Below are 121,896 nucleotides of genomic sequence, written 5' to 3' on the forward strand. Positions count from 1 at the left end.
GTGCTTCAGTTGTGGCTCCTGGGTTTCCTCCTTTCCAAAAGAAGCAATCCGTGCTAGCATTGTGCTTGGCTCCGACTGCGTTCCCCTCCTTGCCGCCTGGCTGCCTCGGTGTGCGAGGGGTGCCAAACCAAAATTCCTCTGCTCCCCTTCCCAGCCCACCCGTTCCCCACCCGTCTGTGGGGGAATGGGGAGGGCCACTGCTGGGACCTGCCACACCAGCAGCCAAGGTAAGAGAAAAAAGGGAAAACTCCCTCTCCGAAACTCTACCACAAGAGAAAAATTCTCATACCCACTACTCAGACCAGGCAGGTTCAAACCCATGGCAATAATAACTTTTGTAGCATCTGTGATTTTTCTTTAATGTGATGTAAAAAGCCCTTGTGTGTGGCACGTTTGCACAAGGCTTGAGACAAAGGGAAGCATCAAACCCAGTAGCAGAATAAGAAAAAATGCAGGCTCTTCCTGGAAAGACACAGATCTCCCAGGTCAATGTTCTGCATTTGTTCATCCTTGTTTCAGTTTTATCACAGAGCTGGTGCCGATCGCTGCTGGTTAGATGCACCGTCCAAATCCAGTTGTCTGGTGCAAAACAGCTTAACAAACTCCACAGATTTCAGCCTTCTCTGTGCCATGAATTCCAAGAAATCTAAAATCTTGTTAGTCAAAAGCAGTCTTTTGGAGCAAACAAGGTATCCATGAGCTAGAATTCGGGACTGGGGATATTACACTATCTCAAGGTGTAGCATCTCTTTTAATGCCTGCAGTTGTGAGTTAGCTCTGATTGACTGTTTCTAGGACAGTCTTACATGCCTGCTTTCAGATGCCATCAGCTTCCGCTGCCTGAAATAAAATAAATTTCTCAAAACAACACAGAATAAAGAGTGGCCAGTGTCAGGTCCGTCTACCACTGTTTTGATCGTAACGGGCAAGAGTCTGCGACACTTGCTAGCAGTTAATATCGCTGTATTCCACAAACCAGCCCATTCAGTATGGGTAGCAGAATTTGGGTGTAAACTGTTACACAGATTTGTTGTATTTTTCCCCTGACACAGTGGAGGCCAATATGCATTGATATCCATGAAGTCAGTGATCTGTCCAGGTTTCTAACAAATGAGGGTTTGGCCTTTCAACTTAAAATCCCTTGTTAGAGGAAAAAAAATTATCCTGAAGTGAGGTTTTCTTTTCAGATGGAACCTCCAAAATCAGCTTGTCAGGACTTGCCATGGGGAGTACTATGATTCCACTAAAATCTGGTCCGATGGGAAATACTTGCACTATTAGGATAAAACTTAAGGTGACAGTAAGGCTTACAGCTTTACTGTAACTATGCTCTGAGATAAATCATACACATAAGTTAACAAAAGATTCTGTGAAACAAACTGGAGGTTCCTGCAGAGAATTATGTTCACGGTTTTAAACAAAACACGGGGCAAAGACACTTCTCTATTTTACAAAATTTTGGAAAAAATGTCCTCTTTCTTGCTTTTTTTTATTTTTTGGTAGCTTGAAATGATTTCTTATTCTCTGAACGGCTCTGGTCTGTTATATTCCCTCCTTGCTCTTGGAGCTAATTTCTATTTCTTTGTCTCAAAAACTGATTGTATTTGTATGATCTCCAGACAGGTCACAGGAGGTACATTGAGCGCACACTGGATATGTTACACATCTGGTTTATATCCTCGTCCACTGAGCCGCTTCATATCCCAGAATGCAGTATTTCTCTGTTGTTGCCATATATCAAAACACAAAGACGCGCAGACAGTGGAGCTAAGTGGACACAGCTACATGAGACACAATTAAAAATACAATTAATTTAAAATAGCCACTTTTCTTTTAAGCACAGTTCCCGATTCTTGAAGTAGAAGCAATATCAAACTGAAGAACCATGCAACACAATGTAAACTTCACCAGGCGAAAAAGGCCAACAAACTCAGTATTCTGGGTTTTCTTTGCAACGGCCTTTTGGCATTTGTATATAATCCTAAATGACTCATTGTAGGGATGGAAAAAAGAAATTTCTATTTAGACAGAATTTGTGGCAGTCACTCATTTTTCATGATATGACTAAACCAGAGATTGCTATACTAGCTATTTTTGGTAGGTCACTTCTCAGAGGCCCATGGACCGTAGTTCAGGGGCTTAAACAGAGGGGATAATGTATGTCCTGTAGATGACCAAAGGACAAACGCAATGAGAAGGGAGACCCTTGGTGCCTTCAGACTGGCATCCACCACGTCTTCTCTGCCAATTCATCTGATTTCCTCTTACGAGACAGGACAAATCTTTCTCGGTCAGCGCAGGACAATAGCTCTGGACACAATTTGAAAGGACTGTGCCAACAATGACCCCTGAGGCACCACCGCTGTGGGCCAAGAGATCCTCAGAGCACGGGAGAAAGAAGATGAGGGTATGTGCTTCGTGCTGCCTTGGGCTTCTCCGAGTCTGGCACAGTCTCACTGCGAAAGCGTTTTGTCCCATAAGCAGGTTTTGTTTGGCCTGTTATCAGCAACAGAAGCTTTCTTTGGGTTCGTCTGTGAGTTTGAATTAATCTTTACTCAGATCTGTTCGGTGTTTCAGACTAGTGCAGTGACACGAGCCAGGCAGGGTTACAGCCATCACTTGATGTGATGACCTGACACAGTTCTGAGGCCAGCAGGCAAGGCTGGTGGGCTGCCTGCCTGCCTGCCAGGCTGAAAGACTGACGGATGGGCTGCCTGACTGACAGCCAAGCAGACAGTTGTGCTGGGCAGCCCCAAAGCAAGCAGGTTCATGAGCGACTGGAGCGTGCAGCCCTTTGGCACTGCCACCCCCCTGTGAAACTGCAGCATCACGAGGGAACGAGGCATCCCAAAGATGGTATTACAGCTCTCGTAGTTGAAATCTCTGCTTCTGTAAGCACTTGAGTTTGGAGAAAAAAAAAAGGCCCTCTCTGTGTCAGACCTGGGCCCTGAAAGGTGTGACAGCAATGGGAGCTGGCTCAGGCAGCGCAGGGCTGAAACGTGCTGGGAAGAGGGGCCAGACCGATTGCCTATTGTCTCCATCCATCCATCCATCCATCCCCCCAGACGTACGTGCACACCTGCACCTACACACACCCAGTTTCACTCTGATTTGTCCCTGGATTGAATTAAGCTGAAGGATCAAAGAGCAAAGCTGGGACACTGTTTCCACACAGAGCATAGGCAGGGACTCCCTGCTCTCAGAAACCAGCCCAGTGTTTGTCCCTGCTGGCCTCACCTGATTCAATCAAAACACAGCCAAAGGTCTTCTGTTTCCAGCCCTAGCTCCCTCCCATCACATCCCCCTCAGCTTTCTTCCCGCATGGACAGCTTCCAACTTTGCCCCATGTTCTCCAAAATGCCAGAAAGTGTAATTCCTTTTTTTTTCCCCTGGAGTTGGCATTAAAGCTGGAAGCAAAGACATTTCTGTCTGGTCAGAGGGGGGAATAGCTGTTCCAAATGCTTTTGAAATAGGCACATCAAACTTTATGACACTCCCTTTAGAACAGTGGATTCTATTTTCCTTATATAAACTTCGGCGGAGCAATTTTCCATGTCTGCATACATGCAGACTGCCTTATTCCTGGGTTTGGAGAGGCTGAGTCTCCATTAATTGAGCAGTACACACAGTTTCTTAACGTGAGCTTGCATTTTTGGAAGCATTACATCTTCAATTTTAGCTTAAGGTTCTATTGAAAGTGTTGCTCTTAATAAATAATAATATACAGTTATAGAGCTTTTCAGTTAAATGCAAACTCTTAGTGCTAATTTAAGCAGAATTAAGATACTTTATGTACTGGTTTGCTCCGAGCATGCAGTTCATTATTCCACCCTAAAAATTTTAGGACAGTTGCAGTGACGTATTTATAGTCCCTAAGTACCCCAGCCTAATAACAATCAATTTGAGCAATGTCGTGCATTGTTCGTGTGATAGCAAAGGAGATCAGGAGGGGAGGTTTGTAGGTAGTAAAATCTGGTCATGAGGCAAATGAAGTGAACAATGTCTGAATGCTAATGTTATGGTAAATGCTGATCTCCCTGATTTTCAGTAACTACTACAATTGCTTGCAACATCTAATCGAGGCTGTCACCACATGGGTGAACGCAGCCATTGCAGCCCAAAGTTAGTGAGTTTGTCTACATGATATATAGCAACATTATATGGGGAGATGCTCGCCATAATAGGCCTTGAGTTTTAACAGGGAACATTAGGCACTTCTGTAACTGAATTCCGAAAATAAAAGGAAATCACCAAAAAGTGCACAAGCTAATAAATACCTAGCATCTTTTGTAGTCCTTCTTCACCAATAAGTGTGTGTAACCATCTCTTACAGGATAGGGATAGCAGAAGAGCAAAGTTGAAAATAAATGAGATGTGTGGGCTTAAATTGGAGCAACAGTTAAGGAAAAAATGATCTTGCTGTCATGTCGTATATTTTCTTGTCTTGTTTAATTTAAGGAGTCATGTTCTAAAAAAGCACGTTTTGCTATTTCTGTTGTCCCTGTGCTTCTCTCTCTATGCTGGTGATTTACTGTGTGTAGCCCAGAGCTATAATCCATTTCTCCCTCCGCTCAGAGGGAGTCGTTCTGGGCACATGTGTGTCCTGCTGCGGACAGACTGGAGCCACAGGTGCTGTTCACTTCAGACCTGCTCTTGAGAGAGCGTGGTTTCAACAGCAAAGCTGTCGGTGCATACAGAGCAGAATTAAAAGCTTGGGAATAAATGAACTAGGTGGCTTGAACATTTGTCGTGTCTGGTAGATAGGAAATAGATGAGCAGCTGAAATGATGGAAGTAGCCTCCTCCTACCCCTTGGCAGCCATGAATTTCAGACCATGCAGGATGATTCCTTTTCAAAGCAGAACTGAAGATGCGTCAGCAGTCTGAGTGTGTAAATAATGCTGCAGCCCTTAGTAAGCCCAGTCAGTATATCAACTGTGCTAGAACCGTGCCTCCTCAGGATGGGTCCTAGCCAAAGTTAAAGCAATGCCCTCTGTTCGGTGCACTGTTTGAAATCCACTGTCAGACTATTTTGGTTGAGGGAAACCCTTGTTTCTTTCTTGCGTGGGATGAAACACTGCGTACCTCTGGGGTGAGTCACCTCTAGGTGCAGCTGGAACGATCAGTACACAGGATGGAAGGTGGCAGAGCTAAAGGAGACACCCACGGCATACACCCTTAGACACATTAGTAGTATTGGGTAAGAAAGCTGTAACCTCCCTGGGCAGATTAACCCCAGCTGCAGAATTTACCGGGTGGAGGCGGCTGTGCAGCTGATAAAAGCACCCTAACCTGCAAGGAAGATTCCCCAGTTCGCTAAAGCTGGCGTGGAGGAGAGAGAACTGAGATAGTCCAATTCACACTTAAAGCTTGGGGTGAGAAAAGGAAGATGTTTCCGACTCCAGAGGTCATAGCCTCTATGAGCTGTTCTTTACTGAGGTTGGACTGGAAAGCTGTAACTGATACAATCACATGTAATGAGTTCTGTAGGCATGCACCAAAAAAATAAATAAATTGGCTTACTATCAGCTGGAGGGATTTTGGTCTTTGACTCTATTTTTGTGATTGTTCACTTTGCTGAAACTCATTGCACTGAAGTGTCTCTTAAGAAGTGCTTTTAGCCCCAAAGCCATATTAATATTTAAAATGTTTTTCTCCAGCAGCGCAACAGCTGTGCAATGTGAAATAGAAGACATTTTTCTCTCTTTCCCTGGGCAGCTCTAAAGCATCAAATGGTAAACAGAGAAGAAGGAGAAAAAAAAAAAAAAAAAGTAGTTTTGTTTCTGCTATGACTCTTATCTAAAATACCAAATATTAACACCCCACCCCAAACCTCCTCCAGGACTATAGATTTGATGTTAGCAAAACTTCGCGTATCACTGAAATGCCCTCAAATATTGAGGACTTAAATTAATCTGGGCAAGAAATGGTCTTGAAAACCTTAATTTCTGCAGCTGGGATGCTGAAATGCGATTCAGATCCATCCGCTTTTGAAACATAAGCTTAATTTCTATAATTTAGTGTATATTAAAATATCTGTAAATATATGCATATATAAAAATAAACATAAATAGGCACACATCTACTACATTTATTTATTTTGCCTTTGCTTTGAAATGAAATTTGTTGCCTGTGAACCTAAAATTGTGGTTTTCACAATTGGAAAATCAATAAATGTATGTGGATGGTTGGCAGGGCGGAATGAGAGCAAGCCATGGCCTCCCATGGTGTCTCACGCTGCCTCTTGCCCTCAGACTTTGTCCTGGCCCTGTTTAGAATTGCCAATAAATGTCAGAATTGGAAAAAGCAAGGTACGTCACGTGTCTTGGAACTGCTCCCTCCCTCAAGACGCAGGCAGAACCTGCTGTACGCAATTCATATTTCAAGCTTTTCTTTGTGTCCATGGGGGCTAGAACCATGTTTTCAAAATGAAAGATGGTTTCTTCGTTGACTCTAGGAGATGACCAGTTCAACCTTGATCCGTCCCAGACAGTATTCTTAATACCAGCCTGTTGGCCCCTTCTGTGTTAGCAAGGAAATGAGTATATTTAGGAGTTACTAAAATCGTATTTGGTAACAACAGAAAAAAACATGTTTGAGTACCATGTACCATAGCGACTTTACTCCTGTGGAAGGTTGGAATTCACTGCACGACTTCCATGGGCAAGATTTACTCATGTTTCACAGAATGAGGTCCTGAATATTTATTTTTTAATTGTTTTTTTAAATTACTTCTTTTTCAGGCTTAAGGGCTCTGGTTGTTATGAATCATGGTATTTGGCTGTTGCTCAGTCTGAGAGTTTCCTCTACGGTGACCTATTTGGAATGTGATTCATACAGTGTAGCTGTAGTGTAAAATAGTAACGGCAGATAATACAGGACAGCACAGTCAGGACAGTGTAGAACAACCTAACATAGTCCAGAAACAAATGAAATCTATAGCTGCACAGTATTGCCGTGAACAATTCCCTATACGTATAGTTGTTGGCCACAGGTCTGGCTGGTGGGTGAGCAAAAGCGTGCGTCTCCGGATGGTCTTTGTTTGCTGTGCAGAAATCTGTCCTTATGTAACCCTAAATACCTGTCAGTTGCTTCCAGGAAGAATTTGCTTTGTGAACATAACATTTCAAAAGATTTTATTTTTTTTTTAAGTCATTGCAGTTTCATTTTTAGGAAGGCGAGGAATCCAACACACCCTACTCTGAGTAGCGTTCTTTGATGGGTTGGGATGCTGCATGAATGATAAATATATCCGCAGACTCAGAGTAAATATTCAATGGCATGTAACTAAGGTATAAAGGAGTAAATTTTATACAAGTTGGCCACAGGCGCTTTGTCATTTCCCAGTAAATTAAAGAGTCTTCCATTGGACCTGTAAATTTATCATACCAGTACCCTTCCATGACTACAGAAACAGCCTGACCCTGTTTTGATGGAGTGATCCGTTCCCCACGGATAACGAGAGTCCAGTGCTGTTCCTGTGTGTGCCCTGGCACCAATAAATTGAGCACAAAACCCTTTTGGCAGCTCTTCCTGTGGCTGCCGCTCTGTGGTAGTCTTTCTTTTTTGCCTTTTTTTTTTTTTTTTCCCAGAACCTTTATCAGAGTCTTTGCCAGAAAAAAAAAAGTGCTCTGCTAATTACTTATAGGCTTATAAGCCGTGTTTTGATAACAGAAGCATAGCAGTAGGATGGAATTCTCCCATTATGAATCACTTGGTAAGTCACCAGTATTGCCCAATGTCCCCAGTTGCTTCCCAGCACAAGTTGATCCAAAGTAATGGAGTTGAAGGCCATACTATTAGCCTGGATTAATTCAGACTCCAGATTTGTGTGTGTGTGTGAGGTAAAACTACTACCTTCTTTGCTTAAAATCGTGTGGTTTTACACACCTTACCCCTCCTCATGACACTGAATGTCAGATCTTGCCCGTGACTGCAAAGGGTCGCCTGGGGGAATGGATTGATGCTGTGCTCTGCAAGGAAGGGAGACTTCTTGCATGGTGCTGCGCTAATGAAGCAACCCTTGAGTGGTGCAAAGAGCAGGCGGGAGCAAGCTGGGGCAAGGAGGGAGAGCTCTGTTCTTGCACCAGACTGGGTGAGGCCAAACCATGTGTTGTGAAGGGTCTGCCACATCCTAGGCAGGCTTCGCTTGTACAGGAAAACGTTGCTATTGCTCTGTGACCGGAGGGTGAAGATTCTCCCTCCCAAATGTTCCCCGGGCACCTGCCTAGCTCTGGTTAGCTATGGGCAAAGATGCTGCCAAGTGAAATTCAGAACTTCATAAGTGCTGGATGCTTTTCCACCTCAGGAGTAAAAGTGTTCAAAGTTTCAAGAACACAGGTATCTCAGCATAAAAACAGCTGTGCCAGTGCTACAGAACTGTTGGTTTTGCATAATTACTGAGGATGAGATTTTGAGAAAGCTCAGTTACAATTTTTATAGACTTTGGGTCCCTCCATAATCAATGAAAAGAAATGGACGCTAGTAGAATGCCTGTTTTAAGAATCTACTTTAAAATTAAAGGAATCATGACCTAGAAGAGCAGATAAATCCCATCTTTGTTCATCATTAATTTAAGAATGCTTTCTTTACATTTGATCCACTCCTGTTACTGCTAAGGCTTGCTTTTATGTTTGGCTTTTTTTTCTATGCAGGTACGCAGCAAACCCCGTTTATTTCAATCACCCATGACTGATCACACCTCGGATCCCTGTGAGGTAGGTGAGCTCTAGTATAGTCATCTTACAGACATTGCTTGGCCCGTTGTCTCCCAACCAGGGAGGGGCGAACCCCTCATTCTGCAGGGCTTAGTTTAAGCTGTGCCTCTAACTGATTGATAGAGGCTGTGACAACACTCAGAGTAGTCGGGCTTTGTCTATTAGGCCTGGTTTTGGCCAAAAGTAAAACTGGCCCATCAAAATGTGAGCAATCTGCTGGTTGAACTGGGTAAATCCATGTACTAGAACTATGTATCTTAAATAACCAGGACAAGCTCTTATTCTGTGAATAATTGTGTGTGTGAATAATTTTTCTCATCTGCTTGAAGTTTATTACCGATGCCTGAACTAATCCTATACAGTGTATGGGAAGTATATGGAAGTACATCCTGATTGCATTAAGTGGAATATCGGGCTCTGTTGGTGTCTGGACAGTAGAAGTGCTGTGGATCTGATCATCCAGGCATTTTGTGGACTGGGTTCTGGTCTCATTTTTACAGGCACTATAGGCACATATTCAGAGTCACACCAGAAGAGTTCAAGAGCAGATCTCTAAGCCAAGTATACTCTGAACATTTGGAGCATTTTGCTGAATTCATTTTTTGAAGCCACTCAATAGTTGCTCTTTATTATGAAAAAACAAAAAATGAAGCAATATTCTGCTCCATTTTTTCTTTGGTCTAAGAGCCCCTATGTTTAAGGTTGGCTCGCTCAGTTGAATAAAGGTATGTGTATGATTTTCATGTTATATACACTGTGGAAAAAAAGAGAGATGCCCAAATGAATCCTTAGATCCAAATCCCACCAAATTTGGAAAAAAATTGTACTTCAACTGATCATCACTCACTGAAATATCCTGAAAAAAAGGCAGGAAGTACCAAGAGGAGCTTGAGATTTGGAATAATACTAGTGCTTCAAACTGCTGGTTTCATGTTGAACCTACACTGGGCTGGATGTGCCTATTTAATAGAATAAGGATAGTTGTACCAGCTCAAAGTTCATTGAACCTCTTCTGCTTTTTACTGGTTTTCGTTTTAGTACAATCTTTACCCCCAGACCTGAAAAAGGATTAAAATGCCAGAAAGGAGACAGATCACTCAGCATTTCTAATCACATACCAGAAATCTCAAGACACACAGTTCTCACAAGATTTCCTACTCTTTGTAGACTATAAAAGGCTCAGATAACCTTCTAAAGTCCACTCTGATCTCTTTAGTCATTAAAAAATTACTTGTTGCTGAGAATCTAAGCTAGATTCCTACTGCGGTGATCACATTCAATCAATCCAGTTTCACTCCACCAGTTCAATATGCATTCATTCATTCGTTAAGACAGAGTAACAGAAGTCTTCATTCAAAACAAGATTCTAACATTCAAAACAAGGCTTTAACTATTGCAAAAAAGCCACAAAGTACTGCAGAGAAACATTTCTGCACATATTATTTAATTTCAGATTGTTATAGGCATTTGCTTTGTCTCTTTCATGGTCCCTTTTCAGAAATACTCCAGAGAAGCAGTGCTGTCGTTGTGAATGGAAGAGTACACTCGCCTGTTGGGCCTCCATGAGAAGCAGGCAAATACTGTATCATCTAAACTACCAACTGGTAAGTTTAATTTTGCATTTTCCATTACCTTCACCACTGTGAAAGCAAATTTCAAATGAAGTAAGTGATTGACTTGTGAAATTTCTGGAAATTCCAGTCTCAGTAAGTAAGTACTTCTAGTGCCTGGTCTCCTGAAAGGTAAGGCAGCCTGGTGGAAGTAGCCAGTTAGTTGAACTGCCAAATTGCCGTTTGTCTGGCTGTGGTAAAATCTTTTAGTCTTGGCCTTGCTGAAGAAGTTGATGCTTTCAAAAATTCCAGCCTTTGTCTCTTTTCCCTGAGTTGTTGTATATTTAAATTGAAGTTGGTATTATTTATCTACTCTTTGTAGAGGGGTCTTACATTTCAGGCTCTGGGCAGTCTGCCTTTTCACTACAGGTTTGTTCAGCACCTAACAGATAGTCCCCCGAGCTGCTAAAGATAACAAATGTAATAAGCTGATGTCATGCCATGAAGAGTGATGCTTTTACCAACTAGTTAGTCTGCAGTTTATAGTTTGGGGATACTGGAGACAGATCAAATGGGACCTACTCTGAGAGGGAAGAGCTTCTGCAAACACACAAAATCCTTTCTTAGGATGTGTTCGAATGGCAGACAGTACAAAGTCGCAAGCCACTACAATGTGCTGTGTAGAACCTTTCAACCATTTCTTTCTATGGCGTAATTAGGCGCACCCGCATAACCAGGCAGACACCACGCTAACATACACATTCACAGCCGTCTTGGATCCAAAGGGGAAAAAAATCAGACATTTGCTAAAGGTCTTCCCCCCCCCCCCCCCGCCCCGGTTTAGAGGTGACTTTTTGTTTCAATCATCTGAGCTAAACGTTTTAAGACAAGGAGTAAAAACACAAGGGGGGAGAAGGAGGGATGCAGCATTTTGAGTCAAACGGCCATTGAGGGCTGTGATGCCGTTTACATGCAGAAACAGTGGCATCTAGCGGGCGGTTTTTCAGATGAGAAAAGATGACGTTAACAGACATTGAATATAAAACAAGTCAGTGATTAAAGCTAATGGTAGGCTTATCTCTTTCATAGATGAAAGATTTTCCCGAGTCTGTTGTAATCCTTTTCTGTAAAAGCATTTGGAAATCAACTGTTTTGCCAATGTTCCCATCTTCAGTATACAAATTTCAGAACATTTGTTCTTCCTATTTTCATTATATTAAGCCCTCTCATGGCTTTCATATGCAAATTCTAATTAATTAATGTCATATAGATTATCATAAATCTTCACCCAGTAGGAAAGCTAATGGTTTGCGTGCATGTATAGAAGTCTAGCGTTTTTCCCCAAGGTTTTAGACATGGGCAAAAATAAACCTCCAACGAGTCCTTGAACACACTTGATCTAGTTCAACTTTACATGATTTCAAGCACAGCATGGCTTTGAAGGAAAGATCTGTGTAAAGGAAGAGAATAAAAACGCAGTAGAGCAGCCACACTGAAGGACTCTGGAAAAAGCTTAATCACATATTTCCTGTAGCTATAAGTACACATAATGTTTATGCAGTGTTAACCTTTTTTGCTAAGTATGTATGAGTTTTTTCACTGCTGAGTCCCAATAAATGCTTGAGTTAGTTAAGCAAGTTTATTGTATAAGTTTATTTATACCTGACCTTAAGATCCTGTTCTTTTATTAGTCCACTGGATTACATGTAAAACACTGTATATATTTTATGGACATACAGAAATGTATAATAAGCAGGATGAGGCGTTGCTACATCCGTGGCAATAGTCTAAAGCAGTCACACTCGTGCCTTCCCTCTCTCTTTAGGCTGCGGGGTTTGCCAGTGCTGAGCAAACTTCTGAAAGTCTGCTGTGCTGTGGTGGCCTCCTCTTCTTTGGCTGTCTCTCGGCTGGGCTGAAGGGTGTTTCTCTGTTTACTGGCAGGGCCCAAATTAATTTGCATGAATGGAGGACTTGGCTTCTTAAGTCTGGCAGAAGAGCTGGATGTCTTAAAAAGAAATATCTTGGCTGTGTTCTTCATGATCACAGGATTACAAAGGCACTGATAGGCTTCAGTCTAGGTTTTTCTTCTTTACCCTCATCATTTTCTGTTCTTTTTCTTTCCACTTTTTTCTCCCTTTATTCTTTATGTTTCAAACTTCCCTGTATGGTGTCTGCTGTTTTTCTTGTCTTGAGGGACCAGGAGGTACTTCAGTGGTCAGTTCTACCACGGAACAGATGTGTAGATACTTTTAAGAGAGAGTTTACTTTTGTGAAGAAGCTTAAATGCTGCAATTCTAGAAACGCTGGTAATGGTTTTGATTTGAACCTGAGTGCGGACATGGGTTTGCTCTTTTGCCAATTGGCTAGATGAATCGGCCTGACACAAATGTGGACTAAAGACTATTAACACTATACCAAATTTTTTTCCCTTATGAAGTGGGAGAGAGCATGGAACAGGCACCTGGAAGTACTTCACCCTTCTATGCTTCTAGTTTTCTCTTTGTACATTAGACATAATAATACTTAACTTTTCTTTGGAGATACCTATGAGATCCTTCAACCCTAATGTGGAAAAGCAAACTTAACAACAATAAACGATCTCTGTTCCACATGCTCGCTTTAGGATTAGCTCAGTGTTACTGAGGTAGACCTAGAAGCTACTGTTTAACCTTACTAGTTGTCTAACTCATGACTGAATATAACTAGATGGGAGTTCTTTTATTTCAGTGAAGTACTTAAATTAACTTTCACTGGGTGAAAGTTGGCGTAATTGGGATCAGCATAAATTTTTCACTGCGCAAGAAAAAACAGAGCCAGGATTTCACCTAATAACTTTCACTTCAACAGAAATACGCAAATTGAGATCTGTGTATTGAGAGTATTATGAATGAAGCACACAAGAGCAGCCTGATTATACTGTTTGACACTCCCAGACTTAATCTATGATTTCATCTTGACAGTAGGGGAAAGCAAGCCTTTGATGCTTTGAGATTCAAATTATTTCCTTGGAATCATCTAGGAGAGCTCTCTTCCTGGAAGGAAAGTATACTAGAAGGACTGTTGATCTGTTTCAGCCTACCAAATGCTCTGTTGCAGCAGTAATTACCTTGTGTACCTTCATAAAATTGTTTTTTATTTTGCTACCAGTCCTCAGGCTCTTAGTGAGACTGAAGTGAGGAACTCTGGAAGTTACTTTTGGTCCATTTATAACTAATTCCATTGCCATTACAGATCCTAACAGTCATGTAAGAGCCATCAAGACATTTTTCATGTCGTTTTGCAGATTATTATATGTTTACCATCTGACTGTACGAGATATTCTATACCAAGGCATAAGTTACAAAGGCACACAGGCAGAAAAGGGATGGCTGGATACATGTGCCGGACCTGGCAGAATTATAAAGGAAAGGGAAAAATTGTGCAGAGAAACTACGAAGTGATTAGACTGCAGCATAGTGCTTCCCAGCTGCTGATCCCAGAAAGTCCTCTGGTGTTTCCTTAGTACTTTGCAATACTGAGCCTCACTTCCAGTGATTTTTGTCAGCATACAGTATGGGAGACTAAGGTAACAAAATAATCTGAAAATGGATTTGAATCAAGCTTTTATTATGAAACAATACATTAAATACTCATCAGGCAATTAAACATAGATTAGCATTGCATAAATGTGTTCATACAATATTGTTATTTAACCTACAAAACTGTGACTAAGGATTCCTCCAAAGTCCAGAAAGCTGCCTTTGGCTTCATGTTTATATTCTCCAATTTTCTGTGGACCCCGTGTGAGGGGGATCTTTGCTTTGCTGTGTTGTGGGATTTTATGCTTTCTGGACTCTCAAATTGCAACAGAATTTGCACTGGAAAGGTGAATGTCAGCAGTTCAGCAGGCATGTAACCATGGCGGGTACGGAGGCAGGAGGCGACCTGAATTCTTTTGCTGGTCACTTGGTGTATCACGATGCCAAAGCAGCATCTGCGTGTTCAGCTCCAGCCCCAGACCTGCTGCCAGCTGCCCCCCACACGCTCCCAGCCCGGCTGTCACTGCCCGCTCGTCCCGAGTGTCTCGGGAGCCCTGAGCGTGATGTCCTGCCCCTTGCCCAGGGCACAGCCCGTCCCTGTCTTTGTTCGGCCTGACCTGGGGCAGCCCCCAGCCCCAGATGGGGGGGAGCCAGGGGAGCTCAGCAGCCTCATGGGTGAGATGCTTTCCCTGGCGGAGCAGCCCCAAGCTCCCCAGACCCGGGTGGGCTCCCCCGACCCCACAGCACCTCCCTCCCCTGCAAGGACAGACGCGATGGACCCAGCCCAAAAATGTTTATCTTAAGTACAGAGCCAGCAGGGCCAGTCCGGGCATCCACCTGCTCCACGGGGTCCGAGGACGCAGTTCTCCCACCTTGCACTGGAGAGGGCTGGGGGCTCCAGGCAGCAGCTCCATGGATCGGGGCCGCATCCGACACACGCAGCACCTGCAGGGGAGACTGTCACCGCCGCGCTGGCTGGTGCTGGGGCAGAGGAGCCGGGGTGCCCCCACCCTGCACCGGCAGGCAGAGGACTCCGCTCCGGCTGCTTGGAGCACCACGAGGGCGCCAGTCCCAGCACAAACCGCGCCCAGAGTCCCGTGGGGAGCAGCCCCAGCGCCCACCGTGCCCCAGGGCGGCCCCGGTACTCACCGCGACGTGGAGCCGTGCGGGCGGAAAGAGCCGGGCAGCAGCGTGCCGGGGCCGGGCTCAGCGATGCCGTCGGCGTGGGGCGAGTGGCGGCGGCCGGAGAGCGGCCTCCAGCCTCTGCCCGCTGAGTAGCGCCAGGGCCCGGCCGCCTGCTTGTACCGGCGATCGCCGGGGCAGGGCAGGGCAGCGGCAGGCAGCACGGATGATGCCGGCGGGACGGCAGCGCGCCGGGGCCGGGACCCTTACAGCCGGGGGGCGGCAGGGGGCCCGCCCCGCCCTCCCGGAGCGGCGGAGCCCGCGGGGAGGGAGCTGCTCGCCGGCGGCCCCCCCGCTCTCCCCCCCCTCCCCCCCGAGCACAGACGGACACCGGACACCGGGGCGGCGAGCGGCGGCCACACGTTTATTGAGGGCGGCGCGGAGCGGGGCCCGCCGGCCGCCGGGCGGGGCGAGGGCGGGGAGCGGCCCTCACTCCTTGAACTTCCACTCCTGGCGGCACATGGGGCAGTGCTGCTGGACCTGCTGCGAGTTCAGCCACTTGAGGATGCAGTGCATGTGGAAGCAGTGCGAGCACTGGCCCCACACCAGCGGGCAGTCGTCCCCGGGCACCTTGCCTGCGGCACGGACAGGCCGTCAGCCCCGCCCCGGCCCCGGCCCGCCCCGCCCCGGCCCCGCCGCACTCACAGTCGGGGCAGCAGCCGTTGAAGGCCATCCGGCAGATCCCGCAGTTCTCGTCGTTGGCCACCCACAGCCAGGAGGCGACCCCGTGCCAGCTCCGCACCCGCACCCGCATCGCCCGCCGCCGCCCCGCCGGAAGTCCCGCCCCGCCCCACAAGGCCCCGCGCGGCAAGGGCGCGCGGCCGCCGCGCCTTTCGCCGCCGGCCCCGCCTTTTCCGCTTCCGGCGTCGGCAGCAGCGCGGCCGGAAGTGCAGGCCCCGGAGCGGAGCCGCCATCATGGCCGACAAGATGGACATGTCCCTGGACGATATCATTAAGCTCAACCGGAGCCAGCGGGGGGCCGGCCGAGGCGGCGGCCGGGGCGGCCGGGGCCGGGGCGGCGCCACCCGCGGGGGCGGGCCCGGCCGGGGCGGCGTGGGAGCCGGGCGAGCGGGAGGCGGCGGCCCCGTGCGGAACAGGCCGGTGATGGCCCGGGGCGGCGGCAGGAACCGGCCCGCGCCCTACAGCCGGGTACGGAGCGCGGCGCCGGCGGCGGCGGGCGGGGAGCGCGGCGGCCCGCGGGGCTCGGCGGCGCCGCGGCGGGGGCCCGGGCCCGGGCCGGGCCTTCGGCAGGGCGGGCGGGCGGGATGGGGCGGCGGGGCCGCGCGGCGGGCGGCGGGCGGCGGGGCGGGCCCGGCGGGCGGCCCTTTGTCCGCTCCCGGCGGGGCGGGCGGCGTGGCCGGCGGTGCCCCGTGGCCCGGGGTGCCCCGGGGCGGTCAGCGAGGTCCCGCTCTCGTTGCAGCCGAAGCAGCTCCCGGAGAAGTGGCAGCACGACCTGTTCGACAGCGGCTTCGGGGCGGGGGCCGGCGTGGAGACCGGCGGGAAGCTGCTCGTCTCGAACCTGGACTTCGGCGTCTCGGATGCGGACATCCAGGTAGGGGGCTCGGGAGCGGCCCCGCCGGCTGCGCGGGGGGCGTTCGCGGGGGGTTTAATTCATCGCGTCGGGGTTGGGTGCGCTGGGAGCCCCGCAGGCCCCGCTCCCCTCCGCGGCCGGGGTGGGGGATGCCCGAGTGAGCGCGCTCGGCGTTGGGGACGGGGTTTGTGCCGCCAGTGCCTGTCCTGCGGCAGGTCTGGGCATCCCGAGGGGGCTGCAGTTGGGAAAAGCTGCCGTGTTCTGCAGAGCGGTAGCTAATCGCGCTGTACGCGACCCTGCTGCAGCGCACGTGTGGGAAAATGCTGCTGTTGGCTTGGTCCGGCTGTGACCGGGGAATTTAGCGTAAGCTGTGTAAACTGTTAAGGTCTGCGTAACAGCAGAAAATCCGTAACCGCGCTGCGCGTACGTCTGCGTGCTCTGTTATTATGGGAGCAGTTTGCGCAGCTTTGTTAAAGTCGCATTCTGTTGAGCGTCGAGGTGTTCCTACAGACGCAGCCACCGGCGTAGCTGGGAAGACTTCCTTGTGAGGGAGAGCACGCTCCCCCGCGCCGCAGCATCTGTGGTACCCGGCGCGTTAAATCTTCTACCCGAGTCACCGGTCGCGGTTGTGTCCCATGTTTCAGCCGTGCCTCGGGCGAGAACCTGACGGATTCTTTCAGTCGGGTGCAGGACGCGATCTGTCTGTGGCTGTGCGGGGCGGGAGGGGTTGAGGCGTGGAGCTCCCACCCGGCTGCGAGGGCACAGTCACGAGTGGGCAGTGACCGGGGCGGAAATAAACATTTGCAAATGCCAGGTGCGTCCCCACCGGGGGCTCTGCTGGCCCCGTCAGGCTGCAAAGCGCTTCGTTATAAATTGGCTTCTGGTCCTCGCGCCCTCACTTCTGTCCTTTCTTCATCTGTTGACTCCTTCCAGTGGCCCCACGCGCTGGTCTGGCTGGGTCTGGGGAATTGGAAGTGAGCTTTTTCAGGTCACCTAGTTACAGGGTAACGCCCTTAAAACCACCTCTTTTCCTCATGTAAGTTCACATTTGGTTTAAATGAGTTTCTTGTTTGTTGCAGTCAGGCCCCAATCTCTAAATTGTGGCTCTGTGAAGTCACCTCAGTTTAACAAGCTCCTGCGCTTTGCGTGGCCATTGAGATTCGCCTTTTCCGCCGCTGGCTTGGGCTGAGGTGTGGACGAACTTCCACCTTGGGGTTATTTAGCAGCAAAGCTGACTTAGTGGCTTTGCACCTATTTGTTACTACCCATCCCATAATGTAGTGCTGCCTCAGATGTGGTGATGGGTTTCTTTGTTTCTATGCTAATCGCATCATAACGTGGTACAGCGCAGCTCGGGCGGTGTATCGGCAGGAACGTGCGGCTGGAAGGAACCTCGAAGGCGCTTTGCTCTCGGAGGAGGTACACAGCATCGCTCCCTGAGCGTTCGCTGCTGCTCGGGAGGAACCCATGTTCTCTGCGGTGCAAAGCGAAGCTGGCTCTGGCAAAGAGGCTGAGCACGGCCTCACCTGCGTTGCACTCTGTTCCAGAAAGCTATCGAGTGCCATGTAACGTTCACCGCTGGTGAATGAGCAGAAGGGAGGCGCTGGCCCGCAGCCCTGCCTGAAGTGCCGCTTGCTTAGGAAGGAGAAGAACACGTCTAGTGCTCCGTCAGGTGCTTGGGCCGTAACTCAGGAGAGCGCTGCGTGGCGGTCAGGCTTGGCAGCAGGTACGGCAGAAGGTGCCCTGTCCCTCTGGGCGCCCGGCAGCTCTGGTGTAGGTGTTGAGCTTTCGGGGCATGGGCTGCAGCTGAAGCTCACGAAGGTGAGGTGTCCTTGTTGCCTTCCTAAATGTAGCACTTCTGAAACAAAACTGGTGGCTCTGTTGCTGCCTCTTCATTTCCATCCTTCGTGACAGCAAATGACAGACTGCAGCAGAGGAATTTCCTAATCTCATTTTTTGGGGTATATTCCTAATGGGCTGTGTTTTTAAATTGCACCCAGTCTAGTACAGATTTAAGGGGCAGAGGAAGTCGAGCACAATGAAACCGCGATCATCTCATGAATCCCTGCGTTCGTACAGATCATTCTTCCTCTATGAAATGGATTAGGGTCTGAATTATTTTTAAAGAGTCACCCCATTGACTCAGCCTCAACAAAAAGACCTGCAGTTTCCCTTGAGTCTGCTTCGCTGGCTGTAAACGTGCACGCTGCAAATAGTGAATATGAAGTCCTGCTTGGTTTTGCCACCTGCGGCAACTTTCTGAAATCCTTCTGACGGGCTCGCGCTCCCCTCTTTCATCGGCGCTTTTTCTGAGTTGTCAATGATGTTTTGAAAAGCGCCTGTGATTGCTGAGAGCGGTTGGGTATGGGGAGCTGCCGGCGCCGTCTCTTGGCTGTGCAGTGTTTGCAGCGCTGATGGGCGTCTGCGCTCTTCTCCTTCTCTTTCTCAGGAACTCTTCGCAGAGTTTGGGACCTTGAAGAAGGCAGCTGTGCACTATGACAGATCTGGCCGCAGTCTAGGGACAGCGGACGTGCATTTCGAAAGGAAGGCAGACGCTCTGAAAGCGATGAAGCAGTACAACGGAGTCCCCTTGGACGGTGAGTCTGCACGGCCTCCTCCATAGTGTGTTTCGCTGGCTGGCCGGAGCAGCCCGCGCGCCCGAGTCCCGCACGCAGGCTCACGGGCTGCTCTTCTTCCAGGACGCCCCATGAACATTCAGCTGGTCACGTCACAGATCGACACACAGAGGAGACCGGCACAGAGGTGAGATGCCGTACGGCCACCGGAGTCGCTGTGCCCGGTCAGTGTGGGGTGGGAACGTGCCTGGCCCCTCTCTGTGTGGGAAGCGTGGATCTGTCTCCCGTTCGGCAAACTTCTGCCTGCCTGTTTGGGTTAACCGGAATGCACTAAAACAGTTGCTTTTTAAAAATCACAGTGTAAACAGAGGTGGCATGACCAGAAACCGTGGTGGTTCAGGATTTGGTGGTGGAGGAGGCAACAGGCGAGGTACTCGTGGCGGGAACAGAGGGAGAGGCAGAGGAGCTGGAAGAACTTCCAAACAGCAGCTCTCCGCAGAAGAACTAGATGCACAGCTGGATGCTTACAATGCCAGGGTAAGTGCTGCTTGGGCGCTGTCCACAGGCTCCCCGCGGCATCTCGGTCTGGGAAACGTGGGCAGCCCGGAGCCGGCAGGAAAGAGACAGCGTTTCCCAGGTCATTGGACTAAAGCGGTCTCCCTCTAAAGCCGAGCAGTGCCTCGGTCCGGTAGTTGGCTTTGCTTCCCAGAACACTTTGTCAGCTGCTGCTGCTGGCCAAGAACCAGCCCCTTTTGCAGCTCCCCAGCTCACTGGGGCCGGCGTAGGGCAGGCTCTTCCGTAGCTGGAACAGCTGTGGTGAACAGGAGCTGCAGAACAAAACCCACAGAGATAAAGGGCTGCAGAAACAGAAAAACAGAAAGAAAAAGTGTGAAATAACTACACGGGATGCTAAGGGAGGAAAGGGCAGTGATGCTGAGGGCGGGTGCGAGCCCTGACGTACGGAGCCACGCGCGTTGTTTGCTGCCGTCAGAACGAGCTCGGACATCTCCGTGCCGCAGCCAGATTAAAATCTCGATAGAGAACCGAGGTCGTGCGTACGCGATGGCAGCAGAGTCAGTGTTGTGGGGGTGGGATAAAATCTGGGCGAGAGCACGGACAGGAAGAAGTGGGATGAGCAGAATTCCAGAAAAAAAACAGCATGGGCAGGGCTGGTGTTTCAGAACAGTCTTTGGGGTCAGGGATGCGTAAATAGCGATATTTTGCAAAGAATATAAAGAATAGAGGCTGGGGCGGGGGGAGCGCAGCGGGGCAGCTCACAGCCGTGCCTGGCTGTGCTGCGGGGGCTCCGCTGTGCCCGGGCTGCCGGGCGCTCCCGGGGCGGCGCTGAATGGGCCGGGGCTCGAACCGGCAGCGCCAGGGAGTTGCTGTGGTGGTTCAGCAGGGCCGGACCGTGCCGGGGGACGCGCCGGGGTGCCCGGGGATGCGCCGGGGTGCCGGGGGACGCGCGGTGACGGCTCCTCTCCTCTCTTCCAGATGGACACCAGCTAAAGCGGCGGGCGGCGGGCACAGGGAAGGACTCCGCTCTCGCTCCACGCTCCCCGGCGGGGGCTGCGGCCGTGGCTACTACTACCGAGGATGGCATTTGTTTTACTTTTATGTTCTGGGATAGGTTTTAAACTCCTGTAAAGGTTTTTTTTAATTCTGAAGCAGAACCTGTTTTGTACCGAGTTATTTTTGGGATAAATTTTACTGGTTGCCTGTTGGGCCGAGGTGGCTTTTTCACCTTTGCCGTAATAAAATAGAACCGTGTCTAGAGCTGTGGCCGCCTGCTCCGCCGCGCCTTCCCGCGCGCCTTCCCGCGCCCCGCCCCGCCCCGCGGCGCTCTACCCCTGCGCCCCAACTCTATCACCCGTCCCGCCATCGCGCGCCTGTCCCCTCGGCCAATCAGCGCGCTGGGCCGCGGCCGGAAGTGAGGCGCGGGCTTCGGCCCCCCCCTCGTATAACGGGAAGTGACGGGCGTGTCCCGGAAGTGCGGGGGTGCGCGGGCGGCTGGGCGGATCCCGGCGGCGTTGTCAGCGCAGCGCGGAGAGCGAGCGGGGCCGGTAGGGCGGGGCCGGGCCGCGGCGGGGCGGGGGAGCGGCGGGGACCGGGCCGCGGCGGCGGGCGGATCCCGGGGAGGGGTGGGGGGGGGGGTTCAGGTGGCGGCGCCGCGCCCCCGCCCCGCTGGGGCCTGGCCGGGCCGGCCGCACCGCGCCCCGCTGGCTCCGGGCCGCGGGAAGGGCCGGGGCGCGGCCGAGGTGCGGGAGCGGGGCCCCCGGCGGCCTTGCGCGACCTTCGGAGGGCCGGGGAAAGCCGCCGCCCCCGGCGGGGGCCGCTGCGGAGCGGAGCGGAGCTCTCGGGGCACGCGGCCCGCCCGTAGGGCGAAACACGGACGGTTCGGGCCCGGTCGTGCTCCCCGGAGGAGCCGCGGCTGCGCCGCGCCCTCCCCTCCGGCCTCTCCCGGTGCCTGGGCTGCGGGGGGCCGTCCGGAGGCCGGGCCCTCTCGGCTTCCCGGGGCGTCGGGAGGTGCGAGCGCTCCCGTCCGTCCCGAGCGGATTTCCCATAAACGTTCCCTGGTTACGGAACGAGGAACTCGGAAGCCGCTTCCTCGGGTCGGTTTCCTTCCGCCTTAGGGCGATTGAAGAGCCCGGTTCGTCCCCCGTAGCGCCGTAGGCAGGGCGCGTCTTAGAGCCGCCGGGGCAGCGTGCGTGAAGACCGCGGCCGGGGTCCCGCAGGAGGGATCGGGTCTCCTCCTTCCCTTACAGCCCTGCCGAAGGACGGCGATGGCTCCCCGGGCTCCGTGGGCTCTTTGCAACAAGTCTGAAAGTCGTAACTTCCTTTTCTTAAGGCGAGAAGAACTCCCGGCCACGCTTAAGCAGCCAAATGTTGCCCCAAGGGTTTCGGGTCTGGTCCAGAGCGCTTTGTTGCTCTGGTTGTCCCAGTGTTCTTCCAGCGCGGGTGCTCTTGTCCCGGAACTGCTGAGCAGAGGCGGTTTCATTGTAGGTTCTGCTACAGGGACGAGTGGCGATTCGTACGGATGGGTCCTGCTGTTGGCGGTGTCTGTGGCTGCAGCGCCGGGGTCACCGCACCGACGGCGGTTGCGGCCAGGCTGGAGCCTGTAACTCATTTGCATCCTGGGTGTAGGACTGCGAGAGTTTTTTAAATTTCTGAAATTGTGAGCGTATGGAACTGTCTGCTCACGCCTTTGGTTTTGCTCTTGACAGTTAACGCCTTGTAGGTGAACGGCAGCCCAGGGTTATGTTACGAGAAAAAAAAGAAACAAAAAAAACCCACAAAAGCCCTACATCTCCAAACGGCCGAGTCCCCGAAAGGCAGCAGGCCGTTTCCAGACTCCTCCATCCCCAGGGCCGTGAGCCAGTGGCAGGGATCAGGCGAGATGAGAGCTCTCTGGGACGCTCTTACAAAGCGACGGGTGCAGCGGCGCTCTCTGGACGTCCCCTTGCCTCCGAGCTCCCGGGCGGTGTCAGAGGGCTGCGCTCGGCCTCGGGAAGCGTCAGGGAGTTACCAGCTCCTCCTTTGCTGCTGATGCGCGCCCCCTCCCCTGCCGCTGCCCCGGGAACCACCCGAGCCCGGTTTATTTCCGATCCGGCCGCCCAAGCTGCCGTTGTACGTGTGGAGCAGCAGCGCAGCTTGAGCCGGTTTAAGCAGTTCTGGCTCCCTGTCCTTACAGCGTAGCAGCGTTTGTAGCTGCATAATGAACCTGATCAGCAAACTGATCTGGCTGGAAAATAGCCCTGCAGAAACGGTTATTAACTGGATCAAATTCCATCCGAGTTTGCTGTGTGGCCGCACAGGCTTTCCTTTGCGCCACGGGGGAAGGAGGAAGGGTGGGGACCTCTCGAATTGGCACTGCTGCCTATCCACGGCTGCGCTGTGGCCTAATGGACATCCGAAGCAAATGAGCTCATCTGAAGAGACTCTGACTAACTCTGGCTTCACTAGTGCCGTGGGATCTTGATCCCGGGGTACGAAGAAGTCGCTGTTTACCGCTGTCTGCCTGAAAACAAACAGGGTTATGTTCCTAGCAGTTTTTCTGTCTGGCAGAAGGTGGGGCTCTTGCATTCACTGCTGCTAGCTCTTCAGCCCTGCGCAAAAAACGCTGAGAGAATTCAGGAGAAACTGATGACTTGAGGAAGCAGTGAAGGCAGCTGAGTGCGAATTCCCAGGAGGGAAGCGATTCAGCCTCCTCCTGCCTTCTGCAGGCTTCTGTGATCTGCAAGGATCTGAGAAGAGCCCAGGGCTGTTTCCTCAGACGTCTCCCCACGGCCGAGGAGCCCACCTCCTGTAATTTGCTTTCAGGCTGAGTGTGGGCTGGTTGTCCCCTTCCCTGCCAGCTGTGGCAGAGTCACAGCGGGTCTGTGCTGTCTCGCAGAGCAGCAGGCTTCCCGGGAGCCGCGGAGGCACCAACTCCAGCGTTCTGCGACTCGGCTGAGCCTCAGGAGCCAGAAAGCCGTCATGCGGAGGTGCTGAGCAGGGCACCCGAGCATCCTGAGTGTCAGAAGGAGCTGAAGAGGAATTTCCTTCCAAACACCTCAGAGCAATGCCTGAGCTTCGAGGTGTTGAGCTCCCGTAAGGCACCCGCACCCGGCTGCCACTCAGCAGCGTAGCGGGACAGCTCTCGTTAAGGAGCTGAGCCCTTTGAAGGACCGCGTTGCGGGTCCCCTTTCCGCTGCGTGTCAGCGCGCACTTGCTGGAGGTCTCGGCACGATGCAGACGGGATACGCGAGTGCAGTTCTCTCCTGGCAGTTCACATGCGATCGAGTCCCTTGGCTTCGCTTTGTCTGGCAGCATGATGGCTGGTCTTCCGCACACCTGGAAAAGCTCTGGTTTACTAATCCTGAGCTGTAATAAATGCTTTGTCTGAGAAGCCTGACGGGCAAGGTTGAGGCCCTCATAAAAGTTTTGATGCGATTAGGAGTCTCCCCTGGCTGCGTATTTGGAGAAGCAGCCGAGTTGCTGTGACCCGTGGTGATGAGATGCAGCGCTCTGTGCGGGAGGGGGCGGCCGGCTGGGTCGCAGGATGCCTCTTGACCCTCGCGTCCAGCCGGGGCGCAGGAGCCCGATCCTCTCGGGAGTGCTGCGGCAGCGGCGTTGGCACAGCCTGGTCAGGGATGTTCTTCTGACCGCTGCTCCTGGGGAAGGCTGTCGGAGGAGGTGAAGAGTCTCCAAGACTTCCTCAGAGAGCTGAACCCTGGCCTGACCTCAGCTGCTGGCTGGAACAGTGCTTTGTGTTGGTCTGAGGAGCCGGTTTCTGTCTCTGGTGGGCTGCCATCGTTTCAGAGATCCTGTGAGGACTGGGGTGGTTCTTGATTAATCCCTGTGGTGGTGTGCATGATTGTTGCTTTAGCTCTGGATCACAGGATTAAGGCTAGCGGCGTAGGAATGCAACTGAAGAGCTGGGGAGTTGGTTTTTTGGTTGTGTTTTGGTTTTTTTTTTCCTGTGCCCCCTACGGCATGGTTGTTGCTAAATACCTGTTTGTGGGAGGGGTTACCCTAACGGGGCTGATGAAGATTGGGTGCTGGTGATGTGTGGGAGAAAACCGTTGCCCCGTCTGTTACATCTGGAGGTTGGTTATCAATGAGTGGTAGCTCTGCACTTGGGTGAGACCAAACTCATGCATTTCTTAACTGATCAGGATAGGATACACGATCCTGGAAATCAGCTGCTATTTCAGCTGATAGAAATTAGGACTGTTTAACGCTAAGGCTGTTCCTGCACGGAGTGCAGCAACCTTCCAGACCTGACCCTGCTGTTGGGAGCTGCGCTGTGGTTGGCGCTGCTCCGTTCACCTTGCAGCGCTGATCCTTTGCTGCGTGCGCAGGCTGGTTTCGGCGAGCTTTGGTTGTTCGAGGAGAGGCTGGCTGACGGCTCCCGTGCCCTGTTGCTTGCAGGTGCTGTTGCAGGTGCTGATCAGGCTGTTTGTTAGAAGTTTTGTCTCTGCTTGGTCTGAAAACTGGGAGGTGGTATACACCTGTGGACACTAATGCCGCAGAACAGGACCCGGCACCGCTGCGGATATGCATGTGGATACTGGTTTATTATATTCATGCTTTCAAAGAGGGCTCAATCGCAGAGAGTTTGGGAGTCAACAGAAGGCAGTGACTTGGGACTTCAGTTCTTTAAAGCTCTCACTAAAAGTCCATCACCTCCATTTCCTGAAAGCTACAGGTGTCTTAGGAGAAAGGTCCAGGAGTTCTTCAGTGTACAGAGAGAGAACGACCTGTAGTGCTTGGGAGGTGAAATCTAGCCTGGAGGCAAGAGGAAGGACTGCGATAAGGGGATCGAGCAGAAGAACCGATGCTTGAGTGAGTGTTTGCTCAACGCTTCTGGGAGCCTTCAAGGCCAGAGGCTTTTTTGGACAGGAGCACAAAGGAAGTGACTGGGTTTGATACAGAGATACCAGGGTGAAATCTAATCAGTTGTTCATGTATGACATGAACACAAATGGCCTTTTGAATACAAATTTCCCTGATATTCAGTGCCAGGATATTGGAGAATGCCATGCAGAAGGGCCAGTCATTTGTTGTAAAGTGTAGGGTCAGTACCGGCGGTTGCTGGGAGTTGTAAGTGCGAAGCTACAATGGGAAACGCTCCCCTACACAGACACACTTGTGCCAAAGCCCGTGTAATAACCCCAAAGCGTCACGTTGTCCCCCCGCCTTTGTCTGGTGAGGAACCTTAGTCAAGCTTTAATACCCAGAAACACCAGTTGCATCCATTGCAAGTATCCTACCCCCAGGATGCCCCGAGAGCCGTGCCAGCCTCTCCGGGCAAGCCCTGCCAGCCCAGGACAAGCCAGCACGTCTGCTCTCAGGCTTGACAGCGGGCAAGGAGCGGGTCCTCACCGGGGGCCTGGCTGCAGCTCCATCCCAGCACCGGCTCCCTGGGAGCTGGGGCCAGCGCCTCACCCGAGAATCCTGGCAGGTGGCTGGTGACCGGTTCTCCCTCCCCCTTTCCTTTTCTCTCTCCTCTGCGGATTTGCCGATAGCTCCTCTGGCGGAGATGTGCAAAATTTCACTTTCTGTGTCTAATCTGTCTCCTTTGCCCTGCTCCCCAACAAAACGTTCATAATATTTATGGCTAAAAATATTAGTGGAGCCGAGGTGGCAGCTCCACTCTTCTGCTGTTACAGCCGTTGCCAGGCTCGAACGGGACGTGGAGTCAGACTGGCTCGGGTATCTGCAGAACTTGTCTTGCGTCACTGTAAAATGTGCTCTGTAAACTGTGGGTGATTCATGGCCGCGCCGAGGTCTGTCTGTCCCCCTCTGGGTGAGACGTTGGGTAGAAACGGAATAATCGAACTGTGTGCTATTATGTCAGTTAGCTCAAAGATGCAAAGAGCGGGTGATGGTTAGCTTATTTAGTGTAACCTGTATGAGAAGCCTTAGGTGCATGTAGATCATAATTAAGCCTGTATTTGAGTACATTGTGTGTGTTTGTTGTGTTTGTAGCAAATGTTGTAGTTCTTGATTTATTTGGAAACGAGATGCCAGAGCAGTGAACACGGTTCTGCAGTCTGTTGCGAGTTGTGTGTGCTAGCGCAGAGCTCCAGGCGGGAATACAGAACAGGATGCAGGAACGCCAGGTAATGGCAGAAACACCTGGGTCCATCAGCAGATCATTTGTGAAAGATTTTGCTTGTACAAAAAGCCTCTCAAAAGCTGACGCTGAAAGCGTTTTTTGAGTCTTTAGAGAGTCCACGTTGTATTTGCTGTAGGATGACCCTTAGGACAGCGTGCCCGGTGGAACATCAGGAATTACTGAGGATGTCATTGGCTTTTACTGAGGTTTTTAACAGGGTGTTGGCATCACCTTTCTCCAGCCCTCGGTGTGCAGCTGGGTGTTTCCTGGTTAGAGTCTCAGCCAGCCAAGCCAAACTCCGCACGTTTTTAATCCGTTATCTGTTTCTCTGGCCGGGTGTGACACAGATCTTTGAAAAGCACCGAGCATGAGATCAGCTGAACCAGGGGTCTCATTCCACTCCTCTGCGGCACCCAGCACCCGGCGCAGAGCAGATTGATCTGATTGAGTTACAAACTGTGAGTTCCAGATTGCAGCAGAGGCTCCTGGCATTGGTGCCAGTGGCGGGGCAGAGGCCTATTCTTAGCCGGAATCGTGTGTTGTGGGGAGCAGAACTGAACTGGGTTTATTCTGGGCTCAGGTTTATTATGAGTGAAAGCCTCACCCGGTTGTTCTTGTGGAGGAGAGCGTTTTCTCTATGGCTTGGGGTATTTACCTGTTCCGGCTCATGAGTAAAGCACTGAGGGTGAATTTTTCCTGCCCTCTGGCAGCGGCTTCCACGGGGTGAATACGAGACCTGGCTTACGGGGGGAGTCGGCAGGGGCTGCGGGTACAGGGCACTTGGCAGGGTTGTGTCCCCTGAAGGCCCCTGGGGACAGCCCGTGAAGGGCCCAGGTGAGAGAGGGAGCCCGCGGAGTCACGGCAGAGCAGTTCTGGGGAAGCCTGGTTGGTGCTGCTGGGGAGGAGCCCGTGCTGGTGGAGTAGGTAGGTGCAGTTACACTTCTCCTCCCTACTTCAGTGTAACTCGCGTGTGTGAGGATGGCAGAGCAGGAGCCGACGGCAGAGCAGCTGGCCCAGATTGCAGCCGAAAATGAGGAGGACGAACACTCCGTCAACTATAAGCCACCTGCCCAGAAGAGCATCCAGGAGATCCAGGAGCTCGACAAGGACGATGAGAGCCTGCGCAAGTACAAGGAGGCACTGCTCGGTGCCGTCACTGTGACTGCAGGTGAGCCCGAGGACGTGGCTGTGCCTCGCTCGAGCCAGAGCTCCATCAGTCACCTCCGGCCTCGTCCCTGCTCCTGTCCAGGAGCTGTTCTCCTCCCAGCTCTTTGTGCTTCAGCGCAGAGCGCAGCCAGGAGCACAAAGGCTGTGTCTGCACTCCCCCGGTGCTGATCTCTGGCCTTGGAACAAGGCAGAGGGGCTGAGGGGCGGCCTTTGGAGGAGGGTGGTTTTGGAGAGACTGTGGGCTGGGCCTAACGCGGCGGGGAGCCCAGACCTTCACCGAGGGGGATGCTGTTCTCACTGGTTTTCTTGCTCTTTCAAGAAGTGCCCTGGAAGGAAAAGGAGCTGTGTTGGTTGGTATTAGGGATGGGTGTTTAACAGCATTTTTGCTTGTCTTTTAGATCCCAATGTTCCAAATGTGGTGGTGACCAAACTGACTTTGGTCTGCACTACTGCTCCTGGCCCTCTGGAGCTGGACCTGACAGGTGAGCTAGGAAAGAATTCCAGCCCTTCTCCCAGGTCAAAGCTGGCTTGGTGTGGAGCCTGGCAGAAGGCCCCGCCGCAGCACTGCTGGCACAGCGGGCAAGCCCTCCGATGTCAGAAATGCCCCTGGGCTGGATGCAGAGTAAGGTGCCCGGGCCACCGGAGGGTTCTGTTCTCTCAGCCTGGCGGCTGTGACCCCGCGGCCGGCCAGCCCTCGCTTTGTAGAGGTGTGAGCTGCCGGGCGGGGGAGCCAGCTGCCCTCAGCCTGCGCGGCCACGCTAATGGCAGCTTTGCGATGGCGACAGCCTCGGAGGAAACCTCTGCAAAGGAACATTTGTGAATTAGCTGCATTGCCATGCTGCAGTGTCCTTTCACAGGGCATCGCTTGCCCGCCTCAGGTAGCATGGGCAGCGTAGCAAGCAGGGTCCTGCCATGCCAAAATGAAAGGATGGACTGCGTGCTGCCCCGGCAGTAAGGGTCGTCCCCTGCTGCTGCAGATACCGGCCTGATCGCTTCTTGCAGTTTAAATTCGCCCCAGAGCACAAAACAAAGGGGCTCTGAGCAACCCTCTCCCTTCTTTGTAGGTGACCTGGAGAGCTACAAGAAGCAAGCGTTTGTGCTGAAGGAGGGTGTGGAATACCGGATAAAAATCTCCTTTAGGGTAAGAATTCAGATCTGAAAACTGAAGAATGAGTGGAACACGGGACTGCTGCAGTCCCAGCGTAGGGAGTGCCCGAGCCCCGAAAAGTGGTGCGATGGAGGAAATTGTCTCCTCCTGGGTGGGGGAGGCAGCGTGCCTAGGAGATGTCTTCTACAGTCCTTGCTTGTCTCTCTGCAGGTTAACAGGGAGATTGTGTCAGGGTTGAAGTATATTCAGCACACGTTCCGGAAAGGTGTGAAAAGTAAGTGCTTCTCTGTGACTCGGGTACTGCTTTGTGCGAGGGCTTTCTGCTCTTTCTGCTGCGGTGATGGGTGCTCGCCCGCCGGTGCCCCAACAGCTCATAATGGGAGGAGACAGCCTTCAGTCATGGCTCTGCCGCTGAGGCCGGGGCGATGCATGGAGGCTTCTGGGTCTGCTGCAGGGGGGCAGCCTGCAGTCCTGGCTGCACCTGCACCTCTGGGCTTGATGCGTAATCCCCGCCGGAGCGCGGCGGTGAACAGACTGCTGCTGACGGTGCTGCTAGCGTGGGGGGATCGCTCCCTGCAGGAGCAGCCGTTCCGGGAGTGAAGGGAGCTGTTAATGTGGGTGACGTTCTCACAGCTCCCCTGTGGATTGTTGTAGCAGTAACAGACCTTTCATTTGCTTTAGCCTTGCCCCAAATGCAGGGGAGGCTCTTAAGCAGCCTCCATACCCCTCTTTTTCTCCTTTTAGTTGACAAGACCGAATACATGGTTGGGAGCTACGGCCCCCGAGCAGAGGAGTACGAGTTTCTGACCCCCATGGAAGAAGCCCCTAAGGGCATGCTGGCCCGGGGCAGCTACAACATCAAATCCAAGTTCACAGATGATGATAAGACTGACCACCTGTCCTGGGAGTGGAACCTGACCATCAAGAAGGATTGGAAGGACTAGCCCTTCCCAAGGCCAAACCCCAGAGAGCGTGAATCAGACAGTGGCTACCGTAGAAATCCCCCCCTGTACCAAAGTGCTGACATTGGAACCCTCTTACCCTTCACCCCTTGTTATAATTTGACCAGAGAGCTCAGTTTTGTAATGCGCCCCCTCCCCAGAGAATCGCTGAGTGCATTGACCAAACCGTGCTGTCTGCATCTGATCTCCAGCTGCCCGTCCCGGGGCTGCGCTGTCCCAGCGCAGAGGTGGAAGCGCTTGCTCCCTCGCCCGGCCCTTTGCTGCTTCTCACCTTCCTTTATTCGGGTAGGTGCTGAAGGGGAGAGACTCCTGTGTAGGATCCTGTGCTTGGCTTTCCTGCGCACAGCTCAGGGTAGCTACTGCCTCCAAGTAGCTGAAGGATTTTGATGCCAGGCAGCTGTTGAATCCGTTTGTTGGCTAAAATCATGTCCGGCCTGCCCCTTCCACCCAGTCAGTGTCCTGGGAACGCTGGCAGCTTCATTTGTGGATGTTCCCTGTAACCATGATGCCTTAATGTGTAACACGTATCCTCTAGGGAGGGGGCCCTGCCCTTGTTACACTTTTTAAATGCCACCCACCCTCCCCCTGTTTGTTGGCATGGCACTCATCTTGGTCACGCCCCTCATGGGTTATTGGGAAAGATTCACAACTTCCCGCTTTGCTGCTGGTCCGTTCTTCACCCAAGACGGGACATCTCCAGAAGGGAGGGTGGTATGACATCCTGGGCGACGCCTGGCCGCCCCTCCTGGTGTCCAGAGAGCTGGCCCGGCTGGACCCCGGCCCTCTTCGCACAGAGCTCCGAACTCTCTGGCAGCCTCAGCGCCTCCGAGGCGTAGAGGGGGTTGCGAGGCAGGTGGGTGCGGGAGTCACCAGTGTTGCCATCACCTCACACTTCTCATTGCAGCCAAGGTAGCTGCAAAGCACTGAAATTCCAGGACAGCACCTGCCCTCCTGGCTGTTTTGGGCTGAGGATGGACTAGTCTGTTTCTGCAGCTGCTCTCCTGAGGCGATCAACAAAGAGCTTGCAATGGACAAGTATTCAGAAGCGGTTAATGCCTTATGTATCTGTTCTGCCTTTAAAATCTGTGCCTGGCCCGTCAGTATTTATTGCCTTGACACTCGACTCCCCCCCCCCGTGCCCGTAGCAGACCCCCGCAGCACGCCAGCCTGCCACCCAAGGCTGCACTGACACGGCGCTCGGGGCGAAGGAGCCCTCGGGGGCCCGTGAACCCCTGAGGGCTGGGCAGGCACGTTCCAGCTCCGCAGCCCTCTTATTTGGATCCTACCACGTTGAGGTCGTATTAGAACTGGGACCAAGTACATGTGGCTTTCTCGTAGCTACGTCTTTGCCTCTAACTCTCCCTTGCCCTGCCCCTAGAAAGATTTTTGTTGATTTGATTTGGTGCATATTGTCTGTAAATCCTAGACCCGGGTTAACAGGTTTGGAATCATCGTCTGCTTCTCCTTTTATGACAGTTAAATAAAATCTTTGAACTGACCGTCTGCTGTCCGTTCTGGTTCTGTTCTGGAACTTTGGCAGGAGATGGCAGAGCTTTGGTCCCACAGGGGATTTCTGCCAACACCTGGGGTGGGAGAAGACCAGGATCCCTGGGCTTGGTGAGCTGTGAAACGGGATCTGGGACAGCCCTTGCCAGAGAGCAGGCAAGAGGCCCCCGGCTGTGGTGGTGGTCTTCAAGATCTGTCCCTTGCTGTTCACTCTGTTCTGCGTGGCCTGCAGCACGAGGGAAGAGGAGGGTGCGGGGAAGTGAAAGCGGCGGGTCTCTGAGGTGGGAAAGTTGGGGGGGGGTCTCCTGCCAGCTGAGGAGCGGGTGGGCTCTGAGCCTTGGCCGCCTGCGGTGTGCCTACTCCAGCTGCAAGCACGAGGTGAAATTCCTGTGGGGTCAGAAGAATGAGGGAGAACAGAATCCAGGAGAGGCGATGTCTGATAAGAGCCTGCAGACGTTTAGAGAGCATGTGGCACGTTTGTGTCAAGGCTAAGAAAAGTGCCACCAGGAAAAGCTCTTTACAGAAGCTACAGCGCTAGAGAAGCAGTAGAGGAGATGGCTTGGCCCTGCTCCTGGTCTAAAAGACTCGCAACGGTAACTGAGAACTCGGGATGCAAGAGGGAACGTGCTGAGCTAACGGCACAGGGCCCCTTTCTTCTTGGAAAGCTGCTGTGGTTCCCAGATGCCGTAACTAAAGGAAATAACGCAATTTGGGAACTGCAAGAAAGTGCAAGGGCTGAACCGAAGCACCCTCAGCCGGGCAGGAGCCACCTGCGTGCTCCGGGGAGGAGCAGGCGCGTGGCCTGCACCCACTCCAGGTGCGCTGCGCTTGGGCTGCTCCCGGCTGCGCGCGGTGCCCCGCCACTCGCGGCCTGGGGACGTGAAAGGCAGCACAAGAGCAGGAGCTCGGAGCAGGCGTCACCCTCGATCGTGTCAGTTAGAGCGAGCCCAGATGTGCTGATAAAGCGAACAAAGGCCCTCCTTGTGCTGGCCCCCAACAGCCGCTCTGTGGGCAGTTAGTGTCGGGGTGAGATCCTGTCTGATGCAATCCCAGCTCTTTGGCAAGTCTTTCCAAACTCTGGACGTTGGGGTTTCTGTTAGAGCGTTCGCGCAACGGTGGGATGCCCGGGGAGGGGGACGCAGGACAGCTGCCACCTGCTGTAACGCCAGGGACTGAGGGGCTACAGTGCCGATTCGCTGCCCGTGTTTTCTCCGGAACGCGGTCCCTGCTGCAGGGTGACAGGCTGGGCTCTCCCACCCGGCAGCTGAGCCCGCGAGTGCACACAGGCAGGAGCAGCCCAAGGGATGCGTGGCTCCGGTCACGGACTGGGCAGGACACGGCGGCTGGGCGGGCCGGGTGATTCTCATTACTTGTGGCTTCCAAGCAAAAGCCTCAGCCCCTTCCGGGAGCCGTCCCTCATAAACCTTGGGTCGGAGCTTGCATAAGAGCGGTCCGGGCTGCTTTTCTCGTCAGGCGGCCGTTTGTGCTGCAGTAGCTCAGTCTGACACAGCAGCTGCCGCGAAGCAGCAGAACTGCAGCTCCGCAGGCACGGCAGCTTGCAGCTGCGCCTGTCAAAAGGCAGCCTGGGAGAACCGAGGCGGAGGGAAAGGGGAGAACTTGTGAATTAATGTCTTACAGCGCGCGAGAGCCCCGGGTGCGGGCCTGGGCCTGCTGTGCCGGCGGCTGGTGGCTATGGCAAAGTGACGCGCTGCCCCAGCCGACAGTCCCAGCAGGGAGCAGGACTCCAGAGGAGATGTGCTGCCACCACAGAGGGCAGGCGGTGCCCCAGCTGCACGGCTTTCCTTTGGTAGACGTTGCAGCGCAGGGATATTTAAAGGGATTTAAAGAAAACAAGAGAACCCTGCTCTCTTTGTGGGGTGCCGGAAGGCAGGCGCAAGGACACTGCGCTCGGCAGTGGCGGGATCCCCGGCCAGCACCAAAAATGAGAACGGGAGAGCTGCAGCACCCGTGTCAGTGAGCGCTGCTGGCTGTGCCAGAGCTGCTGAGCACGGGTACTGGGGGCCCGGCACCGCACCGGGCCCCACTGCCTCCACTGACGTGTGGCGACGTGGTAGGACAGCTCACCGTCGCGAGGCCCAGAAAGCTGCTGGCAGCGGGACGTGCCACTTCCCCTCGGCTGCGGGCTAACCCTGCCTCTGCCTGCGTGCCAGGCAAGGGTTTTCAGGCAGGAACTGCCCTGATGCAGGGTCTGGCCCTTTCAGCAGAGAGTGTCGCTGCAGAGCCCCTCCAACAGGGCAAGAAGCCGCATTAACTCAGGGCAATGGCTCCCACGCGCTCCCTTGCCTGTGGAACCAGACAGGCTTCATGGTGGCCGAGCATTAACGCAGAATCTCATTCTGGCAGCAGCCGATTCCCCACCCTGGCAGCGCGACGCGCCTGTGCCTGCACAGCCCCGAGCAGCAGCAGCCGGGCAGTGGCCGCTGCGCACTCACTGCTTTGCTCAGTGCAGCTTCACTATCCAAAATCTCACTAGAGGCTTTCTGGGCCCAAGGAAGGAATCGGTTCTGCACCCGGCCAAAGCTCCTGAAGGGACAACCGCCCCTCGCAGCACCCACAGAACGACCCAGGGATCTGCAGAGAACTGGCAGGGCACCTTGCTCCGAACGCCGCTGGCCTGGGGCGCCAAGCCCAGACCCTGCGAGGGGAAGCAGGAGGACAGCAAAGAGCAGCAGCTCTGCTCTGCAGGCAGCCACTGAGCTGGCAAATCAGCGGGGTGCGGTCAGGGAGCCTGGACAGAGCCTGTCCCCGCTCCAGCACTTATCAGCCGGGCAGGAGGTGCCCATAGCAACCCCACTGATATCCTGGCGCTGGCAGCGCAAACACCGCAGCCAAAGGCCGGCTACTTTCTGCCCAGGGGCGCGGGGGCTCCCCTTCCCCAGCTGGGCTCTGGGAGCAACTGGGACCTGAGGACCAATCCTTGCGCTGCATCAGGAGATGCCAGAGCGAAGCCAGGAGAGCCGTGCGATGGGAGTTTCCCCTGCCACAGTCAAGACGCTCGTTTCTCGCAGGTCCCTGAGCAGACGCTGCTCTGAACCATGGCCCTCTCCTGAGGGGCTCCCGCTCAGTGCTGGGGGGACGAGGTGCCCCCGCGTGCCACGGCTCGGCCGTCTCCTCCGGAAGGGAACGTGTGTGCCGAGGCCGCGAGCCACCGCAAGGTCCCAGCGGGACCCCAGCGCTGCGCTGCGCTGAGCTCCCCCCGTTCCCCGCGGGCAATCTCCCGACCTCCGGGGCCGGCGAAGCCCCGGCAAAACAAACACGGGGCTTCCCCGGGCCACAGCATCGCCCGACACCTCATGCCAGACACGGGCCTGGGCCTGGGCCTGGGCCTGGGCCTGGGCTTGGGCTTGGGCCTGGGCCCAGTCCGCCCCCCCCGCCCCCGTCGTCGTCGTCATCTTCCCCCTCCCCCGGGCCTCGCCCCGACCTCTGCCCGCCGGCCTCGCGCGCCGTGACGTGTCCCGCCGCGTCACGTGCCCCGCGGACTTTCCCCCCGCCGCCACCGCCGGAAGCGCCCCTTTCCCTTCCGGGCCGGGTCACGGGGAGGCGGCCGCGGCCCAGTCAGAATCCACCACGCGCGCCTGGCCGCGCGCAGGCGCAGTGCCCGTCCGCCGGGGCCGCCCAGTGCCACGTTCGAGGGCAGGCGGCCGCGCGAGGCGGCGGCGCCGACCAATCGCGACCGCCGCAGCAGGGAAAGGGACCAATGGTGGCCGGCGGCAGGGGAGCGACGCCGGCGGCCAACCCGCGGCGGCGAGCGGGGGGCGTGTCCGGCCCGCCGGCGAATCGGAGCCGAGCGGCGGCGCGAGCGGTGGGGCCGAGCCAATGGCGGGCGGCGGCGGTGCAGCGCGGCGCGGCCAATGGGGCGCGGCGGCGGCCGGGGGAGGCGGGTTTATAAGCGGAGGCGGCGCCGCGGTCGCACGCCCGTCCCGGCCCGTCCCGTCCCGCCGCCATCAGCGCCATGGCGGGGCTCCGCGCGATCGTGGCGCTGCTCTGCCTCCTTCTGCCGCCGCCCGCCCGTGTCGGCGGCTCTGCCGCGGCCCCGGAGGAGGAGGAGGACGGCGTCCTGGTGCTGCGGGCCGCTTCCTTCGAGCAGGCGCTGGCGGCGCACCGCTACCTGCTCGTCGAGTTCTGTGAGCGCGGCGGGGCCGGGGCTGGGGCAGGGCCGCGGGAGCGCCGGGGCGGGCGGGCGGCGGTCCTGGGGGCCGGGGTGGGAGGTGCTGAGGAACCGGGCTGCCGGGGCGGGGGCTGCGGCCGTGGGGGGCCGCGGGGCGGGGGGGGGCTGCCCTTGGCCCGGCCCCGTGCCCGCTCACGGGGCTCCCTGAGCCCGGGCGGCTGCGGTGGCGTCGCGGGCCGGGGCCGGGCGGGAGCGGGGGGCTGTGTCCGGCGCTGACGCCCCGTCCCGCAGATGCCCCGTGGTGCGGGCACTGCAAAGCGCTGGCGCCCGAGTACGCCAAGGCAGCGGCAAAGCTGAAGGCGGAGGGCTCAGAGATCCGGCTGGCCAAGGTGGATGCCACGGAGGAGTCGGAGCTGGCGCAGCAGTTCGGTGTGCGCGGCTACCCCACCATCAAGTTCTTCAGGAACGGCGACAAGGCTGCTCCCAAGGAGTACACAGGTGAGCCGGGGCAGCCGGCCCTGCTGCCCGGGTGCGGAGGGCAGCGACGTGGCAGCGGGTCTGCACACCTGGCCCCGCACTCCTGCGGCTGGACAAGGTCCATGGTGACAGCAGCCCAGGGAGCAGTGCTGTGGCAGTCGTGCTCTGGGTGGGCGTTGTGCTTGGGGTGTTGAGGATCAAGTCTGCCTTTAATAGGCTTTCTCACCTAAAGCTGAGAAAATCCCTGATGTGAGCTAAAGCAGATGGAATTGTTTCTGCATAGGAAAGCGAAGAAATCCAAGCTCGATTTGTTGCTTGGCTTGACTTTACTCAAGCATTGTAGTACCTAGAATTGAAAAAATGCTTGGGCGCGTTGGGTAAAGGGGCAAACATGAGATGTAAGACAGAGGTGTAAGGAAGACCAAGACAAGTAGAATTCAGCTAAACTGAGCCACATTGTGCTAGGTGCTGAGGGTAGCATCCAGAATACTGATTTTCAAAAGGAAAAGGTAATATATTTGCATGTAAAATGTTGGCATCTCAGAAGTGCTGTGTGGCTGATCAAAGTTTAAGAGCGTGCTTGGGCTAGAAGCAAGAGAGGAAGGGATTCCTGAGAGCCCCTTGTACCTTGACTTAGCAATTAGGGATTGGCTTAATTACACTAGGAGTGAAAGGAAGAGTTGCGTAAACGATATCTCAATTCTTCTGACCTCTTGGCCAGCTGCTGAACACTCTATCTCAAAGTTTAGGGGTTGTGTGTTCTTAAACTTAATCGGGGGGAAAAAGCAAATCAGTGTTCTTATCTTTCTGTTGTAGCTGGCAGAGAAGCAGATGATATTGTCAGCTGGCTGAAGAAACGCACTGGCCCGGCTGCAACTACCCTGACAGATGCTGCTGCAGCGGAGACGTTAGTGGATTCCAATGAAGTGGTTGTGATTGGTTTCTTTAAGGTAGAGTTTGTGCTTCCCTTTCAGAAGCTCTTGTGTACCTCTAGGGCTTTCCCTGCTTTCTGCCCCATGGGGACCTGACAGCTGGGGAAGGCTCTCCATAAGTTGTGAAACACTTGCTGTCCTGCCTTACTGGATCTTCCAGTTCTCTGGCTGGTAAGCCTTGGGATGTTTATGCTTCAGTTTGATGTGTCCCATGTGAGACACCTTTCTTTATTCTCCAGGATCTGACATCAGAGGCTGCAAAGGAGTTCTTGTTGGCAGCAGAAGCCGTGGATGACATTCCTTTTGGGATTTCCTCCAGTGCTGATGTCTTCACCAAGTACCAGCTTAGCAAGGATGGCGTGGTCCTCTTCAAGAAGGTACTGGTTGGTGCAGAGCGTGAGCACTGCACTTGAGTCTTCTGCCTCTTCTTACCTTTCCTCTAATTGGTCAGATTCAAATGAAGACAGCCCTGGATGAAACAGCAAAAGATCTTGTGCTGTCAGTCTGGCTGTTTCCAAGCCTCAGAGCCTTGGGGGGAAGAACGGAGCCTTCAGCCCCTTTGCGGGGTGGCAGAGCCCCGGGTCCCTTTGCAGGGCACAGCTGGCAGCAGAGGGGCCCGCGGAGGGCAGCCTCGTTGGTCTCCCAGCCTGGTGCTGCCCTCCCAAGGCTGCTGGGCTTTGGGTCTAAGCTGTTGCTTCACTTACTTCCCTTGTTCTCAGATATCTGGCTGCAGTGCAGTAATGGTCAGCATAATCTTTAAAATATTCATGGCTGTAACTAGTGATGTCTCCCGTGCTCCTCCCTGAACTTTGAAGGTCTTAAACAGAATGGTAGCCAAGTTCTCGATGGCCTGCCATGATGCTCTGCTTGATGGTGGCTTAGCAAAGTTGCTTTTGAACATACTCAATATTGACCTCTGCTGCAGTCAGTCAATGGCTGTGTCTAAGAGTTGTTCTGCGGCATAGTGATTCCAGCAAAGTTCCTAAGAGGATTTGCAGTTCCAGCTGACCAGGCCAGGGCAGTTGGATTGTGTGCAGAGGGATGCTGGCCATTTACAGAACCAGAAATAAACTCACTGATGCCTTTTACTGTTAAAATCCAAGTCACTGGGATGAAATTCTAGGTTTGAGAAGACAAGTGAGGTTCCTTAGACTTGGTGGTACTGCACACATGGATGCAGTGAGGCAGGACAAAAAGCTGCTTTGGCTTCAGACTTATTAAATCTGTAATCTAATCAGTCACTGGTCTGACCAATTTGACTTAAGACAGGCTAAAGAGTTGAATGAATTCTTATTTCTTTCTTTGTTCAGCTAAAATAGCATATTTATTCCCCTACACCTCTGAAATTGTAGTTATTTTTATGGTGCTAGAAGCTTGTAGACTTAAATTTGCAGTCAAAGGTCCCTCGGATCAGTATGGCTGAGGGTGCAAGTAAGTTATCTGGCTAAGGAGTTCAAAATGCAAGGGTTTTGCAACTAGAAAAGTTGGGGTGGGTGAAAGGAGTAATATTTTGTTCTTGGCTGACTTGCTACCTGTATCTTGCTGTTCTCACAGGTATAGCTTTCTGTATGTAATTTTTGTGTGTGCTCTATTTATGGCTAATGCTAGGCTGAAATAGCTGCTTGCAGGGGTTTTCTCGACTTTTGTTCGTGTCCTTTGGCAAACACCGAAGTCCAAATAGAAATGCTCCTCTAAAACTGACCATCTTTTTGGGGCTGTGGGGAGTACCAGCATTGGGCTGCAAGCAGGGCAGCAGGAGATAGCTTTGGAGTGGCTAGGTTACAGCTAGGGCTTCCAGCACTGACGAGTTATTACCCTGGGTTTTGTTTAGTTACCTGTACATTTTCTCATGTTTAGCTCTCTGTAGAACGGACTTGCGTTGATTTGATCTGATGTACTATCCTCTAACTGTTAAGTCCTGTGAGCTCTGTTATGGTTTCCTCTGCTTCCGAAGAACTGGGGCAATGGCAGGACCGGTCTGTAACAGTAAAGGAATTTTCAAGCTATTTTTCCATAAGTGTAGTCAACTTGGGTACATCTGGAATGAAAAGCAATTCTGCACCTGGCAGCTTGTCAGGTGTGTTAGGAGTGGGAGGAACCTTGGTCTGAAAGGCTGTTCTTGAGCTGCTGGAGGGCTGGGATGCTGCAGAAGTGCTCTGCTCTACATGGAAGAAAGAAGGTGAGATGCCTTTCAGCCTGTGAACATTGCCTCCTTGTTCCTGTTTTGGTGCGATGTCATGGTAGTGCCACGAGAGCTCTCAAATATGTCTACCTCAAACCGAGGTGAAAATGAGCACCAATGGTAACCAGATAGTGGGGGATAAGAACCAGATGGCTTATTTTACCAACAGTTATGTTTTGGGACTTTGGCTCAGCTTCCTGCAGTTATTTGTGTCTAAACTGAGAGGGTTTGTTGGCTGGTCGTTACCTTATTCTTTGTGTGAGTTGTCCAGACTTGCAAAGACCCTCGAACAACTGTTCTGAAGGCTCTAAGGTGATGTTCAGTACTCTTTAAAGTATTTACAAAGTTAATCTCCAATGTTAAGTGTTTTGCTCAGCTTTTCAGCTGAGACTGGTATGCTTCCTCTAACAGAAGGTTATCTGAGTCCACTCTCGTGCTTCTGCCAGTAACTCCGAGCGTTGCCCTGCCATGGGACTGCTGTGCTATCCTGCACATCCTCTCTTAAAGAGTGATGATCCTCTACAGCTGTTCCCTTTCCAGGCTGCCAGAGAGAGTTCTGAGAATCCTGGTCAGGGGTACAGGTGATGTCCTGATATAAAAAGGGAGCTGGCACCTCTAGTGCAATGTGCGTGTTAAACATGTGCTGTTGTCTCGAACAATAGAGACTGAAACAACCCCCACAGAGCTGAGTAAATTACTATTTACTTGCCTTGCGTAGTGGGCTTTGCTGTCAGACTTCTTTCTCAGTGCTGTCTGGTTAAAATGTGTGTGTCTGCTCTGACATTGCTAATTCCTGCAGAGCAGAAAGCTGCCTGTGCTCTGGTAGCTTCTCACTGGTCTGCCTAATGCCTTCTGCAAAGCTGTAAGGCAGCTGTTAAAAGTCCTTCTTGGTGACCCATTTCACAAATTGTTTCAAGATTGTGCGGAACAATGCCAAGATCGAAGTTGATCGCCTTGTTGCTGCTCACCTTTTGCTACTAGGGGGTGATTTGAGGCTTTGCTTGCCAGGAAGGTGAACACCTTGATCCAGATTTTATGTGAACATGTGGTGACCTTGTTGAGAGATGGAAGTCTGCTCTGAACAAGTGCAGCTGAGATCCACTGGGGGAGTGACTCTGGTGTGAATGCATCTTCTTTCTTGAAAGAGATTTCTATGGGATATGGAAGTGTTCTAATGCAAGAATATCTGGTTTTGCAGTTTGATGAAGGCCGTAACAACTTTGAAGGGGATCTCACAAAAGATAATTTACTGAACTTCATCAAGTCTAATGCATTGCCTCTGGTCATAGAGTTCACTGAACAGGTAGGTCTTTAGATACTTGGTAACGCCTCTTCCTGTAGCTACTGTATGAATATAACAATGCTTAAATTGTAGGTTGTGTGGTCGTGTTTTATCTTGGAGCTGACGTTATTTGGGGTTATGGGAGAAGTGTGAAGAACACAAGGGAAAGGAGGCATAAGCTTGCTGTTCAGAGCAGTCCTGTAGTATTTGAGGCTCCTGTGGTCTAGTCAGAATAGCAGAGCCAAGCTGGTCTTGACACTGATTTACCTCTGTTCCAAAAATAAAGTTTGTTTTCTACTCTTCAGACTGCTCCTAAAATCTTTGGAGGAGAGATCAAGACTCATATTCTGCTGTTCCTACCAAAAAGTGTGTCTGACTATCAAGAGAAACTGGACAACTTCAAGAGTGCAGCTGGACACTTCAAAGGGAAGGTGAGATGGATTTCTTGGATCATTAATTAAGCAACCACCTCCTGCAGAGAAGTGTAGCACTGGGTCTCGATCCACTTAACAGCTGTGGAGGAGGACTTGAAGCTAGCTCTCTCTCTACCTGTGTCTCTTGATAATAGGTGACTGAGTCACTTACTGGCTTGCACAACTGTTGAAGGAATAGCAGTTAACTCCTGACTTTCCTTCTTGCGGATGTAAATCTGACTCTGCCTTAATCAACATCAGTGCCAGGTCTGTGCGCATGCTGCTTGAACTGTTGCGGCTCCAGCATTTGTGCTGTGACAGGGTGCCATCTTAATGGGCTTGGAGAAGGAAGAGGGGCCAGTTCAGCTACTACCCATGCAAGTGTGTGTGCGTCAAGTATCGATAGCCAAGAGGTACTCGTCTCACCATACTGCCTTTGACTTTTTTCTCCAAAGATCCTGTTCATCTTCATAGACAGCGACCACAGTGACAACCAGAGGATTTTGGAGTTTTTTGGCCTAAAGAAAGAAGAATGTCCAGCTGTACGCCTGATCACGCTGGAGGAAGAAATGACCAAATACAAACCCGAATCAGATGACCTCACAGCAGACAAGATCAAAGAGTTCTGTAATAAGTTCCTGGAGGGCAAGATCAAGGTAATGAAGATAAATGCTGCTGGTGGTAAACCTACTGGCTAAGCAAGCATAAAAAAATGCTCCCTGTGAGGAGTTGTGCGAGTCATCTGGAGAAAATCCTTCCAACCAATGTACAGAATATCTAGCGGGCTTTGTGCTGAGAAACGAAAGGCAAAACTGCTGGGGCATGGAGACTGTAGGAAAGCAAGCTCTGTGCTGGCACCTGACTGCGATCAGAGCCTGCTCTTTCGGCTGCTTATGGTAACTGTGCTGTTTATCCAGCTGCTCTTTCTGCCAACAATCTGTGGAAGGTGTGAACTTGTGTGGCACAATTCAAAGAGCTTTCAGCTCTAATCTGCTGGAGGTAGCCATATGCGACTTCAGTAGTGACTGTTTAGCTAAACTCAGTCCTGTGGGAATGACACTGTCAGCAATATTGTTTCCTTCCTGCAGAGCTCAGCTGCAGTTCTCTCTGCACAGGAGCACCTGTTATTCCCACTTATTCAGGGTGGAAAGGAGACTTTCTGTAAGCAGAAGAGGAAGTGACTGACTCATCTGATTGCTCATAGCCTATGATTGAGGCACCGAGGGGGTTGGTTAATCTTGGGTTTTCCAGGGTATGTGATTGCATGTACATTCCAAGCAGCTGTGTAGCAAACCATGTCTCTGAATTTCACTTCTTATTCCAGCCCCACCTGATGAGTCAAGATCTTCCCGAAGACTGGGACAAGCAGCCTGTCAAAGTTCTAGTTGGGAAGAACTTTGAAGAAGTTGCTTTTGATGAGAATAAGAATGTCTTTGTAGAGTTCTGTAAGTACCTTTTAACAGCTGATTCCAAGTAACTGGCATGAAAGGAGTGCCAAAATACTGCATGACCAGGATTAGGGAGAAAGCATCTTGGAGAATCTAAGCCACAAAGGGAGTGCCTCGGTTGAAAAGATGTGTACGAACTCAGTCTGGCATGGGGGCTGAGGGGTGTGGTGGTGGTAACTTGTGGTTGGTGGTGCTAGCTGTGTTTTTCTCATTAACAGATGCCCCCTGGTGTGGTCACTGTAAGCAGCTGGCTCCTATCTGGGACAAGCTGGGAGAGACCTACAGGGACCATGAGAACGTTGTCATTGCCAAGATGGATTCAACAGCCAATGAAGTAGAAGCAGTGAAAATCCACAGCTTCCCCACACTCAAGTTCTTCCCTGCAGGCTCCGGCAGAAATGTAAGAAGGCAGCTGACCTTTATACAGATCGCATAACAAGGGAGCACTAGAAATGCTTAGTTGCCTGCTTGAGTTCTGTTTCGGACAAGGCCTTTGGGAGGGCTCTCCATTCTGTAGGGATGGAACACATCAAGTCTTCAGGACACCTGAGACCCATTGTGGGGAGCTGGGCTGTAGAAAAGAGTTTGGTGGGGGTGGGAAGTGGGAATGGGGAAAAGAGGGAGCATAGCAGAGGACAGTGTGCTCATCTGCAGGCTATTCTTTCCTCGCAGTGATCTCTGAAGTCTAGTGGCTGAGCTGTTTTCCTTCGTCTCATATGGGTGAAGGTGAATTTTTAAATTCCCTTTTGCTTGGCATGTTAACTGTTGCTCAGAAAGAGAATTCTCCTCTCCAGGGGTGTGGTTCTGTAGGTGCCCATAACCATTATTTTCATTTTTTTCCTGCATAGGTAATTGACTATAATGGGGAGAGGACACTAGAAGGCTTCAAAAAATTCTTGGACAGCGGAGGTCAGGATGGGGCAGCAGCTGATGATGTGAGTAATATTAATACAGTACTCTGGGCCTTCAGAATACAGAGCGTGGGTCGGATCTGGTGCTGTGCTTGAATCCTCAGTCCTAAATAAGATCCTGGATTGTTATGTGGCAGTAAAAGATATTGTTGGTGAACAAAAGTGCCCACGTCATAAAATGTGACGTGCTCAGTTGCAGCCTGGCTGGCCATCAGCCTGTAATGGACTCCTTTTATTGAGAACACTTTAGTTGGGTGTGAAATGTTCTTGGGAGGCTTAAACACACAGAGGTATGGAAACTGTTGATATTATAACCTCTAAAATTGCACAAGCTGTCTCTGGTTGTAGTGCAAACTGCTGGAGTACGTGGGGGGGCTTGTTCTTTATTGAGAACCCCTGCTCAGCACCTGGAACTTGAGCAGTATGAAGACTACATATGCAGTATATCTAGTTGGAAGCTCCTTGCCTGCCGGGGTGGAGGGTGTTACAGGTGCAGGTACCAGCTTCCAGGAGTTTCTAATCTTTAATATCCCAAATTCAGAGCTCTTGATAGAAGTCTCAGGATGTTTTGTTAACATGGCAGTAGAGAACGGTGAACAGATTAGAGATGCTGTTCTGTGCTTGCTTTTGGATCTGCCTAATGTGCCAGAAACCAGTAGCTGTCTTTGTCACCTGTACAGGATCTGGAGGACCTGGAGACAGATGAAGAAACAGACCTTGAGGAAGGTGATGAGGATGAGCAGAAAATCCAAAAGGATGAATTGTAAAGAGAAGACTGATCTACATCACCCAAAAAATCAGACACTAAATTGGCTGCTGTTACGCAGCCCAGTGAGTCAGAAACCCATTAAGATTTAAAGCAGAAGGTGAATGACTGGAAATCCAGGATTGGCTTTTAAAGTAACACTTTACCCTCACTTGTCTGTACACTTGACTATTTTTTCTTTTCTTTTTGCTTTTGAGAAGGGATCTGTCACTAGGTAGCCAGCCCAGCCAGCTGGGCTCATTTTTTTTATTGTGATGTACTTTTTTTGTACACAGCTCTTGTTTGAATTATTCTCTTCTTCTGGGTAGAAGCAGGTTGCGAAGTGGTAGCATGAGTTCAATGGTCCAACATTCTGGAGCCTTGCCACTAACATCTTCCAAGAAAGCTTTTTTTCCTTTTTTTCTTTTAAACTAAAGCCTGTGGTTGATTTCTGCACCTGGCAGGGTCCTTAATGGTCTCAGCTGTTCTTCCCTGGAATCAGCTTTCAGTATGTGTAGGGGAAGAGGCAGCAGGCTGATGGTGTCATCCTGGTGTGAAAGGTGTATATGAAGGTGCTTCTCTTCATGCTGGCCAGATGTTTCCTTTCCCCTCTGCTTTAAGACACTTGGAGATGACTATTCCAAACACCTGGAAGGGTGGAATACTGTGTGCACTGGCTGTGGCAGGCTCTGAGGATGGAGGTGATCGCTGGCTCACCAGCTTAGATGAGACCTAGCTGTGTTGCCATTCTTTCGATCAAATGCAAGACTGTTTTGCAATCACTTTCCATGCATTATTTTGAATGGGTTGACCAGGCAGGTGGGTGGTGTGGGAGGGCCTGATAAAGGAGATCAAACAGGACATTTGCAATTATTGGGTTTTGGGGAGGAACTTGAACAGGGGAGTGCCTCAAAGGCCTGAGCTGCATCAGGCTGGTTCTTAGCATTCCACTACAATAACATTGGAACTGAATTTGTTGGCCAAATAAAGTTGAGATTTTAATACTATTATGGCTCTTTGTCTTTATCAGAATATAGAATGAATATATTTGAAACTGACCTGAAAGAGGATCGGAGTTCTAGGGTGACTCTCGAGGGACTCAGCCAAAATGGTGTGTGCTTCTCAGCTTTCTCAAACTTCCACTAAATACCATATTTTGGAGAGAAACTACACTTTCTGAACACTTCGTTTTTCAGGTGGCTTCTGGTACCTTAACCTGGAGAAACTTGTATTGTATAATCTATAGAGGAAAAGAACTTTGAGATGACCATACCATGTCCAGATTAAATCAGCTTGTGCAGGCAGACAACTAACAGCTCTATTAGCAGTGAGTGGACATTGGCTTGGCCTCTGAGAATAAGCAGCTCTGCTTGCCAGCTGGCCTGAGGCGGGAGGGCCACATTGCTCTTGAGCAGTTAACAAGGAATTTGCCTACAGAGAAACCTGGGGCTGCCTGTAGCTCTGCTAGTCAGGCTCACATGATCCAGTGAGCTACATTGCTATTTCCAAACCAGTCGCTTACTGCTGAAAATATTTTTGTAAGAAAATGTGCTATAAATGTCACATGCGAGGGCATGGTGAAGCTAGAGGGCAACTCAGGAGGCTACTGGTGCCAGTGACCGAATGTGGGTGCGCTGGGGTGGTAGAACAGAAGCCTTGTACAACCCTTGTCTGTAGCACCAGCTCCAGCCTCCTGTGGTTCCCCTGAGAACAGAGCCCCTGCCGAGTCCTGGCATGGCGTGCGCAAACCTTGGGCCCAGCAGTACTGGGGCTGAACAGGCAGTCGCTGACTGTAGGATCAGAAAGCAGTGTTTGCTGCTGCCTGTTCTATTAGTAAACAGTTGTGTTGTTTGTGACTGTTACCTGCGGTTACGTGGAGAAGGATCTTTGAAGGTGCCTCCCTCCAGGGCTGTGACCACGAAGGCAGGCAGGGGACTTGTTCTTAGTGTAGCCCAGCTGCTGTTCCGGTAGGCCAGCAGAGCAGGCAGTGCTAGTGGCCGTGTCAGGGCTGGTTAGTGGTAGCTGCTTCTGAGTAAGAAAGCTGCCTTGTGTTTCGGGGTGGGGAGGAAGAGAGCACTGCTCGTAAGAAGTTCCACTGGAAGGTGCTGGCTAGGACTTGGCTCAAAAAGGTCCATTTGCGGAGCCAGTTAAAGTGTAAACAAAGCTGAGCTCTGCAGTGGTTCTCCTGTGTTTATGGTCTGAGACCTGCCTTGTTCAGCTCAGAGGAGGGGGGCTTTTCTCATACACCAAGGCTGCTCTTGGCAAAGCAGGACTCCATCAGTCATCTTGTGTACACAGCTAATTTCTGTTCCAAGAAAGCAGGCTAAAAGCGTTCTGTCTCCACAGCAGATAGCTCAGCCTCCTGTTGCACGGTGTTCTGTCTGATGTACCGCTGAGCAGAGATGCTCAGTAAAAAGATCAATGCGTTTGCTAGAAGATGAACAAGCGCAGCACGCAGTTCTCAGGTGCGTGGCTGATGGAGCTGTCAGCCTCACTGCTGACAGGGGTTTGGGACAAGGGTCTGCTGCAGAAGGGGCAGAATGTGCCTCTGTGACTCCTGATGCAGGACAGGGATTTTTCCTGATGCACCACAAAGGAGTTCATTGTCCTGCCTGGACAATCCCCGTCAGCACAAAACAGAGCACAATATGCTTGTGTATCTGAAAAGACCAAACTTGGATGGAAAAAAGGATGGAGGAGCAGTTGTTGCTTGAACCCTTGGCAGATCTGAAAGATTCCTCTGTGGTAAATGGTCCATTTTGGGTCTTGGACAGCTACAGCTGGAGAGCAACGATGCAGGAATTGTCTGGTGGTGGTGCTGTTCTTCAGCTGTTCTTCTGAGGCTGTTCTGTAGAAGCCTGCCCTTACGTAGCAGCTGGTTCTGAGTTGAAGTAGGACATTGAACACCACAGACTGGCGTTGTAGGCTTCTGGTTCTGCGCCTGCATCAGGAGCACCAGCAGCACTCTGTCCTCGCAAGGGCACTGATACATCCAACAGGCTGGTGGTGTTCTCCATGCTTAGCTGTACGCTGTCTCACAATCATGCTGGGCAGCACAGCTCATTCTGCTCCTTTCAAGTCGTCTGATGCAACTACAGGAGAGTGACTTCGCTCTGAATGTATTTGGCACCATAGCTCTGACACGTCTGCATTGCGCCGGCTGGTTGGTACATGAGCGGCTGGTTCGCCTCGCTTGGTGATCATGCTCGTGTCTTTTCCCTGGCACGTGCGCGTGCGTGTGTGTGAGGACTTGCTGCTGGGAAGTTCTGTTTTCGGGCCCTTGGGCTCCTCCGAAGGGCTATCCGTGCAAAAGCAACAGTAGGTTTGACCCCTTGGATGGGCACATCAACAGGTGGGTGGTAAGATGAGACACCAACTTCTGCCCAAAAGTGGGAGGCTGCGGGCCTGAGCGGCTCGATTACAAAGTATCATGGCAAATAGCATGAGCTGCATGTCCTCAAAATAGCCCACGGGAGCCTATATAACGCGATGCCGCTGGAGAACCATCAGTCCTGGGCCAAGGGCCTGCGGGTGAACTGCGTGAGCCCAGCGCCACCTCCTGCATGTGGCATGGGAGCATAGGGAGAGCCCGGCGGCCGACGCTTCCCTGCCAGCGAGGGGGACTCACACCCACCAGGGACACGGGCACGGAGGGAGCACAGCGGTGCGGGTGCCATCACACCTCCGTAGCGAGGAGGGACGTGACAGGCAAAAGAGGAGAAAGCAGTGGTTCGAGGCCAGCGAGTGGCAGGGCCGAGCACTGAGCAACTCCGGCTGCTCCTGCAGCCCCCCATGCCTCTGCTCCTCCTCTTCCTCTGCAGTGTCTGAAAGCTGCGATCAGCATGAAGGACTATTACCCAGTCTCAATGCCCCGGTACAGTCGGTACGCCCAGAGACTGAGAGCCTCACGCACTGTGCGCTTCCCCAATGACGTCGTCTTTCAGGACCACATCAGGCAGGGGGACCTGGAGCAGGTGGGCAGATTCATACGCGCCAGGAAGGTGACGCTGGACACCATCTACCCTTCTGGTGAGTGCTGCTGGGGTTGGCAGAGCTGGAATCTGCACAGCGGCACGGCTCAGCTGGGCTGCGAGGGAGACGAGAGCGAGCTGTGCGGCCAAAGCTGACGTGGGCCGTCTTCGGCAGGGTGACAGGTTGAAATCGAGTCGTTTTCCTCCCTAGTGAGGAATACCACCCCCAACATTGCCAAGCAGGGCCCAAGAGAGCCCCGCACCAGTGCCCCAGCATCTTCCCTCAACAGTGTGGTCAGCGCAGGCTGCGGGAAGGGGGGAGGCTTAGCCTCTGGGTCCCTTCAAGGCATGGCGGTGCACCTGCAGTGTGGTGGGACCTAGGAAAGGAGCCGTGAACACAGGCTGGTCTGTGCAGCTCTGGATGGGACTGTGGGGCTCCTGCCTTCCGCCCCAGCTTGGGGAAAGAGCGAGGAGAAGCAAGGCTCTGCATTGTGTTCCCAACTCTGTCCCTTTCTCACAAACACTGTTCTTTCTTGCACATGTGGATCTGTGGGCTTGTGGCATTTATGTTTGTGGGGAGGGCATTGTGTTATGTTTGCACCCAACCTCACTAGCAACTGTTTATGGAATGCCTTGATCTCTACTGGCTGGTGCAGAGCCCAGATTTGTCCCTTTCTCGTGCTTGGCTTCAGCTTCTGCTGTCACATGGCCATGGAGACAGGGTCTCAAATGACCCCGGGCTTCCTCCTATCTATACTGATTGCTTCATTACTGGCTCTGTAAGGAGCTTCCGAAACTTGGACAGAGCAGGACCCCGGAGACACTCTTCTCGTGTCCCCATGTGAGTCCTGGCTGGGACTCGGGGCAGGCTGCTGGCCAGGAGCTCTGCAGGAGAGGGCAGCTCCTCCTCCCTCAACCTGTCCTGCCTGGCCCAGTGGGGAGGTTTGTGCTTCGCCATCTTAGAGAGGGTATTTACGCTGTAGAAGGGGAAGAGAAACCTGTGGCAGCTCTTCTTCCTTCCACAGGCTTTGTTTCTTTCCCCACACTCATCTCCCTGATAACAAGGGTTTGCTGGCACCCCTCTTTCCTGGGCTGTGGACAAGTCACACTCGTACGCTCAGCATTTAGAGACTCGTCTGCCAGTTCAGTGCTAACAAATCCTTTCCTTCCAGGCATGGCAGCCCTCCACGAAGCTGTGCTTACTGGAAACCTGGACTGTGTCAAGCTCCTGGTTAAATACGGCGCTGACATCCACCAGAAAGATGAGAATGGGTGGACGCCCTTGCACATGGCCTGCAGCGACGGCTATGCTGACATAGCCAGGTGAGGAGCAGCTCGCCTGGGCTGTGACGGGACACCCTGGCATCGCAGAGCCCAGAGAACCACAGCCGACAGCGATGGGGCTGGACGGGGCTCCGGGCGTTTCCTCCTAGCAGAGTGCTTGGTACATGCGGGACTGCCCAGGCCTTAAAGCTCCCTGCGGCTGTGCCCGGGCATCATGGCAGCGGGGTCTGGGGGAGCCCTGTGAGCCGGGAGGGGTGCCCGGCCAGCCGCGGGCCCTGCCGGCTCAGCTCCGTGTCTCCTGCAGGTACCTCATCTCCCTGGGGGCCAGCCTGGAGGCTACCACCGACGCCGGGGAGAAGCCTTCGGACCTCATCGACCCCGAGTACAAGGACCTGGTGGAGCTCTTCCAAGCCACCACCATGGACTGAGGCGGGGCACGGCGAGGAGCAGGCCTCGAGGGCCTGGAGGGACCGGGGCGGCGGGGCTGCGCCGGGCCCGAGGGCTGGGGCCGGGCCTGGGCTGGGCCTGGGCCGGCGGCCGGGCGGGGACTCGCTCGGTACCGCGTCTCGGGAACCACTTTGTACTTTTCCAATAAAGCATCTGGGACACCAGCGCCGCCGCCGCCGCTCCTTCCGCCGGGCCGGGCCGGGGCCGGGGCTGAGGGCGGCCGGGGGCGGTGCTAGGGGCGGGGCTGAGGGCGGCCGGGGGAGGGAAGGGGCGGGGGCGGGACTGAGGGCGGGCGGGGGAGGGGGCGGGGCCGCGCCTGCGCGTTGCGGCGCTTCCGTCGCGGCCCGAGGGCGAGCGGAGGCGGGAGCCGGGCCCAGGTGAGGGGCGCGCGTTGCCATGGCGACGGGCGAGGGGCGGCCCGCGGCCTAGCCCCGGCCTGGCCGCCCTCTCCTTTCTCCCCGCAGCCGCGCCGAGCCGAGCCGCGCCGAGCCGCCGCCGCACCGACGACGCCATGGCCAGGTGAGCCCCGCCCGGCCCCGGGCCCGGCCCCGGCTCCGGCTCCGGGCCCAGCCGCGGCCGCGGGGCCCGGCTCAGCCCCGCGTTTCGCTTTCAGCTCCCCCGTGTCCCGCGTTGTCTACAACGGCAAGCGGAGCGGCGGCCCGCGTTCCCCCGGCGCCGGCAGCGAGATCTTCACGCCGGCCCACGAAGAGAACGTGCGCTTCATCTATGAGGGTGAGCCGGGGCGGAGGCCGCGGGGCTCGGGGGGGCCCCGGGGCTTGGGGTGGGGGGGCCGGCTGCGGCCGGGCCTGTGCCCAGGCGCCGGCTGAGGGGAGCGGCCCCCTCCGCCGTCTGTCCCCGCAGCCTGGCAGTGCGTGGAGCGTGACCTGCGCAGCCAGATGGGCTCCGAGCGCGGCCTGGTCGAGGAGTACGTGGAGAAGATGCCGAACCCCAGCCTCAAAGGTGAGGAGGGCGGGGCGCACCCTCCCCCGGCTCCTGCCAGAGGGGATGACCAGCCCCAGGGAGCCTGTGCGGGCTGGGAGGGGGCTGCGAGGCGGCTTCTGCCGCCAAAGTCTCTCCTGTCATCCCTGCAGCGTTTAAACCTGTTGACCTGGGCGATCTGAAGAGGAGGAACACACAGGATGCAAAGAAGTCCTAAGGCAGGTCCTCCCTGTGGATCGGCTGGTCTCCTAAGGTCCTCAAGCAGATTTAATTTGAGATTTTGTGTTGATTTCCTCCTCTGGTCTGTACTCCCAAAAGCCCGCGGGAGAGCCAGTCAGCTTTGGGGCTGGCTCTGAAGCTACCTGAAATCAAAGATGCTCAGGGGCTCACTGAGGATGCTCAGAGCCTGTTGCAAAGGATTCCAGCCCCCCACTCATAGCTTTCTCTGGCCTCAGGCTGTCCTTCCCCACTTCATGCTGGGCTCACAGATCTCCCGTTCTCCTTCCATCTCTGCCCCTGGCACATTGCGTACGTGGGCTCCCTGGGCTCTGGTGCGCGGCAGGGCAGAGCAGAGCGGCTGTGTTGTCGGTAGAGGCAGCGCTGGTTCTCCACTCCCTTCTGTGCACCACGGATCCACAGCTGCCGGGGCAGGCCAGGGGGAGAAGGAAGGAGGGTTGGTTCTGTCCTTGTGCCTCAGGACAGAGAGGCAGCCGCAGTTCAACACCCTTCGTGCAGCTGACTGCTGGGCAGGTGACACTGGCTGCTCCTTGCTCCCTTGTGGGAGGGCTTAATTTGTACCTGGGCTGCTAGTGCCTGGGACTCATCAGTGCTGCCAGAGCTCGTGGGTCCGTATCCGAGGCCAGATTTTCCTTGTGCTTAGATTGGGCTGGATCCCTGTGGTGCTGGAGACAGAGCTGCTCCCCTCTCCCTGCAGATGGAGAGAGAGGGGGTGTCAGCGCCGGCCCCAGCCCCAGGTGCCTGCGGGGTGCTCGAGGGGGTGCTGGGCCACGTTCAGCCCCCCCGGCCTGAGTGCTCTGGCAGCTTCACAGGAGGTAGCGGCAGTGGGGGGTGGCTGGTGCTGGCTGTGCGGAAAGAAGCTCGTTGGCACCCTTGCCTGAGCAGCGCTGTGCTGTTCTATGCTAACACCATTTTGAGACGTGCACCCCTAGAAGAGATCTGGCCCCCACAGCTGGCAGAAATGTCACTGGGTGGGGGCTGCCATAGTCGGTATAACTCGCCCCGGGGGGGGGCTTTCTTGGGACCCTCACTCCTGGCGAGGCTCAGGTGGTTTCTGCATCATCGCCTCTGAACGAGGGAGAGCGACTGTGCCATCCTCACCCCTCTGAGCAGAGCAGCCGTGCCAGCCGCGTCTCTGTGCCCCCGGAAGGCCGTGGGGAGCGGTGGGAGCAGCCCCCTGCCCGCCTGTGCTCCGAGCCGGCAGGGAGGGGGCTGTCAGGGGCTCTGCCCAGCGCCAGTGGGCTTCGGGAGGGGTGCGGGGGAAGTTGTGGCTGCCGTTTCCTTTGTTGAGTCGTTGAGCTATACTGTTCCCTTTTTTTTTTCTGTTGTCTGTCACTTGAGGAGTGTTGTAAATAAAAGCTGGTGTCCTTTTGGGTCTGCCTCTGTGTGACGCTGCCTGCCACAGCCCCTGCTCCGCACCTGCCTCAGCCGGGCGCAGGGCCGATCCCTCTGCTGTTCGCCGCAGCGGCTGTGCCTGGCGGTGGAGCAGCGTGTGGGACGGTGCTGGTGTGCCGTGCCCGGTGCGGCCCTGCGAAGGCCCGGGAGAGGGCTGCCTCAGCCGCGGCGGCCCGGCGGGCTGTTCCCTGCCCGATCCCCCCTTGGTTCCTCCGCTGCCTGTGCCCACTGCTCTGTCGGCGCTGGCCCCTGTGTGCCTGCAGCCTTGCTGGGACTGGGCCCTTGTTTTGGAAGTCTAAAAAAGGGAAGAACGTTCCTATTTTGTGGCTGAAGCCTGTGTTTTCCATTTTAGGCTTCAGCGCTGGCAATAAAGGCCAGGGCTTTCCTTGCCTTTTCAGACCTAAGGAGAAGTAACGCAGAGATCAAAAGCCACCTTTTATTTTTATTTATTTTTTTTCCAGAAGGGATCTTGCCCTTGCACTTGCTCTGGGCTCTTAATTTCACCGCGCAAGCATGTGCAGCCTGGCGCTGCATGCTGGTAGCACAATGCCCTTGGGCTCTGGCAGCCCTCCTGCAAGCCAGCATCCTAGGAGCTGTCGCTGGACCAAAGATTTAAATGTTGAGACTATTAATACACTCGTATCTTCTTCCCTCCCTTGCTTTAATGGCATTTAAACTATACTTAGCATTGCTAGAATTTCTCCTCAAGTGCATCTCTTTACACTTAGCCACGACCCTGTTTATCCCCCATCACCAAAACATTCCCGGGACGCTCACGTGGCGGGGCTCGCTGCCCGGTTCTGGCACAGCGGGACGGTGCCTCGGCCCCTGTTGCTGCCGCGGCCGCCCCTGTGCCCACTCCCTCGCCCCAGCGCTGCCTGGCCCCGCTTCACCGCAGCCTGCGGGGAGCGAGTGCCCATGGGGGAGCAGGGGCGAGAGGTGACAGTTATCACTGTCGTGGCCCCTCTCCTTTGACTTTTCCTGTGGGACGGGCCCCGGGGTAGGCTGCTGGCCAGCTGCTGTGGAGCCCAGCACTGTTCCCTGCGGCTGGGCACATGCTGCAAACCTCGTCCTGGGGGCTGCAACAGTGTCCCCGAGCCTGAGGGCACGTACGGGGGTCCTGCAGCTCAACCCCGCCGGCGTCTCCCTTGTTTTTCTCTTGGCTTGGGTGCTGTAAAGCCAGAGGCGAAGCAGTCGCTTGAGCTCTAATGAAACGTCGTACAAAAATCATTCTATAAACAGACGATTTTTATAAAGACTAATAACAAACCACGGGGGTGAGGGCAGTGAGGCAGCGCAGAAGTGTGGAAGTCAGGTGGCGGGGGGAGCGCCCCTGCGAGGGAGCGAGGCCGCAGGCCAGAGAAATCAGGCTGTTTACCTATAAAAATCGAACTCGGCAAGGGTTTATTTTTCCCTGTGACTCGGATACGGTGCTCATCATTAGATTAAAGGGTGGGAGGAAGAGAGGTATGTGTTGTATTATTGAATTAAGCGGTGGGAAGAGGGGACGGCAGCGGGCAGAATCTACTTAGAAGACCAATTTGTGGTGCTCAGTTCCCTTGATAAAGTGGGAGTATTCCTGCGAGGCGCCGTGGCCCCGGGGTGCCTGGCTGCAGCTGCAGGGGTGCCGGTGCCTGGGCAGGCTGGGTCGGGCAGCGAGTGGCGATTTAAGGCTCCAGCCCTGCTCCACGCCCTGGGTTTCACCCCACAGCCAGGGACTCGCGCTGCAGCCGAGTCCAGCCCGTCTGCCTGGGGCGTGCGGGCTGGTGGCAGCGCCTTCATTCTGCCGGTCACTGGGAACAAGCGGCTCCCGCCAGGCAGCCAAGGTGTGCACCCATGTCTGTGAGTGTGTGCGCACACGCGTGTGTGTTGTGCAGGTCGTGCTGCCTGGGACGTACCCCGGGGTGCGGAGCGCAGGCTGTGCTGCACGCAGCCTGGCGCTGGTGCGGTGTGGGGAGCTGCTGGGGTGCGTGCGGGGGGGTGACACTCGCTGTGGGCAGTGCCAGGCCACAGCAGGGAGGAGTCCCCCAGCCCCAGCCTTCGCTGTGGCCCCAGCAGGGTCCCCGGGGCGAGGGGCAGGGGCAGCTTCCTCTAAGCCCCTCGTGTCTTGCCTGCCCAGTGTAGGGTGGGTGCTGTGTCCTGCAGGCACCCACTGTGAGTGGAGGCTCTGCCCTCAGCCCTGAGTGCAGGCAGAGCCCCGGCAGCCGGCGGGCACGGCAGCACAGGAGCAGCGGACTGTCCCCTTCCAGAGACTCTGTGGTGATGGGAAAGGATGCTGATGGCAGTCCTGTGGGAGCTAGCTCCTTGGGCCAGGGCTGGCCCTGCTCCCAGGGGCTGCGGGACGCCCTGCTCCCTTTCCTTGGGGTCCCAGGAGCTGTGGTGCCGCCCAAGGAGGGGCTGTGCCCAGCGGTCCTGGGGGTCCATGTGTGCCGGGGAGCCACTGGCCGCAGGTGGGAGCCACTGGCCGGGGCACATGGCTCTGTGGGAGCTGGGGAATGACCAGGGCACAGGGGCTGCAGGCTCAGCCCTGCGGCACAGGCAGTGCCCCAGCTTTGGGGTGGCAGCCAGGCTGATGGCAGGTGCTATGGGGCTGCGGTGAGCAGCTCCGAGGGAGGGGACGTGCTCCGGTGAGCCCCGGCACGGGCAGACATCAGGCGCTTGCATGAGGCTCCCAGCCACCAGCAGACGCCGTCCCTGCTCGGGGCTGTGCCTGGTGCTGGCAGCTCTGACCCCCAGGACACCCCGTGGGCTGGGGCTGGCTTGGGGTCCCTGTTGCGGTGTGGCAGATGCGGGGCCCTGGCGCTGCACGTCACCCTGCCTGGGCAGGGTCCAGGGGTCCCTGTGCCCTCGGCGCTGTGGGGCCAGCCTGGCCCCGGTGGGGCATCACAGTGCCACTGGGGATGACAGTGGGGTGTTGCCATGGCAACGCTGGAGCAACAGGCGCAGGACCCGGCGCCGCTCAATGACCATATTTACCTTCACAGAAACCGCTTCGTGCTCCAGCAATTTGCCTCAATTAGGCTCGTTACCGCGTCAGGAGGCCGCAGTGACGGCAGCGGCCGTGGGGGCCAGCGGCTCCGCAGGGGCTGTTGTGGCCAGCTCCGGCACCGCGGCTCTGGGCAGGGTCCATCCCTGTCCCCCTCCCCATCCCCTTCCCTGCACCCGGGGGCCCAGGCAGACCTGAACCCCTGCCCTTGCCTGCTCAGCCCCACTCCTCCGTGGGTAACGCATCCCCACAGCACTGCCACGCTGCCCCACAGCGTTTTTGCCATGGGCTCGCAGCCCCCGGCACCACGGCCCAGACGCCTCCGCCCCATGTCCCCGCTGCCTGCGCCGCACCAGCCCCTGGACACCGGGTCCTGCTTGGCCGGGGCAGACAGCAAGTTGTCAAGTAAACAGAGGAAAATTACTGCGTGCTCGGCCCGACGCTGCTGCCGAGAGCCAAGAGCCGCACAGCCCAGGCCAGCTCTGCGGGCATGCCCTCCCCACGCCACGGCTGGCCCCACTGACGCCCGTGCCCTCGCAGCGGTCTGGGACCCCGCCACCCCCCAGGCAGCCGGCGCGGCTCCTGCCGTCCCTCGTGCTGGCTGGCAGGGCCGTGGCCGTGGCGGTGCAGGCGATGCTGGGACAGGGTGGGATTTGGTGAGGGGGGCCGACCACATGCCCAGCACTGCTGTTTACTGCGTGGGGCTGCTGGGGCACAGCTCCAAGCACTTGCTCCGCTTGTCGTGTTCCCTGTGCCGGGCTGCGCATGGAGTCTGGACAGCCGGAGACCGTCATCTGCACAGGGCTGGTGACAGGCAGTGCCCCACACCCAGGGCCCGTGGGGCGGCAGGGGGTTGTGGCAGGACTGGCTGGCTGTCCCGCTGCCACCCGTTGGGCAGGGTGGCCCCCGGCCGGGGAGGTGGGCCTGGCTAATCCCTGCACACCAGGCGATTGTGGTGCCCAAAGCCGTGGCATCCGGGCTTAGCGCTCATGTGCACAGCACAAGCCTCTTAGGGTGCCGGCCCACCACGCTCCCTCCCTGCCACGGACAGCCAGCCCCGGCACAGGGGGACCCACAGCCCTGCACCCCAGGGCGCTGCTCACGGTGCTCGGTGCTGCCGGTGGCTGCTGCCCGGCCCGTGGCCTGGGCCCGCTCCCAGGAGAGAGGGGGTGCTGGCGGGCAGAGCCAAATGATTTAATTAAGGGCTCCTGGCAGTGAGAGGACAGAGCCGATTAGCGGCCAGAGGAGAGCACGTGCTGGTGGGGAGCTGGAGCCCTGTTCGACAGCGCTGCAGTGGCCGCTGCCTCACTCACCTGTGGGCAGACCTGTGGTTCCCACACCCCGGACGCCCGTTACGGACAGAGAGGCTCACACAGAACTGGCCCTGCAGCCCGGCACGGGCCCACACCTATTTACAGTTACGACAGATAAATTACAGCACTGCGCAAAGGGTCTCGAAGGCGCACAAGGGCAGCACCACAGGGTGAACCCCCCCACCCCACCCCACCGACAGATCCCCCCGCCCCACAGATCCCCTCCCAACAGAGGTCCAGGTCCCACTCGCCGTGCCTCACCCGCAGCTGGCCCAGCCGTGTCCATCGTCCTGTGCACGTCCAGCACAGTGCAGCGTCGTCGCTGCAACGGGCAGGGTCCCACACAGCCTGCGCAGAGCCCGCAGGAGGACGGGGCTGGGGAAGGAGGCAGCGGCTGCCCCAGCTGGCTCAGCCTGCGGCAGCGGGGCCAGCACAGCCCCCCAACTCCAGCTGCAGGCTCAGAAGTGGCTCTCAGCCGTGGACTCAGGGAACTCGTAGCAGTGGTGCCGGTCCCCCAGGGCGAGGTGCTCGGCGGTGCTGCGGCCGGTCCTCTCGAGGTAGTGGGTGCCGGGGCGCACGGCGGCCGGGCTGCGCCCCAGCCCATTGGCGCAGCCGCTTACCAGCTGATGCTTCTCACAGGCACTGCCGGCACCGTTGCGGGCACTGGGCGCGTGGCTGTAGGTGTGCTTGTACTCCTCTGCCAGGTCCTTCCCCAGCTTCCAGCGCTGCCACCTCTTCAGTAGCTCTGCCTGCACCTGCAAGCAGCCACCATCAGTGTGGTCCCTGTGCCCGCTGGCTGCCCCAGCTGCCCGCTCCCATGCTGTCCTGCTCACCTCCTTGTTGACGAAGCAGTAGAGAATGGCCACCAGCATCCCCTGGGTGGAGGGAGGAGAGGCATGAGAGGCACGTGGCTGGACCCCGACCCCAACCCTGGTCTGTTCCCTCCTGAGATGAAGGGTTCCTGTGAAGGGCCTGTCCCGTGTGGGGCTGGGCTCACCTGGAAGGAGCTCAGGAAGAGGTCAAAGAAGAGCTTGACGTAGCGCAGGGTACCCTGGGCATGCTCGTCTGTGATGAAGGCGAAGACCACCTCGTGGATGCCCAGCAGTGGGATCAGCGTCAGCGTGGACTTGGCCAGCCTGCGTGGAGAGGGGCCCGTCAGCGCTGGGATCACGATGTGGGCACATACACACGCACCAGCATGTGCACCATGGGTGTGCGGGGCCGGGACTGTCCCCACCACCCACCTGAACTTGTAGTCAGTGTAGCGCATCTGGTGCGCGCGGAGCTTGGAGACGAGGATCTGGATGATGCGGATGAAGATGAAGAAGTTGATCTGCAATGGAGCAGAGTGTGCAATGAGGGGCAGGGCAGGGGCAGGCAGGGTATCTCTGTCCCCTGTCTAGGGCAGCCCCTTTCGCATCAGGCTCGGTGTCCTCGCAGACGCCGAGCGAAGGGCTGCGGTGGGCAGAGCCGCACCCCTGGACTCACCAGGATGGCCAGGAACACGGGGAAGCGAAGGATCCACCAGAAGCCCATGTTGTTGTTCGTGGTCCAGCACCTGGAGAGGCAGGGGATAGGGACTGCCAGGCAGCCCCTCAACCGGGCAGCTGCTAGAGCCCGGCGTGGCGTTGGCAGCCCCAGCCGAGCGAGTGCCACAGCCTGGCACCCTGCTCCTTGCATGGGGCGATGGCGTGGAGCCTCTCCAGGGCTGTCACACCATCCCCACCATCCCTCACCATGTCCCACACGCACCCACCCGTGCCCCGCACGCCCACAGACGCCAAATCGCTGCAGGGACGGGTACTCACTGGATGTTTTCGTAGAGGAACTTCACAACGACCCAGGGGATGAGGAACAGCATGGGCGCCCCTGGAGGGGAGGTGGGCAGGGGGCGGGTGAGGCACAGCGGGGTCAAGGTCGGGGATGGGGAGCCAGCCCACCCGCACTCACCCCAGCCGATGCACAGGTAGAGGGTAAAGTAGCTCCTCTCGGAGAAGACGGCCACCACCAGGAGGTTGTGCAGGTAGATGCCCTCCACCAGCAGCCAGCAGTAGTTGGCCACTATGCCGTACTGCATGAAGACTGTGGCCGCCCGGCAGCCTGCGGCCGCCTGTGGGCAGGGGTCAGGGCTGCTGCGCTGCCCGCGTCCCCGGCCCCACCGGCCCCGTGGCTCACCTCGTCACTCAGCCAGATGTGCACGTTGTAGTCGTCAATCTTGTCGCTGTAGTGGGTCTTGAGCAGGGCGTCGATGACCAGCACGGAGACTCCCTTCAGGATGAAGGAGGCGAAGAGGTTCATGTGGATGTAGTTCCTCATGCAGTGCAGCTTGCTGCAGAGGCGGGGAGCCGCTGTCAGTGCCTGTGCCCAGACCCCCAGCACGGCCCCTGCCTGCCCCCCATCTCCTACCCTACCCTGCCCCCCATCTCCTGCCCGCTGGCACGGCCCCCGTGCCCACGCCCCTACCTGAAGCCCAGCAGCAGGGCCAGGGCGAGGAGCAGCGCACAGAGTGACACTGAGTAGCCCACGGTGTACATCACCTTGAAGCTGCCATAGGTCTTGGCAAATTTTTCCTGGAGAGGGAAGGAGCAAGTGAGGGCAGGGGCAGGCAGGGCAGGGGCAGGCAAGGCAGGGCAGGGCAAGGGCAGGCAGGGCAGGGTAGGGCAGGGCAGGGCAGGGCAGGGGTGGGGCAGGGCAGGGCAAGGGCAGCCAGGGCAGGGGCAGGCAGGGCAGGGCAGGGCAGGGCAGGGGCGGGGCAGGGTAGGGCGGGGCAGGGCAGGGCGGGGCAGGGCGGGGCAGGGGCGGGGCAGGGCAGGGCAGGTAGGGCAAGGGCAGGGGCAGGGCAGGGAGCCCTGCAATGGCCGCCCCCCAGTTCTGCTCACCTGCGCCTCCAGGTCCTCAGTGTCGAGCTCACACTGCGTGGCATCGCGCAGGGACTGTCCCCGGGGGCCCGTGAGCCACTGCCCGTCCGGCCCGCAGGTCTTGAAGACATGTCTGTGCTTCACTGCAAGGGGAGGAGGGCGATGGGGTGTGCTGGGCCCCAGAGCCACCGCTGGCGCTGTGCATCGGCCCCAGGCGTGACTGCCTGGAGCAGCACCTGCACACATACCTGTGCACACGCACACGTGTGCACACACACGCACTCGCCCACCCAGCCGTTACCTTTCTGGTACCAGGGCAGGAACCAGGGGCAGGGGACGCTGGCGGTGCTGTTGGGCGGTGTGTCAGGCCAGCAGGAGAACTTGTCGAAGGTGCGGTTGCAGACCAGCTCTGTGGAGGGACGGGACGTGGCGGTGCCCTCGGCATCACCCATGCAGGGAGCCAGGTGCCAGGCCCCACACCAGCCCCGCTCCCCCTGGTCCCCAGCCTGCTGGGACCCCGCGCCAGCTCTCACCTGTGGGCGCGGGCAGGTGGCTCATGTTGCGGTGGCACTCCTCACTGTACGCCTTCCAGCTCTCGAAGACAAAATCCGTGATCTGGGCGAAGGGGCCCTGGAGGCACCGGGGAGTGTCACCCGCGCCCTGCCCATGGGGGCTGCCATGCCAGGCAGGGCAGCAACCCCGGCTTGGGGATGGCCATGGGTGAGTGTGGGCTAACACACCGTGCAGTGCCATGCTATGCCGTGCCATGCAGTGCCATGCTATGCCGTGCTGTGCCATGCAGGGCAAGCAAGAAAGGGCAGCGGCCGCTGCACAGCATGCCATGGCAAGGGGCTGCCGCGGGCAGGGGCGGATCAGCGGCAGCTCGGGGGCATGCAGCAGGCTGGTTGCGGGGCAGAGCACCATCACGCGGGATGGCCCATACTTACCTGGCAGCAGAGCAGCAGCAGCAGGAGGCTGAGGAGACGCAGCTGGGACATCCCTCCGCCAGGCCGCGAGCCGCATGGGGAGCAGTGTGGGGTGCCTGGCTTCCTACCAGCCCTGGGCAGCTCCTCTGCCCTGGCGGCGAGGGCCCTGGCGTGTGGGTGACCCTGCATGAGACGCCAGGTCACAGGGATGCAGGTGGCAGGACCCGTCCCAGGGCAGAGCCGGGGCTGTGCGGCCAGGCACAGGTGGGTGCAGGAGGGGAGGCCGCCCCGGCACAGAGCCAGCCCCCATCACGGCACCACACTCCTGTCCCCATCCTTGCCTGACCCTGCCTGGCTTTAACATTCAGCTGTTTTTTTGTGCGTTTTCCCGGGAGGCTGCGTACCTGCCATTTCCTCCCCAGGACAGCATCGGAACTGCGGCCATGCCACCCCTCTGCCGGCCAAGCCAAAACCCCCAGCTCCTGCGTGGCTGGAGTGCAACCATGCATGGGACATCACCCCTGCACAGGGCAGACCCTTGCGCCTCCCCAGGGCAACGCTGCCTTCGGAACCCCGCTGCGCACAGACCCGGGCTGGGGCCACCCACACTGGTGCTTGTGCCTGGCACTGTGTCGGTGCTGAGCCCTGAGAGCCCAGGACCCCGGCGGCAGCCAGGACCCCTCCTCATGCCTGAGCATCTTCTCAGGGCAGGGGCTGGCACCCGGGCTGCCTCCCCACTGCCTCCATGCCACTGCTCGTGGCAGATCCACGTCCAGCAGTGGAGGTGGCCAGGCCCCCGGGACGGCCCCGCGGGGTGGCTCTCAGAGCATCCTGGCCCTGTCCCTGGCCCCACAGTCTGCCCAGCCGCAAGCACCCACCTGGGGATGAAGTGGACAGGGAGCTGGCAGGGATGGCTGCCAGCCCCAGGGTGGTTAACCATTAACCTGCAGGGATCCCCGGCTTGCGGGGCTGCCATGGCCCCTGGACTGGCTCAGCCTGGCTGCACTGCCGCAGCTCCATCACCCCCAGCCCAGGCAAGCGACATGGCACCTTGTCTGACACGGCACCCAGGAGCTCCCTGCAAAGCCCGGCTCACGAGGCGCCGTAATTCCCTCCATCCCCCTAAGCCGGTTACAGGGCTCCTGAGCGGGATTTCAGCTCTTCCGACAAGGGCCCATTCTGACGATGGCCCCACGGCACGACGAGGCCGTGTGGGGTGAGGGCAGCTGAGCTGGGGAAGGGATGGGAACAGAACAGACAGCAGTGCCGGTGCCACCACAGGCGCTGCGGCATCACCCCCCCGCCCCGGCCTCCCCCCGGGCACCAGCCGGAGCGCCGCGCTCTCCAACCAGCCACTGCTCCCAGGGCTCACCGCTCTGCCCATGCCTATTTTTATCCCTGGGAAAGTCGTGTTTCCTCCATGCAGACCACTCGCCATGTCGCAAGCGGCTGCCTGAGAAGCTCATTAATCAGTGTGTGGGGCTCCAGATGTGGCTCGGGGAGCTGGACCTGCCGGCACGCGCCTTATTTAGACAGTCCCAGGACAGAAGGAACTGTCTCCTGGGACAGACTGCACTGGGTGGGCTCTGGGAACAGGGACCTTCGGTGGGTGCCTGCCAGCCACCTGCCCACACCAGCATCCCTGTCCTCATCCCCGTCCTCATCCCCCTGCCAGACCCATGCCAACATCCCCTGTCCTTGTGTCCCCAGCAGCCCCATGCCGGCATCCCTGTCCCTGTCCCCCTGCCAGCCCGCTGCCAGCATCCCCACCTGCCCCATCCCGCCGCCCATGGCCCCGGCCCCGTGGGAACCTCCCAGTGCCCGGCCCCTGCCCCGAGCATCCCTGCCCTGGGAGAAAACACTCCTCCCGGGCACTGCGGGTCGGCAGGGAACTCGCTGCCAGCCCCTCTCCGCAGCCTGGGGAGGCAGCTTTGGGGCAGAGGTGTCTCTATTTTTAGTTGCCTGCAATGGGATTTAGCGGCGGGGAGGCCTCTGCCCTAGACTCCCCCCTGGGCTGGCAGCTGCTCCCCCGGCCCCGGGGCCCTGCCGCAGCCAAGCTGGGCAGACTGCACTGGGTGAGGGGTCCTGGCACACAGGGACAGTCACGCTCCTCACCTCCAGCATGGGGCTCCCCGCTTCACAGCGGGGCCCTGCCCAGGCCCTTTGCCCCAGCTGCCCGCGGTGCCGTGCAGCCGCAGTGCCGTGCTGGCCCCCCACTCCCCACGGTGCGAGGGACCCCCGGCAGCTCGGCCATCCCACGGTGCGCTCTCGGAGACACAGGCTATTTCTAGCAGACACGTGGGCGTGCAGGAGTAGCTGTGGACCAGTTGCCTGTGGTTCAGTGCAGACGGGCAGCGGCAGGGAAGGAGCAGTGGCCCTGCGCGGCCGGGATGGCGGGGTCTGGGGGAGCTCGGACCACCGGCAGTGCTGAGCACCTCCCTGGGAGCTGGCACTGCCCAGCGTGAGTGCCTGCAGTGCTCGGAGCAGCGGTCGCTGCTGGCTGGACGTGCCATGGCCACCGGTGCTTGGATCCCCTCTCTGCCGTGTCCACTGCTGCCAGAGGCAGCACCGCAGGAGGGACCCAGCTCCACGTCACCACCTCCCCTCACCCTGACATGCCTGACTGGCTCCCGGTGCCACACTCCCCTGCCCCAGCACCTCACCCCCAGCCGGGGCCAGGCTTTGGGGGATCCTGCACCACGTTGAGCCATGGGCACCGGGCGGAGGGTGCCCCGCATGCAAGCGGGTGCATCTGCTGGGGCTGCGGCACGCCGCAGTGGGCACAGGGGGGACTTTTGACCCAAGCTGGCATTGGGCAACGCGGCATGTTCCTGTGTCATGGCTCTGCGGCTGCTGACCCCTGTGGAGGCCGGGCTACAAACACCCGGTGCTGCTCCGCTAGTGAGGGAGCCCTCGCACCCGCGATGGGAGAGGAGGAAAGAGGAACCAGCCCCGGGACGGCTGTGCCCACATGGGGAAGGGGTCAATGCTGGTGGTCCCGGTGCCGGGGGAGCCAGAGGTGTCAGACCCAAGCACCATCATCTACCCTTGGGGTGGGGGGAGCAGGGCAGTCACTGGCGCCCGCGTTGGTGCGCTGAGCCCTTCCCGAGCCAGCGGTCCCAACCCCTGCAGCGGACCCCTTCTCCCCCCAGACCAGCTTCTCTGCAGCCCCTGGACCTGCGCCCTCCCAGCAGCTCAGGGCCTGGCAGCCACCAGCCCCATGGTTTGCTGGCAGGCGGGGGGCCGGGGGGCGCAGCCGGGGGAGGGGACGGGGCGAGCCAAGTACCAGGGCACGCTGTGCCACCAGGCTGCTGCCACCACTGTGGCATCGCACCAAGCCACAGGGAGTGGATGGGAAAAGGCTTGTGTGGGGATTTTGCCCCCCACTTTTGCCCTGCAGCAGCTCTGGGCCTGCACAGACCCCCACGGCCGGCTGAGCACCCACCCTGCCCCAGGGAGCAATGCTCTCCTCCTCCCACCCAGGTTGGCTTCCCCCGGGGATTTTGCCGCCCTGCCCAGCGCCCGGCTCTGGCTGCCACCACACGTGTGAGGGAACGAGCTCCACATCTGGGATCGCTGCAGCCGATTGCTACATGGATCAGTGGCTCGGTGAAGCCTCCACAGGGACACTCATGGGCATCTGCAACGTGACCCGGGAGCACCCTGGCACAACCACGGCCCCATACAAGCACTGAGAGGCTGGCACAGCCCACCGCAGCCCAGCGCCCAGCACAGCACCACTTGCTCAGGAGGCGGCGGTGGGGGCTGCGGGCCCTCCAGACGCAGGGATTAGCCCCCAGTGCGCTAATGCAGCGCTTTCCACGGCTGGCTTGGCTTTGAGCTCAGAGCTACAAGCCAGCACGGCAGGGGCTTCGGCACTTGGCAGGGGAGGGGACGGTGCAGGGCCAGAGCTGATGCAATGCCAGCGCGAGCCTGGCCCTGCAGACGCTGCTCCACTTTCCACCCAGGCAAGCAGGACAAGCGGTGGGGGGAGATGGCCACGGTGGGGAGGCCCAGGAGGTCTGGCCTGCACCCTGTGCTGTCCCCGCTTGTGTCCCTGCCCCAAGCTCGGGGGTGCCTCCCGCTCCCCACCTGCAACCCACAACTGCTCCAGTCCCCCCCCCCCATGAAGCGAATACAAGGAAGGTGGGCAGCGGAGGAGCAGCTGAACTGCCTGGCGCAGCCCTCGTGCTGCAAGACTGTAGCTCATTTGCACGGAACTACATGATTGTGGAAACACGGAGAGAGCCGACATCACCAGGCACCGACAACGTCAGATTCTGTGTCACTTTGGACAAAGAAAACCTAAACCAACACTGACGGTGTTTTCATCACCAGCAACATAGGATGCAAACAAACGGCACTGGGCCCTGTGCCGTCAGGACGAACACTCTTTGCATCACCTCCACGACTGCCCTGCTACTGAAAGGGATGGTCAAGGGCATCTTCCCCAGCTGCCGAGGACCAGAGAGGGAGCGTGGGCTGCAAGCATGGCCAGGCAGCCAGGCAGTGGTTGAATGCCTGGCAGGCTCTAGTGAGGGGATGCTGAGCCACGCGGCACCTTGGTCCTGGCTCAGGGAATTGGGTTTTTCTTGTTCATCACATTGCATGAAAACCCATGAAATATAGGAGGTCGGCACAAGAGACACGGCATGACACGTGTGGTTACCGTGTCGCAGGGGAAGCACAGGACTGGGAAAAGCCTAGGAAAAGGTCAGTGCAGACAGGCGTGTGTGCACGCGCGCCTGCCCTGGGAGCTCAGCACCCGCCTCCCCAGAGCAGCTCGTGTCACGAATGAATGCTGTGGTCATCCCGGAGCTCCGGACAACCTCCCGGTACCTCACCAAGGAGTGAGCTCAAACCCTGCCCTGCCAAGGTGCAGATGGGCAAGCGACATCATTGCACACAGCAGCCCGTCCTGAAGGGGTCCTGGCAGGGTCCCTCCCTGTCCCGAGGCACCCGCAGCACCCGGGCACGGCCAGCCACCACTGGTGCCCAGCCGTCCACTGGCACCTGCTACTCACAGCCAAGTTCCCCAGACCCCCTGGGCTGGGGCAGACAGACACGGACGGGGACTCTGGCCGTGGGGGACGCAGGACAGGGCAGGATGCAATGGAGGAGCACAGGGGGACGGAGCGGAGCAGCCAGCCCATCTCCCGTGCATCCAGCTTGCCCAGACCCTGCCTTTGCCTCCGCCTGGCACAGCGAGGGGCACGGAGCAGCGCTGCGCTGGGTGGCTGGTCTCAGCCCTGCACTGATCAGGGCTTGCAGTCACATTTTTTTCATTAACTATTTTTAATCCACATTTTGCCTCTTCTCTGTTCAGTCTTTTTTCTTTTCCCCACTCCAGGCAACAGAACACAACAAAATCTGCACTGCTGCGTGCAGAAAGGAGCAGGGATTGGTGGGAAGGACCGGAGCTGGCAGCTGGGGTGGCACTAACATGCCGAGGAGGGGTCCTGCAGGCCCTAAATTTTCCTGCTGATGCACAGATAAAGCCGAGGAAATCACAGGGGCAACCACTGAATTTGGCACGGGTCAGGACACCCACAACATACGCTGCCCAGCGCTGCATGGGGCAAGGCGGCTGCGTTACAGGCTGCGTGACGAGGCGCCGGGCGGACGCACGGGAGATGCCCCGTCCTCCGTCCGTCCTGCCGCCACGGCTTGAGGGGAGCCGGACCAACACCGGCATGCCCTGTTCTCCCTTGCTGCCCCAAGGAAGCTGCCGGGCTGGGAAGCGCAGCGGCAGGCAGAGGTGATCTTGGCAGCTGCTTTGGAGATGCGCTTGCAACGACGAGCGCGGCAAGGTCACATACCCAACATGTCCTGGTTAAACAAAGCCATTTACCAACACTGTGTTGACACAGCAGAGCTCGGGACAGAGTCACAAAGGGCACTCGCAATGGGCCCCTGCAACACCCGCAGAGCTTGGGGACCGCTGGGAAGGGTGGAAAAGTGTCCCCTGCTTGCACCCCTCGGCAAGAAAGCCACAGGCACTGCTGTGCCCATGGCAGGGGGACCCAGCAGGCACCACCCCGGCGAGGGGCTTCTCAGGGGGATGCTCCCAGCGCGTCAGAGCCCAGCTGATAGCACTCGCCCAGGGCTCACAACAGCCACGGCAGCACCCAGGGGTGCTGAGATGCCGAACAGCGGCGCCCCTTCCCAGGGATGCCGGAGGCGGCTCAGGCCGGGAGCGGGCACAGCCCAGCCGGGACCTCCCCAGCCCAGGAAGGCCCTTACCGAGGGGCTCAGCCCCACCGGGGCCAGCGCCCAGCACCGGGACGGCTCTGGGAGCTGCTGCTCCGGACTCCCGGGGCTCAAGCCGCGACCCGAGTCTACATCCACGGGACGGGGCGTGCGGCATCCCGCCGGACGGAGAGCCCCGGGACCGCGGGGACGGGCGCTCCCCTCCCTCCTCCCCGCTCTTCCCCGTACCTGTCGGGGCTGGGCTCTCGGCGGCTCCCGGGCGCATCTCGGTGCTGGCGGGGACCGGGACCGGCGCCGGCGCCCTCGGCCGCTCCGGCGAAAACTTTTGCCGGAGCCGCGGCGACGGCGGCTGTGGCGGCTCGGGGGGAGGGACCGGTGCGGGGGGAGGGACCGCGGGCGAGGAGCCGCGTCCCACCGCCCCGCTCCTCCCGCCGGCACGGGGGGGGCGCAGCCCGGTGCCCCCCGCCCCGCCCCGCCCCGGGTGCTCGGCGCTGCCCGTGCGGCCCCGCATCACCGGCGGCCGCACCCGGGAGCTGCGGGGGCACCGGCGCTTGTCCCCGCCGCCGGCTCCTCCGTCCCGCCCCGCTCCCGAGCACCGGCTCGGCTCACCGGGGGTGCCCGCCGCTCCGGGGGGCCGGTGCACCCCCCACTGGGTGCCGCGGGGTCCCCCGAGGAGGCTCCCCCGGCCCCCAGCGAGGCGGCAGAGCCTCGGGGCTCTCGGTCCCCGGGGATTTCCTGGCACTGTGTCCCCCCCGGCCCGGTCCCGCTCTCCGGTCCTGCCGCGGGAGCCGGGCTCGCCCCCGCGAGGACCCGGACAAACCTCTGCCGTGCAGCCGGCAGCTGTCTCGACCCCCTCGGTCCGGCCGCCGCTGGCGGTGACGGGTCCGTGTTTGCCGCACGCTGTCCTGCTGCAGCACAACCAGGTAAACACATCCCAGCGCAGCAGCAGCAAACGCCCTGGGCACCCCCGTGCCCCGGGTCTGGGGCTGGAGCGTGGCCCGGGCAAATCCCCCCGGCCGCAGGGATGCCAGCAGCCCACCCGCGCCCTGGCCCAGACGTTGGGCACAAACGTGTTTACCTTGGGCCGACAGCCGTGGTGGCCGTGCAGGCTGTGGCAGCTCGGGGACACGGAGCGTCCTCCCACCTGCAGCCCGGCCAGCCCAGCCCCCGGAGCCCCTGGAGCCCCTCAGCCCCCGGAGCCCCCCAGCCCCCGGAGCCCCCCAGCCAGTGCCCCCAACCGGGGTCCTGCACTGCTCAGCGCCCGCTCACTGGAAGCCCCTGCGGGTGCAGACAGAGTGGCCCAGCGGCCTGGGCACAAGCTGGGGCTTGCGGGCATCTCACGGGCACTGGGGGGGTCAGACCCATGGCTGCCCCCCTGGAGACAGCCCTCGCACCCCTCCAGGCCTGGGGAGGACCGGCAGCCCCCAGCCCTGCCCGGTGCGGGCAGAGGGGTGACCTGTGGGAGCCCCTGCGGGCAGCAGGGCCTGGGGCTCGGCACGCTGCCCGGGGGCAGGCGGAGGCCTGGGCAGAGGGCAGGATGAGACCAGGAGGGGACAGTCAGCTACCGGGAACGCAAATGCTGCTGGCAAGGGGCTCTTGGCAGTCCCGAGGCCTCTCGTTTTCTGATGCTCAGAGATAAGAAGCGCTCCCGCTCCCGCACTGTGCAGCTGCCGGATGCTCCGTGCTCCGGGCTGTGTCTGGCACATGCTGTCCTGCCCATGCGGCCGCAGTGCAGCTCAGCTGCCGTAAGGGACGTAGGAAGAGGGTATGCGAGTGCTGGGAGCGCAGGGCTGACGCAGCCGGAGGGACCACGGCCTGGCTGGAACGTCCCTGCCGCCAGCCAGCGCAGGGCTCCGTGCCACCGCAGGGTGATGTCAGGGCCCTGCGTCTCCGTTGCTCTCCGGCCTTCGCGTGGGCACAGAGCAGCACCCGTCAGCCCTGGAAGCGGTGGCAGGGTGGCCGGGGGCACGAGCCACCGCAGCCCAGGCAGGTCCAGGCAGCCCCCAGCCCCTCACGAGGAAAGCGGGCTCAGCTCACCCCACCCTCACCTGCCCACGGCTCTCACACGGGGCCAGGCACAGGAACAAAGCAGCGATGCCAGCCAGCATCATTAGACTTCGTTAAGGTGACGAGCTTTCACTTCTCTGCTGTCCCAGGCTGGCTCTGTTCCGCCTGCCGGAGCCCAATTAGTGTCACAGCCAGGAGGCAGCTCCGGCGCAGAGGCAGAGGTGGGCAGGCGCTCTCGGCACGGCTCAGCTGAGACCGGGCACAGCTCAGAGCAGGGCTGGCCCAGGGGAGCCCGGCCCAGGGCTCCCCACCACCTGGGGCCGGGAGCACCCTCAGGGCTGGGCTGGGGGCACAGGATGGGGTGAAGACCCCCCTGCTTGGCACAGTGCCGGGGGAACGAGCCTCGCTCTCCTCCCTCTGCTCCCGGGGAGCTCAGCTGCAAGCCCGGGCCCTCCCACAGGGCATCCCCCCCACCCCGAGCAGGACACCAAGCCCCGTGCTTGTTCCACTGTTTAATATATAATAAAGTCACAGATATTCCAGTTCTTTGATCCCTCGGGGCCACCACGCACAGGGGCGCACACGGCAGAGGGGCTGGTGCCTGCAGCCCCCGCGCGTGGGGCGGTGCAGGGTGGGGTGGGGGTGCTGTGAGGCAGCTCGGTGCATTCAGGGCTGGGGTCTGCCCTGGCCTCGCTGCGAGGGGCTTGGAGAGGTGGGTGAGGCCATAGAGCGGTGCTGAACGGATGCTCCCACCCGAGGCCAGGTCTGGCAGAGGGTGAGTGCGCTGCAGGCGAGTGAGCGAGCGCCAGGCCCTCCAGCACGCGCTGCCTGGCCCCGGCTGGAGCCGGGGGACAGCGGTGCAGCTGCTGGCCTTGCCGCGGGTGAGGGCAGGCCAGGCAAGAAGGGCTCCAGCCCAGGCCTGGCCAGCAGGGCAGGGCGGCCGAGCGGCTGCCCCTCGCCCACGGGTCCGTTCTCTGTCATCATTGGTATGAGGCACAATCAATCCCTGAAGAGCCCAGCAACCATGGGGTGCTGGTGAGTTTTGGCCAAGCAGAAGCAGGGGGTGTTTGGGGATGCCAGGCTGCCCTGGGGTCAGCGGAGGAGCACGTGGAGCCAGAGGCAGTAAAGGAGGATGGGGCCTTAGTGTGCTAAAGCTGCGTCTCCCCTCGCTGCTTGCAGGAGGGGCTGGGAGCACGCCAGCCCCCCGCCCCGCTGCCCCCAGCACAGGCCCTGCCGCGGTGTGGTCACTGCTCCCACCGGCCCCCAGCCCCGTAGGCTCTGTGACCAGGCCTGGAGCCAGAAGGCCGGATCCCCCATCCTCCCCAGATCAGTGCAGTCCTGCTCCCAGAAACCCGTGGGGACAGGGCTGAGGGAGGTAGGGGCAGAACTCGTGGCCAGTAGGGCAGTGGGAAGACAGCAAAAAAAAAAAAAACAAACCCCAAACCAACAGTGCAGAGAGGACAAGAGGCCCAAGAATCTCCCAGAGGTAATGGAGGTGCTGAGAATGGGGGGAGAAAGGAAAGGGGAGTCTGGGACTGGCTGGCCATAGGTACTGGCAAGGCACAGGAGCGGGGATGAGGGCACGGGGAGTGGCACTGGCCCCAGACAGCAGAGAGGGGTTCTGGGATCTCAGCGGTGACCCGCAGGCTCACCCCCCTGGGGTGAGGCAGGGTCCTGCCCCTCCTACTCAGGTGATCACTTTGATCCCAAAATATTTGCGCAGCTGCTCCAGGAAGACAAAGGTGAGGACAGTGTGAGGAATGAGCCGGATGGCAGCAGGAACGAAGCCCTGGAAGGGGACAGCAAGAACGAGGAGAGTCAGCGTGTGCCCGGCCCTGGGCTTCCCCATCAGGGCCAAGGGTGCCCAGTAGCCCAACCCACGGGGAGCAGCACGAGCTTGCAAGCACAGGGAAGCGGCTGGCTGGGCATGCAGCACGAGCTCCGAGGAGCTGGGGCCGCGGTGGCAGGCAGAGACTGCCACAGCAGTGAGGGAGGCACCGCAGCCATCGCTGTGCACACAGATCTCAGCATCATGCATCAACCCCTCTGCCCCCAAACACATCAGTGCTGGCATCACCACTACGTAGGCAGAATCTCAGTAGAAGCCTGGGCCAGATCCCACAGCCCCCGGTTCAGAAGGGGATTGGACGCTGCCTGGGGAAGATGAGCAGACAGGCCTTAACAGGAAAAATGCCTGACTGGCAGCATCCGGAAGAAACCTCGGGTTTGAAACCCCTTTTCAGGATCCCTACCAGGAGCGAGACTGAACATACGGGTGACTGCACCAAGCCCAGGCACGCAGGGCCACCCAGCGCTGGAGCACCACTGCCCATACCTGCATTCCCGTTTGGGAACCCAACGGGTGCAACAGGGCAGCTGCTGCGGTGCCCAGACCCAGGCTGCAAGCCCAGAAGAGGCCAAGGCTCACAATAGTCCAGGGCCAAGCTGGGGACCAGCAGACGAAGGCCTGACGCAGGAAGCAGTCAGGCTGCAAGCAGCAGAGCCTGAAAGACTCCTGCCCTAGAACTGTTCTGGACCTCTGCTCCCAGTCAGTCTCCCACGCTCCACCCTACCAGCCCGTCCCACGCATCCCCAGCTAGGTACCTTGTAGAAGGCGAGGGGACCGAGCTTGGCAGTTTCCATGGCACAGTGGGCAACACCCTGGGGCGAGAGGGAGAGAGATGAGGAGGCACCGGGAGGCAGAGGCCAGTGCGCAAAGGGGACAGGACCGGCAGCAGCGAGGTGGGCAGGATGGGCTACTCACCCGGTACTCGCCCTGGGAGTTCATGAGGCGGGTCTTGAGCACATCCAGGGGCTGGCACAGGAATGTGGCGCATCCGCCCTGGGGAGAATCAGCAGGGGTCAGCAGCTCCAGTTCACGGAGAAGACCCAGGTGCCAGCGACTGCCATGGTCACTGGAGAGACCCAGAGCCCTGCCTGTGCCCAGTGCTATGCTGGGAGCCCCACAGGAGCCTCTGTGCCTGGCCGCGCTTCATCAGAGTCCTGAGAGGCAGCTCTGGCAGCCCAGCCTCGGGTCCTGAGCCCGGCTGCAGGCAAACTCAGTCCCAGTCCTGCCTCCCCGCACCCAGCCCTGCTCACAGCGATGAAGCTGGCCAGGAAGTGAGTGAAGATGTTGTCTGACAGCAACCCAGTCGCAAGAACCAGCTGCTTGGCCTGGTCATAACAGGAGAGCTGCGGAGACACAGCGTATTAGTGACATGTCCCCCCTCCTCGCCATGCCAGGGCCTACCCCTGTCCCTTCCCCAGGCACCTACTGCCCAGCAGAGCTGTCCTACCTGCCCAACGGTGACTAGGGCCCCTCGGCTGGATGCCATCGTAGCTCCTGAGAAGAGTTTCTTCAAGCCCTCTGTATACAGACAGATGGGGATCAGCACAGTCCTGGGACGTTACTCACACTTTCTTCCCCCCCGGAGCCTCCTTCCCTGCCCGATCTGCATCCCAGACTCCTCATACAACAGTGCTTAAAACACACAACAGCGAATATGCTGCAGGAAAGGAGAATCATTCAGAACAGCCCTACCTCCTCCCCGCTGCCGTTCTTTCCCCTTCCCACCTGCTCCACCCTCTTGCACTTTTTTATAGCGGCTCCCGGCAGGTCTCTCTTTTCCACTGGAGTACAGGCAGGCTGCCAGGCCCTGCCTCCCCAGCCAGATGTTGCAGAGGTGCTGGGTCCTGCCTGACCTTCAGCTCCCCTGGCCCCATCGGCCCCACGGCCACCCTCCGTCCCCTCTCCCTGCCCCGGCTGAGCAAGCACCCGCGGCAGCTCCCGGACGGAGCTCCCTGGGCCACTCCTGCCACAGTTTCCCAGTGTCAGCAAGGACACCCCCAGTAGGCTCACCCTACCCCGGCTGGCACAGCCTCACCTTCCCGGAGGACGCGGTACATGCCGTCCAGGGCATGGGAATAGCTGGAAGGAGCGAGAGGGGACGGTGTCAGGGTCTGAGGCTCCCCAGCACCCCGGCAGCACCACCGCCCCGAGCGGGCAGCTGCAGCTCCGGGGGCCCCGGCCCCGGCCCCGCCGCCCTCGGGCACGGGATCGCGCCGCCGGTGCGGTGCTGCCCCCCCGCGGCCACACGGACCCCGGCCCCGGGAGCCCCGGCCCCCCCCGACCCCCGCCCTGGTGCCCCGGCCCCCCACTCACTTGCGCCGCAGGGAGGGCGGCTGCTTCACGTCGTTCTGCATCCTGCAAGGCAGAGCACCACGGGGTGAGGGGGGCCAGTGCTCCGCTGTCCATCCGTCCCCAGCACCAGGGGCCCGGGGCAAGCCTGCCCCTGCTCAGGGCAGCGGGCAGAGGCCCAGCAGATGGACTGCGTCGCCCGTTCGCAACGGGACAAGAAAGCTGCCTCCAGCCCCCCATCCCCCCGGAGGGCCGCGCAGGGGGCTGGGGCTGTCACGCTGAATGGCAGAAGAACTCTGGGCCTCCCAGATGCAGAGCTCCTCGCCAGGGTACAGGGCTCCCTGCCGGGACTGGGCACTAACCACGGGGCAGCCTGGTCAGGAGAGAAGTCAGGAACGCAGGGAGCGCCCCACCATCCCAACGGCTGCCGCACACCAGCCACAAGCCTCCCTCACCAGCAGCACCGGGACGCGGGCAGAACTGACCTGACGTTCACCATGTCTGCCGGGGTCCCCACGAACCCGCCGGTGAAACCTGCGGCCAAAGAAGAGCTGGAGTCAGGGGCCAACTCCAGCCTGAGGGAGCCCAGGGCCGAGGGAACCCTCTCCCTCGCTCACCTCCCACTGCACCCAGCAGCACTTTCTGGTAGAAGGGGGGAGGCCCCTGGCTGCCCTGGCCCAAGCGGTCCCTCGCAGTCTCGTAGATGGCAAAGCGAGTCAAGGAATACGTCATCTGGAGGAGAGGGACAATGAGCCGCTGTGCCCCGCTGGACACCTGCCTCCTCAGCCCCCGCGGCTCAGGGCAGCCTGTCAGCTCCAGCCCAGCTGCCAGACGGGGAGAGCAGCGCCACGCAGCAGGAGCTCCGTGCTGGCCTTGGGCAACCAGAGGCCGTCAGGGCACGGTGGCACTCACCTGCCGGCACAGCGAGGCGCTCAGCCCGTTGTAAAGAGCCAGGAAGCCGTCGGTGCGGATCACACGCATCGCCATCCCCATCATCCGCATCTTCACCTCCTGCTGCGTCTGCAGGTGGACCTGGGGCAGAGTTCGGCAGCATCAGTGCACTGGCCCAGTGCTGGGCAGAAATGGGAGAGCGCAGGGCAGCTCCGAGTGCTTGTCAGGGTAACTCATTAGCACGTGCACAGGAGCTTCTGCACAAATGGCGATGGGCCCAGGCTCCCCACACCTAAGCAGTACTTGGAAACGGGCCCAGCCTAGCATCGGAGCGGTGGAGGCTGGCAGCAGAAGGGGGAGTGCCGAGGCACCTGCCCACAGCCCCTCCCAGGCGCCTGCCCAGCTCGGTGGCCTCAACAGCACGCCCCAAGATGAAGTGGTAGCGCCTGCTCCACCAAGAAAGGCCCCGGGCCACATCGGGAAGGGGAGGATCCAGAAGCACGTGAACAAGCGAGCAACCAGCGCGGGTTTGCTCGGAGGGACCATGACAGGGCCGGTGAATTCATGACCTCCTGCTGCCCTACACCCTCGCCACGTGAGGCGGCAGGCCTCCAGAAGTAACTTCCCCTCCTCCCCAGCTGGAGGAATCACAGAGGCAGGAAGACAACCCTGCTCACCAGCTCCAAACGGCTCCCTGCCACAGCCAGGCACAGCCCAGGTATCCAGGCACTCCCCTCTCCATCCACAGCAGCCCAACGCTTCCCACCATCACCAGAGGAAGTGGCAGCGGGACTGCGCAGGGGCTGGCCGGGACAGAGGAGCACGTTGGCCGGTGCCGGAGCACGTTCTGAGGGCACCCGCCCGGCCCCACACTGTGAAGATCACGTGTGGGTCAAAGGCTGACGGAGATAAAATTAAAGAGAGCAAAGGGCCGCTGGCAAGGGACCAGGCCTGGCTCCCATTACAGAAGCCCCGGCACGGTCAGGGCGTGGGAGGCGCAGCAGGATACTGGGAACAGCCTCTGTCTCCCGTGCGGGGCAGCAGCGGGGGTGCAGGGAATGGATCTGCTTTTGACCCCAGTGGGTGGATTTCAGGCATCAGGGACCACAGCTCGTGGCGTGCCAGGGAGCTGGGCGAGCGGCTGCCAGGCAGCCCGGGGCAGAGGGACCGGGCAGGCAGGCAGGTACGCCAGAGCCACGCCTGGAAGCACTCTGCTGCCTGCTGGTCCCAAGGCCTCAGGAAGGGCAGGCAGGCAGGGGAGGAGCTGGCCAGTGCTGCGGTCACTGCTGCAGGGCAGCAGCCTCGTGGGCAGCCAGCGGTTGCGCAGTGCTGGCTCAGGGGTTCTGGCAGGGGTGTGAGCACCCTCCGGCCAGGCTGGCTGGGGCCTCCCACTGGGGCCAAGGTCCAGAGGTGCGGCAAAGTGCCCTCGGTCCCCTGCCCTGCCAGACCCTGAGGCCCCCCCACCTGGCACCAGCCCCCGCTGCAGGGGAGCTCTGGGCCAAAGGCAGGTCCGCGTTCAATATTCAGGTGTGAACCCTCTGGCAAAAACAGCCAGCTGGCCTGGGCTGCCCATGGCCACAGGGCATGCAGGGGCTACGCATCCACGGGCGATAGTGCGTGGAGACGCAGCCCAAAAGTCACACCCATCACGCTGGCTCAGACAGAGGCAGACCTAGAGGCATGTGCCAGACTAATTCCCCTTCTTAGTGCCTTGCCAGGGCATCCTACACAAGCTCCCACGGGCTGCCAGCCACCTCTGCTGGGCAGCCGGGGCCAGCTGGGCATGGCAACAGGCCAAGTACCGGGGAAGCGGCATCCCCCTGCCGGTGCTGGCTCCTCTCCTGGGCCTGCACCTGGTGCATCTTCCCCTCTCTCCATGCGGTGCAGTGGGATGGGGCTGCCTGTCCTGAGCTTTGCCCACAGGCACGGCCCCAGGCACGGCAGGGCACGGCCTGGGCTCGCTCTCCCGCTCCTCCTCCGCAGCCTGCCCGGCTGCCAGGCTCGTTGCTGCTTGGCCAGCGCACAAGGCTCCGGGGCAGCGCTGGCATTCACCCCGTCCGTGGGTGCTGGCAGCGCAGGGCTGCGCGCGGCGTTCTTTGTGCAGGAGCGGGGATGCCAGGCCGTCCGCGGCGCCTAGGTGACATCTTGGCCTGAGGACGCAGAGCCCAGTGGGCCCGTGTCCAACGCCGCCGGCCCTGGAGCCACCGCCGTGCCTCACATAGGCACCTGGGCAGGGCTGCCCGGGGCGTCCTCCACAGCTCCCAGGGTGGGCACCCTGATCTCCCCAGAGCTCCCAGCCGTGTCCCCCCAGGCCCACACCTGCCCCTGGGCCCTCAGCCCTGTCCCCTCACTGCCGTGCCCCCAGGCCCCGCAGCCGCCCGTCTCCTCCCGGAGCCCAGGGCCACGTCCCCAAGTGCTCCGTTCCCCCACAGCCGCGAACCGGCCCCCCGGCAGCTGTTTCCCCCGGTTCTCTGCAGCTGTTCCCGGCGCCCTCAGATCCAGTCTCCCGCTGCCGCTCTCTGGCTCCTCAGAACCGGCCCCACAGCCGCTCCCGGGCCCCCCAGAGCCATTCCCCGGTTCCCCACAGCCGGCCTTTCAGAACCGACCCCTCACAGCCACTCCTGCAGCCGTTCCCTGGCCCTTTAAAGCCGGCCGCTCCACAGCCGTCCACCGGCTCCTCAGAACCGGCCCCCCAGAGCCGGCCTTTCAGAACCGACCCCTCACAGCCGTTGCCCAGCCCCTCACGGCCGCTCCTGCAGCCGTCCCCCGGCCCTTCACAGCCGGCCCTTTCACAGCCGTTTACCGGCTCCTCAGAACCGGCCCCAGAGCCGCTCCCCGGTTCCCCACAGCCGGCCTTTCAGAACCGGCCCCTCACAGCCGCTCCTGCAGCCGGCCCCCGGCCCCTCGCAGCCGGCCCTTCAGAACCGCCCCCGCCCCCCCCCGGCTCCCTCACAGCCGTTCCCCGCTCCCTCACAGCCGATCCCCCGCTCCCGCCTCCCCGGTTCCCCACACACCTTCAGCAGATCGAGCGGGTGGGTGCAGCAGGCGGCACCGCACGAAGCGAGGCCGCCGAAGTACCAACGCGACACGCGCCGCTCCGCCATCGGCGCCCTTCTGCCTTAAAGCCACGCCCCGCCGGGGTCAACGCCACGCCCCCTCCCGATAAGCCACGCCCCCTCCCACGGTACCGGGGCCACCGAGACAAGCCCGGGGCCACCAAGACAAGCCCAGGGCCACCGAGACGAGCCCGAGGCCACCAAGACAAGCCCGGGGCCACCGAGACGAGCCCGAGGCCACCAAGACAAGCCCGGGGCCACCGAGACAAGCCCGAGGCCACGAAGACAAGCCCGGGGCCGCCGAGACGAGCCCGAGGCCACCAAGACAAGCCCAGGGCCACCGAGACAAGCCCGGGGCCACCGAGACGAGCCCGAGGCCACCAAGACAAGCCCAGGGCCACCGAGACGAGCCCGGGGCCGCCGAGACGAGCCCGGGGCCGCCAAGACAAGCCCGGGGCCGCCGAGACGAGCCCGGGGCCGCCGCGGCAGCACCGGCATTGGGGTACGTGCGCAGAGCCCAGGGGACGATCAGGCAGGGCTGATTTTGGAGAGATGAATCATTTTACACGTGGTTTTTTTTTTGGATATTTATGAAGGTAGAGTTCATGGCGATGACGGAACCGGGCAGCGGCCCCGCCAAACCGTACAGCACTCTCGCGCTGGATCGCTTTGAGAGAGCGTTCCCACCGCACGACTAGGGGATGTCTCGCACTCGGAAATGTCCGGACCCCGGCTCGGGCGGCAGCCGGCGTGCGGGCAGGCGGCAGCGGGGAAGGCTGCCGTCGCACCAGTCCCTCTGTGGTGAGATGGGGCTGCCTACTCCAGAACCACGGTCCCTCCTGCTGCCTCCAGCGCTGCTTTGATTTTCTCCGCTTCCTCCTTGGAGGCGTTAGCTTTGATCTCCTGCGGAAGGGACTCCACCAGCTTCTTTGCCTGCGGGAAGGACAAAGTACGAGACTTGTAAACTGGTTTTCACTAACCGGATTAACAGATTTAGAGCCATGAGCCTGACCTCTGCATAAGCAGACCACGGAAACTCCACGACCGGTCTAAAACTCAAGACTTTTACTTGAACTACAGCACATCCTGCCGGAAGACATCTAAACCTGACTGCAAGCGACCGCACACCCACTATAGTGCTGGAAAACCTTTTTCAGTGAGTGACTGCCCATAAATTCCTCCCACCATGTGCACGGTGCTCCCAGAGGTGCAGCCCCGGTCCGAGAAGGTACCCGGGATGCACGCAGAGCCACCACGCAGTAACCTGCCAAGGCAGCTACTGGCCTGCGTCGGGTTGACTTTTTTCAGCACAAGTGTTTTGGTTCACATATTTCCACCAGCGGGGAGGAGAGGCCGTCTCAGGGTTTATACACAGCTGTGCAGGAATCTGCTGTACTGGGTAGAAAAAGAGTTCCAGTCCAGACTATGCTTGACAACACAATCTTGATCATTTCAGGACTTTTTATACAAAACTATTGGTACTATGCAGTACCACAGTATTTAAGGCAAGTTGGAAAGCTGCTGAACTGATTTAAAGGGGCTTCCTGCAGTACTGCTGTACAGAAAGCAAAGGGAGCCCGTGAGGATAAGCCCCTGCTGCCATCAGATGCTCTTGTTCTTATACCAAGCAGCAGCAACAAAGCTATTTGTCTCCTTAAAAACAAAGCCTGGGGGAGGTTCCTACGGTGAAGAGCCGCTGCCAGCTCTCTGGTGTGTGGCACGGCAGGGAGCGGTATTTAGCACCCAACGGATGGACCATTGCTGAAAAAAAGAAGGTTTTGTTGTTTTAATTCATGTTGGGCGCAGTGACAATGTATCTGTGGTGGCAGAAAATGCTTTTTTTGCTAGGGATGAGAAGGTGTAGCTGTGCAGGCAAAGCTCGGCAGGGCAGGCGTGCCTTCGCTCACCAGAGCCCAGGACAGTATCCAGAAAGGAGCCTGTTCTGGCTTGCTGTGATGAGGACAGGCAACACAATCAAGATTATTCATTTCAGACCCTTGCTCGCTAACGCTTAACTTCTGTTCTAAAGCAGCCTCAGTCAAAGGAAGCAGCTGTTCAGAGCTCCCAGCAGGAGGAAGAGCAGGACCCGAGCCAAGCTGAACCTGCACAGTAACAGCCACAGGGCAGAGAGGCAACGCGTTTCCAGTCCCGGTTCCACGGAGCATAGGAGAACGCCAGCCAGGGCTGGTGAAGACGCGAGGTGAGTGTCTGTTGGGCCGGCTCTGAACAAGCTTTCAGAGGTGCAAACGGACTCGAGTCTGGCTTGCACTGACAACGTGCCTGTTGCGTCAAGCAGTCGTTTCTGCAAGGCTGACCTGTTCGAGTCACATCAGCACACAACATCCAAAGATTTTACTAGCAATGCTTTCTTTCATTAACAGCCTTACAGGCCAAGAATAGATTCCCTACAAATCTCATAAAAACCACCTCAATTGGATGGCAATAAAATTTACAATAAAAACGTATCAGCTACGCTTTGAATACAACCTCTGTAGACAGAACCAACCACCAGTAGCAGTTTGTTTTTAGTGTGTGTGTGTGTGCATTTTAACCAAAATACCAGGTCAGGTAAGTCACACTTGACAAAGTTTACCCGCAATAACCTGCACCTACCAACCTTGTACCCGCATCGGAACTGTAACCAGCTTGTTTGACAGGTTCCACATGCTAAGCCAAGCTGATTTAGCATTAGTTCTCTGGACAGCTTTTAATTATCCACTGATCGTGTCCATTACAGGGTTTTGGTATTTTAATGTTTGCTTGGGATTGATAATGGATAAACAACTGCCAAGGTGATAGTCAGTTACTTATCACAGCGGGTCAACAAAACTTACATCTCTGCCACCAGAGTTTCTCTGTTATTGAATTGTTTGCTTTGCAATATATCAGTATGGACGGGTCAGATTTTCTGCAAAACCTTCCGATATCCCAGGCTACAAATAAGAGCAGATTTTACAACGCTCAACGTTTCTTCCTTGCAACTGGATAAATAGAAAGTGCTACTATTATCCCCAAGATATGAAAGCATCACCCAGTGGAAACCTGAAGCATGTTAAATGCTTCCGCAGTAGCAGCTGTATCACCCATTCTTTGTTCTGAGCCTAACATCATTGCTCAAGGGTGTGAGCTCAGGTGCTGCATAGGACTGCGAAAGGCCATCTCCCCCAAGGAAAAAGGAGAAGGCATCACCTATAAAAAGAGGAGCTCTGAAAAGGACCAGAAGCACGGATTGTAAGACGTGAGAATTAGAGAAACTCATCTAAATTCAGAAATATATTGGCCTTGAAAAAGCAAAAAACTTTAGGGGAAAGCAAGCCAAATCCAGCTGTAGTAAGGAATCCTGGCTATCCCAAGTTCTGCAGGAAAGCTCACAGCAGCTCTTAGATTCAGAGAAACTGAGGCTGGCACGGAGGACTTTGTGGTCTTTGCTGAGCCTCCTTCTTCATCCCACCGCTTCTGCTAGGGGCTCAGTTGTTGGCCACACAGCAGCGCTGGGAGGGAATAGCCTTCGCTAAAAACCACCAGACAGACAAGACGCAACTGACTCCTGCTCTAGGCCTCGTCCGCATCTTTGCACCGAGGCGTACACATGGGCAGAGCGTTCTCCTAAACACGGAGATCCAGGCTCCCTTTTGAACAGAGAACCGAGGCTGCCGCTCGCAAGGTGCCTCAGAACCGGTCCGGGCTCGGGGCTGACGCGGCAGGGCGGCCGGGGGTTCGGGCAGCCCCCTCCTCACCTGCACGAGGTTCACTCCCGGCACGAAGTTCTTCACCTCCTTGATCAGTTTCACCTTATCAGCAGGTTTCAGCTCTGTCAGCCGGACGGTGAAATGTGTTTTTTCTTTCTTGAGCGGGACCTCCTCCTCCTCCTCCTGGAAGCGGCCAGAGCTGGATGAAGGCACCCGGCCAGGGGTACGGCCCGCCCTCCTCCCCGCCCCGCCACGCGTGGGGACCCGTGAGGCCGACACAGAGCCCCCAGGCCCCAGCTCCCCACCCCCCCCGCCGGAGATCCCGGTACCTGCGGAGCCGCCTGGGCGGGCAGGAGGGAGGCAGCGGCCGGCATCACCCCCACGTCCGGGATCTTCAGCGTCTCCTGCGGGAAGAGCAGCGGCACCGGCGGCCGGTGAGGCGAGCGCACACGGGCCGGCCCGGGCCGAGATGAGCCCCTCCGGGCCGGTCCGCCCCTCGCCACCCACCTTGAGGAGCGCGTTGAGGTCGGCCACCTCCAGCAGCGTCAGCCCCGCGATGTCCCGCACCAGCTGCCGCACCTTGGGCGAGTACTCCTTAGCGGCCGTGTCCAGCGGCGCCCCGGCCAGCGCCTCCGAGCGCCGGGCTCGGCCCGTTCCCAGCGCCCGCAGGCCGGCGGCGGGAGGCCCGGCCGCTGCCCAGCGCCAGGCGGGCGGCGGGCGGCGGGGCAGGCGCGGCGGCAAGGCGCGGGCGGCGGGCAGCATGGCGGCCGCAGAGGACACGGCGGCGCTCTGCCCCGCGCTCGATGGTCCCGGCGGCCCCCGCGCCGCGTCTCGATGGTGGGAGTTGGGCGGAGCCGGCGCTCTAGCCGCCGGGTCCGCCGCGACTCGCTCGTCCCGGTAGGCCCCGGCCGCCGGTGGGGCGGGCGCGGTGCCCGCGCAGCCCCGGGCCGCCCCCGCCGCCCCCAGCACACCAGGCCGCAGCTCGTTCCCAACACTTTATTGTCACCATTCGCGCTCGGTCTCCCCGGCGAGGAGGGAGCGGCTGTGCCGCGGAGACGGGGACAGGCCCGGCCCGGGAAGGGACCCCGGGAGGGGAGAGGGCGCTGGCGGGGAACGGGGCTCGGTAGGAACGGGACGGGGCGAAGCTGGCGGTGCCCGAGGCGAGGGGAGCGGGGCGGGGGCCGGCTGGAAGCGCTGCTCCCTCGGGGCCTGCGGCCGCAACCCCGCCCCGGCAGGGACCCGGCTCCCGCCCGGCCCGAGGGGCCGCCGGCTCCCGGGGTGGCCGGGCCGGGCAAGCAGCGGCAGGGAGCGGGGCGTGGGGCTGCTCTGCTGCTGCTGGGGCCCCGGAGCCGATGCTGGGACCCTGCGGTCCCACGTCCCCCCTCCCTGGCCAGGGACAGACGCGGGGACTGAGAGGGCAGGAGGAGTTGAAGTAGAGAAGTGATTTCGGATGAAGAGTAGTGTTAACGGGATCCCCCCGCTCCCTGCGGCAGCGATCAGTCAAACGAGATGAGCTGGGCCTCTCCGCTGCCCTGGGGCTGCTGCACCGGGGTGGGCGCCGGCTGGGGCTGTTGCTGCTGGGGGGGCCCCCCAGCAGGTGCCATCTGGAAGAAATGAAGCGCTTCGTTAGCAAACGCAGTGCCCCCCCCCCGGGTCCCCGACCCCCCGGGGCCAGCAGTACTCACTCACCTGTTGGTAGAGGGGCTGCTGCCCGGGCAGGTAGGACTGCTGGGCTGGCAAGCTGCTCAGCGCGGTTTCCTGGCCCGGCAGGGCGGACATGAGGCCCTGCGGGAGCAAAGGGGCAGCTGTCAGAGGGGCTGGGGGACACGCAGTGCCCGTGGGGCAGAGGTGAAGGCCCGCAGCCTCCACCAGGCCTTCCCCTTCCCTGCCACCGGCAGTGCAGACCCAGGAAGGCTCCACGGGCTGGAGACCACCCTACCTTGTCCCCTGCCAGTGCCCAAGAAGGGGCCTGTGCGGTAGGGAGTGCTCACCTGCATGCCGTAGGGCTGGTAGCCCATGGAGACCGACTGGTTGCCCATGTAGCCCATGGCACCCGACTGAGGGGCCTGAGAGATGGCCGGGATGCTCTGCGACTGCGAGGCTGCGCTCTGGGGAGGAGAGGCTGGTAAGAGGTGGTGCAGGCAGCGATGGCTCGTCTCAAACCAACACCCCAGGACCAGCACCGCTCTCCCCACTCTGCTGGAACCAGGCTGTCTTCTTCCCTCTGCGCCCTGGGGAGCCCAGAACCGACTCTGACCCCAACCCACTCCCACAGTGAAAGCAGCAGCAGCAGATCCAGAGACCTGGGACCAACCAGCCACTTCTTCCCACTCAGAGATCCCATCACTGAGTGAATTGCGCCAGCCCCGCAGAACGCCCCAGCCAGCCGCAAGCTGCTCTGCTACGGCCCGGGGACGCTGCCCTCACTTGCCTGGTAGCCCTGCGTTGGAGTTGGCTGGTAGGACGAGTACGCCGGGGTGGTGGTGGGCACTGCCTGCCCCTGCTGAGCCGCCTGCCCACTGCCTGCGCCTGGCTGGTACATGTAGGCATTCACCATGCTGGGATCTGGGGCAGAAAGGGCAGAGATTGAAGCAACCACCTTGCACTCAGCCTCCACCCATGTGGGATCAGCTCAGCGACGTACCTGTCCCTGTGACAGGCATTGCGGTGTACGGCGCCGTGCCCCCTTGTGCTGCCTGGTTCATGTATACGCTGTGCATAGGAGAGCCCTCCACGGAGCCAGCAGGGCTGAAGGTGCCAGGGAAGCTGGTGGGCCCAGAGGGCTGGTAGATCACCCCACCGGCTGCGGGCATGGCCTGGAGCTGTTGAGGGAAGAAAAGCAAGCTTTAGGCCACGTCCCTGGGACCTTGCAGGTGGGTCTCTGGCCCAGCAGCCGTACTTGGGCATAAGGCAGCGAGAAGGCTGGCATCTGGGCTCTCATCTGGATGGTCTGCTTCTGCTGTTCCAGGCGCATCTGTCTCTCCTTCTCCTGCTCCTGCAGTCGCTGGATGGCCAACTGACGCTGCATCTCCAGGTACTCCTGTGGGAAGAGGGCCGTGATAGCTAGAAGCCAGGACAGCGCAGCGTCCCCTCCTGCCAGGGCAGCCATCCCTGCCAGCCCTGGGCTGGCCCAAGGTGCAGGCAGGCCTGCTGGCTGACGCGGCCCCTGGTACCCTGGAAACACTTCCCTGCCTCACCTGCTTCTTCTGCCTCATGATCTCCAGCTTCTGGGCCAGCTGGATCTGGCGCTGACGTTCAGCCTCCTCCGCTGCACGGCGCAGCTTCTCCCGATGCTCCTCCCGCAGTGCGTTCAGAGCCCCACGGGCATCCCGGATCTGTGCCAGTTTGTCCTGCAGGCCTTCGTAGTACACTGGGGAGGGAAGAGAGAGCCTCAGGGACCCTCTCGGGACAGAGCACACGGACCACTCTGCACTGGCTTCTCTCCAGAGTGGCTGTGTCATGGCAGTGCCAAGCCCTGGCACTGGGGGAAGCCCTGGCAGCCACCCACTCCTCGCCAAGACGCCCTCCCACATCCCCGGCCGAGCAGCTCCCACGTACGCCTGCGCTCGTCCAGCTGGTTGAGCAGCTCCAGCAGCTGGGGGTGCATGTTGTTGATGGACTGGAAGAGGGACAATACGGCAGAGTCATTGGTGATGCTGCGGCCCCGCATGTGGTTGCTCTTCATGCGGTTGACAAATGTGGTGACCGCATTCTGCAGCGCCTTCAGGAACTGCTCGTGGTTCTCCTCAGACTCGCCGTTCTGGTACTGCTGCTGGAAGGACAGGGCAGCCAGTCAGCCTCAACTCTCCCGTACATGCCGAGAGCCAGCAGCAAGCCTGCAGAGCTGCGTGACTGGGCTGAACAAAGGAGTCGGGCACTCCTCACCCCTCTGAGGCTGCCAGACACAGGTCCAGGCCCCCTCTTACCTCAACAACACTGAGCGGGGCAGGGTGGGCTTCCCCAGGCTGAGCAGCTGGCTCCGTGAGGGACAGAGGTGCTGACGGGGTGGGGCTCTTGCGAACTTCCTCCTGCTTCTTCTCCCAGTAATTGCGGTTCAGGTACCGAGCCAGCTGCCAGAAAGAGAAGGAAGATGAGCATCGCAGCCCCGCTGGGAGCGAGCCTGTGCCATGGACTAATTAAGGCCTGGATCCTTACCTCCGGGTCAATGTCCTCAGCCAAGGGAGCAGAAGAATTCTGGAAAGAGATAAACAGGGAAATCCGGTACAGAGAAACCAGAGACCCACAGCTCCCACACAGATATCCTGCTCGGACCTGGCCATGCACAACCACCAATGCTGAGCACCAGCAAGAGACTGAAAGGGGACAGCCCTCTCCTTCAGCCAGACACATGCTGCAGCTCCTACTGGAAGCAGCGGAGGCACCCAAATGCCGGCTGAGTACAGGCCTTCTTGCTGAAAACACAGTAGTGCTGTGAAAGAGCAAGGAACTGAATGGGGCAAATCTTTTCTTTCAGAACAGGGATTAAATCTGACCCCAGGCAAGGCAGGCTTGGGCTAGGGAAGCGGCCTGCGTCCAGCCACTTCACGTTCAGGGGTTCCCACAAACGTACCACGGGCGGGGAATAGAGAGTGCTGACCGGGGGGGCTGATGAGGTGACAGGTATGGGCTCAGCCTTCGGGTACATGGTGTAGGTTGTTTTCTGCCTCTGCAAAAGAGAAAAAACAATCAACTCAGGGACTGTCCAGACTCCTCCAAATCACCCAGTCAGCAACAAGCTGGGCACACTGGGTGGGCGAGGTTCCTAGCGATGGCCAGGCATGGCCAGCAGACCCAGCCTCATGCTTTGTACAATTCCCGCAGGCCAGCATGCCCCAGGGCTTGCAGCTTGGGCACAGCCTGTTTCCAGGATTCGGGACTGCAACACAGCACGTGCCTGCTTTCACCTTCTCATTTCACAGGCCTTGCGACTCGCTCACACCAGGACATGCCTAGAGATCTGCTACTACACAGCTAGGAGCTGCCCTAGCTAGCAGATGCATCTGGGCTGTGTGGCAACAACCACTCCCAGATGCCAAGCAGGGCACAAACCATTCTCTCCTTCTCCTCGGCCTCTGACTGAGACAAGGCAATAGCTAGCTGGAGCTCTTCCTCCTCTTGCAGAGCCGTCTCGTCACGCTTCGGAGGCAGCTGCAAGTGGAAAGATGAGGCGGTGGTCAGTAAAGGGATCAACAAGCAGATCTGGATCACCAGATCACCTACAGGGCAGCCACTCACCTGGGACTGCTGAGAGAGAGGGCTGGTCAGGTACTCGGGGGGCAGCTCGGAGGTGGCAGCAGCTTTACCCTCAGCTTTCCTGTAGTCAGAAAGATGTGACAGTGCAGACTGAGTGCTCCTTCCTCCACACTGGAGCCCCAGCTCTGCACAACACTACAGCTGTAAACCCCGTTCCCAGGAAGGAAGGGAACCCAGCCCAGCCTGCACAGCTTGGGAAACCCTCGCTCTGGTCTGCAGAAAGGTGGCTCCATGCCAAGCTTCTCTCCTCACAGTCCCAGCTCTTGCATGCAAAGAAACACACCACAAAGGGTACTGACTTGTTGAGATGCTCGTAACAGGGCTCACAGACTCTCACTTCCTTCTCAATCCCGAACTTGGGGATGGTGGAATACTTGGAGGAGCATTTGCCACAGAAGATCTGCCCGCAGGCCCTGCAGTGATGCTGCAAAGGACAGGAGACATCAATGTGGTGGCAAGACACTCCTTCACCATTAGACAACATCACTCAGACGCTCCTGGCACTCCCCTGCCAGCAGCCAGGGAACGCGGTCGAGCCCTGACACACTTCCACACAGGCTCAGGGAGTCCTGCGAGTCCCAGGTGGCTGTGCAGGACCAGGGAACCCAGAGGGGCAGGAGCGGCACCCACCTTCCGCGTCACAACGCCAAACTGCACTCGACATCTGTGACACTCCTCAGCATCAACCCAGTCTGGAGCCTGTCGAGGTTAAGGAAACTTGTGTAAGGAGTGGGGGAGGGCCTTAAGGAGAGTGTCTCCACAGAGCTTTTCAGGAGCTCCTACTGCTAACCAAGGCACTCTCATGAATGGGGGAGACTGGAAGCATTTGCAGCTCAATGGGAAATAATAATCCCTGCAAGTTATCTCCTCTCGTGTCACTAGAGACTGTGGTGCTTTCCCAGTTGGCAAGATATTTTCTAGGAACGTGTCTGCACAGCAATCATGTTAGCAATGCCCTGCTGCCACGCTGCTGGAAGGCCACCGGGTAGGGTAAGGTGAGACTAACTCCCTGTTCTGGTCAAGTCTCCCCTCCTTCTGGTAGTTTAGGCTAAATCGCTGTATGCCACCCCAGAACTGCCCACGTGGCAGCTGGGAGCAGTATGCGCCCAGCAAGGTCTCTAATCTGCGTGAAATGCAGGAATGCAAGAACTGAAGGTTTAGTAGGAAGGGGACAGGAGAGCAAGGTCTGTCCTGCGCTGCCAACTCCCTCCCCACCAGCAGAGCTCACCCTTTCTGCAGCAAACATGGCATCGCTCTCTTTGAACTCCGGGAACACGTGACCTGCGGGAGAAGCGACGGAGTCCCATTATGAAAGGGCTCCCGCACGCAGGGAGGCCGTGGTGCCTACAGCCTCGTGCCATAGGTCCCAGCCACGCGTCAGATCCAGCTCAGTATGCCTGCCCTGACCATTATCTTACTCTGACACAATTAACAGCAATCTTCCTCCTGCAGGAGGCCAGAGGGCAATGCTTGCACAGCACTTGCTGCTGTCTGAGAAGTATGGGGCTCTCAGCCATGCTCTTGAATGCACAGGACAATCCCCTGTTGGGTTCCCTTATACACCTGTAAGGGACATCAGGGCCCTTTGGATAAGGCTTATTGCTCAAGAAAAGAAAAAGCGCAGACAGGGCTTTGAGTCTCACCCCTTGAATGGCAAGAGTGTGGCAACACCGCCTCGGTGGGGGACCGGGACCTCCAGGCTTTGCCACTGCCTGCGGAGGTTCTGGTGCACAGAAAGAGGCAGAGAGAGCAGCGCGTCCCTTCCCTCACAGGGAATGCTGCCATGCCCGGGACAAGAGAGAAAGTCCCATACTGACACTCTGTCAGAAAGCAGGAGCCTGGACCCATCCTGGAGGTACTAACGAAAGCCTGGGAGGAAGGAACCACCCCACTGTAAATCCCTTCCCAGAGGACATGCTGACTTGCTGCCCGTTTCCCAAAGAACCTTCGCAGCTCCTGCTTTTCAGGTCTCACTGCCAACCCTTAGCTGCTCGCTGGGCCGGAGGCCCAGAGCAAGGCAGCCCCCAATCCTGGGACGATGGAGCTGTCCTCTCTCTGCAGCGGGATTCAGTCACTCGAAAGGGTTCACTGGGTTTCAGGCACCAAGAAAAAGCTCAGTATTGCAAATCCAGATTTTGCTAACACCAGGCAGGGTCCTGACACCCATTCCTTCTCCTGCAGTGCTCCTCCAGAGCCGAGCTGCTTTGCCAATTGTCCACCCACCTTTGCCCACAGAGTCCTCACCTTCAACCTTCATTATCTGATAGGTGTCCTGCACCACCTTGTACTTGGGCTCATTGCGGAAGGCGTGAGCCCAGGCCTGGATAAGGTACAGGATCTTACTGCGGACACTTGTCTCCACTTGCCTCTGCACAGAAAGGGAGGAGGAGAAAAAAAATCTGAGAAAAAGACTCTGAAACCCAAAGGATGCCGTGAATCCCCCAGAAGAGAAGTCAGAAATACCATTCATGGAAAGAGAGACTTTAGAGTACTTCTGCAAGGTAAGAGCTGTCAAAAAGCTGCAATAAGGACAATTCACAGCAAGGACTACATAATCCTTCAGCTTCCCCACTTCTCCCCTCCAGCATGAAGAAGAAAATGTCCTTCAGAGCAGCATGGACCAACGTGAAAAAGGGTGCGGTTACGATGCTTTGCAAAAATACCTATAGAGACTCACACAGTGGCTCCCCAGGGCAGGCACGAGCACTGGCCTGCCCAACATCTCACAAGAGTTGCTCATCCTGCACTCAGAAAATTGCAGGACCTACAGCTACGCAGCTGGGCAGAACAGCAGAGTGCCTCGCCGGAGCGCTGACAGGGCACCACAAGCTCACGGCTACAGCTGGAGGGCATCTGGAGGGTGGTGGTGTCAGGCTGTCAGCACCTCCAGCCCCGAGACTCCTGCCCAGGAATACCCAAAGCTAACTCGCGATGTGACGCAGTGAGGACAGCTGGGAAGCGTGCCCTTTGGAGGCAGGGAAGGTTGTATCACAGTTCAAGGAGCCGGAGGAAACTTGGTAAGCCTGTTTCTATCCCGGCCAGCCTCTGAGAGCAGCCCTGTCATCAGCTGACCAAGCCATCACGCATTCACATGACCGGCTGCTCCAGAAATCCCCCAAGAAGCAGAGGAGCATTGTCAAGCTCCTATTTCAGCCGAGAGCTCGGCCCACACAGTGTGACTTATAAACAATTTCTGGAGCTCCAAACTTCTAGAAGATTTGGCAAAATCCTGCGTTCCACAAATGTCACAGCCCTGAACCTCATCAGAACGAAGACCATTTTACCAGCATTGGGCATTCGCAAGCAGTAAAGTTCCAAGGGTTGGAGGAGAATGGGTCTGCAGCAGTTATGAAACTACCGAGGCAGACACAGACTGGAGAGAACCACAAAATCTCTTGATCTGATCTCCTCAGCGCTCGGAGCAGCTGCGCTACTATACCTGGCTGTCACATTGCGGCAGTGCTCCTATCTCAGCAGGAGATCCTGCATGGAGACTGCGCCAGCCCTAACAGGAAGGTGACAGGAGAGAGACACCCAGCTACCATGTGTGAGATGATAGGACTCGTACAGCTCATTCACCAAATATCTGGGTCATCCGGTCGTCTATTTCTGGCAGAAGACAGAGGCTGTAAGGAAGGAACAGCACTCCTCTAACTAGCTCTTGTCTAGGCATTGCTGATCTGGGGCTGGGAGCTGGAGACAGAAGTTCCCATTTCCACTTCACTTGTGGAATTCTCCAGTCCAAGGACACACGGAGATCCTGCAGGCATCACATTGTGTCAAATTGGCAAGTGATAGCTTGTCAGTGGAAACAGCCAGGTCTAGATCCTGGAAAGCTCCTCAAACAATTCCACAGGCTAATGAAACGGCCATGATAAAGGGGAAGCTTCTGCCAGTTTTTACCTTGCTGCTTACCTTCCTGTGTGTCTCATACTGTACTGCAGGAGGGAATTCACTTCACCCAGGAGCATTTACCATGAAATGGTCTAGGCCTTTGCAGCATGTTCCTAGCCCACTTCAAGGAATAGCCAAACATTACCTTTGCTCTCACATCTTCTCTCCCTAGCAGGCACCCCTTAGCTCCCTACACTCATCCCTTCACATCATGCAATACAGTTTGCTCTTTTCTGAAACGCATTTCCAGTTTCCCTTCTGTTCCTTACACAAAGGGAATGAAAGAGAGGATGCACGCATTTTCTCCTTCTGCTGCTTCTCTTACAAGCTCGTTCGAAAACAATAGTAGAATAAGATATATTTACCTTGAGTATTTCCTTCAGTTCCTCCATAGTCTGTTTATTGGCCACCTCGTCATGGACTGTTTGGCCACAGTTTTTAACCACCGACTCCATGACCTGCGAGGGCAAATGACAATATTAGCCTGCCACTTTCTTCCTTCTCTATGGCCCGTGATGAGTCCCAGCACACGTTACAGGTTACTGCAGGCAGCACACCAAGGCAGGGGTATTATTTAAGCAGCGAGTCGCATTAGGGCAGTGTCAGTCAAGCCAGAGAAATCCACACCACCGCACTGGAGAGTCAGCTACGCTTCAACCGCACGGCAGCCTTTGTACTTCTGCTGCTTAGAGACAGACCCCCAGGGACAGTGTCTCAAGTTCCAGCTCTGTCTGTTTCTAACTCCGAAACTGAATTAAAGAACAAAACCCATGGCCTCCTGATCAGTCATGAAAGCTCTGTGGTAGAGCCAAGACAAGGCAAACTCTAAGCCATGACTCCACCACTCCCGGGGCAGGGCAGGGAATGCTCTGCAGACAGGGCAGCCCAGGAAGCAGGCTTATAAAAGCCAGGAAGCTCCCTGGCCCACGAGCCAGACCCCTGCAGTAGTCACAGTTTGGGCTGACATTACCTCCAGTGCGTAGAGCGCCACGTGGGGATTCTTGTCATTGACTTTCTTCTTGATAGCATTGACAGCATATTTTGCTCTGGGTAAGGAAAGAGAGTACACGTCCTCAGGTAATCAAGAATTGGAGGGGAGATTCCACCTGCTGCTGATAGCCTGCTAAGCCCCACCCTGACACAAGGGTACAGTTAGCTCATGAGCGACGCGATTCCCCCGAGGCAAACTGGAAAGAGAATGAATAAGCACATTCAAGCTTGAGTTTCCCTGAGGATTTCAGGCCAGAGGTAACCCGCGCCTCCCGAGGTCAGGGAAGCACCTCAGCACATCAGGGCGCACTGCGCTGCCTTTCCAACGCTTCTCTGAAAAGGGATAACAAGATGCGTGCTGCCGTGGGCTGACAGGTCCCAGACCCTGACGCTTCACCTTGGGAAGACAAGGAGAGCTACACTTATAGCGCATCCAAACGCCAGGAGCACTTACTGGGTATCTCCCTGACGGATCATGTCACAGATCTGCAGGATGGATTCCCAGTCCGTCTCCAGCAGAAGCTGGCTCGTAGCCTTATCTGCAAGGAATAAACCTATTAGGCTGCTTTAGGCGGTGCTGTTTATCCCAGCCCTGCTCCGCGACCGCTGAGGCGTTTGCAGGGAAGCTGCCCCGGAGGCCGGCGATGCCCCAGACCCCAGCCCTCCAGGACAAAAATCCTGTTTTTTCCCGGAACGCGCCAGCTCTTCCCCTTCGGGCGCCCCAGGGCGCTCGGTAACCTCGGCCCCGCCTCACCAGCCCGGGCCCGCCGCCCCGGGCCCGCCCCGGCTCCCGAGGCCGAGCGCTGCGGACCTCGGCCCGCCCGAGCGGCGCGTCCCCCTGCCCGGCCCCCGCCCCGCCCGCCGCGCCGAGGGGAGGCCGCGGCCGGTACCGAGGAGCCGCTCGAAGGTGCCGCCGCCGCGCCCCATCGCGTCCCCCGCCGCCGCCGGCCTGGCCCCGTCCTGCCCCACCGCCCCTCCGCGGGCGCTTCCGCTTCCGGCTTCCGGCAGGGGCGGGGCTCCTTCCGGCGGGGCGGGGCGGGGCGGGGCGGGGCGGGGCGGGGCGGGGCGGGGCGGGGCGGGGCGGGGCGGGGCGGGCCGGGGCGGGCCGGGGCAGGGCGGGGCGGGATGGCGGGCGCGGGGCGGCCCGCGCCCACGTGCCTGCTGCTGGGGGCGGCGGGCGGCGGCAAGAGCCTGCTGGCCAGGCGGCTGCGTCATATCCGGCGGGGACCGGCACCGGGGGGCACCGGGGGGGCCGGGGCGGGGGTCCCGGGCGGGGGTCCCGGGCGGGCAGCGGGCCGCGTCCGTGTCCGTGTCCCCGTCCCCTTCCCAAGCGCCGTCGTGTCCTTAACCCGCGGCACAGCTGAGCGCCGAGGAGGGGACCGCGGAGCTGGGCGAGCCCCCGGCCACGCTGCCCACGGTAGGCAGGGCACGGCGGGGGCTGCGAACCGGCCACGGCCCCGGTACGGCCGAGGGGCTCCGGTAGGCGGTCGCGGCCGTACCCAGCCAAGCCGCCTGTCCCGGCAGGTGGGCACCAACCTGACCGACCTGCGGCTGCCGCGGAGGGTGACGGTCCGGGAGCTGGGCGGCTGCATGGGCCCCATCTGGCCCAGCTACTACGGCGAGTGCAGCGCTCTCCTGGTGAGCGGTGACGGCTGCACCGGGACCCCTGCGCTGGCGGGGTGACGGTGGTGGCCAAGCGGGGACCCCGTCCTGAGCCCTGGCCCCGAGGGAGGGACCTGGGCACAGGGCGAGGGGCTCCCCATGGCTGGGGTTTGGCACTGGCCCCTGCTCCGCTGCGGGGGGGGGTCACCCTTGGTTTCGCCCTGGCTGGGTGATTTTCCTCCTCCCCGGGCCAGCGCGGGGCCACCCTCGGGCACGCCCGCACTGCTGCTTTCCCTTCTTCTCCTCCAGTTCGTGGTCGACGCCGCCAACCCCACCCAGGTCTCCTCGTCCTGCGTCCAGCTGCTGTCCGTCCTCTCCGCAGAGCAGCTCGCCTCCGTGCCCGTGCTCGTCCTCTTCAATAAGATGTGAGGAGGGGGGGTCAGCCTGGAGGGTGGGGGTGCACGGGGACACGCTGAGGGCCTGCAGTGGCTCCTGCGTCCCTTCCATCAGGTGACACCCGAGGAAGCCTGACGTGTCCTGGGGGGCAGCAGCCACGCTTTGCCACATTCTCTGGGCCCGTGGAGACCCCCGAGCTGGGGGATGGGCCAGGCGAGAGAGCTATCATGATGGGCTAATGCATGTCCCCCTCTGTCCCCGGCTGCAGTGACCTGCCCTGCTACATGTCGCTGGCGGAGATGAAGTCGCTATTCCGCATGCAGGACATCGTCTCCTGTGCCACGCAGCCCATCACGATGCTGGAGACCAGCGCCCGCGATGGTACCGGCCTGGCTGACGTCCTGCAGTGGCTTCGGGCCACCCTTGGAGACTCTCGCTGACCCCGACCCTGCCTGGGTGCCTGCAGCAACCCAGGCGAATCCTGCCACCGAAGGAGGTGGCCAGCGAGCAGCTGCCCTGCGTGGGGCTGGGAGCGGGGCCCAGGACGGTGTCACGGGCTGGTGGTGGAAGGACTCCTGTGGGACGTTACAGTAAAACCTCCACCTTACTGTCCAGGCTGGCAGCTGCCCTGTGCTCAGGTGGAAACCCTGGCCTTCTGGGGAAGGGATGAGCAAGAGCCTCAGGGGCCAGCCCATACCGGCACGGGGCCACACTGGCACCTCTGGGTGCAGGAGCAGTGGTTGTGGTGCTCACGGGCAGCGGGGCTGGGGGGTGCGACAGCAGTGCCTGGGCTGGGCTAAGCAGGGCAGGGGCTGGTAATGCCTCTGGGGTTGGAGGCCGAGTGTGTGTGGGGCTCCTGCTGGCAGCTTTGGCCCTGTGGGCCTAGCGGGGTGACCAGGGGGGGACATGTGGAAAGACTGCGGGGACCTGGGTGGGTGTTGGGAGCTGGGGCAGGCTGAGCTGCAGGGATGCCTCAGTTGGGGATGTCTCACAAGCTGCAGCAAGGGCCAGCCCGCGGCTGCTCTCCAGCACTCGCTCGGGCTCAGAGAATGGCTGGATCTGTGCGGAGAACCCGTCCCACGCCTGCACCGATAACCTGCGCCTGTGCCCTCACCGATAACCGATCCTGTGCCTGTGCTGACAGCTCAGCCCAGCCGAGCAGGCAGCTGCGTCACCTGGCGGCGCGAGTGCCAAGTCACAGGGTACTTTTGGCTGCCTGGGCCTGGCACACACCACAGCACAACCCTCCCTGGGTCTATTGGTGCTGTGCCACAGGGGCAACTGGCTTTCCAGGGCCAGGGGCTGCTGCCAGCATGCTGTGGTGCAAAGCGGCTCTCGGGGCTGGGGCCATGGACACTGCGCTGCGATGGGGAGTGGCTCCAGGGGCTGGGGACACCACACCATGACGGCGAGTGGCTCCCAGGGCTGCGCGTAATGAGGCAGCAGCAGTCCTTGCTTCCACGGTGCAGGCTGAGCTGGGCTCTTCCTGGGACAGCCCATGGGCAGGCAGATGGTGCTGAGGAGCCTGAGCACACCCTGCCATGGCTGCTGAGTCACCACCCCTAACGAACGCTGACGCTAACGCACCAAACCCACTTGCCTGCTTCCAACCCAACAGGTCCAGACACAGGCTGAGAGCCCTCCTGCACAGCTACGCTTTAATGGGCCAGGTCAGCCTGCAGCTGGGGAGCCAGAGCCTTCGGGTTCCTCAGCCCAGCGCTCGGCACCGTGGTAGTGTTCCTGGGCCCATCCTGCCGGCAGGCACAGTGTTCCCACAGGGCTGCCTGGCCTGGTGGCTAGGGGCCCAGGTGGCCTCATTCACCGGGAAGGTGTTGGCCAGCTGCTCTCCTCCCGGCAAGCCAGACATGGGGCTGGAGCTGGGTCGGTGCTGGGCAGCTCCTCGCTGCAGCCTTGGTGCTTCTGGGCAGTGCAAAGGGGGCTGCAGGTTCTCTCCAGCCAGAAAGCTCCACCGTCTCCGAAGGCTTCTGAAAACAGCACGACGTTGTTCTCCGGGCTGGCTGGGGCATTTACAGTTGTTCTCTTCTAACAGTAACCGCCCACAGAGAAGGGCTCTGCTGGCAAGCCAGCCCCGTGCGGAGCTGTGCCCTGGGACATGATGGCAGTCCTGGCCCTGGTCCTGCTGCGTCTGCTGTATCCCCAGCAGCTCCAGGCAGTGGGAGCACCCATGTCCCTGTGCTGCAGCATCCCCACGGAGCTGCCAGATGATGTGCCCCAGTGGGTCCTTGGCCACTGCAACCCGGAGGAGAGGATCTTCCCCAGCACCCCGTGGCCCCGCTGCTTCCAGTGCCAGGCTGCGATGGCTCAGAAAGAGGGCTGGATCCAGTGCCTGGCTGTGAGCAGAGTCTTGTCCTGTCCCGCTCCTTCCTGGGGAGTGTGACACTAAGAGAAGAGATACAGTCCCTGAGACGCTGAGAGTCTGCTGCTGGGGGCAGACAGCACTGCCCCATGCTCAAAGCAGAGAGGAGGCTCTCTAAGGGTCCCCGTCCCCCTCCTGTTCCCTGTCCCAGTCCCCTTCCCTGTCCCTGTCCTGGCTCTGCTGGTAGCCAGTGCCATCCCCAGACTGCAGCAGCACCAGGGATCCACCACCCCCTGGCACAGGCTGGGTACCGGGGCAGCCCAGCAGCCCGGGCATCTCCCCAGCGCGCTCAGCCCTGCATCCCCAGCTGCCGGCTGAGCCAGGTACGCTGCTGCCACGCCAGCAAAGCAAGGGGAAATGCCTCTGGGAAAGGCTGGCTTGCCCCATCACCTCCTGCACTTTCCCGCTCCCCGGCAAGCAGCACTCCGCCACAGCCGGGTTGGCCCTGGCAGTGCCGCGCTGTTGTGCTCCAGCACGGAGCAGAGGAATGTCCACGTGCCTGGCCAAGCTCCGAGCACTCTAACAGCCCCGTCTCCCCTTCATGCAAGCCTCACCTGGGACTCAGGTGCGTTTCTCTCTCTGCTCGTAAACAGAGTGAAGCTTCCGAATGAGAAATATTTTATCTTCCCCTTCCTGCAACAGCAGAGACATTGCAGTGAGCAGCCGTGGGATGGGCTCTTGCATGTCTGAGGCGGCAGTGTTGTTGGGGCTAGAGCCCGAATCTGGCAGTCCTGCGGCTGCACCAGGGCGTGGAGCAGCTGGGACTGCCAGGACCAGCACGCAGAGCTCACGCACATTGGCAATCTGCTCCTTCAGCAGGCAGATGATCCTCCGCTGGCCTCTCACCACCTGGATGTTGAAGTAGATCACAGCTCTGCAATGACAAGCGGGACAGGACGGTGGCAGCTGGGGGACGCTGCACTCCTGGCACTGGGTTGGGGTGCAGGGCTCTGGAGTGACACCCCAGCTCCCAGCCCCCACTCAGGGCTGTGACAGCGGGACCCTCAAAGCGTGGGCCCAGGGTTCAGCCTCGGGCTCGGGTCCCTACTCACAGCAGGACCCCGGACATGAAGAACAGGAGGAAGGTGTTCTCCACCACGTGCTGGTGGACCCAGGTGAACCAGGTGATGTTCGGGTTGGACTTCTCCAGCACTTGCACCCAGGTCTTCCCTGACTTGTAGATGGTTTCCAGCCCCTGGAAGGGACCACAGGTTTCTGACGGCCGCACCCTGAGCAGACAGAGTGATGGGGTCGGTCAGAGCGATGGGGTCAGTCAGAGCAATAGGCAGTCCAGCCGGCCACTACCCCCAGCCCAGGTCACTGCCCAGCCTCAGATGTCCCCGGGACCAAGCCTCACCTGCCCCAGCCGTCCCCAGTGGCTGGACAAGGGGGTCCTCATCCCCTTGTCCTGCCTCAGGAACAGCTGGGAACAGCTGGAAGAAGTGGGCACAGGCCAACTGCTGCTACACCATGCAATGACCAGCGGCTGGGCAGCACCTGCTGCCTGGGGCAGCATCGCACAGCCCTGCGCTGGGCGCGATGCACTCTGCATGCTGTCAGGGCCAGGAAGGCACGGGCTCCCCAAGTCCCTCTCCTTTGCCAGGCAGCCGGCAGTTCTGCGCCCCGAGCCGTGGTCCGGCGGGTACTCACGACCAGATGGTGTAGGAGAGGAAGATGGCTGCACCCAGGAAGGACGGGAAGCACAGCAGGGTGATGAAGACGGTGCTCATGTGAGATGCTTGCCAGGGCTTGCTGGGGGACTGGCAGTTCTGCATCAGGCTGGTCTGCAGGCAGGGAGCAGAGTCCTGCATGCTGCTCTCTCCTGGGAAGTGGCCCCAGGAGTGCAAGCAGGACAGCTGCCCCCACCCTGCCGTCCCGTCCCTCCCATCCGCCGGGAGCCGAGTGAGCTCGGGGACACCCTGTCCCCAGCAACACCTCCTCCCTCCCACAAGGACAGTGCTGCTCACTGCACGGTGCAGCACCCCTGCTGCATGCTGCTGTGGCAGGGTGCAGTGTCACCGCAGGGCTGCCCGTCGTGGGGACGCATGGGGAGCTGCGGGGTGGGGGATCAACTCACACCTTTTTGATATAGAACAGCAGCAGCAGCTTCAGCATCTGCACGGCCGGCAGGAGCGGTGCGAAGAGAACGCCCAGCCTAGGAGAGAGAGGGGGAAGATAAGCTTGTCCCAGGTCTGGGCCCCGTGGGAGCTAGTGGTGGGCAGAGCTGTGGGCGGCAGCAGGGCACCATCGCCAGCTGCGGTCAGGCTTTTGTAAAGCAAAGAGCAAGCACACGACCCCCCGTGCCAGCTTTGCTGCGCAGCCTGGGCTGGGATCTCACTGATCCCCGGGGCAGCCGTAGCCTTTGTGGCTCTCAGGTGCGTTGCGAGGGGGAACGCAGCAGCGCGTGCGTGGATCCCTTCCTTGGGCAGGGGAGCGCGAGGCCGGGGGATGCAGAAAGGTGGGGGGTGGCAAAGTAAGGGCATGAGCAGCCGAGCGGACAGGCTGGAGGGGAGCAGGTCTCCTGGAGCAGTGAGTGCCATTACGGTCTGGACAAACGAGAGGGGCTGCACATGCACCAGAGCCTGCTCCTCCCCCAGAGCTCTGGGGGGACCAGCTGGGCAGGGGACACTGGGCTGGTCCTGGGATGCTCTGCTGCTGATTCCCCAGTGGCTCTCACCCCGTCGCCAAAGCCAGACCTCCTGGGTGAGCGTGTGGGTTGTGGCTGTAAGGTGCTGGCACCAGGAGCTGTGAATGCCAGGCCGCCCGTCTCCCTCGTCCCACCCATGTGGGGCTGGGGGGGTCTCCCACAGCCATGCTCAGTGAAACGTGTGCAGGTCCCCGTGCCTGGTCCCTGCCAGCTGTGGGGCTCACAGGGACTACAAGGTGTTCGCCAGCAGAGCCACTCCAGGCTAGATGGCATCTCACCAGGTCAGGGTCTGCCCGTAGATCAGCTCCAGCACGTTTCGGGCGATGTCAAACTCAGGCTTCTGCTTCCTCTTCAGCCTCTTCTCCAAGATCAGCCTGGGAAGGAGCAGAGCTCTGCTCCCACACTGCCGCTGCGGGGGACGCTCGGCAACCCATCTTCCCCCCTCACAGTGGCAGAGCCTGGGTGCACCAGGGCAGCACCGACCGGGCAGCGGAGAGCCGGGGCCGTGCCGGGGATGCCACACCAGCGGGGGAACCCCTCCCAGGGCACGTTACCTCCAGACCAGCTCCCCAAAGAGCGTGTCCATCAGGCTGAATATGAAGTCCATCACCACGAAGCGATACAGGTCCTGCCCCACACATGTCTCCCAGCACTGGGGAGACAAGCAAAGGTGGCATCAAGCATGCAATGAGGCTTGTCCTCCCCCATGGCCTTTCCATGGTCCCCATGGGGTGTGAGGGGCTGTGGGACCTTTTCCTCCCCTGCACCCCTTTCCCCAGCCACCCTGTGCTTGGGGTGCCCCTGTCTGGCTGTTACCCCCCCTCTCCCCAGCAAAGGAGACGATGTTGCCTGCAGTGCTATCTGGCAGACGCTGTCCGGCAGACCCTGTGCTGCCAGACCCCTGCCCCTGCTGGTGCTGGGACCGTAGCCTTGGCTTTGCTCCGTGCTCCCCAAGCAAGGGACAGTCCGGATGGCATGGCCCAGCCAGCTCACATGAGTGCCATGGGCTCCTCGCATGGATCCACGCAGAGCGCAGCCCTGCACAGCCCTGGGGTGACAGCACTGACCTCCTCTGTCGAGCAGACAACTCTCCGGCTGAGCCACTGATAGCAGAGCAAGCCAAGGACCGCCATCTTCAGAATGAGGTTCCTGGGGAGTGGGAGTGGGGCCGGGAGCCCCTGAGCCCTGGGGATGGAGGGACCAAGCCCCGCAGACAGGGTGCCCGGCCCCAAAGCCTTCCCCAACACTGCAGGTGGGGGTGCAGGACACTCCCCCTGCCCCAGCCCCAGCCACCCTACCTGCAGATCGCCACGTAGACCTCTGCCACAGGGGAGTCGTGCTTCTCCCACATTGCCAGCAAGTTGTACAGGTGGGGCATCAGCGCGTTGAGGAGGGACACCACGAGGGGCAGGACCAGCAGGATGGCTTCCTGCTGCCACTTGCTGCTGCCCGGGGCTTGGTAGTCCTGCTGAACCTGGCGAGTGGGTACCAGGGTAAGCACATGGCTGCCGGCAGCCCAGCACCCTCGGAGAGGGCAGCAAACGTTGACGCCAGGAGGGGAGCTGCAACGGGGCTACCCCTGCCTCGCAGGGCTGCTCTGGCCTCCCTCCCCGGTACCTCAGCCCCAGCCGCCCAACACCAGGGCAGGAGATCCCACGGTGAGGGGCGGCACTCACCATGTGCATGTGCTCCGAGAAGTAGTGCACAGCCAGCACGCAGCCCAGCACTGTGCTCAGTGAGAGGGCCCAGGCCAGGAGAAGCACAGCTGTATGCCCCAGGCGCTGGCAGAGGCTCAGGGAGCGGGAACGGGACCGCTGTTCTGCGAGCAGCTCCTGGAAGAGAGCAGTGCCAGTGCTCCCGTGAACGCCTTTGCCTGCCCACTGCAGGGCACAGGGCATGCAGGGGCCAGCTCCAGCCCAGCTCCTCACCTTCAGCTGGGTGCGGATGTTCTCGCACTGCAGCTTCACTGAGCGCCTCTGGATCACCTTGAAGTCCCAGGCACAGAAGACTTTGACGGCCAGGTCCCCCGCATAGCTGCCCACGCGGTAGCTCTCCCCAAAGGAGCAGGACATGCTGCAGTGAGGGGGAGGGCATCAGGTCATCAGGGCTGGGCAGCAAGGGGAAGGCTGGCAGTGCCGGAGGTGCTGCTGACCCACCTGTACACCAGCAGGATGCAGGTGATGAGGAAGGAGACCCCAACGCTGAACACGTAGGCCAGCGGCATGTTGTATGGGAGCAGGGGGGCTGCGAGGGGGCACGCGCTGCCGTTGGGGCTGGAGGCGCGGGGGTCGTTGAGGGTGATGTTGCTGTAGTAGCCATAGTACAGCAGCGAGTGAGTGAAGTAGCCCTGTGGGAAAGTGCACGATGGGGCCCATGGTGATCTCACTGGTGCCCATGGCTCCCTGCCCAGCCTGGCTCAACTGTGCCACCTTGCAGGGGCACAGAGCCCTGGGCCAGGGCAGCACCAGGCACCCGCTTCTGCACCCACAGCACTGGTGGTCCCAGGGTCCCGGCTGTGCGAGGGCAGGGTCTGGGGCGTCATCATGGCAGGGGATGCAGGGCAGGGACCAGGGTATCGCCATGGCAGAGGATGCAGGGATGCAGGGCAGTTACTGAGGCTTTGCTGTGGCGGGGATGCAGGGCTGGACCCCGGGCTTAGAGCCGCTCCTGCCCAGGGATGCGCTGGCACTGAGGTGCTGGCAGTGCTTACCGCTCCCGTGAGGAGCTCGAGGCCAGTGAAGGGCTGGGGGCTGGCCGAGGCAGGGGGATACGCAGCCTGTAGGGCCACCACGAAGACAAGGAGGATGAGGCATAAGAAGATGTTGAACACGAGGAGTGTCTTGAGGAAGAGGAAGTAGGAGAGGACGCTGGAGCCGAAGCGGCCGCCAATCTGCTTCAGGGCATAGTGCCAGGGCTGCGCGGCGGGGAGCAGGGAAAAGAGCCTGTACCAGAGGTTCCGGCAGCCCTGGGGAGAGGAAGCCTAGGGAGAGCACCGGGGCCGGAGCCTGTACCGGAGCCCCCGACAGCTGCTGTACAGACCCGCGCCCCAGACTTACGAGGACGATGTAGTCCTTGCACCATCCACAGGGCGAGGAGGAGGCCCGGTGCTGGGTGTGCTGCCTCAGGGGGGCCTTCTGCCTGATCAGCTCCTGCCTGCCCAGCAGAGAGGGATGTCAGAGAGCGGCATGGGCCCTGGGATAGCTCCGGCTGTGGGGGCTCTGCCTGGCCAGGGTCGGCAGGAGAGGACCTACCGGAGGATGCGTTTCTCTGCCAGGCTGAGGGGCACGGTGAGCAGCATGTGGCTGCGCTGGCTGGGCAAGAGGCTCAGCATCTCCTTCACCAGCAGGCTCCGCTTGTCTGGGGGCACAAGGGGCTCAGGGGGATGCAGCTGGCCAGGACATGGCGTGCCCATCCTGAACCCAGCAAGGGGACAGTGCCCAGCACTGCCTGCCCCCACTCCCAGAGGACCCTCACCTTCCAGCGTGGCCCTGGCAGGGTCAGTCTCCAGGTCATACTGCCGCAGGCTGGGCCGCGCCGTGCGGCAGAGCTGCTGCAGGGGTGGGCGGCTGCTCCGGCGCCGCAGCCGGGCCGTGCGGTTGTAGTACTGGGAGATGATGGCCCCACGGCTGCGCCCTGTGGGTGAGAGCAGGGCAACGGGGTGGGTGGCCAGCCAGCCATCGGAGAGCAGGGCAGATGGGAGAGCTCTGCCAAGGGGCTCCTGGGCCTGGGGAAGGGCAGGAGGGTGGGGAGCACCTACCGATGGTGCGGCTGGGCATGCTGGCGAGGATCCGCAGGGAGGCGGAGGAGTAGCCAGGGTGCTGCTCATCCTGCTCGGGCTCCGGCCAGGCTGCGGCACAGGCGTCTAGGGGGACCGCATGCTCTGGGAGACGGAGGGCAGGATGCAGAGCAGTGAGAGCCAGAGCACCCATGGCTCCAGTCCCTGCAGCCCTGCTTGCCCTGCTCCAGCACCAAGGCCAGGCACCTGCCCCGGTGTGTGCTCTCCCTGGAGCATCCCCTTCTCCAGAGACGCTCTCTGTGTCCCCAAGGGCAGGTCTGCCCCATTGCCTGCGCTGGCGAAGGCGTCAGTGGGCTCCTACAAGTGCTTTGGCCGCAGCCTCAGCACGAGCCCTAGCTGGTCCAGGCAGGGTCCGGGACGGTAGATGGCCCTAGACACACACACTGTTCCTGTCCCACCCCAGCTGTGGCCACAGCGCTTTACCTCTGCCCCTCGCCTGCATCTCCAGCTCCAGACCCGCCTCTACCAAGCTGCTCTGCTCCTGGATGAGCTGATGGAAGGAGGTGTGCAGGGCTCCTTCGTTGTCTGGGCTCGGCTCCTGGCTGCAGGAACACAGACACGCTCACCTGGGGCCGGACTGGGCACCAGGGCCCGGGGGATGGAGCCATGGAAAAGACCTGGTGCCAGCCCAAAGCCTGGCCGTGCCACCCTGTAGCATGGGAACCCAGTGCCTGCTGGGCACAAGGGCTGCTCTCTCCTGCAGCGGGGATGCCAGCCTTGTGCCGCTGGGGCTGCAGGATCCCGGGGACCAAGCATGCGGGGGCATGGCTCGGGCAGATGCGGGCAGCAGGAGGGCAGGCCCACACTCACCCATTGCTCTCGGTGTCCTCAGAGACGTGGAGGGCGAAGGAGGGCGACTGGGACATCCTGCCGGGGCTGAGCGGGTCCCTGTGGCACCGCACTCCCTCCAACACGCCGCCCTGCCACAGCAAGGGGACAGGCGTCAGCCGGCGTCGCGCTGCTGGCACCCACGGTCACCCCGACACCCACGGTCACCCCGACACCCACGGCTGCCCCGGGGCACATGGGGTCCCGCCTGCCCTTGGGACGGGGATGGAGCCGGAGCCGCTGCGTGTGGGAGCCCAGGGCAGGCGGGAGCTAAACCCGGGTCTAAACCCGGGACTAACAGCGAGGCCAACCCGCCTCGGCGGCCCAGCAGGCGGGGAGCTGAGGCGGGGGAAGGAAGGAAGGAAGGAAGGGCGGGCGGGCGGATGAGGGAGGCGGCGCAGCCTCCGCCGAGCAGATCCTGCCCGCCAAGGGGGGGCTCGCACCGGCCCCGGCCCGGGGCTGCGCCGGAGGAGCCCGCCAGCGCCGTCCCGGGGCCGGAGAGTGGCTCCGCCGCTGCCCCAGCGCCTTCTCCTTCCTCCCCTCCCGCTCCGCCCTCCACCGCCCTCAGGCTCCGCAGCTCTCCCGGGGCGGACTGAGGCTGCTCCGGGCAGGCAGCGGCCCCGACGGGGCTCCCCGCCACCCCGCCCGCACCCCCGGGCGCTGGGACCCGCCGCGCCCCGCTGCCGCCCGGTTCCCCCGGCAGCTCCCCCCTCCACCAGCCCCGGTACCAAGAATCGACGGAGACGCGTCCCGGGGCTCCCGCCGCCTCCGTCCGCGCCGAGCACCGGGCAAACGCCGCGGCTCAGCGTGGGTGCGAAGGCGGCCCCTTCCCCCCGCGGGGAGGGCGGGGGAAGCACCGACCCTCCCATCCCATCCCGTCCCGTCCCGTCCCGTCCCATCCCATCCCGTCCCGTCCCATCCCATCCCATCCCATCCCATCCCATCCCATCCCATCCCTCCTGCCACCTCCCAGACAGAGCACGTCGGGACCGCGTGGGGGCGGCCGGCGCTGCCCCGTCCCACGGCGCTGCCCCGGGTGCTGCGCTGGGGCCGCGGCACCGGGAGGGAGAGGGGCAGCGCCGGGGCGGGGAGGGGCGGGACCCTCCGCCGCGGGGCGCGGGGGCACCGGAGGGGCGCGGGGCTGGCGCTGCGCTCGGTGGCTGGGCGGGGGAGACCCGGTCCCGCCGGCCTGAGCGTGGCCCCGCTCCGCCCCGGCGGCGGGGGGGGGACCGCCCGGCCCGGCCGGGCCCTCCCCGGGGCGGTGCCGCGCAGAAGCGGTGGGGAGCGCGGCGGGGGCTCCGGCGCGATGGAGGGCGGCGGCGGCGCGTACGGGGCGGCCAAGGCCGGCGGCGCCTTCGACCTGGGCCGCTTCGTGCAGCAGCCGCAGGTCCTGGCGCGGATCGCCAGCGCGGTGAGTCGGGACGGGACGGGGCGGGACGGGGCCCCGCGGCGCCGGGAGAGCCCCGCCGGGCTGCGGAAGGGCCCCGGGTCGGGCCGGCCCCGCGCCCCGGAGCCCGCACAGCGCGGCCTTCGCCTCCTCTTCCTCCCTCCCTCCCTCCCTCCCGCCCGGCCTTCCCCTCCGTCCTGCCCGCTGCGGGCCCCCACGGCCCGGCCCGGCCCGGCCTTCCCCGCCTCCTGCCCCAGCGCAGCCGCGGTGGCCGGCGCTCAGCCGAGCCCTGCCCGGTGCCCCCTGCCCGGTGCCCCCAGCCCGGCCGGGTGCGGGCAACCCTGGAAGGGGCCCCGCTGCCCCGGTGCCCCCCGCCGGACACCTGCTCCCGTCTCTGCAGATCTTCGCCCTGATCGTCTTCGCCTGCTTGGTCGGGGAGGGCTACACCAACCTGCCCAGCTCCCCCCAGCTCTTTTGCATCTTCAACCACAACGAGGACGCCTGCCGCTACGGCATTGGCATCGGCGTCCTCGCCTTCCTCGCCTGCATCTTCTTCTTCATGGTGGACGTCTACTTCCCCCAGATCAGCAACACCACCGACCGCAAGTACCTCGTCCTGGCAGACCTCGGCTTCTCAGGTACCGGTGGCCGCGGGGCAGGGCTGTGCCTTCCGCGTCTGCTACAATGGCTGCCCTTGTCCCATGACGTGGCTGCCGGTGCCTGGCGAAGGGAGTCGCTCCCACCTGGCACGCTGCCCGCGGGCCACGCGCTGCCTGCTGAAAGTGCTCCAAGGAGCCGTGGGGAGCAGCATGCGGGCAGCTGCACCGGGCCGGGCGCCTGCACTGGCCTCCGGCCCTGTCCCGATGGCAGCAGCCTGGTGAGAGCAGGGTCTGGCCTGGGGACCTGCCTGGGAGCAGTGGGACACAGCCCCGGCCCCTCACGCCGCCTTCCTTCCGCAGGTCTCTGGACGTTCCTGTGGTTCATTGGCTTTTGTTTCTTGACCAACCAGTGGGCCTGGACGCGGGCTGAGGATGTGCCGGTTGGGGCTGACTCGGCCCGTGCCGCCATCACCTTCAGCTTCTTCTCCATCTTCTCTTGGGTGAGTGAAGCCATGGCGGAGCCCGGCCCTGCCCTGCTCGGGAGGGAGCGTGGAGGGGCTCTCCGGGCCACGCAGCCCTGACACCCCCGGCCCTCTCGTCTCTCTAGGGCCTCCTCATCGCCTTCGCTTACAAGAGGTACAAAATGGGGGTGGAGGACTTTGCTCACAGCTACGTCGACCCCACCCCAGAGGTTTCGGCTCCCTACTCCAGCTACCCCAACATCAGCCACGACAGCTACCAGCAGCCACCCTTCACCCAGACAGCAGAAGCCCCGGAGGGTTACCAGCCCCCACCGGTGTACTGAGCCCCTGCCCGGTGGCCCGGCAGGGACGACCGTACCAGTGCAATTCTCTTCTGCGGGGTGGGAGGGGAGGGACCTGCGACTTGAAGTGGGAAGTTGGGGTGGGAGGGTGGCGGCTGCTTTGTGTGAAGGCCACGGGGCCTGGTCCCGGTGGCGGAGCTGAGCTCCTCACCGCTGGGATCCAGAGTCCGGTGTGTGGTGGGTGATTCGCAACTGCTAAGCGCAGCCCTGCAGCTCCGGGGAGGGTGGGTGCGTGGGGCCGGCCCCAGCGAGGCCGAGCGCCTGCCCTCGCTGTTGTGCCCTTGGGGAAGCGGCCGGGGGAGGAAGCAGCAGAGTGGGTGTGTGGTTTGCACCCCCCGGCCCTGGCCTGGTTGTGCCCTTGTGACTGCTGCCCTGGCCCGTCCTGGCCTTTCCAGCCCTGCCGGCTGCGGCACTTCCAGTGCCGGCTCTCGCTGCCGTAGCACAGCTGGGCAGTGCAGTCCAGCTCCTGCCTGCCGCTGGCTTCCCGTGCCTTTGTCCCTCAGCTGCTGCTGGGTGAGCTTGATGCCAAAGCCCTGTCTTTTTTTGACTATAAACTCCTGTGCTGTGCCTTCTTGCAGCCTGCACTAGAGCTGCTGATGCTCGGGTGACGCGGTTTGGGATCCATGGGAGCGGCGAGTGCTGGGCTCTCTCAGCGGGGCCGTGGCTGCTCCAGATGTCCAAGGAAGGTCCTGGAGCACTTTCCCTGCTGACTCAGTACTCGGCACCCCTTGCTTGCCTCCCACTAAGCACTGCCTCCGCAGAAGCGAGGCTGCCGTCCTGTGTCCTGCCCACTGTTCCCTCGGCAGCACCCTGCTTGCAGCCCTCGCTCCCGGCTGACCGAGGGTGCCGCGCCGGCGCCTGTGCAGGCTGGCTGTCTCAGGTTGTGTTTTCTGCTGCACCTGTTGTGAAGCTGTTCCCGGCAGCAGCGTGCAGTATGCAAGCTGTCGCTGCTGGGGCTGGTGTTCAAGTAGTTCTTTCTTTGTCACTGTAGAGATGGAATAAACTTTTTCACCTCGCCATCACGTGCCTTTCTTCTCTAGGGAAGCAAAACAGGGTTCCCCCTCTCTCCCTGAGGGCTGAGGCGGCAGGGTCCAGGCAGGGAAGTGGCAGAGCAGCCCCAGCCAACTGCTGCACTGCAAACAGCACACTCATGCTAGTGCTATTTTTAGGCCTCCTCCTGCTCCTCGCAGAGTCTGTTTGCTAGGTTTGAGCAGACAGCTCCAACACCACCCCTGTGACCAGCCCAGGCTGCTGCTGAGAGCAATCAGCCCACACTGTTTGCACGCTGTTCACTGCAGGGAAGCCTTTTCAGAGCGGTCTGGCAAAAAACACACAGAGACAATTTCATTAAGTTATTTATTAACCTAAACCAGTAGCAGTGCCACCTTCCCCGTCCCTAAGGGGAAAGCCCAGGCCTGGCAATCAAGTGCTTGTGAGTACTACAACTGTCATCACTTCAAGTAATGCAGAGGGAGCAGGGGTTTTCAGACAGCTCTTGTAACCTTCTAGGGAGGTGCCTCCGCTTAGCTGGAGGGTGTAGGCAGAGAGCACCGCGGCTGGACGTGGAGATTTGACCTGGCCAGAACCAAAAGCTACTGCTTGGAGCTTGTGGGCACTGGCTTACAGGGAAAAGCACTTTTGCAAGGATTAAGGAAAAAAAAACCAAACACCAAAGCCCTTCCAGAAGCCAAGTCAAGCAAAGAGGGAAGAGGATCCTTCAGTCAACTTACAGCAGAGGAAGAAGCAGCCTTGAGAGTTTTTGAAAGGCTCAGGAGGGAGTGAGATACATGACTAGAGTCAAGAACCATCCACTCAAAGCAGAGACCTTTTTCCAAGTAGCTGGATCTGTACAGAAATAGTAGCCCAAAACTTTACAGATTAAGTCCTGAGCCTCCAAACCCTTCACAGGTAACTGAGCACTGAAGTGGCAGCACCAAGCTTGGACCTGAGCAAAACCACCCCGATTTTGGAGAGGAGGCTCTTTCTGAAGTGAAGTCCAGTTCTTCCAAGAGGACTCTGTCTTAATACACAGACTACTACTAGACTACTGCTAGCCCTTTTAAAGTTCAAAAGCTAGGAAGAGGCTACTGTCAGGCTGTCAAGTCAAGCCTTCCTTTCTCCCCTCTTCTGTTTCAACAAAAATTTTCAAGACCGTTACAGCAAGTGAGCGTAACGGCAAACGGAGAGGCCAGGCACAATCGTTCAAAGGGACTGCTGAGGGCCAGGCTGCTGCTACGTGTGTCAGTTGAAAAGTTGTGCCACAGCTCTACGACAAGGAACGGGTTATCTCCTCAGACTGTGTCAAAAAAGGAAGTGGGTTTAAAATACTAAGTTACTGTACATTGTCTTAAGAAACCTGGAATTTAGCAAGAGCGCACCAGAGATAAAGAAACAGTTGCGTTCACAGGCAAGTGAACCAGCCACCAGGGCCAGTCTGAACATAAGCAGAAGACCAGGAGAGCAGGCCAGAACTATGGCGAGCGATAGAAGCCCTGCAGCCTGGCTTGCTGTGGCAGTTTTCCAGGACCTGTTTGTGTGGCAGCATCAGTAACTACACCTGTCTTTTTTCCGTGTTCTGAGAAAGGAGCTCACTTTTAGTCAGGCTCCTGCTTCAGCTCCCCCCGGCATTAGGTCCGGTTGATCCTCCTCTTTCCTGGCGCTCGGTGCAGAGAACAGCGGCTTGGTTTGGCAGGTAGAGCTAAGACACTTAACAGTTTTGCTAAAAGCAGAGGAAGCCAGATCTGGCATCTGGGAGCTGCAGCATTTAGCTTTCTTCCTTTTGTTTTTCCCCATGCGGGAGCCCAGCAGTCAAGAAGCAAAGATCTTCCGGGAGGCAGCCACGTCCTGCTGCTTCACCCCCATGGGCACGTTCTCCTTGTTTTCCAACCCAGGCTGCTGAGGCCGCTTGCGGAAGTAGCAGGCTCGGCAGACGGAGTGGTACTTGTCTGCTCCTCCAATCACTTCAACCTGGCAAGAAAATTGGGAGAGTGACTCTGCAGAACCTGGTTCCCCTGAGGAGATCCCTCTAGACTAGCAGGACTGGCCAGGTGAAGCTACTGAAGTGCTTTTTGTTCCGAGGGAACTCACCTCCCTCTCTGCTCCCAGCCTCTTTGTGTAGGAGGCTTCTCGGTAGCACTCCATGCATACGGCGTTCAGCTTCACCACGCTCTCTGCCAGCGGCACCAGGTTCAGGATGCTCCCGAAGGCCTGTGCCAAGACAGCAGGGGCGGTTCTGTTGGATGGGTTCTACAAGGATCCCAAAGCAGCTGCTGTACTAAACAAACAGAACCTTTTACCTTTCTCTGGAAGGTCCCATCAAGAGCGGCAACAATGACGGTTTTCCCAGCATTGGCCATCATCTCGCAGAACTCCACAATGTCTGGGAACTAGAGGAGGTACAGAAACAGTGTCAGGAGGAAGAAGGGGCAGCGCTTCACTCAGGATCCAGCGGCACATGCCCAGACAGCAGCACAGGGCACAAAAAAAATTAAAGCCCTGTGGCACATCTGTGAAATATTCTCCAGGCCCACCGTCCTCAGCCTGCAGGCACTCAGGGAAGGGAAGGGTTTGACTACACAAGCATAGTCCAGCAGGATCAACCTGCCCCAGGGTTATTTCTTCCCACCCCCTGCTGCAGAGGATTCAGACTTTCTCCTGCACAGGGTGCTCTGAAGATTGCATCCTGCAGAGCTCCCCAGGACCTGCCCCAGCCATGCACTTACAAACTGGCCCTCGTCAATGCCGATGACCGCAGAGGCCAGTGCCTCCTGGTACACGTCCTTGAGGAGGCAGGCTGGCAGGGCCTCCATGGTGTTCCTGCGGGGAAGGGCGAGGCGGTGAGCCGGGCAGCCCAGCTGCTGGGCCCACGGGGGCGGCTCCTGCTGCCCCAGGCCCTCACCTGTCGTGCGTGGAGACGCCGGAGGTGCAGTAGCGCGTGTCCTTGGCGTACTTCACCAGCAGGCACTGGTACTGAGCGAGCTGGAACCGCCGCACCCGCCGCATGAGCTCCGTGCTGCAAGAGATGGCCGTCAGCGGGCCCCGGCCCGCTCCCCGCCCCGCCATCCGCCCCGGGCCTACCTCTTCCCGGAGAACATGGGTCCGAAGATCACCTGGGGGCAGAACCACGAGGGTCAGCGGGCGAGAGCGCAGCTTGGCGGGGGCACCGCGCCGGCAGACCCCGGGCGCCGGCCTGGCCATCGCCCGGCCCAGCCCCGGCACCCCCGGTGCTGGTTCGGCCCGCCGCAGCGCCACGCCACCCGGGCCACGCCATTGCCCGGGCATTCCCCCCCCCCTCCCCGGTACCGGCCCAGCCTCCGCATCCCCCTCGGTACCGGCCCCACGCCGCTGAGCGCCCACCCGCCACCGGTATCGGTGTCGGCCCGGCCCCGTACCTGGATCTGCCCGCGCTGGCGGCTGGGCGAGCCGGGGTGGACGCCGGGCACCGTCAGGCAGTTCATGGCTGCACCGGACGGACGGACAGCCCGCGCGCGCGCGCCTCTCCGCTACGGCACGGCGCCAGCCAATCCGGGGAGGCCTCATGCCCACGCGCCGCCACGCCGACCAATCGGAGGAGGGCTCGCGCCGCCGAGCCGCCGCGCCGGCCAATGAGAGCACAGGCGCAAAAATTCTTATTTCCCTCCGCGCCTCCGCGCCCGGGCCCGCCCCGCCTTCCCGGCGTGCACCGCGCGCCCGTCCGCGCCCCGGCACGCCTCTACGTCATCGCCCCGTCAGCCCGCCCGGTGTCCCCGGCCCGGTCCCGCCCCCCGGGCGGCCAATGGGAGCGGGGCGGCCCCTCCCGCTGCCCCGCCCCCGGTCCCGCCCTCCTGGCGGCCAATGGGAGCGGGGCGGCCCCGCCCCCGGGCTCCGGCCCCCGCCCCCGGGCGGGCGAGGGGCGCGGGGCGGCCGCGGCGGGCGCGGGACCGGGATCGGGACCGGGATCGGGATCGGGATCGGGACCGGGACGGGCTGCAGCATGGGGGGGTGGCGGGAGATGCCCGCGGAGGTAGGGCCCGCGGGGCGGGCGGTGCGCGGTTCTCGCCCGGGCCGCGGAGCGAGGATCCTCGCCCGGCACCCGCCGCCCCGGTGCCGCCGGCCGGGCGGAGCTGCCCCGCGCCGCAGCCCCCGTGCCTCCCCCGCAGGCGCTGGAGGAGCAGTACTCCCCCAGCCGCTGGTCCCCCCGCCTGGGCAGGGACGCCGTCGTCCAGGCCCACCTCGCGGCGACGGCGGCAGGTGAGGAGCCGCCGGTCCCGGCCCCGGGGCAGGGCTGGGCTGGGGGCGCCGGGGCCGAGGCTGCCGCTCGAGGTGCCCCGGCCCCGCGGGCCGTGTCCCAGGCGCCGTCTCCGTCCTCCCGCAGGAACCCAGCGGGCCCGGGCCGGCGCGCAGACCTCGCTGCACGTCCCCTACGGCGACGGGGAGGGGGAGAAGCTGGACATTTATTTTCCCACCGACCCTTCTGGAAGTAGGTGATGGGCAGGCGGCGGCGGCGGCGGGGGCGAGCGGGGGGCCGTGCCCCCTGCTCACCCCGGGCTGTGCCCCGCAGCCTTCCCGGTCCTGGTCTACATCCATGGCGGATACTGGCAGTGCCTGAGGTGAGGTGGGCTGTCGGCGAGGCGATCCCTTGGGAAGGGAGCCCCCCGGCCTGCTTTTACCGCCTCCCTTCTCATGACACCCGGATTCGTTCTGGGTACTCTGGGTCTGATCGGACCCCAGAGACGCCGGCCCCCGCAGCCCAGCTGCTCTTTGCTCCCCAGTAAAGACGAGTCGGGATTCGCAGCCCCTCCGCTGGTGTCGCGTGGCGTGGCGGTGGTGGCGGTGGGGTACGACACAGCCCCCAAAGGTAGGTGCTGCCCAGCAAAGGCTGCGGCCGCCCGCGCTGGCCCGGCGCCCTCCCTCCCGACTCTGCTCTCTGCCCAGGCCACATGGACGCCATGGTGCTGCAGGTGCGGCGCAGCCTCGCCTTCCTGGTGGAGCGCTTCTCCGGGATCAGGTGGGCTGCGTGCAGCTCCTGGGGTTCCCTCCGCCCCACCACTATGTCCGCTGTCGGGCCTTCGAGGCAAAACGCACCCACAACACTCCCTGGGTGGTTTGGTGCATGGGGGTGGCTGTGGCAGCAACAGGAGGGGACGAACGAGCCCTGTGCTGTGACAAAAGCTTCAGTGCCTCGGTCTGAGCGCTGGGCAATGCCCGTGGCCGTGCTCCCTTGTCACTGCGCGAGGTGTCAGTTGATGGACTGGGAAATGTGTCCGAGCTGCCGCGTTTGGGCTGTGGCATTGGCGGCTGTGCCACCTCCTCCGCACGGAGCAGGGCGTCCCGAGGCAGCAGGCGCCGCGCCGTCGCTCCCTGCACTGGCTCATGGCTCCCTCTCTCTAGAGGTGTTTACCTGTGTGGACACTCGGCAGGGGCCCACTTGGCAGCCATGGTGTTGTCCACGGACTGGACGGAATACGGAGTGGTGCCAGATATCAAAGGTAGCACCGCCATGTCCGGGCATGGGGGCTGAAGGCGAACTGGTATCTGCACCCGGGATGAGGCCGTTTCTGCTGCCCGTACCAGGCTCCGGGGGCTGTAGAGCCAAGGGAGATGAGTTGCCCCAGTTGATTGCAGCCCATAGGCGCTGGGAGTGCAGGACTCTGGGCTCCTGGACAAGCTTTCCCCGGGGGTGTGTGTGTCCTGTGGCCACCCGCCGCTCACTGAGGCCTGGGGACGTGGGCTCACGGAGAGTTCCCACGCACAGGGCTGTGAGAGTGGCCCGAGCTGCAGGGTCCCTCACCCGCCGACGCCTCTGCCTCCAGGAGCCGTGCTGGTGAGCGGCGTGTACGACCTGGAGCCCATCCTGCACACCTACGTGAACGATGCGCTGAAGATGAGCCGGTGAGGCCACACGCTGTGGGGACAGCAACTGGGAAAGGGCACAGGCAGGCTGCGGCACACGCGTGGCTTTGGCCAGCGCAGCCTGCGGGCAAATGCCAGCGGTTCTGCAGCCTGCTCTGCCCCTGCCCACACAGCCTGCCTGCGCAGCGGGGCATCGGCTGCCTCTGCGCCTGAGCCGGGCACAGGCCCTGCGCCCTCCGCCGGGCTGGTGCGCCCAGCCGAGGACACAGGTGCTCTGCAGGCAAAGACCCCCTCTCCGAGCGAGGGGCTACGTCAGCTGCCACCGCGGTGTCTCCTCCAGGGAGGTCGCCCAGAGGAACAGCCCCATGCTGTGCGTCGCCCCAGCAGCGCCTGCAGCTGCGGCTTGTGAGGTGCTGGTGGCTGTGGCCCAGCACGACTCCCCGGAGTTTCGCAGGCAGTCACAGGAGTACGGCCAGGTGAGCTCTGGGCAGCGGCTCCACGGCGATGCTGCTCCAGCTGGCCCGCTCAGACCTGCTAAGCTGGGACGAAGAGCTCGTGTGCCGTATCAGAGCCGTATTTCTGCTGCTGTGGCGATGGCTGCTGTTGAAGACGACAGCAGCTCAGGGGAAGATGCTAATCCTTGCTGAGCCATCATTCCTGCTGCCCCGTCCGGGGTGGATGGGCATCAGGGTCCCTCCTGCCAGCGCTGCTCTCTCCGCAGGCCCTGCGTGCAGCCGGCTGGTCCGTCTCCCTGCTGGATCTCGCCGGTGTGGATCACTTTGACATCATTGAGAAGCTGTCGGAGGAGAACTATGTCCTCACTCAGGTAGGGAAAGAGCTCCTGTCCTCCTGTCCCTCTAAGATCAGCAGCCCAGGAGGGCTGTGCCGAGATGAGCTGTCCCTGTGTACCGAGGCGAGTGCAGGGCTGCGGCTTCGGGGCTGGCTGTCATCTGCAGGAGCGGAGGAGCATGGTCAGGCACTGCTCACAGGGCTCGCTTCCTCATCCCAGGTAATTCTGAACATGATTTCAAGAACTTGATGGCATGTGAGGAGCAAACTGAGATGGGAACCACAGCCCTGCGTGGTGGTGACAGGCAGCCTGCGTGCACCCTGCCCTGCTGCCCTCCTCGCTCCAGCCCGCTGGGTCTCCTCCTGCAGCACAGGGTGGCTGCTGCTTCTGGACACCCTCTGTGCCCCCTCCGGTCCTTCCAGCCTGCAGCCAGACAGGGGGGCTCAGAGCAGGGGAGCACCAGTTATCGCTGATTCTCGCCTGGGCTGGCATTCCTTTGCAGCAGTGTTTCTGCCTGTCTGGAGTGCGTGGGGCTGGCAGGCCTGCAGGGCTCCGCCTGGACAACCGGGTGATGAAGTTTGTTCCGTTGATTTCCTTTAAACTGCTTATTGCCAATACAAAATAAAATAGGAATAACTGCTGCCTGGGTGTAACTCTGCTTCCTGGGGAGCTGGGGCTGCACTGAGCCAGCGAGTACACACTAGATGTGGCTGCTGCAGAATTTCCTCTCCCAGCGCGGAGCTCCCGTCCTGCGGCTGGGCTCTTCCATGCTGGCAGTGGGAAGCACACCACTGAGCCCGGCCCAGCTCTCTGCACAGGCAAAGTCTGACCCAGAAAGCGACAGGCTGGGCAGGCAGGGAAGCCCAGAGAGCCTGCCTGCAGCTGCTGGGAAGCTATGGGACTGGGGTAACACAAGCCTTTGGGGATGGGGGTGATGGAGCAGCACACTGGGGAGCTGTCTGGGCCAGGCTGGGCCAGTCCTGGCCAGATACCAACTTGTGAGATGCTTCCACATCCTCAGGAGCACTTGTCCCTCAATGGGGACCTCTGGGCTGCGACGATGTCCCTGCTACATGCTTGGGAGAAAACATCCTGCGCAGCCACAGTGCTGCCAGAACACATTTATTTTGTGCCCTGACCATCCCTCGGGATCTGTCTCCCTGCTGCAGTATCCTTGCACACGTGCAGTGCACATGGGCCAGACGCAGCGTGTGGCCTTCGGGGTGGGGGGTGTCTGGCTCTGCTTTTGGGTGCTGTCTGCAGGACCTGAGTTACAGCAGCAGAGCTTCTGTAGAGGACTAGAGGGTGCTCTGAGGATGTTTGCTGGGTGACTAGCGAGACGGGAACACTGCCTTGGAGGGGTCTGGGTGACGGTGTGAGATGTGGGCTCCCCTCTGTCCCTCGGGGCATGTCTGTGAAGGCGATCCCTCCTGGGAGGGCTGGTGCTCCCACTGGGGCAGTGGGCTGGGGTCTCCCCGGGGCTGGGCTCATGCTGGTTTGCAGGGCTGCACGCAGGGGTGGATGTTGTGCCGCAGCTGATTGAGAACATGCCTGGAGCACGCTGTGGCTGGTCCCAGCCCCTTTGCTGCTGGCTGCCAGGACAGGGCTGGAACAGCCGCCCAAGCCTGCCTGCAGCAGCCAGGGGAAGGCGGCTGCCCCCGGGCTGGGGCTGGGAGGATGCTCAGGCTCCCCCCATGCTCGGAGGAGTCGGGCGCAGTCCCAGGGCCAGCTTCTCCTGGCACTTCCTGGCCACAAACTCCAGCTTGTTCTTTGCGAGCTCAGTGTCGTGGGCTGAGACATCGCGGTGCCAGACTGCACGCACGGTGCATGCCGACCAGGGGAATAGCAGGACGCTGACAGCCTGGCCGGTCTCGGCCAACTCCTCCTCGCTCACTGCCTGCAGGTGCTCGCAGAGCTCTGCGGGGGACGGCCAGCTCCCCCTGATGCTCACCATCACGATGTTTGTCTCCACCGCCGCGAGGTTGACAGAGCAGAGGGGCGAGTTCAGCTCCTGGATGCCTGGGGGGAGGCAGGGGTGGTAGGCTGCAAGCCCGGTACCCGGCTTCCCAGGAGAGGAGGCTGCAGCGCTGCCCAAGCCTGGCCCCAGGTCCCAGCTGAAGAAGGGGCCCTTTGCCCTCCCTGCTGTGCAGCACCAGGGTCACTGTGGGCACCATGCGGACAGGCATGGCATCATCCCGGCACTCCAAGCCAGGCGGGGACCCCAGCGGCATCCTTGCCTGCTTGGAGATCCAGCACGGCTGCCCAGGAAAGGTGCCTGCACCGCTGTTACCCCTGGCAGTGTTGAGTGCAGTGAGCCCAGCCGGCGGCAGGGGACAAGGCTGGGCCCACACCAAGCTGTCAGGCAGGGCAGGACCTGGCTGTGCCGCAGCGATGTCAGGCTGGAGGCACCTGTATCTCCCGGCGTGCCAAGGGGCCCCAAGGTACCTTCAGCAAAGCGTCGGGCATTGTCGTGGTCTCTGCGCAGCGTCGCCTTCGCGTGCTCCAGCCCGAGGCGGGCAGCGGCTGCCAGCACGCCTGCCTGCCGCATCCCCCCGCCCAGCAGCTTCCGCACGCGCCAGGCCTCGGTGACAAATTCCCTGCGTCCAGCCAGCACCGCGCCAGCCGGGGCGCCCAGGCCCTGCGGAGCCACAGAGGGGTGACCCGAGCTGCCCCGGGGGGCTGCCCGTACCCCTCCCAGGGATGCACCCAGGGATGCCCTAGCCTGCAAGCTGGGCGCTCAGCCCCATACCCCCAAACAAGGGCGAGGCCCCAGCTTGTGCTGGTCTCATCTGGCCCCGGGGACACCCTCCCCACACGAGCACACCTTGGAGAAGCAGAGGGACACAGAGTCGCAGTGCTGGGTGATCTGAGCCGGCTCCACGTCCTGGGCCACCGCTGCATTCATCAGCCGTGCTCCATCCACGTGCACCCGCAGCCCATAGCGGTCAGCGAGCCCCCGGACCTGGGGGGAGGCAGAAGAGGAGCTGGGCCGGGCAGGACCCCTGGAGGCACTGAGCCTGGTGGGGCGGCCAGCACCAATGTGAGCTGCGCTCCGAGCTCCTTGGCAAGGCCCTGGCACCCCTGCAGTGCCGTCCTGCTGCATCCAGCTGCCTGCACCCAGGCAGGGCTGCTGCCAGCTGCCGGCTCCTACCTGCTGGAGGTAGGTGAGGGGCAGCGCCCGGCCCCCCGCCGAGCTGTGCGTGTTCTCCAGGCAGATGAGCTCGGGGCGCGGGTGGTACCGGCTGCCGTGGGCCTCGCGGATGGTCAGCTCCAGCTGGTCCAGGTCGAAGGTGCCATCTGGCAGATCCGGCAGTGCCTGGGAGTGGATGCCAGCAACCTGTGCCCGGGGCAAGGCAGGGAGCAAAGCTGATGGGGGACAGTGATGGCACATAGGGGGATGGTGGTGGTGCATGGGGGTCCCCGCCCTCTGCCCCTCCATCCCCTCCTGCCCTGTGCCGGGTGTGCGCAGCCCCCACTTGTGCCCCAGGCTGTGGCTCGGGGCGATCCGGGTGATGCTGCTGCCTCAGCCCAGCAAGGCATCCTTCGCCCAGCCCGGCCCCGGCAGCCAGAGGAGGGCAGCAGCAAGCCGCCCTCCTGCCCCTGCCTGCGCCAGTGTCACCGGGCCCGCCGTGCCCCGCCAGCCCGGGCCGCAGCCTGTCTGTCGGTCTGTCCGTCCGCAGCACCCACCTGCGCGGCCCCGCCGTGCTCGTAGAGGTGCAGGTGGGCGTCCCGGCCCAGGAGCAGCTGAGCCCCCCTGCGCTGGCAGTGGCACATCACTGGGAGGGAGAGGGGCCGTGAGGGAGGGGGCAGCGCGTGCCGGAGGACAGGCAGGCTCAGCCGGGGTGCCCGCGGGCTGCCTGCGCTCTGGTGGCTTGTGGGGCTCCGGCGTGCGAAGGCTGGGCACGCAGCACAGCGGTGCCACAGCAGCACGGCCTCCTGCGGGCACGGGGTGCCGGCTCTGTCCCCAGAGGTGCTGGGGCTGTGGGACCGGGGCTGCCTGCAGCAGCTGGAGGTGGGGGAGCAGCTGGGGGGCACGGCCTCCCCTCCCTGGTGCATGCACATGGCAGGGGCTGGAGCGGGGCCCATGCTCCGACGCAGCGCACAGCGGACCCCCGCTCACAGGAGAGCAGGAAAGCAAACCGGGTAAAGGTTAATGGAGCAGAGTGGAGGCCAAGCGCAGGACGGGGACAAGCAGACCCAACGGGGGTTTGCTCAGCAGCAGCATGAAGCAGGGAGCAGCTCCGGGGTCCGAGCAGGGTCATGCTGCTGCAGATTTGAGGTGGAGGGGGCCGAGGAAGGGGCAAGGAGATGCACCCAGGTCAGAAAGGACCTGCTGCCCACAGCCCTGCAGCCGTCCGGGCAGCTTCCTGAGCAGAAGTGGGGCTCTCCTTGGGACCCCGGGGAGAAGCAGGGCTGTTCTTACCCTCCACACCCTCCATGGGATGGGGGCATAAACCTGCCCCTCGGTTTGTGACCTGGCCACCCCGGGGTGCGGGGAAGGAGGGCTGGGTGCAGCCCCGGGCACTCACCGGCGATGAGGTTCGCCATCGTGGCCGTAGGCACAAAAAGAGCCTCCTCCATCCCCAGGATCCCTGCGGCCAGGCGCTGCAGCTCTGCAGGGGCAAGAAGCACGGGGGTCCTGGGGAAGGGGGCGTCTGCTGGCCCTGGGCAGGCACGGGGGGGGGTCGGGAACCCCACAGGTCCAGGCGCCCACCCCCAGCCCGCTCTGGGCTCCCCATCCCGGCTGCCCCTGGGCTGGGGGAGCTGCAGGCAGGGACCCCACCAGGGGCGGGGGGGGGGGTCCCCGTCCCCGCCGCCCACCGTTGACCGCCGGGTCCTCCCCGTAGTCGTCGTCGCCCACGACGGCGCGGGCCATGGCGCGGCGCATCCCCGCGCAGGGCCGGGTCACCGTGTCGCTCCGCAGGTCCACGACGTGCGGCGGGGGCCCAACGGGGCGGGGGGGGACCCGCGGCTGCACCGCCCCGGCCCCCGCCGTCAGCAACCGGCCCCGCCGCAGCGCCGCGCCCGCGCCCCGCGCCGCCAGCATCGCCGGGACCGCCCCGCCGCAAGGGCTCCCGGGCGCGTACGCGGGCGGGGGCGGGATCGCCCGTGGCCCCGGCCCCCGTGGCGGGCGGGGCTGGGGCTGGGACCCGCGGCCGTGGGCTGCACGACCCGCGGGGACGGCGGGATACGGGGCAACGGCTGCTGCGTGGGCACCGTCCCGGGGCTGTCCCCGCAGCGCGGCCCCTGCAGACCCTCCCCATCCCTCCATCCCTCGCCTCTGCCCGGCCTCTGCCCTGTGCCTGCTGCACCCCCGAGCCACGGTGCGGGGGCAGGCGGAGGGGTGGGGGACACGGGTGGGTGCTGCCCCCGGCTCTGCCGTGGCCCCTCGCTTTGCTGGGAGCGCCCGTCCCGGGCGTCCTGCTGGAGGGAGCACCGGCACGAGGCCATGGGCGCCCGCTTGGCCGTGGCTCCGCAGAGGTCCGCGAGTCTTTCCGCAGGCCTATTGAACCCGTGCTGAACCGCCATGGCTCCCGCCACGCTGCTCCCGCTGCCAGCGGGGATGGCGCGGGGTGACCTTGCTGCTGGGAATCGGCTCTGGCTTCTGGCTCCGTCTGCCCTGGAAACAGCTGACACGCTGTCCTGTGGCACCGCGGGCAGGCACGTACTGCAGCAGCGCTGGTGGCGGCTCTCTCTGCCTGCACTGGGGAGAGGACCCACCGGCATCTGGCTCCTGGCAGAAATCCCCGCTGCCCCTGGAGCAGGGGAGCACGTGCCTGGCGCAGGAGTGAGACCCCCCGCCTTCCCCCCGTTGGGCTGGACCGGCTGGAGGCTGGTGATGCTCCGTGGGACACTGGGCTCTGCTGGGAGAGCCTGGGCCGTGTCCCCCTCATGCTGCAGGTGGGGGGCACAGCTCTGCAGCACTCAGCACCTCTCCTGGCACTTGCGGGGGGAGCAGTGGGGCAGGTGCGTTTGGGTGCCCCCCTTCCCCTTGGGGGCCACACGCTGCCCAACCCCTGCCTGCCCGCTGCCTCTCCCCTTGCATGTGCCATGCCGCTCCCTCCCCGTGCACGCAGCCTCCCTGACATCGCTGGTCCAGCTGCCTGCACCATGGCCCCTGCTATGCTGCTGCCTTCCTCCTCCCTCTGCCATGTGCCACCACACGGCCCCGGCCCCCCTAGCCCTCCCCCCCGTCCGAGAGCCCCCCACAGCTGTCCCGGCGGGCTGCCCGCACGCCTGCCGCCCCGCCTGCGCCCCTGCATGCGGGGCCTCATCACCACCTCCCACCGCAGCCCGCGCTGTCAGCCCCGCAGATGAGTGAGCCATAAACAGTCCTTCATGGAGACGTTTTTCACACGCAGGGCCACATGTTAACAGTTTTTCTTTATTTACTGCCTCCATTTCCTCTTTGTTCCAGGAACTTGTCCTCCAACTTCAAGCTGCTCATGATTAGGCAAAAAGGCCTCTAATCTCCCCGATCTGATTTACCGTCACTGAGAGCAGACGCTTCCCGTTACTGGCCCTGGACCTGGGAGCATGGACAGCCGAGCTCTGCCGGCTGCTGAGCTGAGCCTCTCCTCCCCAAACCTGCCCCACTGCACGCGCTGCCTTCCCAGCAGCTTCCTCTTCCAGTAAGCGCTGGGCAGCCCAGCCGGTCATGCCGCAGGTGAAGGGCTGGCGGGGAAGTGCAGCTGTGGGGCCCTGGGCTGGGGACCCCACCGTGTCTGGGGCAGCTGCCCCGGGGCAGGGCAGGCTCTGGAGCCGCTCTCTGCTCCCTCGGGAAGGGCCGGCTGGCTGGAGCATCCCTGGGCTGGGGCCTCCCCAGCTGCTCACCCATCCGCTGCTCCCGGTGGAGGTGGCCGGGTGGCCCTGGGGTGCCCCACGGGGCCACTGGGCCAGCTGCAGCGCTGTGCCCAGCGTGGGGAGAGCACCCATCCTGGCCACGCTGGTCATCTCGTCGCCTGCACGCGTAGGTTTGGGAGACCTGAGGGGGCTGGCTTGGGGCTCTGCGCTGCGCAGCCCCCACCACCAGCCCAGGCAGGGCCTGGGGTCCACAGTCACGCAGGGAGCTCCTCCGCTGGGAGGCAGCCATATCCTTCGCATGACCTTGCAGCGTGGCAGGGCCTCCTCCGTGGATCCCTGTGTCCTGCCAGCCCCCCCCAGGGCCTTTCCCCCGGGGCTGCAGGCTGGGACCCGCCTCAGGGGTGTCCCCCGGCCACCAGCACCCAGCGAGCCTCCTGACCATGTGGGGCCCAGCAGGGCCTTGGTGGGGGCTCGGTGGGGCCAGCACCGGGGCCCGTGGGAGGGCTCGTGGCCACATGTGGGGCTGGCCAAGCCAAGGCCGCAGGCATGTGGGCAGCAGGAGGGCAGCACTGGCGCCTGGCTGGCGGCTTGGCGGGGGCTCGGCCAGCGGCTGGAGGGGCTTGCCCGGGGGCTTGCCCAGGGCTGGGCTGTGTCGTGGCTTCCGCGGCTGCCACCTGCCAGCGTTGGCTGGCGGCTCCCAACCCCACTGAACGTGCTGCCGCGGTGGGCTGAGCTGATGCTCCAGTGGTGCCTCCCCAGGGCTAAAATTAGCAGCCGAGGTCTGGCAGGGGAGCTGAGCCCAGGTCCCGCCAGGGAGGATCGGGTTTCCCCCCCTCCCTCCCTGCCACAGGCCTGGCAGCCGCCGGGGCGATTCCCGGAGCCGGCTGGGCTCCCCCTGCCCCTGGCCCCACAGGCAGCCCTGCGAGCAGCTGCTGTCAGGTCCTGCCCGCTCGCCCGGCTGCACGTCCCGCCCCCCCGGCCACGGGGCTGGCCCCCCATATGCATCCCCTCTGCAGGTGCCTCGGGAGGGGCTGCAGGGCGGCGGGAAGCTAGCATGGCTGTGCCTCCTTGGCCATCACCAGGCTGGGGGCCGAGCCGCCTGCCCCCAGCACACATGGCTGCCCCAGGGACAGGGCTGGCGGCCGGCGCTCTGCTCCTGGCCTCCCAGCAGAGCCGGTGGGCTGCGGGCCAGTTCGGGTGGGGACTGCGGGCACAGGAATACCGGTGGCACAGGCGGTGCCATGGGCGTCTTGTGCTGGGTGACTGGGGCTGGCCACAGGGCCTGCGGCGACGCCGAAGTGCTTGCCATGAGCTCAAGGGTGTTTTCCTCCTGGGCTGCCTTGGCTCCATGGCTGCGCTGCTTGCGCTGCGGGCTGCCATAGCTCGTCCTGCTGGCTGAGGCTGGCTGGCCTGGAGGGCCCCACTCCCACCCCGGGCAGGGGGGAGCCACCATCAATCATCCCTGGAGGGGTAGGAGCTGCGGAGCCAAGTGATTTCCTACTGTCGGGAACCGTGGAGCGATGCCTGGAAGCGCTGGGACGTGCTGAGCTCCTGGCTGAGCCTGCCAGGGGCACAGCCAGGCCTCCAGCGTGCTGTGCCACGCCACGGCCAGTGCCAGGCCACGCTGGGGGTGGAGGCGGTGCTGAGGGACGGGTGCTGCCGTCTCTGCCAGCCCCAGCCCGCCACTGTCGCGGTGTAATGGCGCCATTGGTGTGATGGGCCCGGGCTCCTTGGGGTGCGCATCGGCAGCCGCTTCCACACACGGCGTCCAAACGAGCCTGAGCCCACAACAAACCCTCGACAGCCCCGTTGGGATGCACCCAGCGGGCACCGCTGCCCCGTCCCGGTGGGACTGCCTGGAGCAGGGCTGGCGGGGCTGGCCAGCGCAGAGCAAGGTTCGGCTGCGATTGCCGTCGCCGTGGGCCAGGGCTGGTTTTTCCCCATGGGTACCGGCACTGGACACGGTGGGCAGAGCCCCTGGCGGGGCAGCAGCTGGCGTCCCTGGTCCCCGGGCTTGCGGGAGCCACGGGCAGGGCCCGCACCGGGGGTGCCGGGGAGGTCCCCGGCGAGCGGCCGGGGCGTCCGTGTGCCGCGTCCCGGCAGCGCGGGCAGCGGAGCAGGCAGCGAGCCCCGCCTGGGCCGGCGGAGCGGCCGGAGCCCCGAGCCGGAGCCCGGTGGATGCTGCCGGCCCCCGGGGCTGCGGCCGGACGGCGGGAGCGGAGTGGAGCTGGCGGGAGGTGCGGTGCCGGCCGGTCCCCCCCGTTCCCAACCTGCCGGGGCTGCTCGGGTGACCCCTCCCTCCGCCGGCAACAACTTTTCCAGTAAAACCACCGCAGAAATCCCGGCTTCCCGACAGGCCCGCCCCTCGGCCGCCGGGGGGGCGCCGGCCGCCCTTAACCCTTCCCGGCCCGGCCCCGCGGCCGCCCGGGGTCCCCCGCGTTACCCCGGCCGGTGGCACCGATCCCGGGGCCGGGCGCCCCGCGGAGCCGCGCAGGGGGCTCTGGCTGCCCGGGCCGGGTCAGCGATGCCCCCGCTCCCCGGGGAAGCCGGGGGGGCCCGGGGCGCAGCAGGACGGCCGTGCCAGAGCAGCCCGA

At 60.2% G+C, this 121,896-nt stretch overlaps 16 protein-coding genes across 26 annotated transcripts; 8 read left to right on the forward strand and 8 right to left on the reverse strand.

The window, feature by feature from the left end:
• Positions 1-15,310: 15,310 nt before the first annotated feature.
• On the reverse strand, positions 15,311-15,770 carry ANAPC11 (anaphase promoting complex subunit 11). The gene is made up of 2 exons (XM_087750564.1): positions 15,612-15,770; positions 15,311-15,541 (listed from the first exon to the last, which is right to left on the reverse strand). Exons 1-2 carry the CDS (start codon positions 15,718-15,720, stop codon positions 15,396-15,398), a joined length of 255 nt encoding a protein of 84 aa, XP_087606690.1. The 5' UTR covers positions 15,721-15,770; the 3' UTR covers positions 15,311-15,395.
• A 62-nt stretch (positions 15,771-15,832) lies between these two features.
• ALYREF (Aly/REF export factor) lies at positions 15,833-20,849 on the forward strand. Its single transcript, XM_087750563.1, has 6 exons — positions 15,833-16,115; positions 16,387-16,518; positions 18,947-19,094; positions 19,197-19,260; positions 19,433-19,610; positions 20,568-20,849. Exons 1-6 carry the CDS (start codon positions 15,882-15,884, stop codon positions 20,580-20,582), a joined length of 771 nt encoding a protein of 256 aa, XP_087606689.1. The 5' UTR covers positions 15,833-15,881; the 3' UTR covers positions 20,583-20,849.
• A 158-nt stretch (positions 20,850-21,007) lies between these two features.
• ARHGDIA (Rho GDP dissociation inhibitor alpha) lies at positions 21,008-31,412 on the forward strand. Its single transcript, XM_009471761.2, has 6 exons — positions 21,008-21,136; positions 27,635-27,844; positions 28,242-28,325; positions 28,908-28,984; positions 29,162-29,225; positions 29,696-31,412. The coding sequence occupies exons 2-6, from the start codon at positions 27,655-27,657 to the stop codon at positions 29,893-29,895; spliced, it is 615 nt and encodes a 204-aa protein (XP_009470036.1). The 5' UTR covers positions 21,008-21,136; positions 27,635-27,654; the 3' UTR covers positions 29,896-31,412.
• A 3,898-nt stretch (positions 31,413-35,310) lies between these two features.
• P4HB (prolyl 4-hydroxylase subunit beta) lies at positions 35,311-44,945 on the forward strand. Its single transcript, XM_087750934.1, has 11 exons — positions 35,311-35,564; positions 35,840-36,046; positions 36,842-36,975; positions 37,197-37,334; positions 40,338-40,442; positions 40,727-40,852; positions 41,290-41,490; positions 42,159-42,279; positions 42,501-42,682; positions 43,131-43,217; positions 43,874-44,945. The coding sequence occupies exons 1-11, from the start codon at positions 35,393-35,395 to the stop codon at positions 43,958-43,960; spliced, it is 1,560 nt and encodes a 519-aa protein (XP_087607060.1). The 5' UTR covers positions 35,311-35,392; the 3' UTR covers positions 43,961-44,945.
• Positions 44,946-47,402: 2,457 nt separating this feature from the next.
• Positions 47,403-49,784, forward strand: PPP1R27 (protein phosphatase 1 regulatory subunit 27). The gene is made up of 3 exons (XM_009471763.2): positions 47,403-47,967; positions 49,082-49,232; positions 49,498-49,784. Exons 1-3 carry the CDS (start codon positions 47,781-47,783, stop codon positions 49,619-49,621), a joined length of 462 nt encoding a protein of 153 aa, XP_009470038.1. The 5' UTR covers positions 47,403-47,780; the 3' UTR covers positions 49,622-49,784.
• Positions 49,785-49,949: 165 nt separating this feature from the next.
• Positions 49,950-52,189, forward strand: MCRIP1 (MAPK regulated corepressor interacting protein 1). Its single transcript, XM_087750795.1, has 5 exons — positions 49,950-50,017; positions 50,105-50,159; positions 50,254-50,372; positions 50,502-50,600; positions 50,732-52,189. Exons 2-5 carry the CDS (start codon positions 50,152-50,154, stop codon positions 50,794-50,796), a joined length of 291 nt encoding a protein of 96 aa, XP_087606921.1. The 5' UTR covers positions 49,950-50,017; positions 50,105-50,151; the 3' UTR covers positions 50,797-52,189.
• A 4,600-nt stretch (positions 52,190-56,789) lies between these two features.
• Positions 56,790-66,867, reverse strand: GCGR (glucagon receptor). Its single transcript, XM_087750734.1, has 14 exons — positions 66,733-66,867; positions 60,316-60,477; positions 59,902-59,998; positions 59,670-59,777; positions 59,390-59,511; positions 58,974-59,080; positions 58,686-58,839; positions 58,461-58,620; positions 58,319-58,379; positions 57,999-58,068; positions 57,755-57,843; positions 57,508-57,646; positions 57,344-57,385; positions 56,790-57,265 (listed from the first exon to the last, which is right to left on the reverse strand). Exons 2-14 carry the CDS (start codon positions 60,364-60,366, stop codon positions 56,969-56,971), a joined length of 1,497 nt encoding a protein of 498 aa, XP_087606860.1. The 5' UTR covers positions 60,367-60,477; positions 66,733-66,867; the 3' UTR covers positions 56,790-56,968.
• Positions 66,868-69,010: 2,143 nt separating this feature from the next.
• On the reverse strand, positions 69,011-76,688 carry SLC25A10 (solute carrier family 25 member 10). Its single transcript, XM_087750811.1, has 11 exons — positions 76,555-76,688; positions 73,562-73,681; positions 73,267-73,381; positions 73,135-73,183; positions 72,674-72,715; positions 72,396-72,439; positions 71,808-71,878; positions 71,611-71,703; positions 71,276-71,353; positions 71,116-71,172; positions 69,011-70,300 (listed from the first exon to the last, which is right to left on the reverse strand). Exons 1-11 carry the CDS (start codon positions 76,642-76,644, stop codon positions 70,199-70,201), a joined length of 861 nt encoding a protein of 286 aa, XP_087606937.1. The 5' UTR covers positions 76,645-76,688; the 3' UTR covers positions 69,011-70,198.
• A 475-nt stretch (positions 76,689-77,163) lies between these two features.
• MRPL12 (mitochondrial ribosomal protein L12) lies at positions 77,164-81,197 on the reverse strand. The gene is made up of 4 exons (XM_087750810.1): positions 80,793-81,197; positions 80,615-80,689; positions 80,334-80,468; positions 77,164-77,529 (listed from the first exon to the last, which is right to left on the reverse strand). Exons 1-4 carry the CDS (start codon positions 81,045-81,047, stop codon positions 77,413-77,415), a joined length of 582 nt encoding a protein of 193 aa, XP_087606936.1. The 5' UTR covers positions 81,048-81,197; the 3' UTR covers positions 77,164-77,412.
• Positions 81,198-81,267: 70 nt separating this feature from the next.
• HGS (hepatocyte growth factor-regulated tyrosine kinase substrate) lies at positions 81,268-91,452 on the reverse strand. Of its 7 annotated transcripts, none has more exons than XM_087750805.1 (21): positions 91,313-91,452; positions 90,877-90,961; positions 90,403-90,478; positions 89,798-89,890; positions 87,783-87,906; positions 86,767-86,819; positions 86,169-86,237; positions 85,838-85,962; positions 85,521-85,599; positions 85,335-85,433; positions 84,856-84,951; positions 84,441-84,479; positions 84,212-84,355; positions 83,844-84,054; positions 83,483-83,655; positions 83,185-83,325; positions 82,930-83,107; positions 82,717-82,850; positions 82,277-82,393; positions 81,975-82,070; positions 81,268-81,889 (listed from the first exon to the last, which is right to left on the reverse strand). In XM_087750805.1, the coding sequence occupies exons 1-21, from the start codon at positions 91,347-91,349 to the stop codon at positions 81,782-81,784; spliced, it is 2,277 nt and encodes a 758-aa protein (XP_087606931.1). In that variant the 5' UTR covers positions 91,350-91,452; the 3' UTR covers positions 81,268-81,781. The 7 variants fall into 7 exon arrangements, with proteins under 7 accessions (XP_087606931.1, XP_087606930.1, XP_087606929.1 ...); XM_087750804.1 differs by having other exon boundaries at positions 83,844-84,057; XM_087750803.1 differs by having other exon boundaries at positions 85,335-85,599.
• A 93-nt stretch (positions 91,453-91,545) lies between these two features.
• On the forward strand, positions 91,546-93,032 carry ARL16 (ARF like GTPase 16). The gene is given in 4 exon segments (XM_087750895.1): positions 91,546-91,634; positions 91,780-91,839; positions 91,947-92,449; positions 92,689-93,032. Coding segments are annotated over 4 exon segments (822 nt in total). The 5' UTR covers positions 91,546-91,547; the 3' UTR covers positions 92,861-93,032.
• Positions 93,033-94,061: 1,029 nt separating this feature from the next.
• On the reverse strand, positions 94,062-103,932 carry TMC6 (transmembrane channel like 6). 4 transcript variants are annotated; one of them, XM_087750893.1, is made up of 21 exons: positions 103,838-103,932; positions 102,051-102,160; positions 101,664-101,782; positions 101,202-101,324; positions 100,919-101,077; positions 100,696-100,801; positions 100,501-100,597; positions 100,155-100,409; positions 99,601-99,791; positions 99,373-99,517; positions 99,121-99,276; positions 98,743-98,918; positions 98,512-98,593; positions 97,999-98,096; positions 97,723-97,818; positions 96,877-96,952; positions 96,448-96,581; positions 95,850-96,026; positions 95,593-95,671; positions 95,352-95,430; positions 94,062-94,820 (listed from the first exon to the last, which is right to left on the reverse strand). In XM_087750893.1, the coding sequence occupies exons 2-20, from the start codon at positions 102,104-102,106 to the stop codon at positions 95,359-95,361; spliced, it is 2,397 nt and encodes a 798-aa protein (XP_087607019.1). In that variant the 5' UTR covers positions 102,107-102,160; positions 103,838-103,932; the 3' UTR covers positions 94,062-94,820; positions 95,352-95,358. The 4 variants fall into 4 exon arrangements, with proteins under 4 accessions (XP_087607019.1, XP_087607020.1, XP_087607018.1 ...); XM_087750894.1 differs by lacking the exon at positions 103,838-103,932 and adding an exon at positions 103,035-103,217; XM_087750892.1 differs by lacking the exon at positions 103,838-103,932 and adding an exon at positions 102,797-102,886.
• SYNGR2 (synaptogyrin 2) lies at positions 103,312-104,919 on the forward strand. Its single transcript, XM_087750896.1, has 4 exons — positions 103,312-103,479; positions 103,856-104,093; positions 104,415-104,554; positions 104,662-104,919. The coding sequence occupies exons 1-4, from the start codon at positions 103,375-103,377 to the stop codon at positions 104,857-104,859; spliced, it is 681 nt and encodes a 226-aa protein (XP_087607022.1). The 5' UTR covers positions 103,312-103,374; the 3' UTR covers positions 104,860-104,919.
• A 1,300-nt stretch (positions 104,920-106,219) lies between these two features.
• TK1 (thymidine kinase 1) lies at positions 106,220-109,552 on the reverse strand. The gene is made up of 7 exons (XM_087750836.1): positions 109,269-109,552; positions 108,955-108,986; positions 108,776-108,889; positions 108,600-108,693; positions 108,174-108,263; positions 107,965-108,084; positions 106,220-107,844 (listed from the first exon to the last, which is right to left on the reverse strand). Exons 1-7 carry the CDS (start codon positions 109,332-109,334, stop codon positions 107,686-107,688), a joined length of 675 nt encoding a protein of 224 aa, XP_087606962.1. The 5' UTR covers positions 109,335-109,552; the 3' UTR covers positions 106,220-107,685.
• Positions 109,553-109,733: 181 nt separating this feature from the next.
• Positions 109,734-113,139, forward strand: AFMID (arylformamidase). 2 transcript variants are annotated; one of them, XM_087750834.1, is made up of 11 exons: positions 109,734-109,879; positions 110,016-110,106; positions 110,231-110,335; positions 110,417-110,465; positions 110,628-110,713; positions 110,791-110,863; positions 111,247-111,344; positions 111,669-111,747; positions 111,989-112,184; positions 112,430-112,534; positions 112,718-113,139. In XM_087750834.1, the coding sequence occupies exons 1-11, from the start codon at positions 109,850-109,852 to the stop codon at positions 112,745-112,747; spliced, it is 942 nt and encodes a 313-aa protein (XP_087606960.1). In that variant the 5' UTR covers positions 109,734-109,849; the 3' UTR covers positions 112,748-113,139. The 2 variants fall into 2 exon arrangements, with proteins under 2 accessions (XP_087606960.1, XP_087606961.1); XM_087750835.1 differs by having other exon boundaries at positions 109,814-109,879; positions 112,049-112,184.
• Positions 113,140-113,637: 498 nt separating this feature from the next.
• On the reverse strand, positions 113,638-117,545 carry LOC104018634 (uncharacterized). Its single transcript, XM_087750907.1, has 7 exons — positions 117,320-117,545; positions 117,028-117,111; positions 116,186-116,274; positions 115,650-115,835; positions 115,323-115,460; positions 114,944-115,136; positions 113,638-114,517 (listed from the first exon to the last, which is right to left on the reverse strand). The coding sequence occupies exons 1-7, from the start codon at positions 117,543-117,545 to the stop codon at positions 114,180-114,182; spliced, it is 1,254 nt and encodes a 417-aa protein (XP_087607033.1). The 3' UTR covers positions 113,638-114,179.
• Positions 117,546-121,896: the final 4,351 nt, after the last annotated feature.

The sequence above is a fragment of the Nipponia nippon genome, unplaced genomic scaffold (assembly GCF_047370975.1).
Source record: "Nipponia nippon isolate SJK-2023a ecotype South Korea unplaced genomic scaffold, ASM4737097v1 scaffold_14, whole genome shotgun sequence".
Lineage (NCBI taxonomy): Eukaryota > Metazoa > Chordata > Aves > Pelecaniformes > Threskiornithidae > Nipponia > Nipponia nippon.

Bases quoted from the DNA above. Each gene is read 5' to 3' on its own strand.
- SYNGR2 (XM_087750896.1), top strand. From the start codon at position 103,375: ATGGAGGGCGGCGGCGGCGCGTACGGGGCGGCCAAGGCCGGCGGCGCC. The intron at 104,094-104,414 runs GTACCGGTGGCC...TTCCTTCCGCAG, and splicing joins GGCAGACCTCGGCTTCTCAG to GTCTCTGGACGTTCCTGTGG. The intron at 104,555-104,661 runs GTGAGTGAAGCC...TCGTCTCTCTAG, and splicing joins TCTTCTCCATCTTCTCTTGG to GGCCTCCTCATCGCCTTCGC.
- PPP1R27 (XM_009471763.2), top strand. From the start codon at position 47,781: ATGAAGGACTATTACCCAGTCTCAATGCCCCGGTACAGTCGGTACGCC. The intron at 47,968-49,081 runs GTGAGTGCTGCT...CTTTCCTTCCAG, and splicing joins GGACACCATCTACCCTTCTG to GCATGGCAGCCCTCCACGAA. The intron at 49,233-49,497 runs GTGAGGAGCAGC...TGTCTCCTGCAG, and splicing joins GGCTATGCTGACATAGCCAG to GTACCTCATCTCCCTGGGGG.
- MRPL12 (XM_087750810.1), bottom strand. From the start codon at position 81,047: ATGCTGCCCGCCGCCCGCGCCTTGCCGCCGCGCCTGCCCCGCCGCCCG. The intron at 80,469-80,614 runs GTACCGGGATCT...GGCCGCTTCCAG, and splicing joins CCGCCCAGGCGGCTCCGCAG to GAGGAGGAGGAGGAGGTCCC. The intron at 77,530-80,333 runs GTGAGGAGGGGG...TCCTTCCCGCAG, and splicing joins CGGGAGTGAACCTCGTGCAG to GCAAAGAAGCTGGTGGAGTC.
- SLC25A10 (XM_087750811.1), bottom strand. From the start codon at position 76,644: ATGGCGGAGCGGCGCGTGTCGCGTTGGTACTTCGGCGGCCTCGCTTCG. The intron at 71,173-71,275 runs GTGAGTAGCCCA...CTCTCGCCCCAG, and splicing joins ACTCCCAGGGCGAGTACCGG to GGTGTTGCCCACTGTGCCAT. The intron at 70,301-71,115 runs GTACCTAGCTGG...GTCCCCTTCCAG, and splicing joins GTCCCCTCGCCTTCTACAAG to GGCTTCGTTCCTGCTGCCAT.
- GCGR (XM_087750734.1), bottom strand. From the start codon at position 60,366: ATGTCCCAGCTGCGTCTCCTCAGCCTCCTGCTGCTGCTGCTCTGCTGC. The intron at 59,999-60,315 runs GTAAGTATGGGC...CGGTGCCTCCAG, and splicing joins TGCTGCTGCTCTGCTGCCAG to GGCCCCTTCGCCCAGATCAC. The intron at 57,386-57,507 runs GTGAGCCCAGCC...CCCTCCACCCAG, and splicing joins TCTTCCTGAGCTCCTTCCAG to GGGATGCTGGTGGCCATTCT.
- MCRIP1 (XM_087750795.1), top strand. The intron at 50,373-50,501 runs GTGAGCCGGGGC...CTGTCCCCGCAG, and splicing joins CGTGCGCTTCATCTATGAGG to CCTGGCAGTGCGTGGAGCGT. The intron at 50,601-50,731 runs GTGAGGAGGGCG...TCATCCCTGCAG, and splicing joins GCCGAACCCCAGCCTCAAAG to CGTTTAAACCTGTTGACCTG.
- P4HB (XM_087750934.1), top strand. From the start codon at position 35,393: ATGGCGGGGCTCCGCGCGATCGTGGCGCTGCTCTGCCTCCTTCTGCCG. The intron at 37,335-40,337 runs GTACTGGTTGGT...CTGGTTTTGCAG, and splicing joins GCGTGGTCCTCTTCAAGAAG to TTTGATGAAGGCCGTAACAA. The intron at 41,491-42,158 runs GTAATGAAGATA...TTCTTATTCCAG, and splicing joins TCCTGGAGGGCAAGATCAAG to CCCCACCTGATGAGTCAAGA.
- ARHGDIA (XM_009471761.2), top strand. From the start codon at position 27,655: ATGGCAGAGCAGGAGCCGACGGCAGAGCAGCTGGCCCAGATTGCAGCC. The intron at 28,985-29,161 runs GTAAGAATTCAG...GTCTCTCTGCAG, and splicing joins GGATAAAAATCTCCTTTAGG to GTTAACAGGGAGATTGTGTC. The intron at 29,226-29,695 runs GTAAGTGCTTCT...TTCTCCTTTTAG, and splicing joins GTTCCGGAAAGGTGTGAAAA to TTGACAAGACCGAATACATG.
- AFMID (XM_087750834.1), top strand. From the start codon at position 109,850: ATGGGGGGGTGGCGGGAGATGCCCGCGGAG. The intron at 109,880-110,015 runs GTAGGGCCCGCG...CCTCCCCCGCAG, and splicing joins GGCGGGAGATGCCCGCGGAG to GCGCTGGAGGAGCAGTACTC. The intron at 110,714-110,790 runs GTAGGTGCTGCC...CTCTCTGCCCAG, and splicing joins GTACGACACAGCCCCCAAAG to GCCACATGGACGCCATGGTG.
- ANAPC11 (XM_087750564.1), bottom strand. From the start codon at position 15,720: ATGCGGGTGCGGGTGCGGAGCTGGCACGGGGTCGCCTCCTGGCTGTGG. The intron at 15,542-15,611 runs GTGAGTGCGGCG...TCCGTGCCGCAG, and splicing joins CAACGGCTGCTGCCCCGACT to GCAAGGTGCCCGGGGACGAC.
- TMC6 (XM_087750891.1), bottom strand. The intron at 101,078-101,201 runs GTAGGTGCTCCC...TCTCACCCACAG, and splicing joins CATGCCCAGCCGCACCATCG to GGCGCAGCCGTGGGGCCATC. The intron at 96,027-96,447 runs GTGAGTACCCGC...CTGTCTGCTCAG, and splicing joins CTCTCCTACACCATCTGGTC to GGTGCGGCCGTCAGAAACCT.
- HGS (XM_087750803.1), bottom strand. From the start codon at position 91,349: ATGGGGCGCGGCGGCGGCACCTTCGAGCGGCTCCTCG. The intron at 84,356-84,440 runs GTAAGGATCCAG...TCTTTCTGGCAG, and splicing joins CTGAGGACATTGACCCGGAG to CTGGCTCGGTACCTGAACCG. The intron at 83,656-83,843 runs GTACGTGGGAGC...TTCCCTCCCCAG, and splicing joins CCAGCTGGACGAGCGCAGGC to TGTACTACGAAGGCCTGCAG.
- LOC104018634 (XM_087750907.1), bottom strand. From the start codon at position 117,545: ATGCTGGCGGCGCGGGGCGCGGGCGCGGCGCTGCGGCGGGGCCGGTTG. The intron at 115,836-116,185 runs GTGGGTGCTGCG...CCCCGGGCACAG, and splicing joins AGCACGGCGGGGCCGCGCAG to GTTGCTGGCATCCACTCCCA. The intron at 114,518-114,943 runs GTACCTTGGGGC...GCCTCCCCCCAG, and splicing joins TGCCCGACGCTTTGCTGAAG to GCATCCAGGAGCTGAACTCG.
- ALYREF (XM_087750563.1), top strand. From the start codon at position 15,882: ATGGCCGACAAGATGGACATGTCCCTGGACGATATCATTAAGCTCAAC. The intron at 16,519-18,946 runs GTAGGGGGCTCG...TCTCTTTCTCAG, and splicing joins TCTCGGATGCGGACATCCAG to GAACTCTTCGCAGAGTTTGG. The intron at 19,095-19,196 runs GTGAGTCTGCAC...CTCTTCTTCCAG, and splicing joins CAACGGAGTCCCCTTGGACG to GACGCCCCATGAACATTCAG.
- TK1 (XM_087750836.1), bottom strand. From the start codon at position 109,334: ATGAACTGCCTGACGGTGCCCGGCGTCCACCCCGGCTCGCCCAGCCGC. The intron at 108,987-109,268 runs GTACGGGGCCGG...TTCTGCCCCCAG, and splicing joins GCCAGCGCGGGCAGATCCAG to GTGATCTTCGGACCCATGTT. The intron at 108,694-108,775 runs GTGAGGGCCTGG...CCTTCCCCGCAG, and splicing joins GGCGTCTCCACGCACGACAG to GAACACCATGGAGGCCCTGC.